General features: G+C 39.7%; 1 protein-coding gene across 1 annotated transcript; it reads right to left on the bottom strand.

Moving 5' to 3' along the window:
* Window positions 1–26,344: 26,344 nt before the first annotated feature.
* znf438 (zinc finger protein 438) lies at window positions 26,345–117,208 on the bottom strand. The gene is made up of 5 exons (XM_063003687.1): window positions 117,159–117,208; window positions 75,756–75,892; window positions 33,074–33,136; window positions 28,928–30,575; window positions 26,345–26,997 (listed from the first exon to the last, which is right to left on the bottom strand). The coding sequence occupies exons 3-5, from the start codon at window positions 33,129–33,131 to the stop codon at window positions 26,418–26,420; spliced, it is 2,286 nt and encodes a 761-aa protein (XP_062859757.1). The 5' UTR covers window positions 33,132–33,136; window positions 75,756–75,892; window positions 117,159–117,208; the 3' UTR covers window positions 26,345–26,417.
* Between the last annotated feature and the right edge of the window lie 26,971 nt (window positions 117,209–144,179).

Here is a 144,179-nt window from a genome sequence, read left to right as displayed (position 1 = left end):
TGTAATTTCTGGTCTTTTTAGAACAGTGTTGGCTTTAAGAGATTACAATATCTACCTAATATACTTTATTTTACTATGTGTTTTTGCTGTAATCATGAATTAAAGACTTTTTATACACTATACTGTGGTCTGAACAACATTATTATTATATGGAGTTGTTAACTCAGTGTGACCAAATTAAGAAATCTGAACTACTGTAACTTTGTTTATTTATTCATTGATTCATTCACTCATTTTCACTAACCACTCCATCCTGGTGAATGCCCTAGTGAAGGGGTCAGCAACCTTTTTTGTACTCTGTGCCGATTAAAAAAAAAATGAAGATGAAGTACTACGTGTGCCATGGAATACATCAGTCATATGACACAAACTGTTGCTATGTATGTGACATAAACCAATTAGTCTTGTTGAATTGAACGAACATCCACTTTTGTGCGTTTAGCAGCCATGCTATGCTAAGTTTGCACGAAATAGAAAGCTGACTCACTCCCGACACCTTGATTAATGGTGGAGGCGGTTAAGGTGCAGTAATTTATGGTTGTTAAGGTTAATCAAGGTGTCGAGAGTGAGCATATGGCATTGGGTGTAAGGACGGATCCAACCAATAAGGTGCAGCCCTGAGCATAAAATACTTTTTTTTTTTACTCTTAACAATCAGCGTGCCAGGCAAACTGCTTCATGTGCCAGCTTTGGCACGCGTGCCATACGTTGCTGACCCCTGTCCTAGTGGGTCCAAAAGCCACCCTGAAACATTGAGCTCAAAGCAGAAATGCACTCTGTATAGGGCAGCAACACATCACAGGGCACCACATAGGGACACACTCTCACACATCCAGGAGCAATTTAAAGCATCCAACTTCTGTGTGTTTTAGAAGGTGGTTGAAAATTGGAGTACCAAGAAAAAAAATCCATGTGGACACAGTGAGAACATGCAAAACTTTACACCAGAGGCGTAGATCAAACCCAGGTTCTGTTTGACACTTAACTGTACTTTGTCAGGTGCTTTCGTTATTCACTTACTGTACATTAATTACAGTACTTACCACATATACTTGCATAGTATGCAATTCTCTGTATTATATAGCCAGAGTCTATGAGCCAGTCCTGTAGGGTTATAAAGATATAACTTTTTTACATTATTATATTATTTCATTAAAACAATTTCCAAGTCTAGTTCAAATATAATTGTGACTAAACTGTGTTAGTTTGTTGTTTGTATTATTTTTTACATTTTATTTATTTAATTTTTAATAGGCTGAGTCAAATGCATTAAGCATTATTAATATGATGGGGCACAAAGTACTAGAATGTAATTAACTTGGTCTAATTCCTTATTAGTCATTATGAATTATTATGGCAGGTGAATCCTCTGTGCCAATTTAATTAAGGCTAGATTAACTGCACCTGTTAAAAAGCACACAAAACAGTGGTCTCTTGCCATGGCTGGAAGGAAAACCCAAAACGTTACCTTATTCTAGTAACAGCAAAAACTACCATGAATTTAAAAGCTTCTAGAACACTGGTGAAACTGTATACAGTGTCTTAGAGAATACCATGTATTTATTTATTTATTAGGATTTTATCATCATTTTTACACTTTGCGGTTACATTCATGACAGGAACGGTAGTTACTCATTACACAAGATTCATCAGTTCACAAGTTTAATGTTAAACACAGTCATGGACAATTTTGTATTTCCAATTTACCTCACTTGCATGTTTTTGGACTGTGGGAGAAACCCAGAGCTCCCAGAGGAGCTCCCCGCAGACACGGGGAGAACATGCAAACTCCACACAGAAAGGACCTTTACCGCCTCACCTGGGGATCGAACCCAGGACCTTCTTGCTGTGAGGTGACAGTGCTACCCACTGAGCCACTGTGCTGCCCGAGAATACCATGTAAAAAGTAGGTCTGGGGAAATTGGAGTATCTGGATGAAACCCATGCAGCCACAAGGAAAATATATATTTGAGATGTGTACTAGTTTTTAATATAGAATCATAAAGCAAAAAAGAACACCAGTAGATTTATTTTGGCTCAGTTGTGTATGGATAGACTCACTTTACACTGTCATATTTCCACACGGACCTCACAGCTACACAGAGACATCTACCAAACCTAATCTAATCCTCTGTCTGTAAAATGTCAGATTAAATTAAAAACAAATGATGAATTCAGTTTTCTCTGGCAAAGGAAAAAGTCCAAAAAGAAGAAAAGAACAAATACCTTCTTCTTTATCTAGAGACAACCTCAGGTGTAAGAGCAGCAGGAGAGAAGGCTTTACTTACAACAGAATGTCAGTTCAGCTCATGCTCAAACAAGCTCTGAATCTCTCCTTTGGCTTTCTCTTCTCCAGACACTGCTGGAAGTATATGTTGGGCCAAAACCCATCCATGGTACAGCATGTTATTCAGCCCTGATGCTTGATATGTGAAATACAACACTGAATGCTAAATGTATGGAGGATATCAGCTGGTCTCGATCCCTCTACACTGGTGTCAAAGTAGGGGTCAAAAAATTGGATGGACGAGCCCAGTCTGGCTGCTTGGTATTGCTCAGTGTATGGTGCTCTTGCCTGAAGTTCGGCCCTTGTGGTTCAACCTGCAAGAGAAGCAAAAATGAAAACTACCAGATCAGTCAAATATGCCTCAGTCCTAACTCAATTGAAAGCCATGAAAAGACCAAAAGTATACCAGGTTAGTATAAACATTACTTTAATTTATGTATTTATGCATTTTCTCCCCTTTTTCTCCCGATTTAGCATAGCCAATTAGTCTTCCGCTGCTGGGAATCCCGATTGCGTTCAAGGAGGGTATATTTGCCTGCTCCACGCCCCTTCCGATGCATGTGCAGTCATCAACCCCTTCTTTTTTGTGTGTTGAGGACTGCACACGTGTCAAAGATCTCAGTCTGCTAACCAGGGTTCTTACACAGCGTTTGAAAACCCCACCCACTAAGTCCGGCCTTTTCCCACACAGCAGACTCGGTGGCTACAGGCACTGCAGATGGTGCCCAACTGACAGATAGCAGAGCCGAGATTTGAACCATGGTGTTCAGAATCGCAGCGCTGGTGTGCTAGCGGATTATCCCGCTGCGCCACCTGGGCACCTACTATAGCTAGAATTTAACATTGTTTACAATTGTAAATAGTATTCTTGGTCACCTATTCTTAATCTTAATTGCAAGTCTTGGTCATGTCTTGGGCTTAATTTTATGGGCATTTGTCTTATTTCGGCATCGACCAAGATGTACTTGAGTATAACAGTATACTGTGACTAAGCAATCTTGAACTGTAGCAGATGGTCAGTGAGCTGTACGGTTAAAAACTAAGCTATTGATATTAAATCAGTCTACTTTAATTGTCAATTAGGATTCATTACAGACATGCACGATAGGTCCTAGCCCCTTCTCTTGTACAAAGAGACAGATGAAAGGGTGTGTAATTTATATCAGTTCTAGCTCGATCTGAACCACATGTTGGCGCTACTCTAGGATCCCTTTGCCAGATATGGCATCAATGATCTGTGGTTTACACAGCCAGCGCTCTGTACAAAAAGCCTTGCCAGCACAGTGATTGATGCATGAGGTGTTCTCTACTTGGATGGAGTACAGGTTGGGGAGTTTTCCCATGTGTTGCTTAGAGTGTATAAGCAAAGGCTTTGCCTTTTTAAAAATGAAATGTCAAGTGATTTTCAGGATTTGTTTTTGCACACTGTTGAATGATCAATTATTTAAAACACATGCACATGCTATTATGAAATGGATACATTAAGGACTAAGAAAGTAAGAAATTTTATTTTAAATCATAAAAGTATTGCTTAATTGTTAACATGTATGGAAATGTAATTCCAAATATAATTCGTTTAAAAATCAGTCTATAATATGTGAGAAATAACACAAAATAAATTTTGAAAATCTAAAGAAAACTAGAGTTTACAAAAACTCTAATACCTAACTATTATTAAATGCACATGCCCCTAAATCCCCCAAATTCTACTGCAGTAAAATCCAGCATGCTTCTGTAATAAAAGCAACCCCATGGGCGGAATACTCCAGAAAGCTTTGTCAGTAAACACAGTTCATTGCTGAATCTAAACAAGACCAAATATTTTTTTTATATTCTCATAAAGTCTACCTGTTCCGACTAACTGTTACCAAATAACTTTTTTTCATCCCAATATAAATATCATTAAGTGAGACAGATGACCAGTGGACCTGACAGATAAAAAACATTTAAATCCTAAACATTGATGGTAGCTAAGGTTGGTACCTTGCTTTAAAAGAAAAAAAAGACCTGAGAATTATTTCCTTTTAAAATAATGCGTCAAATGAAAGAAATGTGCTTTTAATTTTGAACATATGGAATTTGAGCCAGATGTTTTTGGGAGTCCCTTTGGACCAAAGTGTGCTCCTGAAACTGGAACCTGTAGTACCAGGTTTAGATTTAAAAATCTTATTTTCATTACAAGTTTGTTGCATTTCTGACTGCAGTTGTATAAAGAATTTACTTATTTAAAAAGAAAAAAGAAAAACTCAGGGTCTATAGATTTTTCTATAAGGTTTTTCCAGTTGCATTTTGATAATAATAACTAATAATGACTGAACAAATGATATCACAAAAGGGTTAAAAATATTGAATAGCTGAAGTAAAGCATGACACTCGTAGTATTTTAAGAATTTCTGTTATTTTTCTGTGACTGAATGTGACAAAATTTAAGGCCAACTACTGAGATACTGAAAATTTCAGCTGTGGTCAGCTAGCGTAATACACCACTGTGACAACCAAGCGGCTTGAGAGAATTTTGTGTTCATATGAATCAAAGACTGAGTTTAGAGGAGAAAAAGTAAGCAAGTCCAACATCACTGTACCTATTGTTATGCAGGACAGTGGTAGTATAATGCCCTGGGGCTGGTTTTGCCAGTGTACCTCATGCAAAAAGTGTGTGCTCCTATCATGATATCACTTTTGAACTAGCAGGATTGACACGAGGCTCTTTTCATAGGAACTGAAGTGGACAGCAAAGAAACAAAGGAGTGAAAAGAAAAAACAGGTGGGAGTAACAGTTGTTGCTGTCCCTCACAGTTGCCTGGCTGAAAAAAGAACACCTGTCAGGGGCCAAAGGGGTTCTTCAGAAATGAATGTGGTGTTGGGTAGCATTTAATTCAATTTAAAATGAAGTGGTCACTTCGATTTCACTCTCTGATAGAAGTATGTAGAATTGCTACAATTTAGATAAGTAAAGAAAGTAGGAATGACAAGACTACTTTCACAATATTTTTTGTTGTTCTTACTGTTCTGGTAGAACATTCTATTTATTATTATTATTTAAAAATATATTATAATTGACGTCTTTTTAAACTTTAAGTAAATGTTGTGGACCATCCTTGATAATAACTAGCTATATAAAAAATAAAGGATTAACATTTCATTTCATTTCATTGTTACAGATACATTTTAATACATTTATTGGTAGGTCATGTGATGCAGTGTCTATTAATAAGTAATTCTGTGGGTTTTTTAGCAAAGTTACACATTTTTTTAAGCAAAACATGCAAAAATGTATGACATTGCACTATGACAGAGAGATGTTTAATTATTTTGTTGTTAGGTTAAAAGATGTAAAGCGTCCTTGTGAATAAGTTGTGAAAGACAGAAATCAATAATTGATATATATTCTTAATATTGTCTTAATCACTACATTAACCAAATGAAATGATTTTTTCCATAAAATATTTTAGACCATTTTGAAGTTCTTCTTTGCTTCTGTTTCTGTAGAACTCAAAAAGTGATCAAGTTATTTCTTGTCCCACATGTAGCCTTACTTTTAAGGGTAAATATAATTCTAGACCCATTTTATGTGTGTCATGTGTATGGCTAAAATACTAAACCAAGCTTTTCTTCATGTTTTTAAAGACTTTGCTTTGTGTACATGTCAACAGTCATGCTGGAACAGGAAAGAGCCTTCCCTAAGCTGTTTATACAAAATTGAAAGCATATAATTTATTTTATATAATTAATACATTACACCTGTTAGCAATTGTTAGGGCAGAGACACATGAATTGAATAATTTTAAGAGGTGTCCCAATACTTTTGTCCCAATATAGTGTAAATCATCACTTCTTGTTTGGCACCACAATGCTAGAATAAGCCAATTATTAATGAATGAACAACTAGATTACGTTAAAACATTACTAAATAAATAATTACATAATTTAGCTTTTGGTCTATACCACTAGTCAGAGCTATGCTGTTACTGATAATTAATCAGTACCTTCTGACCAATCAGAATAAAGAATTAATTTATATTATGAACTGCTACACAAAACCTTAACCTAAAATTAAACTAGTGAGAAGGACGTGTTTTCCCATTTAAAGAATTGTCTTAAGAAAAGGTACGTACTATAAACAGTGCTACTTTGACTATATAGGTGTGTCAATCATACAGGGCGGTACAGGTTAGCTGAACTCCACTTATGGGCCACAGCTGCACATGGCTGTTCTAGCAGCTTTGTGATGTCATCTTTAATGGACAGCTTGGCCCACTGGGATATGAGAAATTAGGGAGGAGGTAAACTGATCTTACTCATGTCCACCTGCTGCATGTTTACTAGTTACTTGGATGGTAGAATTTTGTATATAGTTGTGTTTTCAACAGTAAAAGAACAGGAAAGAAGTGTATTTATTACTTTATTATAATGTTTAAATAATGATCTTACAAAACATCTTTGAGGGTAAATGTGTCTTCCAGCAGTTAATGACCAAGTTTTTGAAAAATGATGTATGTGACAGAAGATGGATGTAAGGTGAGTGTGCATTAGATCAGGGCACTATCTGTAACCTAGATTTTGCCAGACTAAAGACGAAAGAGCTCTCCATCAGAGATGTAAGGTGAGACGTTGAGGCAGATGGAGGGGCAACAGGGTCAAGGTGTGTGTGTGTGTGTCTGTCTGGCTGTGAGTGTCTGTGTGTGTGTGTGCCTGCCAAGTTCCTTGCTTTCTTAAATGTTTTTCTGTGATTCTTCAAGAATTCATTTGAACTGAACATTAATCTAAGCTGCATCAGCTTGAGCCAAACGATTGAGGTAAAATCCTGATTAATGAGGGTCACTCATGCACAGAATTGTTCTACAGTAAGGACAGATATAGCACTATTCCCTCAAATAGTGAGGTGTGGTAAGACAGCATAGCATGATACTGGTAGTAATGTGTTTATTAAAATAAAAACAATACAAACATACCACAACCATGCTGAATTTATTCATTTTTACTGTCAGGTTGTTAGGCATACCAAATATGGACACTGCAGACTATTTAATATATAATATTTAATATTTCTTTTTTTTAATGTTTTATGTGGTAAGTGTAAGAGGAAATAATTATATTATCAGATTAAGGATTTGGATTTCTTTTTTATTTTCAGAAGTAATGCTTTAAAAAGTTTCCACACTTTTATATTTTGGTTGGAAATGGTGAGGGGAGTAATAACTGGTCGTGTCTGAGTGACTGAGATAAAGCTTATAGTCCAGATTTAGCACCATCTGATTTCCACCTTTTTGGACTGCTCAAAGAAGCTTTAAGAGGAAGAAGATTTTCATATGATGATGAAAGCAGCGGTGCATCAGTGGCTACACCCTCAACAAAAAACATTTTTTGCTGATAGCATTAAAAAGGTACAACGTATGGAAAATGCATCACAAAGGAAGGTGACTAATAGAGTTTTAAAAGTGCTGAAACTTTTTGAAGAACTCTTGTATCACTATCACACCATTTTAACATGCAATCTACACAGACAGGGGGATGGCCAAAGCTCTGTCATTGATTGGTGCCCGTCTTCCTCTTTTCCTGCCTTGCACCCAATGTTTCTTGGTATAACCAAGAAACTAGGATGGAATGGAATCCTGACTAGGATAAAAAATTTTATAAAAATTAAATGATAAAAATATATAATGCTTAACATGTTTGTAAAAAAGATTTACCAAGGTTTGATGCAAAATGAAGTGCATTTAATTGAATAGAATTGGGTTAATAACTTTGCCTAGTGGAATGCACTAGTGACAGGACTGGAACATATTTTCATAGAGCTTCATCCCAGCAGGAATGATAGAATTAGGGCATAGAAGATATAAATGAAAGGTAACACACTTCTGCTCTTTTTATTTATTTACATGTACAAAGTGCTGACGGTGTGGGGTAAGATCTTTGCTGTCAAACACATATTGGACCAACTGTTTTCCAGTGCTGTTCTCCTCTACGTCTGCACAGTGCTGCTGTTTGATTCAGATCAATGTGATTTCCCTGACACAAATTGTTGTGACCTAGGCATTAATCAAAATATGGAATGTTCTATAGAAGCACCAAAGCAAGAATTGACAAATAGAACATACACTATATGGCCAGAAGTATTTGGACAACTGACCATGAGCTTGTTGGACATCCCATTTCAATAACAAATGTTATTAAAATGGAGTGACCTGTACAATCTGTGCAGCTCTGTGAAATTCAGTTCAAAAACAAACTGAAAGAGTGTCTAGGAGAAACACATTCTTTATTAATTGGGGATGTGACTCTGTTTAAAACCAATCACATTACACATCACATTAAAATTGTACTATGTCTTTGATGCATGTTTTGTTTAGTAATTATGATTGAATAAGTTGACTTCTATGTGTCTATATAAATAGGATAGTGTGATTGCACCCATATAAAAATACATGGGAGTGTGGTCTCTAGACAGGTTAGGAAATGAAATCTGCTAAAACACTGTCATATGTTTAGAGACACAGGAAAGTAGTCCCTGAATTAGAATCGGCATGTTACGAAGAGAAAGAAATAGCTGTTGGAGTGGTTTCTTCATTGTACTGTGGCCACTAAGTCAGAGGTCATACTAAAACTTGCTCGATTACGGACAATATCACTCATGCAACAGCAGTTTCAAATTCAAGGCTGAGCTGTTTTGGGTGATTTATGGATTACACTTGTCCATCCAGACAAATTTCCTTTCAGTAAAAGGTCAGTTTTTTCCTCCTAGTGTTGGGCCTTTGAGGAAGGCCCATAACCCTCTCTGCTCCAGGGGTGCCGTACAGTGGCTGACCCTGTGCTCTGACCCCAGATTCCAGGTATTGTACACCTGTATATGTATAAATGATAAATAATATTCTTCTATTAAACATTTAACATTAAACATGGACACATAAATATATCTAAACTATATACTGTAATTTCAGCCAAGCTTATATGATTTTTCAATAAATCTGTTCTTTCGTCTTTCCCTCTCTGTCTGTCTTTCTCCATCTGCTTCTTTACATTTATTCTACAGGGTCTGATTAAAAATTTAAAGTTTGTAGCACTTTCACTGCCATGAAGTGTAAACCAACCCTGTATTCTCAAATAACACTCTATAATTACACTGCAGTTGCTGTGTGCCGTGTGTGTGGGTTTGTGTGTGTACTATGTTTTAGAATTATTAATGCACTAGCATCCCACTCCCTCCCACACTGAAACACAAGCACACATGCAAACCCATTCTCTTAGCTTTTTCACAATTATTAATGTGCTTAATTGTGCTTCTATCTTTTTATCTGTCTGTAAAAAACTAGAAAAAACGTATTAAAACAGTCACATTAATATTATTAATGTTGTAACTGCCCATCACTGGGTACATACACTTTATGGCCAAAAGTATGATGGCATACCCTCCTAATAAATATGTTTAGCCACAACCATTATATTCTTAATAGTAAGTTAAACAATTTGATCTGATCAATGATGAAGTGATGTGCACAAAGTGAAGTCTATAAAGACCTTCAATGACCAGCACAGATCCCGACCTTAAACCCAGTGAAAACCTTTGAGATAAGATAAGAATTGGACAGCTGATTTAAAGTCAGGCCTCTTCATTATATAAAAAACATTACAAATTGTCTTTTGAATGTTTTTGCACAAGGCACACTTCAAATCCTGTGGTTCTTATTTTAATATGAATACTATACAAATATAAGGCATATCAGGACATATGGGGCAGGGGCTTGACATAACCACTTTTATTTTTGTTAATTTTGTTTAAAATTAATCCACTTCCAGCTCATAGATTAACCTCAAAATTACATACACAATGTCTTTTCTCTTTGTACTTGTAGATGTGGACTAAACTATGTATTAATAAGCATTAACAAAGATATGTTAAAGAAAATAAAATTGACAGTGAAAAGGTGGACAGACACCACAAATTAATTATTTTTGTTGGCATTTACAGTGTTGCCTACACTACGAAATAAATAGCTTTATGTTCCCCTTGATGGGTTAAAATTTATATATTTTCAGTGGGATTCAAGTACAGACCATGCAAACATTAACAAGTTCAAAAGCCTGCATCTAAAGTCTGAGGCACAGTAGTTCTTCTGTTAATCTATACCAGATACCATCACCTTCATATCATCTGACCTCAATGAGTCTTGGCCACCCAACAGCCTGTTTCTGGTTTGTCCCTCCTCAGACCACTGTCGGTGGGCACAGCTGCCTGTGAGCACCTGTTTCTGTTTCAGATTCTTTAAACCAGTCATCTGCCCATAATGATTTGACCTGTCCATATCTGCTTCACTCAACACAGTACTATTAGCAATTTCCATCAGCCCAACAATTAATATATCCATGATATATGATTGGGGATGACCTTAATGTTTTGGCTTGGTGTATGCTTCCATCTAGGGGGCCCCTTCTAGGTTTAGAAGAACAATGCCCTGGCATATTTTGTATCTGATACCACTGCATGGCTTTAAAGTATGTAGAGATGCTAGAATTGGCAGCATGCAGTCCAGACCTATCTCTTATTAAAGACATGTGGAGCAATATTATGTGCAACCCCAGACTGCTGAGCACCTGAAGTGTTATGACAAGCAAGAAAAAAAAAATCCACATTTACTACAACAAACAACAAACGGTGTCCGAATGTGTTGCAGCTATCAAGTTGAAAATAAGCAAACATATACAACAAGAAATAGGTTATGATTAGTTTAAACATCCTTGTACTGTTTTAGTAATAGAAAAACTGGACCATTTTGAACCACTGCTCGAAGTAGTGAGTAAGTAAGCGAGTGAGTGAGTGAGTGTTTCAGTGGGCTAAAATCCCACCCTGGCCCTAACCAGGATAAAACAATTACTGGAGATGGATGCACACATTAATAAATGTATAAACAAAAAGCTGTGCTTGCACAGTTAATAAAAACATAATAAACTTTTGCCTGAAACACCCTGTTTCACTAAAAACTTGTGTAATATTCCAGAATTTTCCCTAACCTCTTTAGAAACCCTGTGAGAACATTTCCCTGTCCTGCTTTATTTAAGTTCATCTGACCATGCACAGAAAACGTTGTTCTTCTTGCTCTTACACACATTTCAACAGATTACTGCAATCAGGTGTCCAAGGAGCCAGCAAAACAACAGAAAATGCACAGCAGAGGTAATGGGAATTGAGAAATAAAATCCTTACTGGCCTACTTATTTTCATGATTTTGTTTTGCAATAAAATCAATAGAGGTAACTCGAAACATTCAGCCTGAAATCTTTCCTCACCGTTGAGACATTTTTCAGTGATAATCTCTGGGTATTTCAATGCTCTATGAGCTAAAAGAAAGAGTTTAAAGGGCTTGCCGTGTTCAATAGCATATGGATTGTATCACACACACACCTATAATAAAATTCAATATTGCTCCCGTGATGGACGGTTGTCTTTGCCTGGATAAGGTACTTGGCATTCCATGTTGCCGGCAGCAATGGGCCTGTTTTGACCAACCATAGTCTGTCCAAGAAAGCTAGAGAACATTACATCAGTCATTACCATAAAACAATAGGTCAGGACATGTGACTTTTCTTCACAATAGAACCTGTTCTCATAAAAAATTCATAGGAATTTGAATGAGTAAGAGAAAACTAATCTGCCTAAAGGGAGCACGTACAGTGCTGTGAAATAAAGTATCTGTACCTGATTTTTTCTATTTTTGCTAATTTGTCACGTTTAAATGTTTCAGATCTTACAACTGATTTACTAACAACCTAAATCACCCATGTAAACAACCTAAATCACCCCTAAACCTGATAACTGGTTGTGATTAGGTTGTAACTCTTGGCAGTAACAATTGTAATCAAACCTTTGTGACATTCAGTTTACATTGCTGTGAGGGATTTTGACCAACTCTGTGTTGCAGAATTGTTTTAATTTGGTTACATCAAAAAGTTTTTGAGCTGCCCATTTAAGGTCTTGCCACAGCATCTAAATGGGAAAAGTCAGGACCTAAATCCCAACAGAACATTATTTCAAAAGTCTTAACGGTCATCTAAATGTTTTTGCAATGCAAGATTAGTCTTTTGTTGTTTTTGAAGTTTTTTTGGTCAGCTGTGGTTTGCACCTTTTCTCACAGTTCTTCCATTGATGCCACATTTGCCCATATAAATCTCGACTCTCCCGACTTTTTAGCGCATCCAATTGCCCGATTGCGACATGCTTCCTCTCCACTAATGCCGACCCCGGCTCCGATTGAGAAGAACAAATCTAACCCACACACCCTCCGACACGTGGGCAGCAGCCGTATGCATTTTGTCACCTACACCAAACGAGATCATCTGCGGACCAGCTCTGTGTACGGAGAGACACACCATGATCCGCACTCTTTCCCCACCTCTGTGCAGGCGGCATCAATCAGCCAGCAGAGGTCGTAGCTGCATCAGCCATGAGAGAGTCCCTATCCGGCTCAATACCCCACCCCTATATGAACAACATGCCAATTGTTGTTCATGTGGCTTCTCAGCCCAGCCGGCAGGCAGAGCTAAGACTCGATACAATGTATTCGAGATCCCAGCTCTGGTGTGCTAGCGTGTGTTTTTACCCCTGCGCCACCTGAGCGGCTGCCCAGAGTCTTTCTAATGGTAAAATGGTAGAACCTTAAGGAAGACAACTTATGTTTGCAGTTTTTTAGATGCTTGTCTGAGTTGTCAATGCATTCCTGGTGAAATTCTGGCAGGTTCCTGGGACCTGGTTCACCATTTATCCAATTATTTCCATTTGTGGATAATTGCTTTTTTACTGTGGTTCATTGGAGTCCCAGAGCCTTAGCAAAGGCTTTGTAAGGTTCTATTTAAGTGATGTTTAGATTGAACAGGTCTGGCAGTAATTATGTCTGGGTGTGGCTAATGAAATTCAACCCAGCTAGCAACTGAATTTGGTTAAATGACTGATTTAGCAGCTAAGGGAGCCTTTACTTTTTCCACATAGGGCCATGTAGACCATTTTTTCTTCAGTAAATTATATCTACATTAAAAAAAACATTTTGTGTTTACTTGGGTTATCCTTGACCTTTATCACAAGTAGTTTGATCTAAAACAAATGAGTGTGACAAATATGCAAAAATAGAAGCCATGTGGACATCACCTCTGAAACAATATATTAGCTGTAGATCCTTAAAGTCCCTACAGGGTCCACATAAATATAGCTGAAAATGTGAAGGCAGTGCAGGCAGTGCAGTAACTTTAAATTACTAAGTGCCCCATAACACCTATCTCTTCTTCAACACTCCATTTATTTTTCTCGACATCATCCTGTATTTGTGCGGTTTCAGCTCTCCCTCTAAACACAATGCAGACGAAGTGCATTTCTCTGGTCTGTGACAGAAAGACCAGGGGGATCTGCCAAGTCTAAAGAATTGTGACTCATCGAAACATAAAAGAAAAAGCACAACTGCAAAGGAGATGAGGGTAAGTGAATTTGATTGCTGAGATGGGGATTCAGGTTTCCCCCAGGGAGGATAGTCCTATTCCCAGCAGGAAGCCTGGCAAAAATGCTACACAAGATATACCGTCTGGGGGAAGGGCAGTGAAGAGGTGGGATGGAATGCACATGTAGGTGATAATGATGGAATGCTCTTCATTATCTTAAATAGGTACCATCATAAGTCTTAGAGATTGATGTAATCAGGACAACTGAAATCAATAGAAATGAGTGGAGAAGAGATAAATGCTTGTGTTAGTGTAACCCAGTTTTTTTTACCAGTGACCATGGGCTGCTTTGCAGCCTGCAACACAGGGCACAAGTGTGGCATGCACTTTTATATTATAGACCTATTATTACTATACATTAATGACATAAACTCATAGATGTACACTTTATGGGCAAAAGTATTTGGATAGCTGACCATGAGCTTGTTGGACATCCTATTTCCAAAAACAAAAGGGATTAAAATAGAATGACCTCTATGTGATCTTTACATCTACAACATCCACTTCTGAGAAGGCTTCTCACAAACTTTAAATTATGGCCATTTAGTCAAAAGTCATTTGTATGACTGGGCAATTGGTGTTCCAGTACATTTCAAAGCTGCAGGCCACTGGAGGTTTTATTTAAAGCAAGCTTTTTTAATGTTTTTATAGACGTTGATTTGTACACAGGGTTACTGTCATGCCTGAACAAGAAAGGGGCTTCCCTAAACTGTTGCAAGCATGCAATTTGCTTTTTATTTGTTTCAATTTGCTTTTTCTCAGCAACTGTGCTTCTGTGATAAATTCAGCCACATGGACTTAGGAGTACTTTAGAAAACTCTTGTCACTTAACGTAGTCTGCCGTTGCATCAAGAAATGCAACATGAAACTCTATTACACAAACAGAAAGACATACATGAATTTTATAGAGAAACACCACCAAGTTCTCTGGGCATGAGCTAATATCAGATGAATCGAAAGACAGTAGAAACATGTTCTGTGGTCAGGTGAGAGAGTTTCTTTTTTTTTTTTGGAGAAAAGGACATTGAGGACCATCGTGATTGTTATCAGTGAAAGCTGTAAAAGCCAACAACTATTACGGGTGACTTGCATACATGTGAAGGTACCATTGATGCGAAGTTGGATTTTATTTTGATTTTAGAGAGACATGCTGCTATGAAGTCGGCACCTTTTCCCGGGACATCTATAAACAAGACAATGCCAGACCTCATTCTGTTACAACAGTGCGGCTGCATAGGCACAGAGTGTTTGTGCTTGACTAAAGAACTTAAATGAGATGTTCTAGACCAATGGTTTTCACCATTTGTAGTATATTTTAGGTCATAGGTTGAGCTATTGCATGTGTGGATAGGTAAGCACTGGGCAGATGGCTTCTATCCCTCTGGGTGGTCTATAGAAGACCCAGTGGAGCACAGTAAGTCTATGCCATCTGGACATGTAAGCTCACATGAAAAAAAAAATGGAAAAAGGCAAAAACTGAAATTACACAGTCTTTATCACTTCCTCTTTTACACGGACAGGTAAACTTCTAAACATATATGTAAGCTTCCTAAACAAGCATTTGTGAAAACCAAAAAAAATATAGCAGACTGCTATTGCTATTCCAACAAGTTGTGGTCCAAAGAATGAGACAGAAAAGGGACATTATTGAGAGGCAAAAGTTTTTAGCAATGCCAACCTATTTCAAGGCCATTAAGACGTCTATAGACTTATTTCAAGTATTACAAGGCCATTGTGCAATTACTGGTCTCAAAAAGGGCAGGACTGCACAAACCAATTTCTGTAGCTTTAAAAAATATTTAATGAATAGACCTTTTGTTAACACCTGTAAACAAAACAACCTGGTTATAGTGAGCTAAGCTCCTCTTTCAGTGAACTGTACATGACTGGAAAATTGAATTATGGTCAGATGACTCATTGTTTAGTTTACTCTACCAAAATCAGCATAAGGCATCTGATTTAGATTATGTAGAATTACCTTACCAATATAAATGTGGGGCAATTTTGAATGACCAATTGTAACCATTTGTGTTTTATGTCCAACAACACACAGAAATGGGTCTGTCCAACAGGTTCTCCTATCTCTACACAGGACTTTTGGAGCACTGTTGAGTTCTTTCTTATGTCCCTGACCAAAGATGCTCAATTTGGCCTGAATGCTCAATTTGGCCCACTTAAGGATGGTTCAAGGTTGTGCCAGTTTTCTTCCATTTTACATTCTTGAGGCACTGTGGTCCTGGGAACACTCAAAGCCTTGAATAATTTGGTTGTAAACATCCATATGCAGTCTCTTTATGGCTTGTTTTTTTGCAGTAAAATTGTGGACGCTTATAGACACAGGTGTGTGCCTTTCTAAACTATAAACAAGTATGATCTAGAAATCCATTTAAATTGCAACAAATGGACTCCAGTTAGGTTCTTGACACATCTCAAGGATAATTAAAGCAAACAGAATGCACATGGACAATTGGATTCCTTTTGTACCAAGGTCTAAATACCTTTTTTAATCCATATTTTGAATGTTTTTATTTAAATAAAAATGAATGGTCGATTATTCCCAATTATTAAAAAAAAAATTAACACAAAATTAAAACCTCATTACAATAAAGTATGCAAAAAAGGTCTAAATACTACTTGATTCCACTGTAAAAGCACACTTTCAGTCAAAGCAAAGGCATTCTTCCACCAAAGGGAACAAAAAGAAGGATATAATGTTCTCTGTACTCAGCCCTTGCTAAAATGCTTATTTCCCATTAGAAAGGTAAAGAAATTACAGAATGCTATTAAAGACCTAAAACTCTAAAACTTTTAAATGAGTTAAAAAGGTAAATGGTTTGTTGTGTGACCATTAACTGGAATAATGCTGTTTACTGGATTTCCTAGGTCTACATTACATCTGTGCCTTTATCTCTACATCACTGAAGATTTCAGGTAAAGTGTGTAAAATGTAATTGTGGTAATTTTACTGTATTTTTAGATGCGTTTTGCTGGTCCCAGGGATTACTGATAGCTATAACAGTCACCATTATTTTTATTCATAACATCTGATAACTTCTTGCATTGCTTTTGTGTTTCCTGCCTCATGGTGTTGCTATTTAGTGCTTTAATCGTATTAATCATGCATCCCTGATTTATAGCTGCTGCTAGAGAGTGTAGAAGATGCCATCACTAAACATGGCAAAGAACCACCTACTTTTACAAAAACCTTTATTTAGTGCAACATGATGTTGAAGGCCAGTGTGAAAAATAGATATATGTGCAAGAACTGGTGTGTGTTGAAGGTGTATTTTTAATTCAATAATTACTAGATTGATAGAGCATCATTTACCTGTGGAAAAGACTGCAAAAAGCATCATTTACCTGTGAAAGAGACGGCACAGAGCACCATTTACCTGTAGAAGAGACGGCACAGAGCATTATTTACCTGTGGAAGAGATGGCACAGAGCATCATTTACCTGTAGAAGAGACAGCACTGAGCAGCATTTATCTGTGAAAGAGACGGCACAGAGCATCATCTATCTGTGGAAGAGACAGCACAGGGCATAATTTACCTGTGGAAAAGATGACACAGAGCATCATTTACCTGTAGAAGAGACGGTTGAAGAGACGACACAGAGCATCATTTACCTGTGGAAGAGATGACACAGAGCATCATTTACCTGTGGAAGAGATGACACAGAGCATCATTTACCTGTGGAAGATACGGTTGAAGAGACGACACAGAGCATCATTTACCTGTAGAAGATACGGTTGAAGAGATGACACAGAGCATCATTTACCTGTGAAAGAGACTGCACAGAGCATCATTTACCTGTGGAATAGACGACACAGAGCATTATTTACCTGTGAAAGAAACAACACAGAACATCATTTACCTGTGGAAGAGATGGCACAGAGCTGCATTTACCTGTGGAAGAGACGACACAGAGCATTATTTACCTGTGAAAGAAACAACACAGAGCATCATTTACCTCTGGAAGAGACAGCACAGAGCATCATTTACCTGTGGAAGAGACGACACAGAGCATTATTTACCTGTGAAAGAAACAACACAGAGTATCATTTACCTGTGGAAGAGACAGCACAGAGCATCATTTACCTGTGGAAGAGACGACACAGAGCATTATTTACCTGTGAAAGAAACAACACAGAGCATCATTTACCTGTGGAAGAGACGACACAGAGCATTATTTACCTGTGAAAGAAACAACACAGAGCATCATTTACCTGTGGAAGAGACGACACAGAGCATTATTTACCTGTGAAAGAAACAACACAGAGCATCATTTACCTGTGGAAGAGACTGCACAGAGCATCATTTACCTGTGGAAGAGACGACACAGAGCATTATTTACCTGTGAAAGAAACAACACAGAGCATCATTTACCTGTGGAAGAGACAGCACAGAGCATAATTTACCTGTGGAAGAGACGACACAGAGCTGCATTTACCTGTGAAAGAAACAATACAGAGCATCATTTACCTGTGGAAGAGACGGCACAGAGCTGCATTTACCTGTGGAAGAGATGGTACCCAGCATCATTTACCTGTGGAAGAGACGGCACAGAGCTGCATTTACCTGTGAAAGAGACGGTACCCAGCATCATTTACCTGTGGAGGAGACAACACAGAACATTATTTACCTGTGGAAGAGAAGTGGCACTGGGATGCACTGTAGAACAATCCACCTCTCAAAGAACAAAGTTAAGGGAAATGCTAGTTATGTCCTGATACCAGATACCACAGGATTCCTTTAGACATTTTGTAGAGTCCATGTCTCTGCCGGTCCGAGCTATAAACTACAGCCTGTTTTACCAGGGTTCACTCCTTGGCAAAAGCTTTGCTCTAGATTGGTTTGGGTTGTCTTTCCCAACTTGATTAAAAGAACCACTACTGCAAAGAATCTACTCTTAGCTGTGTTCGGTTTAATTGCTTATATGTACATGTCAGCTGACCTTATTTCTCCCATCACTTTGACCTGAACATGTCTTACTGCTTCCTCCCACCATTCCTTATGTGCCTTTTAAACCAAGTACTCTCCTGCTTTCCTTCCTCCATCCACTAACCCTGTTAGGGCTTTGATCTTTTGTGAGTGTTCATGTTCCTGGTGTAAAAAGAAAGAGAGTGAGTGAATGGCATGAGCATCTTGATGATTAAAGAGAAATATGCATCTCCCCTTGTGGCTCCAACACTGCTTTTATACATTTTAAGGTGAACTCAAAACGTACTGGGTGGATGAAAGTCTTAAGAAAATGCACACAGCCTTTATAACAGAAGTTTAGCTGACTGAGAGGCAAAAGAAAATCCAGTTAAAATGTGGTGGCTTACAAAAATAGTGGAATATAACAAGAAGTACTGTAGTTCTTGTCTATATTATTATCTGTCCATTATTATTTAAACCCTTTTATTTGTCATTGTTGCACTTGTCCCACTTTGAGTTTAGATCATTAAACATGAAAGTTTCCCAACCACCATATCACCTTTATTGAAAATCAGTTTGCTCTTAACCCAGTAGCCCCAACTGCAACTTGATACATCTCTGTGGATGATTTTTAGCCTACTTATCTTTAAAAACACGATGCTAGGTTTAAAGTCACAACTTGTTTAAGGCCTGGTCACAGCATCTTAGCATTAGACTTAAGTCAGGACTTTGACTACACCACTACAAAACTTTAATTATCTTTCTTTTCAGCCATTTAGATGCAGAACTGTTACTTAATCAGCCTCATCCTGTTCAGGGGTGCAAAGCAGTAATGAGTCAATCCATAGCAGGGCTTTGGCCATTCCCCATTTAGACAAAGCCAATCATGTCTGTGTAAACTAGCTGGCACACCTGAGATTCAAGCCCAGATATCACTGGTGGTAGCATAGCGTAATACAATGATTTGAACTGGAGGGTTTCTCGGAGAACCAAACATGGTTCCTTTACGGCACTGCTGTATAGAACATATTCAGAGATAAATGTGAAGTTTAACTTCACCCGTTATTTGGCCTTTTGATTCCTCTACTAAATATTGTCTGTTTCTAAATATTGTCTGTCAGTTCTTTCTCCTTGTTGATAATCTTGCACATTCATATTCTCCTTCTCGTTCCCTTTCCACTCTGACCTCATCTTCATCTATCTAGGCATCAGAGAAAACCAATCACCTGACATTGTCAAGTAAAATATATAAAGGAATTTAAAGTCACTTTCCAAGATTTGCCAAACTCCAGACTTAATAGAGCAACCTCAACTATGTTATTTACCATATTTTTATTTGTTCAAACTTGCATCATTAGTTTCTTACTCATTCAGGTAGCTGGGTGACTGGTTTTATGGTTATATGGTTTTGTCTTCTCCCACTTTAAAAAATTCCTAACATAACATTTTAAACAGTGGAAAATTACAGTTTACAATTCATTTCTTTTTTTTAATGCATTTTCTCCCCATTTTCCTCCCGATTTTGTCTTCCGCTGCTGAGAGATACCAGATTGCATCCAAGGAGAGCACGTCGCTGTACACACCTCTTCCGACACGTGCACAGCCCTCCTCTTCTTGCCTCTGCATTCTGCACAGGTGTCTCTTCCGCCAATCAGGGTCCGTACACAGCGTATGAAGACCCACCCACCCACACGTAGTCCGGTCCCCACACTGCAGATACGGTGGTCAATTAGTATCTGCTGCAGGCACTGCCAATTATGCCCGCCAGATGGCACCCAGTTGGCCGAGGAGTTCAGAAACTCGGTGCTGGTGTGCTAGCGGACTATCCCGCTGCGCCACCTGGGCGCCCTTACAATTAATTTCTGTAATTAATTTTTAGTAACTACTTTATTCTGATGAGGGTTGTGGTGGGTCTAAAACATACCCCGAAACATTTGCCACAAGACAGGAAAATACCCTGGACACAGTAGGGCATCACACATTTACCCAAATACACACCTAGATGCAATTTAGAGCAGCCAGTTTACATTGATAATGGATTAGGAGTGGGGAAAGAAAACCAAAATATCTTAAAGACCAGACAGACAAACTTACAAAAGCAGATAATTAGCTTTACTGAAACATCACTTCAAGTGGGAAAGAATAAAATGGTTTCAAATTAGGCACCGGTCCAGCTCAAATTCTTACTTCTGTCCTATCCTGCAGTCTCACAATTGCTTATTGCTCCACCTCGTCTATACTTACAATATTAAACAATACAACAAAATGGAGAAAGGCTATAAACATATCCTGGCATCCATTCTACAAAGTATGGACAGAAGTGTCTCTAAATAAAGCTTTGGAACACATGATCAGTTTTAAGTTTAAACCTCAACTCTGCCAAGGTGCCATTGTTGGCCCTTAATCAACTGTTCAGCTCAACTGTAAGATAATCTGCAACATAAACATATACAGTGTATCACAAAAGTGAGTACACCCCTCACATTTCTGCAGATATTTAAGTATATCTTTTCATGGGACAACACTGACAAAATGACACTTTGACACAATGAAAAGTAGTCTGTGTGCAGCTTATATAACAGTGTAAATTTATTCTTCCCTCAAAAAAACTCAATATACAGCCATTAATGTCTAAACCACCAGCAACAAAAGTGAGTACACCCCTTAGTGAAGGTTCCAGAAGTGTCAATATTTTGTGTGGCCACCATTATTTCCCAGAACTGCCTTAACTCTCCTGGGCATGGAGTTTACCAGAGCTTCACAGGTTGCCACTGGAATGCTTTTCCACTCCTCCATGACGACATCACGGAGCTGGCGGATATTCGAGACTTTGCGCTCCTCCACCTTCCCCTTGAGGATGCCCCAAAGATGTTCTATTGGGTTTAGGTCTGGAGACATGCTTGGCCAGTCCATCACCTTTACCCTCAGCCTCTTCAATAAAGCAGTGGTCGTCTTAGAGGTGTGTTTGGGGTCATAATAATGCTGAAACACTGCCCTGCGACCCAGTTTCCGGAGGGAGGGGATCATGCTCTGCTTCAGTATTTCACAGTACATATTGGAGTTCATGGTTCCCTCAATGAAATGTTACTCCCCAACACCTGCTGCACTCATGCAGCCCCAGACCATGGCATTCCCACCACCATGCTTGACTGTAGGCATGACACACTTATCTTTGTACTCCTCACCTGATTGCCGCCACACATGCTTGAGACCATCTGAACCAAATAAATTAATCTTGGTCTCATCAGACCATAGGACATGGTTCCAGTAATCCATGTCCTTTGTTGACATGTCTTCAGCAAACTGTTTGCGGGCTTTTTTGTGTAGAGACTTCAGAAGAGGCTTCCTTCTGGGGTGATAGCCATGCAGACCAATTTGATGTAGTGTGCGGCGTATGGTCTGAGCACTGACAGGCTGACCCCCCACCTTTTCAATCTCTGCAGCAATGCTGACAGCACTCCTGCGCCTATCTTTCAAAGACAGCAGTTGGATGTGATGCTGAGCATGTGCACTCAGCTTCTTTGGACAACCAACGCGAGGTCTGTTTTGAGTGGACCCTGCTCTTTTAAAACGCTGGATGATCTTGGCCACTGTGCTGCAGCTCAGTTTCAGGGTGTTGGCAATCTTCTTGTAGCCTTGGCCATCTTCATGTAGCACAACAATTCGTCTTTTAAGATCCTCAGAGAGTTTTTTGCCATGAGGTGCCATGTTGGAACTTTCAGTGACCAGTATGAGAGAGTTTGAGAGCTGTACTACTAAATTGAACACACCTGCTCCCTATGCACACCTGAGACCTAGTAACACTAACAAATCACATGACATTTTGGAGGGAAAATGACAAGCAGTGCTCAATTTGGACATTTAGGGGTGTAGTCTCTTAGGGGTGTACTCACTTTTGTTGCCGGCTGTTTAGACATTAATGGCTGTATATTGAGTTATTTTGAGGGAAGAATAAATTTACACTGTTATATAAGCTGCACACAGACTACTTTTCATTGTGTCAAAGTGTCATTTTGTCAGTGTTGTCCCATGAAAAGATATACTTAAATATCTGCAGAAATGTGAGGGGTGTACTCACTTTTGTGATACACTGTAATAGTAAAAAAAAAACATACAAAATGAGAACACTCATCTTTAATGTAATATATATTTTATTTAGGCACCATTCAGTTATGTGGGTTTCTTCCCAATGGTTCATGAATAAAAAGAATAAGCAAAGCTTAAAATAATCCCCACACTAAACATTAGGCTATGACCTTAAGCAAGTGGAAAAATAAATATTTATGGCATTTGTTGTAAAGCCTAATTATTTTCATTTGAAACAAAAATGTCTTTATTTACACCACAATTTATCTTCTAATAATTTGCAGTGTATTAATAAAAACAAGTTACACTTTAACTGGCATAATTCTCAGTAAAATGAAGCGTGTGAATTGTACAAGACAACTTAACAGCAACTTAAGTTCAAATACTCTATAGTCAGAAATTCTATAGCCAAACAGTAGAATCAAATGCTTGTTTTCAGGAGATGATTCTATGCATATGTATTCATTTTTAAAATAAGAATGCTGGTGTTTTTTCTTGCTTAAGATGCACCCCAGAGGACAATATTTTATACATCCAGACATACAATAAGCCTAGACAATACCACCACATCAGTCAACATTCTGCATTTAGAGCTTGAGTTCCACAAAATGCACCCAACAGGCATTAACAGAAGCAGTGAGGTATGTACAGTATATAAGAAAGCTGCAAATATACTGCTTTTAAAAATTAGAAGTATTTTCTTTAGTCACTATACAAACCCAATTTTCAGAAGCTGTTTTGTAAAAACACAATAAAAAGAAGAATCTGCGACTTTTAACTGCCAGAAGTACAAAAAAGATTTCCAATGTTTTCACTGATCAACTTTATTGTACTCTAAAAAAACAAATTCAACTAAACAAATTGAATATCTGCAAAATATGAAAAAAAAAGTTTGTAAAATATTGTAGTTAACTTTCCACAACAAATTGTTTAATTGATAACAAGTGATGCAATCATGAATGGGTATAAAAGGACAATCTGGCAAAGGCTCAGTCAGTGCAAGCATTTATGGGTCGTGGCTCACCGTGCCAATTACAGGATTGCAAATAATTTAGGTATTTTACCATCTACAGTACATAATATTGTAAAAAGATTCAGGAAATCCTAAAAAAAAATCTGACAGTGTATGGCAATGCCGGAAACCACTGTTGAATGTGTGTAATCTTCGTAGCATTGCATGAGAAAACATCATGATACTGTTATAAAAAATAGCTACATGGGCTTGGGAATAGTTTGGAAAAACATTGTTTGAAATTACACAAACAGAAAGCCAAACATCAATTCTATACAAAAACACTGCCAAGTTCTCTGGGCCCAAGCTCAACTTAACTTAAGACGTGTGCTATGGTCAGATGAGTCAATGTTGCAGCTTGTTTTTGTATAAAACCAGATGCTGAGTTCTCTGTGCTAACGATCAAAAGGACCATCCAGACTGTTATCAGTGAAAAGTGCAAACACTAATCTTTGTCATGGTATGGTGGTGCATCATATTTACAAAATACAATAATGTTGAACAGTGAAATCATTGGAACTCTTTTGATTATACTTTTGTCTGTTAAACAAAGATTCAAGAGAATGAACAAATCAAGATTCTTCTTGCTATTGCATTTTATAGAATATCCCAACTGTTCTGAAAATTGGGTTTTTAAACCAGCAGCATAATTATGTTATCTTACTTAAAAATATAAATATATATAGAGGCTATCCTTGATATATCAATTTACACAGCTATATAGAGATATAATCTATTTCAATACATGAATATAACATTTGATAAATTGCAAAACATTAAGGAACATTTATTTACCCTGTGATACTTTCAGCACAAAGAAACAGCACAGAACATGAACAGTACATACACACTTACACTTTGTTTTAACAATCTACTGTATATAAATATATATATATATATATATATATATATATACAGTATATATATATAGCTTTAAGCATTACTGATATATCTTAAGCACCTTATTATTTTATACATCCATTTTTACTTGTTAATGGCAGCATAGGTTATAAATACTCTCTGAACATAAAGTCATTACTGTGCAACCATATTAATGCTATGCTGGCAAAGCTCTTCAAGCCTAAAAAATCTAGTGCATAGATTTTTCAAAATATAATTAATAATTCAATTGCTAGCTACCCATTTTTAAAGTGAGTAAATCACAATTACAAATAAAACTGTAAAGAATAATATTGAGTTGAGATCCACCCAAAATAGCCTAAATGGATTAAACGGGACAAAAGGCATCAAGTGGTCGCAAATCAAAACTTGCTGACATGGCTAGACAGACATTTTATAGAATGGCTACCAACTCTTTAAATGTACAGTATAATGGTATAGACAGTAAATCTATGTAAGCCAACAAACAAATATAAGGCAGTTTTACAAAGTCCGGTTCAAACTAATAATTTTTATGGCTTAATCAATCACCTGTATGAGAAATATGAGTGCAGATTGCTAGCAGAGTTTTACCTTTAGAATTCCTCAACAAACAAGATGATTTAATTTTTAAAGAATGGTCCATTAAACCAACGCAATTCAATAAAAATAAAATCAGGAAGGGTAGCCCTACCCCCATTGTCTTATAATTCTATTATTGTGTCAATCACCAGTGGTTTTTGAATGGAGAATTAAAAAAAGCAATTTGCCTAACTGAACAGTTTTTCATAAATTTGTGTTCTTATATTATAGATATTATACGAGAGATCGTCAAAAAGTTTCTGCACTTATATTAAACTTATATAAGTTTCTGCACTTATATAAACACTTATATTAGACTGAAAGAGAACTTAGAGTCTGTATTTAGCGCCACCAGATTTCAACTTTTCGGACCGCTCAAAAAAGCTGTAAGGGGAAGAAGGTTTTCATGTGATGATTATCTGAAGGCAGCGCTGCATCAGTGGCTACACGCTCAACCAAAAAATATCGGTAGGTAACCATGTAGAAAAGTGATGTAATTTGTGTCTGAAATTCTTACTAAATAAAGTTTAAAAAGTGCAGAAACTTTTTGAAGAACCCTCGTATAGAGTATTTTTTTGTTTTCGTCACTATATATAAGATTTTATTATAAATCTTTGTAATGGTTGTCCTTTCAGCATTTCCTGTGTTTTAATCAAAAGGCAGAGACAAGGCTGCATTCACAGCCTCTTACTACCACACTATGTATGTCTGATCAATATACCACTAACAGTGTGGGTACTGTTTTAAGTTTGGAAGGCATGTTTTCTCCATGCTGGTTGAAATCTTAATATGCCGTTTTCATTTGAGCTTGAATAATCAGACACCTGCTGAATTCCATAATGATTGAAGTATTACTGTGTACGTTATTATGAGTCAATCTGGGTGATTAAGAATCATTATCTTAACATGTACCCATAATCTTTCAATAATGAGATCAAACATTCAAGTATAATGCTCATACCTACTATTTAAAGCAATGTTAGTAATTTCCTCCCATAACTCCATTCAAAGAATCAAAATACACAAATAAATAACAAAAACAAAAACAAATTATTTATAGTACAGTACAATTAGAGTACAACAACATTCAACATCAAACTGGAACAGTGCAAAACAGAATTCTTTTTTTGTGTCTCTGAGGGGTAACAGACAAACAATTTAATGCAGGATGCTACTTCAGTCTTTGGACAGGTGTATCAACACTTTTAAATTCCAGGATCTCCCAGAGTCTGGTAGGGTTTTCACATTTGTGGCACTCCCCCCAGTGTTCTAGAACTTCTTGTTTCCTGCTGAAAACCTTACTGCACAGGACGCAGTTAAAGCATGACTCTGTTCTAAGGGTCGTGCTTTTAGAGGAACCCTCAAAAATGTGCTCTTTATCGTCTTGCTCCCATTCTTTCTCCTGCTTTTGACTCTCTAAATTCCCCCTATGGTGGGAGTGCAGGTGGCGCTTGAGTTTGGAGAAGGAAAAGAACTCCTCATCACAGCTTCCACAGCGCACCAGGTTTCTCCTCTCGTTGAGTTGCCTCCAGTAGTGAGCAGCGTGCTTTACTAGCTCGTTCTCAGCCTCACGCCCACCATTCGTGGCTCCATCCTTTAGACGCACCTGGACTTCCTCACCGTGCACATACAACAAGTGTAGCTTCATGTCAGCAAAGGTGGGTGTGACTGCTTGGCAGCGGCCACATTTGATCTGCAGCTCGACAGGGTCCACGTGCGGCTCTAAAGCCTGGTCCTCAGAGTTTATACACCTAAACATCAAAAAAATAAACTGTGTTACACAAGTTCAACACAAGGAAGTCGCCTTGACCTCACAATGTTATTGTTTCTCTTGAGTAATTTGGCCTGTCTGACATGAAATGTTGCATCAAGTGTGGAAAAATAGCTACAGCACAAACAGATAGAGTCAACATTTTTTAAAGTACACTTTTAGAGGATGTTTTAGTTCTTTTAATAAGTTCATTGTTGGTTTACTGATATCAGATGGGTCAAAAATACTAAACAGCAACCAGATGGAATAAAACGTTCTTTCTTAAATAGCAGGTTACAGGCGGCTATTCAAGGAAGAAGTTCCTGCTCAAAAACAGAAATCCACACCTAAAGTCTTTAGTGAACTTTTTGCTAATCATTAATTAATAATTACAGAATAATAATAATAATTAACAAAATTACAGAAAACCCACAATAAGCTTTTTAGAAAAAGAAGTACGTCTTTTAATCATTCAGTCTTTGGCATTGTTGTATTTTTTCACTACTGTTTTTTTCTGCAGTGATAGCTTTAAGTGCCTTGCCAAGTTTTTTTTTTTTTGTAAATGATCTACCAATTTGTGTATTTTTTAGGTATTAACCACATTTCCAGAAAAGTGACATGTAAAATGCAACAAAACAAGAATGCTTTTTATTAATTCTTATGAACCTTTATGTATCTGACAAAGGTACAAAGAAATGACTCTTAATGTCTCTGCTGATTTTTTTTGCACTTTTTCCCTAATCTAGTTATCCAATTACCCTGATTGCATTACGCTTCTTCTCTACCAATACTACCCTCCACTGCTGACTGACAAGCGCCACAACTGACACATGCCCCCTCTGACACGTGTGCAGTACCGACTGCATCTTTGCACCTGCACGAGGCGAGTTCATATACGGATCAGCTTTGTGTACAGAGAGCCACACCCTGGTCAACGCATTATTCCTCGACTTTGCGCAGGCGCCATCAATCAGCCAGCAGAGATTATAGCTGCAACAGTTATGAGGAACCCGGTCCAGCTTTCCACCCTGTATGAGTGACCCTGCTGATCAATTTGATTGTAATTTTTAATATAAACAAGTTCTCAATTTGATGCTCAAAAACGTTAATTAATATCTTTAGTTCCTAAACTATTAAAACGTATTATTAATAGGAAATGTGACATGACACAGGGGTAAACCTGCAACTCCAACCTTTTTAAAGTGTATTGCAGGCATCAAATTCCAAAAAAAATTTATATTTACAAAAGACAACAAAAGTTGAGTTGAAAACATTGGAATTTTTTTTCTTACAACGTTTAGCAGTTTAATAAAGATTCAAGAGAACTAACAAACCCCAGATTCTTGTTTTTGTTGCATTTTACGTGTCCCGACTTTTCCGGAAATGGGGTTTATTACATTTCTACTCAAAACAGACAAGCAACCTGCTTTTAAGCTGTTTTGTGTAATTACTGTAAAAAAAAACACATGTATACTGTACATTAAACAAAAACGGCATAAGTGAAGGTTCAACCAGACTTTTAACCTAAAATTAAATTTTATAAAGCTAAATAAATATGTTTCCATTTTGGGTGGTCAGGTTGGGTAATCATTCACCATGAATAACTTATTAGATAATAGTGTCACGCTAAGTAACATGCTGTTTAAGTAAAATAGTCAAGTCTGAGTCATGTTTGGTTCAATTTTAAAGTCATTTAAAATGACAAAGGCATTAGCAAGTGAATGGCTGTAATATGTAGTGCCGATAACATTACACCAAGACTGAATTACTCACTATTACAAGTCTATTGCAAATACACTGTGAACGTAATGTATATACACTATATGGGCAAAAGTTAGTGGCCTGTACCTGTACCTAAACTCTAAATAAGCAGGGAGGTCCACATACTTTTAGCCATATTGTGTAAATTCAGTATGTGCATGTTTTATTACCCTTCCGTTGGCGTAATCTCCTCATGTTGACTGACGGATGGCTCCACAGTGAGTATTACCCTGTGTACTTCTCTCAGGTGGCTGAAGTAAACGCCGACATACCCAAATGCTTTCTCACAGAATTCACAGCGGAGACTCTTCCTAGGCTTTCCCTCTGAATGATGTAGGTTCATATGTGTACTAAGGCTGCCTGAGTGAACATAGGCTTTTCTGCACACTGGGCAGCTATATGGTCTCAGGTTGCTATGGCTGATCATGTGACTCTGCAAGTGATGCTTAAACCGGAAACACTTACTACAGGTTAAGCATCGGTGAAGCGCATGATTGGCAACATACATGAACTTGCTTCCGTTTTCAGTATTAGCTGCAGGTTGTTGCCTTGGGGGTGGTATGGACACCAGTCCTGGTTGAACAACATTTACTGGTTTTCCTGATATCTGCTGGCCAATGATGTGTTCTTGGTCAGGGTTCTCAGAAGCAGAAAGAGGAACTAGGGGTACAAGCTGGGGAACAGTGGTCTCCATTACTAACACAGGCTTTGGACGAATGCTGCGATACTTCTTGGAAATGTCCACAACCTTATTCTGTGAGGAAGAGGACTGGAGACCACATGAAGTTTTTTCTGTTCCTCTTCTGCTAAAAAATGTAAGAGATCTTCTCTTTCTTGCCTCAAAGGTCAAAATGTCATCCATGGTTTTCCTCTTTCTTCCTCGCTTCTTACCAAAGAGTTTCTTCTGGTGAGTGGTATTAGCATCTTGGTTAATTGTGTTTTTGTTGTTTGAAGTCTTGTTTTTGTTGTCAGAGATGCCTTTCATGCTGTTTTTAGCCTGATTTAAGGAGACCATCCCTAAAGACGGTGTACTAGAAAGGCCAGTAGATGATAAAAGGGAGTTCTTCACCTTGGCATAAGGCAGGATGGGAATTTTGCCCTTGGGTGGAGAGGGAATGATCTGCACAGCTTTGCTAAAGATAGTAGGGGAGAGGACAGCAATAGCACTTCCAGCAGATACAGGATTTTCTGCCTGGACTTTGACTGGTGAGCTGTTACTGACAGGACCAACAAGTGTGGTGGTGGAGGGCCTAGTGGGGTAACTGATGAGAGACTCCATGCTTCTTTTTACAGATTGTGCTGTCTGTGACCCTGCATACAAAGAGGTCTTGTCTGGCAGCAGTATTTCAGATGAAGCCGCAGCGCTCAACCCACCAACCAGTTCAGACACTGATTCTGGAGTTTCAGGTGAACTGGAAATACTTGAGTTTATTTTGACTGTAGGGGACTTTGTCCATGAAAGCTTGGTAGCCTTGGTTGAGTTTTGGGTTTTAGTGCTGACCTTTTCTAAAGATTTGTTGCCTCTCATTGGCCGGTACCTTGGAATGGGAAGCTTTAGGTTCTTCTGAATTTGATTTTGTGGTGGTGTCTGAGATAAGGCAACCAATGAGAAGGTACCATCTTGACCAGCAACCTGCATTAGAGCATAGTTCTGGCCAGACACTAGAATAGATTTGGGGCTGACTGCTGTAGAAGCCTCTGGAAGAGTAGTTGGTGACTGGCAGGATACCACTGCTGAGGATGGGGTCACGGTTGGTGCTTTAGGTGCAATACTACGAAACTGAAGAGACTTCATCTGTGTGTTGGGACGGCAATCACCTGTGAAAAAAACAGGTTCACTTAAAGTCACAAAAAATTAAATAATTAAATCATTTTAATGCAACATTTAAACTCTTTAAATGAGAAATCTGACCTGTGCTTTAGGTCTGAAGTTAAATCGTAATTCATACTGGACAGGCATGTAGAATGTAGGACCTGTAGTAACAGCCATTAAAGCTGTTGCTTTTCTAAAATGTCTATTAAAAATCCATAGAAAGTCCATGAAATGTAGGTAAATTCTTTTAAAAATTCACTTATTTTGTAAGATATAATTGACAGTGGTAGGCCAAAAATAAGTTCTTACTTGCAGGGGTTGGTAACGAACATATTTTTCATTTTCATACTGCGGTTACATGCATCACTAACATCTGATATGTTGTGCAGTACCAGTTTGAGTAAATAATTCAGTTAATGACGAGACTGACAGCCATTCAAGTTTGTTGTCTACAGGGTTTTATCACCCCATGGAAGAGAATAGCATCTTAATAGGCTTGTCATTTAAGGGAAACATGACAGCAGTATCTCATGAAGAGGGGGTCTGTATTTTTAGCCACCGTCAGATTAACAGTGAGACAGAGCAGCTACACAGATTAGCAGATGAGAGGTGAGGAGTTCAAAGGTGATGCTCTGGTGTTTATGTTAGTGGAGGAGTTATGGTCAGGCTTTGTGTGTGTGTGTGTGTGTGTGTGTGTGTGTGTGTGTGTGTGTGTGTGTGTGTGTGTCTTAGCCATGCGTAAAAGAATGTGTTGACATGGCCAATGGATGGTCTCTGGGTCAGGACAGCTTTACCAATTAAAAAAACTGCAATGGAACTGGGTTTATTGTAACAATTGTGTTACTGTCATGCAATGTTTTTTGTTGTTTCCTTTTTGTCTTTTTGACAATCTGCTGTCGATTTATACAAAGAGAACAGATGAAGACAAAATGCTTTTCCAATCCTCTGCCTCTTGTACCAGAACCTTAACCAGACAGCAGCCCAATCCCAATTCAGTTTTCCCTCAGCCAGACACGGTGATTCGAGTCTGTAGAGATTCAGTGTGGCGCATTAGACAGCTGCTACACTTAAATACCAATGGCAACCTGGGTCCTGGGGACATTGGTTCAATCGTCGTCTGGGTAGTCTGTCAGTCCTGCAAGATCCAAATTGTTGTTAAGTGCAATTATGTGTGTAATGCTCTGGACTGAATTGGCACCCTGTTCATAAATGTATTCCTGGCTTGAACCCAGTGATTTAGAGTGGCACCAGACCCACCACAACATGTAGGATCATGTGGTAAAAAAAAAATCAATAATAAAATTACTGTAGAGATTGATCTGCAATTGACAGATTTAACTATTCAAAAGTTGTATTAATAATTTCTAATAATTGCAAAACACTATTAACATTTCACATTACATTTTAGCTTTTCAGGAAAAACAGACGCAGAGTTCTCTGTGTCAAAAATAAAAAGCATTATCGAGACCTATCAGGGAAAGGTGCAAAAAATAAACAACATCTGTCATAGTATGGGATGCATCAGTGGCCACCACATGGGTGACTTGCTTATCCGTTAAGGTACTATTGACCCAGAGGTGTAATGTAGGATTTTAGAGAGACACATGCTGCCATCAGGGCAACGTCTTTTCTAAGGAAGTCCATGGTTATTTTAACATGACAATGCCGAGCCTCATTCTACATGTGCTACAGCAATGTGGCTTAGTAGAAAAAGAGTGCATGTGCTTGACTGGCCTGCCTGCAGTCCAGATGTCTCATTGTGAACAGGTATAACGCTTCATAAAAAGAAAAATCAGACAATGATGACCCTAGACTGTGTGGCTAAATTTACTAGGAAAACTAAAACCATTATTATCCTCAGTTACCAAAACTTTAAAAATGGATTAATAGGAAAGACGTTGTAACACAGTGGTAAACATGTCTTCATCCCACCTCATTTCATCAACCTCTTCATCATGATCAGGGCTGCAGCAGACCAAATTTAACCGGGGAACGTTGGGCACAAGGAACACATCCAATTATGTATTATGACATAATTATGCATTAAAGGATGAATAATGGGTTGAAAATAATTAAAAAGCACTGGAAATTAGATATTGCCCTAGTGCCTTTGTGCATTCATGCCCCCAACACAAATTACCAATAACAAAACTCTGTAAAGAAAACCAGACGCTATAAAGAAAACAGAAGCTGCCATTCAAAAAAAAAAAAAAGATTCAGTCTGTAAAAAGAAGTAAAAATATTCCAGAAATTATTATACATTCTAGTAATTATAGCAACAGCATAAAGCTAATACATCATACTTTTTGTGTAATGCATTTTCTTTCAAACATAAAGCTTACAATCAGCACTTAACTGAATAACAATTTGAATTTGTAGTTAAAAACATTCTCTACCAAAACCAAAGGAAGGAAAAGGCCGTTAATGAGGATGCATGAATTAATATTTCAGTTACTAATATAGCTGTAATTATTGTAAACATATGTAAACATTTAACACTCACTTTGCAGGGGTGATTTTAGGGGACTGGTCCGCTGCTCCTGCGTTTTCATGGCTGCCATCGACACTTAAGTAAAATCAAAGAAAACAACTCAGTATTTAATATAATTATAGAAATACATTAAGTGACATTGGTTTGTGTGTGTAAGAGAGAGAAAGATAATACATACTACCTTAAGTACTTAATCATTTGCTCATGATCAAAACCAAAAGAACTTTCATGGGATATGGGTGGGGGTGTGTAAAGCGTGCTCAAACTAGGGATGCACCGATCCAACTTTTTCAGTTCCGATACCGATCCGATACATATACTTTGCATATCGGCCGATACCCGATACCGATCCGATATTATTGTTGAATTATTAAACCGTATACTTTATTATGTGGGAAAGACTTAAGGCATCAGGATTGACTTAAACATTACTAAGTTTGCAAAACAAAATATAATTAACACAGATATAAATGTACTGAACTGCTATTTATTTGTCAATAAAATAATAAACAGGCATCTTAATATTTCAGTGTTATTTTCACTCGACGAGTAAGCATCCGACGATGCCTTGGTGACCAAAGCAATCCCAGCATTCATTGCAGAAAAATAAACATAGCTGAAAGGGGCGGAGAAACGAATGGAGTTATTATCAAACGTAAATAAAATATTACTGATTTTTAACTTGTATAAACTTATACCGAGTGTTTTTATTTGCAAGTTCAAGCTTGTCAGGAAATGTAACCGTTATCGGTACATGAAGGGAAATGTTATATTGACGTTAGCGTTAGCGCTGTGCTACCTCAGTTCATTGTTTTTAATGGCAAGATGCTAAATGCTAAACCCGATGGAATCGATATGTAACGCGTTCGAATAACCTGATTTATAAGTTGATGACTTATTAGAATCCTCTCTACTGAGGCAGCCGCTTATGTAGACAGTAAGACAGCGAGGCAGCTCCTTAGGTTTTCGAACACACCCAAAATGTGGCTGCTGACAATGAGAAAAACAGTAGTAGCTTAAATAACTTTTTCAAATTTTTACATTTACATTTTCAGTATTTAGCAGACGCTTTTATCCAAAGCGACTTACACAATGAGCAGAACACGATGAGCAATTGAGGGTTAAGGGCCTTGCTCAGGGACCCAACAGTGGCAACTTGGTGGTGGCGGGGCTTGAACCGGCAACCTTCTGTTTACTAGTCCAGTACCTTAACCACTGAGCTATCACTGGCCCACACCCTGATCACATTATTCCACTACTCTGTGCAGACGCCATCAATCAGCCAGCAGAGGTCGTAATTGCATCAGTTATGAGGTCCTTATCTGGCTCCCTCCCTGGATGAACAACAGCCAAACATTGTTCATATAGCCACCCAACCCAGCCGGATGGCAGAGCTGAGATTTGATACAATGTATTAGAAATCCCAGCTCTGGTCTTATTAATTTTTTAATTTGTATAAAGGTGTACAAGTATAATTTATTTGCACATTTAATTCAGCTTGTCAGTAACAGTTTAACCGTTTTCGGAACATGAAGTAAAATGTTAGCTGGCATGCTAGCGAATGGTGCTGCCTCAGCCCATTGGTTTTAATGGTTTGAACTGCGTTAGCTTAGTAAGCAAAAACTCTGGTGACATAATCACCATAATTGCTTTCTAGTAGTGCGTCTAAATAATCTGCCTTATGAGTTTAATGTCTTATTAGAATCCTCTCCACTAGGTAGGCAGTAGGCAGCAAGGCAGCTCACTAGGTTTTCACACAGACCCAGTGAGTGTCTAATTTGATTTCCAGGGTTTTCCTCATCACTGTACATTATCAACCTCCTAATCCTTTATTAATGCAGTCATCATGTCATCCCAGCAGTTATCTCATTATTTAACAGAACAGTCTGTAATTTTGTAAATACTTTCCTCATTCTGCCAAAAACCTCAAACCGCAGCAAAGACTTTTTAACACATCTTCCAGACACAAAATACACATTTGACAACCTTCTGGGTATTGTTGTTCTTAAGAAAGTCTTATGTTTAGAGGTTTTGAAATTAGTTAACAGGTTTTTTATTGTGTATGAGAACCTTGTTGAGATTTTCAACAGGTGGTTATCTCTGCTGTAAGAGGCTTTGGGTCTTCCAAATCCTTTCATTCTGGCAACATCACCAGTTGTTTCAAAGCACAGACCTGTTCTCTTACTAGCTGATTGTGAAATAGGGATTTGCTATGCCTCTAGGGTCTTGTAAATTTTAGAAAAGCTGCAGTTGGCCTGACGAAGACCAGCTATGTTGTTTCTGACAGCAGCCCCTGAATTATATTCATAATTTTTTGCAGATTTTTCACATATGTTTACTTTGAGACTCAAAGTCTCTCAGATAACCAAATTATGAGTAATCTTCTAAGAAAAAAACTGGAAACTTCTGAACACCCAGATACACTGATCAGTCATAACATTAAAACCACCTACTTGTTTCTACACTCACTGTCCATTTTATCAGCTCCACTTACCATATAGAAGCACTTCGAAGTTCTACAATTACTGACTGTAGTCCATCTGTTTCTCTACATACTTTTTTAGCCTGATTTTATCCTGTTCTTCAATGGTCAGGAGCCCCCACAGGACCACCACAGAGTAGGTATTATTTAGGTGGTGGATCATTCCCAGCACTGCAGTGACAATGACATGGTGGTGGTGTGTTAGTGTGTGTTGTGCTGGAATGAGTGGATCTGACACAGCAGTGCTGCTGGAGTTTTTAAATACTGTGTCCACTCACTGTCCACTCTATTAGACACTCCTACCTAGTCGGTTCACCTTGTAGATGTAAAGTCAAAAACAATTGCTCATCTATTGCTGCTGTTTGAGTTGGTCATCTTTTAGACCTTTATCGGTGGTCACAGGGCGCTGCCTACGGGGCGCTCTTGGCTGGATATTTTTGGTTGGTGGACTATTCTCAGTCCAGCAGTGACAGTAAGGTGTTTAAAAACTCCATCAGCGCTGCTGTGTTTTATCCACTCATACCAGCACAACACACACTAACACACCACCACCATCTCAGTGTCACTACAGTGCTGAGAATAATACCCAAATAATACTGGGAGAGTCCTGACCATTGAAGAACAGCATGAAAGGGGCCTAACAAAGCATGTTTTTCCATATGGTAAGCCCGATAAAATGCACAATGTGTGTAGAAACAAGGAGATGGTTTTAATGTTATGGCTGATCGGTGTAAGTTTTATCGTAAACATTTAAATAATTTTATAATTTTATTCGTGTGTACAAGAAAATACCACAACTGTCCAATCTCCAATCATGTCTGTATGTAGACACCAACCGGCCGATAGTACCACTGAGGATTCGAGACCTGAATCTGGCAGTACTGGGCTAGAGTAATTTACCGCTCACTGAATATCACTTTCATCTGATCATCCACACTCCATGATTGCTTCCCATTAGCCACTGGAATCCTCTTTTCTTCTGTTTGGGTTTAGTGCTGGTTTTTGTTTGGCTATCCATCCATTTTTTTGTTTCCTATTTTAGTGGAATTGTTTTAAATGTTCTATCCTAACAATTTAACACTTCCCTAGGTCAACCTGTATGTTTTCATTTTATAACCTTCCCATTTTGTTTAAACTTACAAATTTTAGACACAGCTGACCAGAAATAAACAACATGCTTTGCTACAATCTGTGTTGGATTTCCTTCAAAAGACTGTTATAATCCTTTCCATTGTTTTAGTCAACAACTACTCTTGTTGGAGTCATGTTTTCCTTCAAACAGCTCGTTAAGGTCCATTAACACTTCCCTTTAACTGTAGAATGATTTGCATTTTCAGACTAATTCAGGTGTTACTTGCACCAGTGCAAAAATGCTAATTACATTTACATTTGTCATTTAGCAGACACTTTTATCCAAAGCGACTTACAGTACTGTGACAGTTTACAGTCTAAACAATTGAGGGTTAGGGGCCTTGCTCAAAGGCCAAACAGTGGCAAACTGGCTGTGGTGGGGATTGAAGCAGCGACCTTCTGATTACTAGTCCAGTACCGTAACCCTATAAACCAAGAGCGCAGACAGGGTTAGGGGCCTTGCTCAAGAGCCCAACAGTGGCTGTATAGCAGAGTCTTGATTTAAACCGACAATCTTCCGATTGATAGCCCAAAGCTCTACCCACCAGGCTACGACTGTCCCCAAAGTTACAAAGTGATTACATAATTTTTTCTGTTTACTTGATCTGGAATAAAACATTCCAATAATTTAAACAATTTGATTTCATTTTTGAGGTATGGCTTATAAAACTAGAATGTTCATCTATTTAATAAGACATGTTAAGTCATATGTGTGATTTGTTTGATTTACTATAAAGGTTAACATCTGAGTGTAGTGATGCTGTCATTTTTGCTAAAGGTTCTAACAAAACTATACATTTACATTTTCGGTATTTAGCAGACGCCCTTATCCAGAGTGACTTACAGAAGTGCTTCCACACTATAGCAGTAAAGATTTTATTCAGATAAACAAACGACAGAAAATCCATATTTATTACTTAAATGCTTACTTATTACTTAAATGCTTACATTGAAACTCTTTTGTAACTATAAAGTGATGGGTCCTGTGTTTGTTTGAAAATAAAACAATAAACGTTGTGGTTAAATTTGGGGCAATTCCTATTCACAAATCATCTTCAATTTTCCAAGGGCAGCTGGGTCTTCTTACACTCTTTTTTTTGGAAACCAGTCTTCATATTTGGGTTCTTTGTAACCTCCCTTATTATATGTGTGAGATCATGTTGTGAAATCTTGCCTAGTACCCCTGTCCAAGGATGCCTTGTGGTCCTGTGAACTAAACCATATAAACCAATGAACTAAAAAGAATGCTTAAGGTGTTTGCTGGGTGCCAATTAAGTATCATTTAATATTTTTATATTTTAAGAAGCTTCTTCATCTTCACTTGGAGTGCAAAATACTAAATCAAATTCTGTGTGTGTTAATTTGGGGTGTATATGCGCCTTAGAGGTATACCAAAAAAACAAAAACAAGATACTGACTATTTCTTTTCCTACACTGTATGGATTAACCTAATTTGGTTTATTTAGTTTGAGCCCCTTGGTGGTGATTGGGCCCAAGGCAGCGGTCTTGTTCACCAATGCTTAAACCCAGCTGTGCTTAAAAGTTGATTTGGAATACAACACCTTTCTACACACCCAGAGACCCCGAGATGCCTACAAAATCCTAGCAAAAATTGCCCATATGTTAACCTACCTCAGAATAAAGTGAGGTCATGCATGTCAAACAATACTTGATCTCTGAAAGAGTAGCCGTTTACACACACACACACACACACACACACACACACACACACACACACACACACACACACACTTGAGTCATTAGCTGTCACCTGAGTGAATCAATGCAAAAGAAAAAATCTATTCCAATTTTGAAACTACAGTCTTGCCTCGGCATGCAGGATGTGAAGTAATCAATAAGTAAATCTCAGAGCATCTGAAAGGAGAGATTAATAGAGGAAGAATATCACCACTTACTGAGCACATACAATGATTCACTGAACATCAGTGCTGCTGAAGTTTATCTAAATAAAAACGGGAATCATCTGAAACCTCAATGCTTCAAAGTTTCATATTACAGAGTTTAAAAGGCACTAAGGTTTAAAAGACAGTAATGTTTAAAGTTCTATTCTACATCACTGACATATACAGCATTTAGTGGCTGTCATGGACCCCAACAGTGACAAACTAGCAGTGGTGAGGCTTGAATCAGTGACCTTCCAATTACTAGTCCAGTCCAGTTAGCCTCTAGGCTACCTTCCTGCTGTTGCTAACACCACTTTTCTAAACTGCGAATACCAAAATGACAACTAAGATGTAGTTTGTTCTGTCATGGTGTATTAACTTTGCAGTAAAGCTGCACTTTCATTTTATTTAATTTCCCATTCATAGCTTGGAGACAAAGGTAAGACATGTGCAAAGTAGGACTGGAAGAAAGCCATGGATCAGAACAATCACTACTATAACTATGTTTTACACTAGATGCATTTTACCACTTGCACCACTGAAAGAAAATATCTTAATAATCATTTAGTTATTAAAAAGTGTTTTTTTATTTGTTTAGAAAAATATATTTTATTTTATAGAAATTATATATTTTAAAAATGTACACTTCTTAATTTTTTGTTATTCTTACAGTTTAAATTAACATGATAAAATCTGAAGCAATCAATGTAAATAAAACCAGTGAATCAATCAAATGATAAAAGCTTCTCAAAAAACAAAACACAGATCCATCTAGTCTGTCATGTAAGCACAACCTCATGTGTTCCTCCATCTGGAACTTCATTCCATCTTGACTCATCAGTAAATACAAACGGTTCACTAATTTAAGGATCAAAAATATCCAGATTCCAAAGTAAAAGAAACAAAATGATGGAATAATTTTGTAAATCTAAAACCTGACATGTCTGAAAATAGAAATGAGTCATAGAGCAATCATGAAGTGTGGATGATCAGATGAAAGTGATATATAATGAAGAATCACAAATTTGCACTGGCCAAGGAGATCATGCTGAAACTTTTGTCTGGTGCTGCTCTAATGAAACATATATTCATTTAAGGAATATTTTTACTTAGTTATTACATGGGGTTGCACATCAGATACTGGACAGATGCCAATCATTAACTTAACAGTCAATGCACAGGTGAACACTGAACGTTTGTATACTTTTCTTATCCTATCACTTTTTTTTTCCCAGTAAAGGCCGAAAAACTTAATGTCATTGCTGGCCAGTCCGCATCTCAATCCAGTTACACATTTAGGTGCATTAACAGGGTGCACTAACAAACTGTAAGTAAAAAATTGTGCATCAAAGAAATTAAAGTGATTATTATTTTAAGTAGTAGGGTAAAAAAATATGAAAAAAAAAATCATATTGGTGAGAGCCTGCCTAATTTATAATTGGTCAGTCCTTTAAGTGGCCTTTTGCTGTGCTGTCTGACATTTTTGTTTACTAAGTGGGTCACTCCACAGCTTGCACTCATGTAGTCCATGTACACTCCTCTTTCCATCCTAACTTTTCCACCAGAGCCCTCACACTGCTATTTTTTTAATCTCATATGCACACTTTGAAGTTAAAGAGAATTTGAGACTTAACATCAAAGCATATGCAGATATCTCCGCCGCTGTCATTATTCAAGACCGGGGACTTTAGGGATTTATATGTAGACTTGCGCTGCATTAAAATGAAAAGCTCCACAGAAAGTGAGAATGATTAGAACAGTGGCTGGAGCGTGTTCTTGCATAAACTCTGAACTGCACAGATATGTGACTTCACATATCTGCGTTGACTTCAGTCGCTGACATCGACTCATTTGAGCACACAGTCGACACGAAAGTTCTTCTTTAATGAGGCCACGAGTGCCTGATTACATCCCTGAGATGAGAAACACTACAATGCCATGTCAGACAGGAAGTCAGGACTTCCAACTCATTTCTGAAAGATAACAATTAAACTGTGCAAATGAACGAGCAAATTGAGCTGGGAGTGTTTTTAAACTCGTGTCGCAGAGAGGGAAACCTTAGCAAAATACTCCAACATCAACAGTCTCTAACCAAACACTCATTTCCCAAATAATTATTCAACCTGTTCCAGCTGTCTGGCCTTTAGACAAAGAAACAAGACAGAGCAAGAGGGTGAACAGGAATGAGAGAGCAAGAAGCAAGAAATCGCTAGAGCACCATCTCTAATTTGGCAGCTGTTCTTCTGTTCATCTCTACAGTGTTGAAGAAACAGGGAACGTTGCCTGGCAAAGTCATAAGCAAACCAAGCTGTTATCACCGGAGTAAGCAACAGAAAAGCTGTTAAATTACACAAGCTCAACCCCCGGTCTCTGAAAAATTAGGCATGAGGAGACCCAGAAGACCAACAGTTGGCTTAAAGACGTTGATGGAGAGCATGCACGAGGCATCTTCAAAAAGTTTCTGCACTTTTATATTTTGGTTGGAAACGGTGAGGGCGGGAGGAGTAGTAATTGGTCGTGTCTGAGAGACTGAGAGAGAGCTTAAAGTCTGGATTTAGCGCCATCTGATTTCCACCTTTTTGGACCACTCAAGGAAGCTTTAAGGGGAAGAAGATTTTCTTGTGATGATGATGTGAAAGCAGCGGTGCATCAGTGGCTACAAGCTCAACCAAAAAAATTTTTTGCTGACAGCATTACAAAGTTGGTACGACACTGAGAAAAATGCATCGGAAGGTGACAATGTAGAAAAGTGATGTCATTTGTTTTTGAAATTCTTAATAAATAGAGTTTATAAAGTGAGGAAACTTTTTGAAGAACCCTTGTATTGTTCTTCATCGCTGTGACCAATGATCTTAAATTCCCAGTAAACACCCAGGAATTTTTCAGCACTGATTGAGATTAATCTGATTGTTGATTTGAGCTGGTTTGAGCTGGCACAATGATAATCTTTAGTTACAAACTTAAGGCATTTTAATGCATGGTGCTGCATTTATATCATACAGTCCGAGTTTGGTACCGATAACCGTATCTAGGAAAAAAAAAATTCTCAAACTGCAATGCAAGGCAAGCTCTTTCCAAATTCCACCACAAAGAATTCATATTAACGCTTACTAGCTGCTTAAAAAGCTCCCAATACATGTTTATTGTCAAAGCAGTCAAATAAATATATAGTCTTATGCAAAAGTTTGAACAAGCCCTGTTCAAGTTTCATGTTTTGTTAATTTTTTTTAAATATATTTTTGTTTTATGCAATTTCTTCCCCTTTTCTCCCTTTTTAGCGCGTCCAATTGCCCAACTGCGTCATGCTTCCTCTCCACCAATGCCGATTCCTGCTCTGATTGAGGAGAACGAAGCTAACCCACGCCCCCTCCGACACGTGGGCAGCATGCCGTATGCATTTTGTCACCCACACTTTGACGAGTGCAGTGCAGCTCAGCACTGTGTACAGAAACACACCCTGAGAGCACTCTTTTCTCATCTCTGTGCAGGCACCATCAATGAGCCAGCAGTCGTAATTGCATTAGTTATGAGAGAGACCCTATCCGGCTTAACCCACCCATATCTGAACAACAGGCCAATCGTTCATGTGGCTGCTCTGCCTTTCCGGCAGGCAGAGCTAAGATTCGATACGATGTATTCGTGTTTTTACCGCCACCTTTTTACCGCCACCTGAGCGGCCATGTTTTGTTCATTTTTTAAGTAAGAATGAGCCAACATATCTTTTACAGGTGGCGCTGGGGTGATGCATTGGAATAATTTGCTAGCCCACCACTGCTTAGATCTGCTGTTGACCGACCAGATGTCTATGCAGACAAGACTGTCAAGTGGGCAAAGTCCTGCAATGGATTGGCACCCTGCCAGGGGTATTTCTGCCCTGCACCCTGCACAATTATTGATCGGTTGCTACATTTAACCCACTGGAAATGAATTGCACAGGCAAGTCATATTTTATGTTAAATTCACCAAATAAACAGAAACTCTGCACTAAAATCTGCAAGAAAATGAACATATTTATGTTTGTTCCCTGTAGAGGGTGTGTCAACACACAAGCACACGCAAAATATAGTCAAAAGTATGTGCACACGCTTTCCAATTCTACGTTTCAAGTGTTCCCACCTTATTCTTTGCTTCCAACTTGTAGGCAACTGTTCCAGAAAGACTGTGCCACTGTGCATCAAGCAAGGTCCATAAAGGCATGGTCTGACAAGCTGGGCTATTAAGGAACTTCAGTGGCCTGCTTAGAGCCGTGACCTCAAACACACTGAACAACTTTGGGATGAATTGGTAAGTCATTCTGCATCAGTCTGACCTCACAGATACTCTGTTGTTGGAATGTGCAGACATTCCCACAGACACACCCCAAAGAGTGAGGGACTATTACAGCTGCAAAAGTGGGAGGGGAATAGGGGGAGCAGTTAAATCTGAACGTCTATGGTTTGGATATATCTAGGGGAAGAAAATGATTATCCTATTAACAATTTATCAACAAATAAGTCAGGGTTAGATCAACACTGTCAGTTGTAAAGGTCATTTTAATTTAAAAGTCAAGTTGTCGATCTCAAAGAATTTCAGCAGCAATAGGGGGAAAATCCAACAGGTGTTATTGAACAGAGGTTTCATTTCATCTGCTGTCAAGTGCATCCCTTCTCAGAAATGCTTCACATGTAAACGTGAACCAAAAAATGCATATTCCTACTGCAGTTAAATCAGTTAATCAGTTAAAACAGTGGTCCCCAACCACTGGGCCACGAACCGGTCATTTATTACTAGGCCGAACAGACAAAATAAATAATAAATATATATATTTTTTTCTGTTTTATTGACAATCTACGGAGCCCCTTAGGGGTCACTAAGGAAAAAAAATATGTGAAGACAAAATCCGTACCCTCAGTTTAGTAAACCGTACGCACGGTTTAGTAATCCGTACCCTCAGTTTAGTAAACCGTACCCTCAGTTTAGTAAACCGTACGCACGGTTTAGTAATCCGTACCCTCAGTTTAGTAATCCGTACCCTCAGTTTAGTAAACCGTACCCTCGGTTTAGTAATCCGTACCCTCGGATTTGTAAACTGTACTCGCGCTAACTGCGCTACAAGTTTTACTGCGCGCCTAAAACCCGTTTTACGGTAATACAGTTGCGAAACATTGAAGAGGATAAAGCATCTTTTTGCAGCTTAATATACTATATATTAGATATAATAACACACACACACACACCCATATATATATACAGTGTATCACAAAAGTGAGTACACCCCTCACATTTCTGCAAATATTTCATTATATCTTTTCATGGGACAACACTATAGACATGAAACTTGGATATAACTTAGAGTAGTCAGTGTACAACTTGTATAGCAGTGTAGATTTACTGTCTTCTGAAAATAACTCAACACACAGCCATTAATGTCTAAATAGCTGGCAACATAAGTGAGTACACCCCACAGTGAACATGTCCAAATTGTGCCCAAATGTGTCGTTGTCCCTCCCTGGTGTCATGTGTCAAGGTCCCAGGTGTAAATGGGGAGCAGGGCTGTTAAATTTGGTGTTTTGGGTACAATTCTCTCATACTGGCCACTGGATATTCAACATGGCACCTCATGGCAAAGAACTCTCTGAGGATGTGAGAAATAGAATTGTTGCTCTCCACAAAGATGGCCTGGGCTATAAGAAGATTGCTAACACCCTGAAACTGAGCTACAGCATGGTGGCCAAGGTCATACAGCGGTTTTCCAGGACAGGTTCCACTCGGAACAGGCTTCGCCACGGTCGACCAAAGAAGTTGAGTCCACGTGTTCGGCGTCATATCCAGAGGTTGGCTTTAAAAAATAGACACATGAGTGCTGCCAGCATTGCTGCAGAGGTTGAAGACGTGGGAGGTCAGCCTGTCAGTGCTCAGACCATACGCCGCACACTGCATCAACTCGGTCTGCATGGTCGTCATCCCAGAAGGAAGCTGACGCACAAGAAAGCCAGCAAACAGTTTGCTGAAGACAAGCAGTCCAAGAACATGGATTACTGGAATGCCCTGTGGTCTGACGAGACCAAGATAAACTTGTTTGGCTCAGATGGTGTCCAGCATGTGTGGCGGCGCCCTGGTGAGAAGTACCAAGACAACTGTATCTTGCCTACAGTCAAGCATGGTGGTGGTAGCATCATGGTCTTGGGCTGCATGAGTGTTGCTGGCACTGGGGAGCTGCAGTTCATTGAGGGAAACATGAATTCCAACATGTACTGTGACATTCTGAAACAGAGCATGATCCCCTCCCTTGGAAAACTGGGCCTCATGGCAGTTTTCCAACAGGATAACGACCCCAAACACAACCTCCAAGATGACAACTGCCTTGCTGAGGAAGCTGAAGGTAAAGGTGATGGACTAAACCCAATTGAGCACCTGTGGCGCATCCTCAAGTGGAAGGTGGAGGAGTTCAAGGTGTCTAACATCCACCAGCTCCGTGATGTCATCATGGAGGAGTGGAAGAGGATTCCAGTAGCAACCTGTGCAGCTCTGGTGAATTCCATGCCCAGGAGGGTTAAGGCAGTGCTGGATAATAATGGTGGTCACACAAAATATTGACACTTTGGGCACAATTTGGACATGTTCACTGTGGGGTGTACTCACTTATGTTGCAGCTATTTAGACATTAATGGCTGTGTGTTGAATTATTTTCAGAAGACAGTAAATCTACACTGCTATACAAGCTGTACACTGACTACTCTAAGTTATATCCAAGTTTCATGTCTATAGTGTTGTCCCATGAAAAGATATAATGAAATATTTGCAGAAATGTGAGGGGTGTACTTACTTTTGTGATACACTGTATATATACATATATATTTATATATATATATATATATATGTGTGTGTGTGTGTGTGTGTGTGTGTGTTATATCTAATATATAGTAAAAAAAGATGCTTTATCCTCTTCAATGCTTCGCAAAACAAGTGGAATTGTTACAGACCAATTTGAAAGGTCTAAAATAAGCAAATCAAATTATTATCAGAGCACTCCACTTTTTTCTTTAAGAGCATTAACTTTTTTATTAATGGAATACATTTCAGACATCTTTACTGTAGTAATCTGGGGTGATGGGATAGCAAACTTATTAAAAAGTCAAATCAATAACAATAAATAAACAATAAATAAATAAATCAATAAATGACACTAGTACTCATCTTGTGATTTTGAGACTATTTTACCCTAGGAATTTAGAATAATAGACCAACGTAAAGTAAAATGCAAATCAAATTATTATCAAATCACCCCATCAGACTCTTAAAGAATACTCCTACTTCTACTTACTGACTTTATGAGTCTCAGACATTTATACTGTACATTTCACTTTACGTTGGTTTGCAATCCTATTATTCAAAATTCCTAAGGTAAAATACTCTCAAATCACAAGCTAAGTACTCGTGTTATTTATGATTGTGGGGTGGCATTTGATAAGATTTTGATTTGACTTTTTAATAAGTTTGCTATCCCATCACCCCAGCTGTAAAAAGATGCTTTATTCTCTTCAATGCTTCGCAACTGTATTACCGTAAAACGGGGTGTGGGCGCACAGTAAAACTTGTAGCGCAGACAATCCGTGCGTACGGTTTACTAAACCGAGGGTACGGTTTACTAAACCGAGGGTACGGATTACGCTCTTCATATATATTTTTTTCCTTAGTGACCCCTAAGGGGCTCCGTAACAATCACACTGTAAAAGATTTTTATTTATTTTTTATTTTATTTTTTTATAACATCTGTCTGTTTGACACCTACCTATTTCAGTCATGTGATATCAAAAAAATTAAGCCCACAAGCTAGATAAATGTACAAAAAAAGCTCAGGGTTCCCACTGATTTTCCATCATTTGTGAGTAGTATTGTTATGCACTTTGTGTTTTTTATTATACTAGTCATATAATTTTATTTTAAACCCTCTGGCAGTCTGTGAAATTATATCTTATATTCCAGCCTGTGGTGCAAAAAAGGTTGAAGACCGCTGAGTTAAAGCGTAGTAAATAATAAAGGCCACAATCAGCATGTAAATACCAAATTAATAATCCTCAAATCGTACATTTTTGACTAGGTGACTAATTACTGATTACTTAAACAGAAATCCCCTGCACCCTACCCTGTCTGTATTGATACTTCATGTATGGGGGTTTAAACGTTGACAGACTCCAGGTACTGCACAGTACTGCTCAGTAGAAATGCTGAGTTTATCAGAAATCTGTGTTGCTTTGCTTTGCGTATGCAGCAATGTAATTCTCTAAAAGCAAAACATCAATGCTGATGTGTGAGCTCAGTCCAGGTAGTATTTTCTTTAACACTAGCTACGCTGAACATTAAACAACATTATCTGATGATGCTTTTATGCCTTAGGACCCTCTGAAATCAAGAAATTTTATTACTTTGCTTAAATTCAAATACAAGTCAAATATGATTATCAATTTATTTATTAATTTATCAGGACTTTAACGTCATGTTTTACACACTTTGGTTACATTCATGACAGAAACGGTAGTTACTTGTTACACAAGATTCATCAGTTCACAAGTTCAATGTCAAACATAGTCACAGTATCTCCAATTCACCTGACCACATGCCTTTGGACTGTGAAGCACTTTGAAGTTCTAAAATTACTGACTGTAGTTCATCTGTTTCTCTGCATGCTTTTTTTAGCCTGCTTAGGTGGTGGATGATTCTCAGCACTGCAGTGACACTGACATGGTGGTGTGTTAGTATGTGTTGTGCTGGTATAAGTGGATCAGACACAGCAGCGCTGTTGGAGTTTTTAAATACTGTGTCCACTCACTGCCCATGGGGCGCTGTTGGCTGGATATTTTTGGTTGGTGGACTATTATCAGTCCAGCAGAGACAGTGAGGTGTTTAAATACTCCATCAGAATTGCCACCATGTCAGTGTCACTGCAGTGCTGAGAATCATCCACCACCTAAATAATACCTGCTCTGTGGTGGTCCTGTGGGGGTCCTGACCATTGAAGAACAGGGTGAAAGCAGGCTAAAGAAGTATGTAGAGAAACAGATGGACTACAGTCAGTAATTGTAGAACTACAATAGAAGTGCTTCTATATGGTAAGTGGAGCTGATAAAATGGACAGTGAGAGTAGAAACAAAGAGGTGGTTTTAATGTTATGGCTGATCAGTGTATATACAGTGTATCACAAAAGTGAGTACACCCCTCACATTTCTGCAGATATTTAAGTATATCTTTTCATGGGACAACACTGACAAAATGACACTTTGACACAATGAAAAGTAGTCTGTGTGCAGCTTATATAACAGTGTAAATTTCTTCTTCCCTCAAAATAACTCAATATACAGCCATTAATGTCTAAACCATTGGCAACAAAAGTGAGTACACCCCTAAGAGACTACACCCCTAAATGTCCAAATTGAGCACTGCTTGTCATTTTCGCTCCAAAATGTCATGTGACTCGTTAGTGTTACTAGGTCTCAGGTGTGCATAGGGAGCAGGTGTGTTCAATTTAGTAGTACAGCTCTCACACTCTCTCATACTGGTCACTGAAAGCTCCAACATGGCACCTCATGGCAAAGAACTCTCTGAGGATCTTAAAAGACGAATTGTTGCGCTACATGAAGATGGCCAAGGCTACAAGAAGATTGCCAACACCCTGAAACTGAGCTGCAGCACAGTGGCCAAGATCATCCAGCGTTTTAAAAGAGCAGGGTCCACTCAGAACAGACCTCACGTTGGTCGTCCAAAGAAGCTGAGTGCACGTGCTCAGCGTCACATCCAACTGCTGTCTTTGAAAGATAGGCGCAGGAGTGCTGTCAGCATTGCTGCAGAGATTGAAAAGGTGGGGGGTCAGCCTGTCAGTGCTCAGACCATACGCCGCACACTACATCAAATTGGTCTGCATGGCTGTCACCCCAGAAGGAAGCCTCTTCTGAAGTCTCTACACAAGAAAGCCCGCAAACAGTTTGCTGAAGACATGTCAACAAAGGACATGGATTACTGGAACCATGTCCTATGGTCTGACGAGACCAAGATTAATTTGTTTGGTTTAGATGGTCTCAAGCATGTGTGGCGGCAATCAGGTGAGGAGTACAAAGATAAGTGTGTCATGCCTACAGTCAAGCATGGTGGTGGGAATGCCATGGTCTGGGGCTGCATGAGTGCAGCAGGTGTTGGGGAGTTACATTTCATTGAGGGACACATGAACTCCAATATGTACTGTGAAATACTGAAGCAGAGCATGATCCCCTCCCTCCGGAAACTGGATCGCAGGGCAGTGTTCCAGCATGATAATGACCCCAAACACACCTCTAAGACGACCACTGCTTTATTGAAGAGGCTGAGGGTAAAGGATGGACTGGCCAAGCATGTCTCCAGACCTAAACCCAATAGAACATCTTTGGGGCATCCTCAAGCGGAAGGTGGAGGAGCGCAAAGTCTCGAATATCCGCCAGCTCCGTGATGTCGTCATGGAGGAGTGGAAAAGCATTCCAGTGGCAACCTGTGAAGCTCTGGTAAACTCCATGCCCAGGAGAGTTAAGGCAGTTCTGGGAAATAATGGTGGCCACACAAAATATTGACACTTCAGGAACTTTCACTAAGGGGTGTACTCACTTTTGTTGCCGGTGGTTTGGACATTAATGGCTGTATATTGAGGTATTTTGAGGGAAGAAGAAATTTACACTGTTATATAAGCTGCACACAGACTACTTTTCATTGTGTCAAAGTGTCATTTTGTCAGTGTTGTCCCATGAAAAAATATACTTAAATATCTGCAGAAATGTGAGGGGTGTACTCACTTTTGTGATACACTGTATATATATATATATATATATATATATATATATATATATATATATATATATGTATAAGGTCTTTTTTAATGGTCCAACCTCTCACTACAAACCATTTGTTATGATGACCTAAGTGTAGCAGGGAACGGCTCTACTTTATTTGTCTATGAATTATTCATTTAGCATGCATGATTTACACCACCTATATGCAGCTCCCTCAAGAGCTTCAAAAGGGAGAAATAATCACTGGTTCACCTGCTCTCTCAGCAAAAACAAAAGCTACAAATGAGTTACCTAAAAGCATCACAGTCAACACAGATAATGCAAAGAGAGGACATCATTCACAACAACACACCCAACCCTACAGTTCCTCATTCAGTAACAGTCTAACATTTCTTTACTACATTTCCTTTATCTAAAACCCAGTGCATTCTCACTGTGGAAATATAATCAATAAATCATGATGAATGATGCTAAACATGGCGATGCTTTCTGTCTTTACCTGCTAAATGACATCTGCAAGCTTCATCACTCTAGAACTTCTTACTTAATGTGTGTAAAGGGCCTACCTGCCAAGAAGATTGTAACAGGACTATGTTAGAGAATCATGACCCTCTGCCTTGCCAAATTTGGCCAGAAGAGAAAGCATGGATGTGCAGATGACTAACATGTAAGTCCCCCTCTAACTGACCATGGCCTGCACCTCGTTGAGCGTTAATCATCAAGGTTGATTAAAGATTTGCCAGCTGCACTGTTAGGAAACCTGCCTTTCTCTAGAAACCATAATGCTGGGCCCAGGCTGATCCAGTTATCCACTGACTCATGAGGCCAGCACGTCTTTTTCTGGAAACTCAGCCGTGGCACTTTTCGGGAGTCACAAGGGAACAACAAACTGCCCAGAAAAAGGATGGCCCTTTTCTAAAGCGTGCCATTCTAATCCATTGGATCCATTCAACTCCCTCCCTTCCAGCTAGTTCTGGGCTTTCTTTCTTTCCTCTTTTTCTAGGAACTTGCTTGTTGTTGTTGCTTAGAGTAGCTTGCCATATTGTAACAACCAGTTTTCATTTCTGTGCTATCCCTATTCTATCTGCTTTCTACAGATGTTTTTGTGGTTTTTACTTGTTACAATGTTTCTATTATTTTGGCCACATCCTTCAATAATATATATTATTTACATATATAAATAATATAAGTAATTATTAGGGCTGTCGCCGATCTGATACTCTGTATCCGTATCGGTCTGATATTGGCCCAAATCACTGGATCAGATATCGGAAGGAAAAAAACGTGTAATCCGATCTGATACTGTTGCTTAATGTAAATAACACTTAATGTAAATAACACTTAATGTAAATAACACTTAATGTAAATAACACTTAATGTAAATAAAGCCATTGATTGTGTGTAAAGCAAATAACACACAAAGATACGTTCCAACAGAGTGCTGCTTATTGCCAGCTCACTCTGCAACTGCCGTAACAAGGTGCATCTTAATGACATCATTAACATGTGCCACTGATCTACAACTCATCTGCAACAGCCATTCAAAAATTAAAACACACTGATCTACTTAAACTTTTAGCATTTAAAAAAATCATCTACTACTGCCACATCTAAAAACACTGTTTAAACACAATAAAAATCACTTTATAAATGATAAATCGCTCACCTGAGATAAAGAAAACCTATCTTGTCCTGGCTTGGAGATCTCTCACATCCTCAACGATTAATCCATTAGTGTTATGAAATAAAACAAACTACACCGTTTCCCGATTAGCCACAAATGTCCTCTTCAAAATCCAGCAGGGTTTAATAATCTAAAAATGTGACAGAACTTTAATGGAAAATCTCAACTCAACTCAAGAGTCAATGCTAATTGGTCCATCGCATTCGATTGACACCCACGTCTTCCCATTGTAGACACTTTGGACACTTTGTACGTGAACAACAGCTTGAACGTAAGTGAAACTAAAAATGCTGCTAAATGTTCCGTGTGTTTGTTTGTTTTATAAGGATTTTAATGTCATGTTTTACACTTTGGTTACATTCATGACAGGAACGGTAGTTACTCATCACACAAGGTTCATCAGTTCACAAGGTCACATCGAACACAGTCATGGACAACCTAGCGTCTCCAATTCACCTCACTTGCATGTCTTTGGACTGTGGGAGGAAACCGGAGCACCCGGAGGAAACCCACACGGACACGGGGAGAACATGCAAACTCCACACAGAAAGGACCTGGACCGCCCCACCTGGGGATCACACCCAGGACCTTCTTGCTGTGAGGCGATAGTGCTACCCACTTAGCCACCATGCCGCCCTGTTCTGTGTGTAAAAGTTAAAATAAAAACAGCAGTTATGTATAAGTGTGATGTTGTAGGTTGTGTATTTATTCCTTTAGAATATTTGTTTCAGGCCGCTCAGGTGGCGCAGCGGTAAAAAGAAACGCGCTGCAAACAGGGCTGGATTCTGAGAAGCGTGGTATCGAATCCAGCCTTGCTTTACCGGTTCGAAGCTGAGTGGCTATATGAGCAACGATTGGCCGGTTGCTCATGTGGGGGGTGGGACAAAGAACCGGATGTGGGTCTCTCTCTGTCAGAATGCGATTGCGTTCTCTGCCGGCTGATTGGAGGCGCTTACACAGAGATGGGAGAGGGTGCCCTTAGGGTGTGTCTCTCCGCATGCAACGCTAGGTGGCGCCAAACTCGTCAATGTGTGGGTGGCAAAGATGCATCTGGCTGCTGCTCGTGTTTCGGAGGGGATACGGGTTAGCTTCAATCACCTCCGTCAGGGCAGGGTTCGGCATAGACAGAGAGGAAGCACGATGCTAATTGAACAATTGGATGCGCTAAAAGGGGAGAAAAAGTGTTTCACAGTCTGAGCACTGTTATTTAGATAGCTAGTTTAACCATGGTGCATTGAGACACGTATTATTACTGCTTTGTTGTTTGAGAGGAGAAATGATGATATCGGATTGGTATCGGTATCGACAGATACTCAATTTGCGGTATCGGTATCAGACATAAAAAAGTGGTATCGAGCCAGCCCTAGTAATTATTTATAGAATCTTTCATATTCACAATGTTATTTGCAGCATTTTGGAGGCCTACTAGCTAAGTGAGCACACTGGCTAGTTACAATAGATATTAAAATAGATCTTAACACCCCTTTAAAATGATTTTGGGATGTGGGGGTGGAGGATTGGGATTATGAGACTATGAGACCAAGACAAATAATTTTAAAACTTTTTCCACCTGTAATGTGACATACAATCTGTACAATTTAATTTAAAAAACAAGCTGAAATGTTTTAGGGATAATAAAACAAAAACAAACATACCTTTTGGAATTAAGGCTAAAAAGTTAAACCTTGGTCTCATCAGACCACACACATTTTCTGCATGCTTTTGGTAGACTTGATGTACGGTTTGCAAAATGTAGCCGAGCCTGGATGATTTTTTTGCTACCCTACTCTACAGCCAAGATATATAAAGAATACAGGAGAATGTTGTTGCATGTTGTACACAGCCAGTACTTGCAAGAAATTAATACAGTCAGAATAAACTTTCCAGAGAAATGAAACATTTCAAAATCAGGTTTCTTTTAATGGTACAAAAACAAACACTAGGACAAATCTCTTCAAAGCACAAAATCTGCTCCACTAGAACACGTCACCAACAAATACGCATTACATTTTCCAGTCATTCTAGCTCATTCCTGAGACAGATGGAATTAATAAAAAGTTCTTGTCATTCTCACACCTCGGCTCTGTTTAGTTTGAACAAACAAATGCAAGTGTTTAAGGTTAACTCTCTCATCACAGCACACTGACTTTCCTAAAGTTCCTACATTATGCAATTATGGTTCTGATTATAATGAGCACTGATAAGTCAGGACTGACACCAGTAAAGAAACACTAAGAGGATGCAGCACTATTGTATATCTATATACACTGATCAGCCATAACATTAAAACCACCTCCTTGTTTCTACACTCACTGTCCATGTTATGAGCTCCACTTGCCATATAGAAGCACTTTGTAGTTCTACAATTACTGACTGTAGTCCATCTGTTTCTCTACATACTTCTTTGGCCTGCTTTCACCCTGTTTTTTAATGGTCAGGACCCCCACAGAGTAGGTATTATTTAGGTGGTGGACCATTCTCAGCACTGCAGTGACACTGACATGGTGGTGGTGTGTTAGTGTGTGTTAAACTTGTATGAGTGGATCAGACACAGCAGCACTGCTGGAGTTTTTAAATACCATGTCCACTCACTGTCCACTCTGTTAGACACGCCTACCTAGTCGGTCCACCTTGTAGATGTAAAGTCAGAGTCAAAGTCGATTGCTCATCTATTGCTGCTGTTTGAGTTGGTCATCCATGTGGCGCTGTTGGCTGGATATTTTTGGTTGGTGGACTATTCTCAGTCCAGCAGTGACAGTAAGGGGTTTAAAAACGCCATCAGCATTGCTGTGTCTGATCCACTCATACCAGCACAACACACACTAACACACCACCACCATGTCAGTGTCACTGCAGTGCTGAGAATGATCCACCACCCAAATAATACCTGCTCTGTAGTGGTCCTGGGAGAGTCCTGACCATTGAAGAACAGCATGAAGGGGGGCTAACAAAGCATGCAGAGAAACAGATGGACTACAGTCAGTAATTGTAGAACTACAAAGTGCTCCTATGTGGTAAGTGGAGCTGATAAAATGGACAGTGAGTGTAGAAACAAGGAGGTGGTTTTAATGTCATGGCTGATCGGTGTATATCTATTTTATAGATATATAATAGATATATAACCATCAGGTGTATGTCACTAACCAGGCTTTTGAAAAAGACAAGAGGCAAACAAAGCCGATAGGGTTTGGTTAAAATTACATGCAGCTGTGCCCCATCTTAAATTAGCCCTGAGCAGCACCACGTCAGAGGAGGAGAGCGAAATTACACCCTTCAACCTAGACACTGGTATTAAACCTAAATTAGAGAGCCACACTGATGTCATTATTATAAAACATGTGACCCACAGGCCGAGTGTTCTAATGTAAGATACTCATACACAGCATGCTCCTACAAACAACCACCAAATAAACCAGTAACACTTTGTATAAGAGGTGTCTTTATAAAACATAATTTTATTCACATGTTATTAAGATTCACAAATGTCTTGAACAGTTCTCATAATCTGCACAGACATATCATGGCCAAAAGTAGAGATGGATGTTGAGCCATCACACAAGCAAAATACACCAAACCCTTTTTCGCTCATAAACTCACACGTAGCAGCACCTGATTTCTATTTTGTGGTTAAATTCTACATGTCTTCATACTTCTGATTGATTGTTTCATCCACAGGCAGGACTGATAGTAAACAGCTGGTACTGTGAAATAAAAATAAGCTTTAAGCACTATCCTCATGCAATCTGTATTATATTAACTGATCCTGGACAGAAAATGGACAGAAGATCCTATTTTTATTGTAAACTAGTATCGGACTGGTTCTTAGTGGTCCTGGGTAAGCTGTGCAGGATACACCAATCAGCCATAACATTAAAACCACCTCCTTGTTTCTACACACATTGTCAATTTTATCAGCTCCACTACCATATAGAAGCACTTTGTACAATTACTGACTGTAGTCCATCTGTTTCTCTGCATGCTTTCTTAGCCCCCTTTCATGCTGTGCTTCAATGGTCAGGACCCCCAAAGGACCACTACAGAGCAGGTATTATTTGGGTGGTGGGTCATTTTCAGCACTACAGTGACACTGACATGGTGGTGGTGTGTTAGTGTGTGTTGTGCTGGTATGAGTGGATAAGACAGCATTGCTGATTGAGTTTTTAAACACCTGAGTCACTGCTGGACTGAGAATAGTCCATCAACCAAAAATATCCAGCCAACAGCGCCCCGTAGGCAGCATCCTGTGACCACTGATGAAGGTCTAGAAGATGACCAACTCAAACAGCAGCAATAGATGAGCGATCGTCTCTGACTTTACTTCTACAAGGTGAACCAACTAGGTAGGAGTGTCTAATAAGAGTGGTTTGTTTGTTTGTTTATTAGGATTTTAACGTCATGTTTTACACTTTGGTTACATTCATGGCAGGAACGGTAGTTACTCATTACACAAGGTTCATCAGTTCACAAGGTTATATCAAACACAGTCTTGGACAATTTAGTATCTCCAATTCACCTCACTTGCATGTCTTTGGACTGTGGGAGGAAACCGGAGCACCCGGAGGAAACCCACGCAGACACGGGGAGAACATGCAAACTCCACACAGAAAGGACCCGGACCGCCTCACCTGGGGTTTGAACCCAGGACCTTCTTGCTGTGAGGCGACAGTGCTACCCACTAGCCACCATGCTGCCCTAATAGAGTGGACAGTGAGTGGATACGGTATTTAAAAACTCCAGCAGCACTGCTGTGTCTGATCCACTCATACCAGCACAACACACACTAACACACCACCACCATGTCATTGTCACTGCAGTGCCGAGAATGATCCACCACCCCAATAATACCTGCTCTGTAGTGGTCCTGACCATTGAAGAACAGGGTGAAAGCAGGCTAAAAAAGTATGTAGAGAAACAGATGGACTACAGTCAGTAATTGTAGAACTATAAAGTGCTTCTGGTAAGTGGAGCTGATCAAATGGACAGTGTGTGTAGAAACAAGGAGGTGGTTTTAATGTTATGGCTGATCAGTGTATATGGTATTTATCATACTTATACCATAATGCATGTTAGTGGCCTTTCTGGCAATGTATGCCTACATCATCTTTATCTTCTTTCAGCTGCTCCTATTAGGGGTCGCGACAGGGGATCATTCGTCTCCATCTTGCCCAGTCATGAACATCCTCCTCTGTCACACCAATCACCTGCATGTCATCTATTATCACATCCATAAACCTCCTCTTTGGCCTCCTTCTCCTTCCTCATCCTCAGCACCCTTCCCCTGAACTCTCATCCCTTCTCTGCACATGCTCAAACCATCTCATGCTCACACCCTACCAGCACCTGACCTCTAACAATCTTGTCCATCCTCATCCATTCCACTGAAAATTGCAGCATCATCATCTCTGCCCCTTCAGCTCCCTCTCAGTTTTTTGTACAACCACCTTAAATCCATGCAACATAGCAGGCCTTAAAAGAACAATGAAATTATGTAGCTCTATTTTTCTTAAGGGAGGCATGGTGGGTCAGTAGGTAGCACTGTCACCTTACAGCAAGAAGGTCCTGGGTTCGATTACCATGTGGAGCTGTCCGGGTCCTTTCTGTGTGGATACTCTTTACACAAGATTCATCCGTTCAAGTCTTCAATATTAAACACAGTCACGGACAATTTTGTATCTCCAGTTCACCTCACTTGCATGTCTTTGGACTGTGGGTGGAAACCAGAGCTCGTGGAGGAAACCAACACAGACACGGGGAGAACATGCACACAGGAGAAACTCCACACAGAAAGGATCCACCTGGGAATCGAACCCAGGACCTTCTTGCTGTAAGAAGATAGTGGTACCCCCTGAGCCATCGTGCCGCCCCTTAGAAGAGATGTAAAAACACCCTAATTCCCAGTTACTGTGAGGCCACCAGTATAAAAATGAAATAATTCAGATAAAAAGTGGTTCCTACTGGAAAGATGCTCTCGATACAGCTATTTAAATACACAGTTCTGGCCTGTAGGCTGAATAGCACATCAGTTTCACCCTGCACTAATGATCTCTACCTTTGTACAGATACACTGAGCTGGCTTCTCTCTCTCTCGCTTTCTGATATGTCTGGGAGCTCTTTAGACACTGACTGTTGCTGATTCATGTCTGGACAAAAGGGTTTTGCTGTGTCCATTTGCTCTCGGAGTGCTAACAGCATACAGCTTTTGTGTCTACACTCATGTAAGTGTGTTCGTGTGTAGAAGAGAAAAGCAGCTACAGCCAACTACATTCATGCCTAAAGGTTCCTTTTAGCATGGCACGGCCTCTCAAAAAGCTTTAGGATTCATCCACTCACTCGCTCTGCTTCACTTATACAAAGAATTACCACTCCCAGGGTAAAAATCATGTCACTATTGGCAGATTAAATCTGTGTGTTTGGTATACCAGATAGAGACGACAAAAAGAAGTGGGTCTAAAGAGCTGATAGAAAAAGCAAAAAGCTAAAATAATGTTGAAAGTTAAGTATGTTAAACCTTAATGACAGGAAAGTGCTACAGAAGCCCGGTATCACTACTGCTCCTTCACACCGTTTCACATGATTTCAATGTACTTGCCCTAAAAAAATGAAAAACAGCTGAAACAGTAAAAGATTCAGATTTATGTAAGAGGGGAAAATGTACGTATAATTTTTTATATTAACCACCTGTTTATAACTGGCCATATTCAAGTACTGTTATCTCCAGATTTAAGCTTTAAAGGGCCATGTACATTATTTTATTCATGCCCTGAATAAAATGTTCAAACAGTAAAAGAATGGAATCTTTCTCATTAATATTAATTCTTATTTATTTATTAGGATTTTTTTTAATTATTATTTATTTATATTTTTTCCCTTCTTTTTCCCCCCAATTTTTATCCCCCAGTCTAGTCGTGTCCAATTACCCTGAATGCTTCCTCTATACTGATTCGACCCTTCACCGCTGACTGAGGACGCCTCTCAACTGAATTGCGCCCCCTCCGGCACGTACAGTCAGTACAGACTGCATTTTTCATCTGCACGAGTCAAGTTCATACACTTGACGGGCACTGTGTACAGAGGGCCACACCCCATCAGCATTATTCCTCAGCCCTGTGCAGGCGCCATCAGTCAGCCAGCAGGGGCCGCAGTCGCACCAGTTATGAGGACCTATGATCCGACTTTCTTACCCTCTAACCCTGAACAACAGCCAATCGTTGTTCATGCTGCCTCCCAGCCCAGTCGGAAAGACAGAGCTGAGATTCGATACAATGTATTCGAAAACCCAACTCTGGTGAGCTAGCGTACTTTACCGCTGCACCACCTGAGCGACTATTTATTAGGATTTTAACGTCATGTTTAGTTACTCATTACACAAGATTTATCAGTTCACTGTGGGAGGAAATCGGAGCTCCCAGAGGAAACCCACACAGACACGAGGAGAACGTACAAACTCCACACAGAAAGGACCCGGACCACTCCACCTGGGGATCAAACCCAGGACCTTCTTGCTGTGAGGTGACAGTGCTACCCACTAGGGCTGGGCGATATATCGAGATTTTATAAAATATCTATATATTTTCATACGCGATATAAGATAAGACTATATCGCATATATCGATATAGATGTTGCGTTCCAATTAGATCCGACAGTTCGTCTTTCTCTTCTCCCAGTTAGTCTCTGCTCATGTTCACGCCTCTCTCCCTCACTGAACACAACTCACCCCCCCCACCGCCAATTCTTTCTGCCCTCAGAACACATTTCTGTAAGTAAAACTCCCATGATAGCATGGAGACGGTGGAGGAGCTGCTTAGTAAAAAGAATAATAATGGCTCAATTATTTGGAGATGGTTCGGATTCAAAGTGTCAGATGAGCAGCAGAATAATGTATTCTGTAGAGAATGCCGAAAACAAGTCCAGACAAAAGGTTCCAGCTTCGTGCACCTTTGGTCATTCGTTTTTCAATTCAAATCCCAAAGTTGAAAAACAAGAAACGAGTCATTATTCGTTTCAAAAACCAGTATTGGAAAACGGAAATACATACAAGCGCATGCACGCGCTGACATGCATGTATTTACTTCATATTTAAACAGTGTAAATCAAGCACAAGTGTTATAAACAGTATTATAAAACGGATAGTTCCGGTCCTAAAATCTGATTGGCTGAGCCGCGTTCTAAGCAGTTGTAAAATCCCCGATAAATGCACACCTATGACCACCTCACATCATTCCATATTAATACGCCACTGAAAAGAAAAAGTTAATGTTATGTTCGCCTTCATGTTGTGTCATTCCCCGTGCTAAAATCACAGTAACGCACAGTCTCTCGTGGCTTATTGCTTTAATAATAACGTAACGGTGCATCTCCTGTTGTTCTGACTTGTGTTTGTATATGTGATGTGCATGTATAGATATTTGCTATATCTGTAAAAAACATTATGGGGAGTGATTTCTGTACTGGATGTTGTACGTGGTCGTGTTAGTTTATACTGGATGATCGCCTGACGTCCGAGACTCATTTATTTATTTATTTATCTTCTATTATAGTATTTCTTGTTCTTGGCCAATACACAACCAAAAACTAATAAAATTGCATGAACTAACTCTGCAGTAAACAAGGAGAAAACAGCAATTAAACAACAAACAAAGCTGTTAAGGGAACGTTGGGGGGGGGGGAGCGTTGAGGGGGAACGTTGAGGAAACGTTCGTTAGGGAACGTTCAGGGGAAACATTGAGGGAACGTTTGTGTGGAAACGTTCGTGAAGGAACATTGAGGGAACGTTCGTGGGGGAACGTTGGGGGAACGTTCGTGTGGAAACATGGGAACATTCGTGAAAGAACGTTAAGGGAACGTTCGTGAAGGAACGTTGGGGGAACGTTGGTGGAAGAACGTTGGGGGAACGTTCGTGAAGGAACGTTGAGGGAACGTTCGTGGGGGAACGTTGAGGGAACGTTCATGGGGGGAACGTTGAGGGAACGTTCGTGGGGGAACGTTGAGGGAACGTTCGTGGGGGAACGTTGAGGAAACGTTCGTGGGGGAACGTTGGGGGAACGTTCGTGAAGGAACGTTGGGGAAACGTTTGTGGGGGAACGTTGAGGGAACGTTCGGGAGGAACGTTGAGGGAACGTGAGGGGGGAACGTTGAGGGAACGTTTGGGTTTTCAACAATTCACCCAACCATTCCCTTAACAATCCACCCAAATGTTCCCTCAACAATTTACCCAAATGTTCCCTCAACAATTCACCCAACCATTCCCTTAACAATCCACCCAAATGTTCCCTCAACAATTCACCCAAATTTTCCCTCAACAACTCACCCAAACGTTCCCTTAACAATCCACCCAAACGTTCCCTCAACAATTCACCCAACCATTCCCAACAATCTAGCCAATCTAGGGGAACGTTCGGGGGAAACATTGGAGGAACGTTCGTGGGGAAACGTTGGGGGAACGTTCGTGAAGGAACGTTGAGGGAACGTTCGTGGGGGAACGTTCGTGAAGGAACGTTGGGGGAATGTTCGTGGGGAAACGTTGGGGGAACGTTCATGGGGAAACGTTGGGGGAACGTTCGTGAAGGAACGTTGAGGGAACGTTCGTGGGGGAACGTTGGGGGAACGTTCGTGAAGGAACGTTGGGGGAACGTTCGTGAAGGAACGTTGGGGGAACGTTCATGGGGAAACGTTGGGGGAACGTTCGTGGGGGAACGTTCGTGGGGAAACATTGAGGGAACGTTCGTGGGGAAACATTGAGGGAACGTTCGTGAAGGAACGTTGGGGAAACGTTCATGGGGAAACGTTGGGGAAACGTTCGTGAAGGAACGTTGGGGGAACGTTCATGGGGAAACGTTGGGGGAACGTTCGTGAAGGAACGTTGAGGGAACGTTCGTGGGGGAACGTTCATGGGGAAACGTTGGGGGAACGTTCGTGGGGGAACGTTGGGGGAACGTTCGTGAAGGAACGTTAAGGGAACGTTCAAGGGGAAACGTTGGGGAAACGTTCGTGGGGGAACGTTCGTGAAGGAACGTTGGGGGAATGTTCGTGGGGAAACGTTGGGGGAACGTTCATGGGGAAACGTTGGGGGAACGTTCGTGAAGGAACGTTGGGGAAACGTTCGTGGGAAAACATTGAGGGAACGTTCGTGAAGGAACGTTGGGGGAACGTTCGTGGGGAAACGTTGGGGGAACGTTCGTGGGGAAACGTTGGGGGAACGTTCGTGGGGGAACGTTCGTGGGGAAACATTGAGGGAACGTTCATGGGGAAACATTGAGGGAACGTTCGTGAAGGAACGTTGGGGAAACGTTCATGGGGAAACGTTGGGGAAACGTTCGTGAAGGAACGTTGGGGGAACGTTCATGGGGAAACGTTGGGGGAACGTTCGTGAAGGAACGTTGAGGGAACGTTCGTGGGGGAACGTTCATGGGGAAACGTTGGGGGAACGTTCGTGGGGGAACGTTGGGGGAACGTTCGTGAAGGAACGTTAAGGGAACGTTCAAGGGGAAACGTTGGGGAAACGTTCGTGAAGGAACGTTGGGGGAACGTTCATGGGGAAACGTTGGGGGAACGTTCGTGAAGGAACGTTGGGGAAACGTTCATGGGGAAACGTTGGGGAAACGTTCGTGAAGGAACGTTGGGGGAACGTTCATGGGGAAACGTTGGGGGAACGTTCGTGAAGGAACGTTGGGGGAACGTTCATGGGGAAAAGTTGGGGGAACGTTCGTGAAGGAACATTGGGGGAACGTTCGTGGGGAAACGTTGTGGGAACGTTCGTGGGGAAACGTTGGGGGAATGTTCGTGGGAAAACGTTGGGGAAACGTTCGTGGGGAAACGGGGTAACGTTCGTGGGGGAACGTTGGGGGAACGTTCGTGAAGGAACGTTGAGGGAACGTTCGTGAAGGAACGTTGAGGGAACGTTCGTGAAGAAACGTTGGGGGAACGTTCGTGGGGGAACGTTGGGGGAACGTTCGTGAAGGAACGTTGGGGGAACGTTCATGGGGAAACGTTGGGGGAACGTTCATGGGGAAACGTTGGGGGAACGTTCGTGAAGGAACGTTGGGGGAACGTTCATGGGGAAACGTTGGGGGAACGTTCGTGAAGGAACGTTGAGGGAACGTTCGTGGGGGAACGTTCATGGGGAAACGTTGGGGGAACGTTCGTGGGGGAACGTTGGGGGAACGTTCGTGAAGGAACGTTAAGGGAACGTTCAAGGGGAAACGTTGGGGAAACGTTCGTGAAGGAACGTTGGGGGAACGTTCATGGGGAAACGTTGGGGGAACGTTCGTGAAGGAACGTTGGGGAAACGTTCATGGGGAAACGTTGGGGAAACGTTCGTGAAGGAACGTTGGGGGAACGTTCGTGAAGGAACGTTGAGGGAACGTTCGTGGGGGAACGTTGGGGGAACGTTCATGGGAAAACGTTGGGGGAACGTTTGTGAAGGAACGTTGGGGAAACGTTCGTGGGGGAACGTTCGTGGGGAAACATTGAGGGAACGTTCGTGAAGAAACGTTGGGGGAACGTTCGTGGGGGAACATTCGTGAAAGAACATTGAGGGAACGTTCATGAAGGAACGTTGGGGGAATGTTCGTGAAGGAACGTTGGGGAAACGTTCGTGGGGGAACGTTGAGGGAACGTTCGGGAGGAACGTTGAAGGAACGTGAGGGGGGGAACGTTGAGGGAACGTTTGGGTTTTCAACAATTCACCCAACCATTCCCTTAACAATCCACCCAAACGTTCCCTTAACAATTCACCCAAATGTTCCCTCAACAATTCACCCAAATTTTCCCTCAACAATTCACCCAAACGTTCCCTTAACAATCCACCCAAACGTTCCCTCAACAATTCACCCAACCATTCCCAACAATCTAGCCAATCTAGGGGAACGTTCGGAGGGAACATTGGAGGAACGTTCGTGGGGAAACGTTGGGGAAACGTTCGTGAAGGAACGTTGAGGGAACGTTCGTGGGGGAACGTTGGGGGAACGTTCGTGAAGGAACGTTAAGGGAACGTTCGTGGGGAAACGTTGGGGAAACGTTCGTGGGGAAACGGGGTAACGTTCGTGGGGGAACGTTGGGGGAACGTTCGTGAAGGAACGTTGAGGGAACGTTCGTGAAGGAACGTTGAGGGAACGTTCGTGAAGAAACGTTGGGGGAACGTTCGTGGGGGAACGTTGGGGGAACGTTCGTGAAGGAACGTTGAGGGAACGTTCGTGGGGGAACGTTGAGGGAACGTTGAGGGAACGTTCGTGGGGAACGTTGAGGGAACGTTGAGGGAATGTTCGTGGGGAACGTTGAGGGAACGTTCGTGAAGAAACGTTGGGGGAACGTTCGTGCGGAAACGTTGGGGGAACTTTCGTGCGGAAACGTTGGGGGAACGTTCGTGCGGAAACGTTGGGGGAACGTTTGGGGAACGTTTGTGAAGAAACATTGGGGGAACGTTCATGAAGGACCGTTGAGGGAACGTTCGGGGGGGAATGTTGGGGGAACGTTCGTGAAGGAACGTTGGGGGAACATTCGTGGGGGAACATTGGGGGAACGTTCGTGGGGGAACGTTCGTGGGGGAACGTTCGTGAAGAACCGTTGGGGGAACGTTCGTGAAGGAACGTTGAGGGAACGTTCGGGGGGGAACGTTTGTGGGGAAACGTTGGGGGAACGTTCGTGAAGAAACGTTCGGGGAACGTTCGTGAAGAAACGTTCGAGGATTGTTCGTGAAGAAACGTTCGGGGAACGTTCGGGGGGAACGTTGAAGGAACGTGAGGGGGGAACATGAGGGAAGAACGTTGAGGGAACGTTTGGGTTTTCAACAATTCACCCAACCATTCCCTTAACAATTCACCCAAATGTTCCCTCAACAATTCACCCAAATGTTCCCTCAACAATTCACCCAAACGTTCCCTCAACAATTCACCCAAACGTTCCCTCAACAAATCACCCAACCATTCCCAACAATCTAGCCAAAAATTCCCTCAACTGTTGAAAAAACTTTTACATTACACGACAGGAGATACCTTAGAAACAACTTTCTTTTTCTTAGAATAGCTCTTTTTTTTTTTTTTTTTAAGTAAAAATAATTCTTGTGTGAAGCTTCACCAGCATGAATTTTAATAAAAGTGCCTGTAAAAAAATTGGAACATGTAGCTTTGTCGCAGAAGTGTCTTTTTGTTATTACCTTATGGGATAAAAAAATATCGAGATATATATCGTATATCGCCGTTCAGCGAAAAAATATCGAGATATTATTTTTGATCCATATCGCCCAGCCCTACTACCCACTGAGCCACCGTGCCACCTTTAATATTAATTCTAGAAGCGTAAAAACAAGCAAACATGCAAACAAAATTCTGGGAATATAAAAAAAGTTCACAGCCCCATACAAGTCATATATAATGTAAAGCTCAGAAAAATTACATCGGCTGTGATATGTTATTAGATCTGGTGCTTCCAGCCAACATTCTGTAAATGTATTTTTTTTTACTGTATTTTTATTTATTTATACAGTAGACCCTTGACTAGACCCTTGATTTTGTTGATTCCAAAGGGCTGTTCTTAAGTCAGTGTTAAATGTATTGTAAGTTAAACCTATTTTTCCCATAAGAAATAATGTAAATAGAATTAATCCGTGCCAGACCTCCCAAACCACACCCAAATGTCTTTCAAACCTTTCTAATGTCTTAAATGGTCTTTTTTTGTTGTAAATACAACTATATTTACCCTTTAATCTTAAATAATAGAATATACATTCCTGTAATAAACAACAATACACAGTAGTACTCTACATAAAACACACACATCCCATTTCAGTACAGTACGTGTGCTTTACTATACACCATAGTACATTTCCTTCTTTTATATATAAAATGTATCTACCAGAAACAACAATAACTCTCATATTTCTCTATTATTTCATTCATTTTAATAGTGTTGTATTTTGTAGGTGTAATTGCATGAAAGAAAGAATACTTTACTGAGCCGAATTCCTTCTTCTCTCTCAAACTCAAACTTAAACTCACTCACTGTCCCCTCTGTCTGATACAGTGACAGCTACTGGCAGGAGTAATTATACAACACAACAAATAATAATAGATTTTTTCATTTTCTCAGCACTACGCTTTCTCTGCACATTCTTTTGGGACATTTTAATATTGAATTTTACAAAATATAAAGTAAACACCGAGAAAAAAAACACTGTCTACTGTCCGAATGTTCGCGCACTGTGTATATATATATATGTATATATATACATATATATATATATATATATATATATATATATATATATATATATATATAGGGAGAGGGAGAGAGAGAGAGAGAGAGAGAGAGAGATGGTTGGAGTGAACTTGTTCGTGAAGTCACATGTTTCACGAATTTCGGTTCGTAATCCGAAATTTGTTCATACGTCAAGTTGAAAAAGATCGCTCGTAATCCAAAATGTTCAATGGTAAACGGTTCGTAACTTAAGGGTCTACTGTATATAGATAAAAATACAGTAAAATCATGTGACAATGCTAAAAAAAAAATGCCATGACAGTAAGAATAAAAGTGACTGCTTATGAAAAATTGTGGAATTTGATAATTATTAATATAAAATCAATTTAAATTATTAATATTTACATTTACATTTTCGGGATTTAGCAGATGCTTTTATCCAAAGCGACTTACAGTTGTGACAGTATATTGTCTAAGCCAGTGGTTCTCAAACTTTTTAGACCAAGTACCACCCATTATCAAACCAAAACTTCCAAGTACCACCTATGTTTCTCATCTCAGAACCACATATGGCACACATTAATTAGGTGTGTGTGTATATATATTAGTGATGGGAATTATGGCTTCTTGAAGGGAGTCGGATCTTTTGGCTCGGTTCCTTTTAAAGAGCCGTTCAAAAAAATGGCTCTTCGTTCTTCGGGAGGCGCTACTGGGTAAACTATAAGACACCCCCGATATTAATATCAAATTTTGCTACCTTGCCTTAAATGTATTCCTAATTCAAACAACACTTACATGAGAAAAAAAGATTTATTTTAAGAGGAATAAAACTACAGAGAAGAGACAGACTGTGGTTACATTGCATTAAGTTTCAGAACAATCCTCTCTTGTATTTAACACAATTAAACAAGTTTATAGTTTATTTCTCAATTATTTGTCATTATACTACTAGCTCTGTGTGTGTGTGTGTCTCGCTTGCTCTCCGCGATACTGAAAGTGATTTCGGATTTGAATTTCGACAATAAACAGCTCTTATTACGAGTTATGATTAATTCCCTCTACTGATGCGAAGCAGAATGGGTGGATTACAGCCGATAAGAACTGCTCAGAAATAAAAGACTCGGTTCCTTTCGTTCATTTCAAAGATCCGTTCAATAGAATCGGATCGTTCGCGAACGACTCATCACTAGTATATATGCAGTTACCACTGACCATTTCAGTGAGTGCGCCTGTTTAGCGGAGTAGCCTTGTGATGTCAGGAACGAGATCAGTGAGCTTCAAATGCAGATCTGCTCTGATAAAAGTGAGAGAGCTACTGATAACTTTACTGATAACGTTTCGGAAATTCCGAGATGGAAACCGCGAACGTGAAGTATAGACGTAATGAAGTACGGTGGCTGCGTAGCCCAGAATATTTTTAAAAACACATTAGTTTTAATACAATTTGTTTTCATTAAACTGATTTTATTAAAACAGAATTATAAGAACTTTGAAACAGATTTTATTAGTAATTTACACAATTTGTTTCATATGATTTTTTTTTATTCATAATTATTAAATTATTAATTTTTTCGGTGCATGTAATTACTTTTCCGAGATTATCTGGCGTACCACCTCGTGCTGCTTCACGTACCACCAGTGGTACGCGTATCACAGTTTGAGAACCACTGGTCTAAGCAATTGAGGGTTAAGGGCCCTGCTCAAAGGCCCAACAGTGACAACCTGGCAGTGGTGGGACTTAAACCAGAAATCTTTTGATTACTAGTCCAGAAGCTTAACCACTTGGCTACAACTGCCCTAATATAGAAAATATGTAACACTACTGTCTAATAGATAGCAACCACACATTTTAAATAATTCCCTAATATGACCAAATGTAAAAGCAGTAAAAAGTCAGCATTGTCTGAACTATTTACTGTGTTTTTATTGTTGCTGGGAAATAAAAATTATGAAATATTATGAAGCCCACCAGCAGATTAATTTGAATGAATAAGATTTACACAAATCATCCATACACATAAATTAAACTGCTGATTTAACCAACCAGCTCACCCAAGTCAACCGAGTCTTATTTGTCTATATAAGACCTGAAGAGACATTATACAGTAAACTGTCCAGGGGCTTTATTAATCAGTGATGGTAAAAACCAGCTGAAAGTATGAGTGGTCGAGTGGTATAACTTTTATTTACCTCTCCTAAGGTAACATGAAATAGCAGAACAGGCCTCCAAGTAAAGAAAAAAACCCTGCAGAAGAGCCAAGAAGAACCAGAGCAGTTAGTAACTGGTTTAAACCAGGCCAAGACTAACTGGCAAGAAAATCACGACTGATTCAGCCAAGAGGGTGAATAAAGACAGAAGATGACAGCAAGAGAGGGATGGGTGGGAAAAGAACAGAGTAATGAGAAGAGCGTTCTTTGAATTGATCCCACTGAGACCCTGAAGGTTTTAATGCAAGAATTTTGATTAAGACCCTAAGCAAATTACAATGTGATGAAAGAGCAGAGTGAAAGAGAGCAATGCAAGAGAGAAATAAATATGCATTCTGGTTACAGAAAATAATGATTTTTTTTATTCTAAAAAATATCAAATGCCTCCAAGGCTTGAAAAAGTTTCTTGGGAGACCTTTGTGGTGTTATTAAAAAGCATTAAAGATTACAAGAGTGTCTGATGAGTACTCATAACAGAAGTCACCCAGTATTCTAAAAAGAGCCACCAGTGTGTGTGAAGTCAAGAATGCATTTCCACGTTACCTACGTGATTACGGTTTGTTTCATTATACTGGATAACATGAACATACATTTAGATACATATACAGCAGAAAAATGCAAATTAATTGATTAAAATTTATGCTGGATGGTGCATTGGTGCTACTGGCCAGTAGGATGTATACACATGTCTGAGGAGGCACTGTGATGGACTGTGATTCATCCTGTTCAGAGTCACGACATGTCCGGTTTCACTGGGAACCACTGGTCATAAGGCAGGAAAACCAAGGACAGGGCTTTGACCATTCCCCCCTCAGACACAGTCAATCATGTCTGTGTACCATCCAGCTGGCCAGTAGCATAGCTGAGGTTTCAATCTGGATTCGTCATTATACTGGATGCTGTGAACATACGTACATTTAGATAAATATACAGCAATAAAATGCTAATTGATTTTTAATTAATAATAAAGCTGGATGGTGCAGTGGTTTATCACATTAGCTCACTGCCGCTGATCTGGGTTTGAATCTCAGTGGTGCTCTTGGCCAGCGGGATGTATACACAGACATGATTAGCTATGTCTAAAGAGGGAGGTGGGGGTGGACGAGGCACTGTGATGGACTGTGATTCATCCAGGTCAGTCATGACCACTGGGAACCACTGGTCATGAGGCAGGAATACCCAAGACAGGGCACCAATCAATCACATGGTTTTGAGCATTTCCCCCCTCAGACACAGCCAGCCATGACTGTGTAGCGCCCAGCTGGCCGATAGCACAACTGAGGTTTGAACCTGGATTCCTCGTTATACTGGATGCTTTTATTACACTAGCTCACTGTAGTTGATATCTGGGTTTGAATCTCAGTGGTGCTACTGGCCAGCGGGATGTATACACGGACATGATTGGCTATGTCTAAAGAGGGGGGTGGGGGTGGCCGAGGCACTGTGATGGACTGTGATTCATCCTGGTCAGTCATGACCACTGGAAAGCACTAGTCATAAGGCAGGAAGACCAGGGACAGGGTGCTAATTTATCAAAGGGTCTTGACCTTTCCCCCCAGTCATGTCTGTGTAGCACCTGGCTGGCTGATAGCACAGCTGAGGTTTGAACCTGGATCCATAATTATAGTGGATGCCATGAACATGAATTTAGATAGACTAACAGCAACTAAATGCCAATTTAAATAATTCAAAACAAAGCTGGGTGGTGCAGGGGTTTATTGCACTAGCTTCTGGGTTTGAATCTTAGTGGTGCTCCTGGCCAGCAGGATGTATACACAGACATGATTAGCTATGTCTGAGGAGGGGGGTGGGGGTGGCTGAGGCCCTGTGATGAACTACGATGCATCCTGGTCACGACATGTCCTGGTCATGAGGCAGGTAAAGCCAGGACAGGGTGCCAATCCATCGCAGGGCTTCGATAGTCCCCCCCCTACCCCCCATCCTGGCTGGTCGATAGCACAGCTGTGGTTTGAACCTGGATCTGGAGCGTTTGGCTGAAACATCTGAACTACATAATTAAAAGAAGCATCCACATACCTTTGTCCATCTTGCAAAAGCACAAACATGCCTTTACTAAACTGATAAAAAACCCTTACTTACAATCTTTTTACCCCTCAAATTCTGCTGCACCATTAAATAACTGAATCACATCCTAAAATGCCAAGCTAACTGGTTCTCTTTACTCAGCAGAGAGCGAGGGCACTTTCTCACTACGCTCAGGCTTTCTGCTGCACACCTGTGATTGATCATCTAAAGCGGACACGAGTAATTAAACAAGCTCATAAATTATCCAATAACTGTGATTAAAATACACACCCCTCAACACACCCCTTTTCCTGTCTTTTTCTGCTGACCAATCACTTATGTAGACAAGGAGTTAAGTAAACTCACATGACCATTTAAGTACTCGATCCTTCTCGTATTTATTTCTCCAATTTCACTTATCTGCAGCGTAACATAGTGCTGCAAAGAACTGTATCTACTGTTTGTGATTAGCAACATATGACTTTCTATGTCTACTGCCTATTCTCTAGCTCAGGAAAAAGTAAATGACCTAGGACTGAAGTTGGGGGAGGAAATATTGATATGATCATACTGTACATTGGCTTCATAATCTCATCATCATGAGTAATGTCAGGTGACTCAATTTTTTTTAATATTTCAAATTTTAATAATTTAAAAATAATAATAAATTTTTTTTCTAATGATGTGGCTCCACTGATTTGTTGTCACTTGCAGCAAATCTCAAAATATTGTATTAAATAACATGCACTTGCCGCTCAGGTGGCGCAGCGGTAAAAACACACTCTAGCACACCAGAGCTGGGATCTCAAATACATCGTATCGAATCTCAGCTCTGCCATCCGGCTGGGCTGAGCGGCCACATGAACAATGATTTCCTGTTGTTCATATAGGGGTGAGGTATTAAGCCGGATAGGGACTCCTCGTAACTGATGCACTAAGTACTCTGCTGGCTGATTGATGGCGGCCTGCACAGAGGCGGGGGAAAGAGTGCGGACCAGGGTGTGTCTCTCTGTACACAAGGCTGATTCGAATATATGCACTCGCCTAGTGTGGGTGACAAAATGCATACGGCTGCTGCCCACGTGTCGAAGGGGGCATGGGTTAGCTTCGTTCTCTTCATTCTCGAGAAAAAGGGGAGAAAATGCATAAACAAAATATATTAACATGCACTTGTTAAAGGTGGGCAAAATGAGCATCAATATCTTTTACATATACTTTATAATTAATTGAATTAACAATTTAAAAAACAATTTAAAATTCAAGTTTTGTTGGTTTTATTAGGATTTTCATGTCATGTTTTACATTTTTAACAAACACAGTCACAAGCAATTTCATATCTCCAATTACTCACTTGCATGTCTTTGGACTGTGGGAGGAAACCAAAGCTCCCAGAGAAAACCCACACAGACATGGGGAGAACATGCAAACTCCACACAGAAAGGACCCGCACCACTCAACCTGGGAATCAAACCCAGGACCTTCTTGCTGTGAGGAAACTGTGCTACCCACCAAGCCACCTTATAATTTACATAGCTTTGTGCACTTTCTAAGATGTATTTTGAGGAAAACCAGAAGAAATCACAATTATTTACACCAAAAATGAACTCCCAGATATTCATGACTTCCGGTTCCAATAAAAGTACAATAAATTAAGACAAACTAAATTTTCTGATTTGATCTTCACCTCTGAATCACTGGGTGTAGTGCAATTAACACGTCCTGGACAGGACACCAGTCCATCACAGGGCTTTAGCCAATCCCTCACAAACTGTTAAACATGTCTATGTAAAAACCAGACTGTCCGATAGCACCACTGAGGATGGAAACCCTGGATTCCAGTGTTATTGGGCTAGTGAAATTTACCTCTGTGCTGTAATTTTGTTATTGTATGTATTTTCAGACTGCAGACCACTTTTATTGCACAGTTCATATTTATTGGTGCAATTAAACATAAAGCCAATATTAAAACATAAACTATACATGCCATACTTTGTGCACATCTCCATTCAGTTTTTCTAAACAAATAAACAGTTCCCGGGGCATTAAAACGTGCAGGACTTTTGTTTTCTCTAGTGTTTGGTAACCCACATATTTTACATTTACATTACATTTACATTTTCAGCATTTAGCAGACACTTTTATCCAAAGCAACTTACAGTACTGTGACTGTATACTGTCTAAGCAATTGAGGCTCAAGGGCCCAGCAGTGGCAACCTGGCAGTGGTAGGGCTATCACTGTTGAGCCCTTGAGCAAGGCCCTTAACCCAGTCTGCTCCAAGGGCACTGTACAATGGCTGACCCTGCTCTCTGACCCCAGCTTCCAAACAAGCTGGGATATGCGGAAAAAGAATTTTATTGTACTGTACAACTGTATATGTGACAATGGCATTTGCTTCTTTGTATCAGATCAGTATGCAGGATAAAGAAATAGGCAGCAAGGAGACGACCATATCAGTCATTCTATTTCTCCTCTGTTATAGCCCATGATCACCGGTTTCCTGTGTGTGGCTTGTTCTGTGGTGAGTTTAACACATGCAAAAAAACAAAAAATAACATAAGTTAACAAAAGTGTTTCAATTCAATATTTTTTTTTATTTTAAATTCAATAATTTAATTCAGAACAGTGTTTACAGAGCACACTGCTTTAAAGTACCAAGGACTAGCACTGAAAATAGCAACAGAGCAGAATGCTCTACTTCTCTCTTTCATGGCTTTTTTTAGATGTGGGAGGTGGAAGGATATCCGTCGGGTGGCGGCCGCTTCCGGCATAAGGCGGATTTTGGTCATGGGTTTGTGTCACTGAGCTTGGATGCAGGTAGCTTAAGGTTTGATTTATTCAGGTTTGTCTGCAGAGAACATTATTCTGATGGGAAAAAGCCAACTACTGGATTTAAATTGTTTAATTGATTAGAGGTGCAAATTTTAATACAACATAAAAAGCAGAGAAATGGTTAACATTTGAGCAGTAAACAAAAATAAATAAATAAATAAAACATTTTAAAAATATTAGTTAATATGGCATGATCAGCACTGTCTAACTGTTAAACTGGCCCATGGGGAAAATATTCCAAATAAAACCCACATCATGTATCCACACATTCCAGGTAAACTACAGTCCCTACATGCACTGTGTACCAGCAGCTGAATCATGAAACAGCAATGTCTGTGTATTCAAGCTGTTCCAGATGATATATTTTAAGATAATCAGCAGCATTTCACCTGTATACTGTGACATGATGCAAAATATCAACAGCATTTTAGCAAACAAATGACGTTACAAACAGATCTACATGTGCAGACATTATTTTAAATATTATAAATGCATTTTCTCTTCCAGTTAGAATGGCATAGCGCTATGCAAATATGCACATTAAGGGTAGGACCTAAATTAACCGTCAGCTGTTAGAAACACCGAAATAGGGCGCTTGGGTGGCGCAGTGGTCTAATGCTCTAGCACGCTGCTGCTGAGAGCTCGAGCTTTCAAGTCTGAATCTTAGCTGTGCTTTCAAACGCATGGTTAAAGATTTTACTCATAGTCTTAGGAATTGCTTTAGACTGTCATTGCTGTAAGTATTTAGGACATTTAGTTAGTATATGATTGAATGCTTTCATTTGTCATATATACATATACATACGTACCATACAATTAAATAAGTTACCTGTGTATCCTAGCTTGTTTGAAAGCTGGGGTCAGAGCGCAGGGGCAGCCATTGTACGGCACCCTTAAAACAAAGAGGTTTAAAGACCTTGCTGAAGGGTCCAACAGTGGCTGGCAGAGAATTCAAACCCAAAACCTTCAAGTTAGTAACACACAGCTCTAGCCACTATTCTACAACTCTCCCTAGGTGCAATTTAGCTCATTCTAATCCAATCAAATGCCTTAATTTGCCTGGATAGCATATTTATTATCAATGTATCCTTTATATGCATGTTTGTATATTATTATATTCAACATCACACATATGAACCACTAAGAGTCAAAAAAGGTGGTTGGCTGCAATGTGACATTTCAGGACATCCCTACTACATACTGTTGGTTTCTTACTTAGCGGAAAACCATAAAAAATTTCTACATATGCCATTTGTTTGTAAAAAAGAATGATGCTGATGCCCAGTTACAATCAGTCTGTGGGTTTATAAATATGAAACGTCACTGGAAACCATAACCTGCAGTTGGCTTGAAGTAAAAAAAAAGTTGCTAAACTTTTTGAATCAGAGTCCAGGGTGGTAGATTTGAAATTAAGCAGATAAAAATGTACCTGTATTATGGGTGGGGTCTGATAATAAAAAAAAAAAATCTAAATACCAGTACAACAGTGACAGTGAAGCACAGCATTTTTGCATAAATGTGGGATAATAAATGAACCTAACATTATGTATGATTTAATAAACTAAACCAGAACCAGAACTTGACAACATTACCATACTGTCATCAGATAGATTGTTCCACTGAGCTGATCTGTTTATCATGCAGGGCTTGTTTGCTGGGCACTGATATTTGGCCCCAGCACAGCATGGGGGCAGCACCGTCTTGGCTCAGTCAGCTATCTGAGAGGAGGCTTAAGGGCCTGGAAATGATTAGTGCTCACAGAGCAATTAGTCAGTGCATCACTATCCTAAATTTAGAGGGCTGTTTCTGGGTCGGGTCCAAACAATATCAGGTCTGTTTGTTCCGTTCGGTCCTGGGTTTCCCCTTCCGAACACTCGGAGCATGTAGGTTAAAGTGAGCAGAGGGATATGGGGCTGGGAAAAGAGAGTGAAGCGTGAATGTCAATCTTATGAAAAAGCAGCATCTTACAATGAAGCATCTACTTGAAATGTTGCTGATGAATCGATTCCATGACGTCACCAGCTATTTTAACCGGTGAAAATGATTACTTCCTTTTCTAACTCATGTAATTAAAGGTGATGCCATATGAGCCGATAAACATCTCAGCTGTACAACCCCTTTAGTCGTTCCCAAAGACTAAACAACTTCCTGAATCAAGTTCCAATGATTTAGTGCCTAAACATGAAGTTTCTGGTTAACAAGAACCCCTAGGTATAACTAGCGCTATCTGGCTTGTCATGATCAGGTTTGATTCAACCTCAAAAAAGATCCAAGGATAACATCTGTTATCTGGCAGTTGTAGCCTAGTGGGTAAGGTACTGGACTGGTAATCGAAAGGTCGCTGGTTCAAGCCCCACCACTGCCAGGTTGCCACTGTTGGGCGCTTTAGCAAGGCCCTTAACCAGTAATTACTTAAACACTATACTATCACAGTACTGTAAGTCACTTTGAATAAAGTCGCTAAATCCCAAAAATGTATCAATGTATTAATTTATATGTATACATACACTGATCAGCCATAACATTAAAACCACCTCCTTGTTTCTACACTCACTGTCCATTTGTTCAGCTCCACTTACCATATACAAGCACTTTGTAGTTCTACAATTACTGACTGTAGTCCATCTGTTTTTCTACATACTTCTTTGGCCTGCTTTCACTCTGTTCTTCAATGGTCAGGCCACAGAGTAGGTGTTATTTGGGTGGTGGATCATTCTCAGCACTGCAGTGACACTGGCATGGTGGTGGTGTGTTAGTGTTTGTTGTGCTGGTATGAGTGGATCAGACACAGCAGCGCTGCTGGAGTTTTTAAATACCGTGTCCACTCACTGTCCACTCTGTTAGACACACCAACACCTAGTTGGTCCACCTTGTAGAGAAATGATCGTTCATCTATTGCTGCTGTTTGAGTTGGTCATCTTCTAGACCTTCATCAGTGGTCACAGGACGCTGCCCACGAGGTGCTGTTGGCTGGATATTTTTGGTTGGTGGACTACTTTCAGTCCAGCAGTGACAGTAAGGTGTTTAAAAACTCCAGCAGCGCTGCTGTGTCTGATCCACTCATACCAGCACAACACACACTAACACACCACCACCATGTCAGTGTCACTACATGCTGAGAATGACCCACCACCTAAATAATAATACTTGTCCTGACCATTGAAGAACAGCATACAAGAGGGGTAACAAAGCATGCAGAGAAACAGATGGACTACAGTCAGTAATTGTAGAACTACAAAGTGCTTCTGTATGGTAAGTGGAGCTGATAAAATGGACAGTGAGTGTAGAAACAAGGAGGTGGTTTTAATGTTATAGCTGATCGGTGTATATGGTATGTACATATCTGGTATGTATAAAAGAAACCATGACCACCATTGCCAGGGTTAAGAGAAGGGGTGAGTAAAACACATTTTTATTCTTAAAAACAGGAGGTTCGCCCACACACTCACCTGGGACTGCTCTTGGCCGGTGTGAGGAAGCCAGGAGGTTAAGGGAGCCTGGGAATGTTTAGTATGAAGAAAACGATCCAAAAGGATCTGAAGCTGTGGGAACTGAACAGGAAACATGGAAAGTAACCCTTTCCTGCCTGGGAGAGTGAGAGAAGAGGAAAAAGAGAGCAGGAAAAATAATGCAGTAAGAATCTGAGCTCTTTTCACACTGATGAGCTGTCAAAGTACAGCCAACACGCAGATAAAAGACTTCTCTGCCTCACATCGTCGTACCAAAACTAGCTCTGATCTGAATATCAAACGCCTGTACAAAGCCGTGCTCATCCGCTGTAGTTGTACAGGTTGGACTAAGTTTTTAGCCATTTATTCATTCTACAAATCTGTGAAAGCTAGCTGTGGATTTAGCTGTCTAAAGATGACTTCATCACACTTTGACAACACAGTTATGGCCCAAAATCTTGACACTTCAGCCATTTTCAGAAAATGCATGATTCTACCCAGAAAACGGTTGCAATTACAAATGCTTTGATATTCGCAGGTTTATTTCTTTTGTTTGCATTGGACAAAATTACTGGCACTCCAAATTGGAAGCAATAACTGGATTTCAATCGTGCAATGTTTCTTTAAATTTTACTACAACTCACCGGTGGTAAGCAACTGGTCCTGGCAATACAGAAATCCCACTAGCAACCAGTTTGAATTACGACTGGCATTTGTTGACGATTACCCAATAACCGACAAGCTTATAAATTACTTAAACATCACTGTACATAAAACTGTACAACCTAGCAAATTTGACATTAAGATGAGCAATTACATGTAATTTAAATGTATGTAGAATTTAAACTATATTGGTAGAAAACTGGTTGTACTGTTTACATGCGCTAACGAAACATGCTTACCATAAAATAGCAGTGAAATAATGGTTATTATAAGATGATAAACACAGTTCACACAGTTCAGTATTTATTTATTAGGATTTTATTGTCATGTTTTACACTTTGGTTACATTCATGACAGAAACGGTAGTTACTCATTACACAAGATTCATCAGTTCACACGTTAAGTGTCAAACACAGTCATGGACAATTTTGTATCTCCAATTCAACTCACTTGCGACATGCAACTGTGGGAGGAAACTGGAGCTCCTGGAGGAGACCCATGCAGACACGGGGAAAACATGAAAACTCCACACAGAAAGGAGCCGGAAGAAGGTCATGTGGTCTGATGAGTCCAGGTAAGAAGAGAGGTGGCTGAAGTGATGCACCCATCATGCCTAGTGCCTACCGTACAAGCCTGTGGGGGCAGTGCTATGATCTGGGGTTGCTGAAGTTGGTCAGGTCTAGGTTCAGCAACGTTATGTGCCCAAAGAACGAGGTCAGCTGACTACCTGAATATACTGAACGACCAGGTTATTCCATCAATGGATTTTTTTCTTCCCTGATGGCACAGGCAATATATTTTTTGAAAGTATAAAAGTTCACAGGTTGCAGTATTTTTGGCCATGACTGTGGGCTATTAAAATCTTTGCCAAATTCCATAGAAAACTGCAATATCTTGTGTTCACGTAATAAGAGTATATGTTTCTGTCCATTACGTGCAGATTAATGTGAGCATTAAAGTCAATATAAAAATATCCCAATAAGGCAAACATGTATCATGCTATCATTTAATCTTACTGGCACCTTTGCAGCAAACACACTGCTTAAATTTGATCCACAATTTCTATCAGAGTCATAACATATTTTATCGTCTCAGGCCTCAGGCAATTACGACACAGTGTGCATGACCACAAATATTGACTTATGACCAAACGTTCCTATATGATAAGACCTTGTCTGCAACAGCAATATAAGTAACAGTCAATAGGCAAGCAGTGTAAAGCAAACTTAATATAGTCATTTAAAAAGTATCTGCTACCTGACTGTCACCAGTACACTGGTATTGCATATTTCACACTCTCACCCTAGCATCTTTATTAAGGTCTTGCTTAGTCCACTCCAAATCTTTTATTCTTTTCTTTTTTTTAAGCCATTCAGATGTGAACTTTTGTATACTGGACAGTTCTCTACAATTTATGCCTCAGCTTCAGCTTAAAGACAGATGACTTTACAGTCTGTATAGTTTTTTTCTGACAGATTGTGAAATATATTGTTCCCTTAATATCTACAAGTCGTCCAGGTCATGAAGCAGCACTGCATCTCCACACAATCTCACGGTCATCATCATGTTTGAATATAACAGACATATTTAGAACATTGTGGTTACAAAAGTTGAAGGGTTGATTGGTGTGCTCTCACTGTGGTTCAGTTTATGAAAAACTCAGATCAGCCTGTCTGACAAGGACAGGTCACGTCAGCTGTTATTCTGTTCTGAAGACTGATTAAAGCTCTTGAACGGTGTTTGTACTGTTATGCATTACAGTGCTATCTATCACATTGCTTCTGTTAAACAAGTATTTTTATTGTTGAGCAACAGTGACCGTCAAAGACACAATTTCAACCCATAAGTATTTACAATAAACTGTGATCCCGGACACACTTTACGTTTTAGATCTTCTTGCTCTGATATACATTTTACCACAATCTGATTGTGGAGATCCACAGACAGTTCACTGTGGCTCAGGGTTTGTTTTTGTACTGACAATTGCCATGTAAATTGTGGACCATTATAGACCCAGGTGTGTCCCCTTATAACCAATGGCTAAACAATTCACATTGTAGCGGGTGGACTACAGCTGAGTTCTGGACACATCTCAATGATATTCTACCCAAGGATAAGCAAACAGGATGCACCTGACCACAATATGGAGGACCACAGGGGCTAAACACTTTCTAAATCCACTGTAAATTGTTGGATTTAAACATGGCTATTGGAATAGTAAGGGTTAGTTTTTTTTTTATTTAATTAGGTGTATGATAAGGTATACTTATGACAATGCATCAACAACAAATCCTATTCAGATTGTTACAGAATCTACTAAACTTTTGGGAATTTATTTTATTTATTTATTTTATTAGGATTTTAACGTCATGTTTTACACACTTTCGTTACATTCATTACAAAAACGATAGTTACTCTTTACACAAGATTCATCAGTTCACAAGTTCATTGTCAAAATTGTCACCTCACTTGCATGTCTTTGAACTGTGGAAGGAAAGTGGAGATCCCGGATGAAACCCACATAGATACGAGGAGAACATGCAAACTCCACACAGAAAAGACTCAGACCACCTCACCTGGGGATCGAACCCAGGACCTTTTTGCTGTGAGGCGACAGTGCTACCCACTGAGCCACCGTGCCAAAACTTTTGGGAATAAGGAAAATGAAAGAAATCTCTGCCCTAGGTAATCCTACACAAACTCTATTGTAAGGCTTTTTAACAGCAGGAGAGAGATGGTGGAGAGTAGAAAAAAGAACTAAAGCAAAAAGGCAATATTAAAAAGTAGTGTGCATAATCATGCAAAGTCAAGATAAAATTAAAAAACAAACACAACCAAAAAAATCTACATTTGCATACAATTGCAAAGCCATCAAGTTAACAAGCCTTTTAAATGTGTTATACAATCAGAACCAAAATGTAATTCCCTAACCAAGTCTTTTTTTCCTGGTAAAACACAGGGGTGCTAAAATTGTGGACTGTGTAATCAGATTATTTTTATTTAAAAGAAAGCATAGAGAGATAAAAAGAAGTTAAGTACTAGTAAAGTTAGGCTATGAGTAAGGCTATTAGGGAAAATGTTAAAGAGGTTAAACTGGTAGTCCAGCCAGGAGATAAAACTTCAGATAGATGGTTGGATGAGGGAACAGTCTATCCAGATTTTGTAATGGTTCATGTATGCAGAATGGATTCTACCCTTAGAGACATAATACACAGAAATAAAATTCCCACCACCTCAAATATGTATAGCAAATGCATTAAGAGCAAAAGCTAAAAAGGGAGTACACACTGGGGATTATATATAGCGTGACATGGGCTTACTTCTTTCAACTGATGTTCTGTTTGATGGCAGAAAAAGTTGGGCTGTGAGAAACGGGTTGATTTTTATCACAGATAGCGTTTTACAGACTGACACAAACTGGCGTCACATTTGTGATTTTTAATGCATAATAGTTCAACTGTTCATTATTAAAACAAAGTGCACAACAAGTTTTCCAAGTTCCAAAATCTCCGAATTCAACTGTTTTACATATATATGTATAGTTATAGTTACAGTTGTATAGTTATCTATTTACACATATTTTATTGTTATTACTGTTATCATTATAATACAGTTTACCCTTGAGTTACCAACGGTTTACCATGCGAACATTTCGGGTTACGAACGATCTTTTTCAACTTAACGTACGAACAAATTTCGGATTACGAACCGAAATTCGCGAAACACGTGACGTCACGAACAATTTAACTCCGAGCGTCTCTCTCTCTGTATATATACAGTGAGTGAACATTCGCACAGCGGACAGTGTTTTTCCGGTGTTTTCAATATTAAAATGTCCCCAAATAAGGTGCAGAGAGAGCGCAGAGCTGAGAAAATGAAAGAAATCCATTACATTTGTTGTTGTATAATTACTCCTGCCAGTAGCTGTCACTGACTATCAGACAGCGGGGACAGTGAGTGAGAGAGAAGAAAGAATTCGGCTCAGTCTTTCTTTCATGCAATTACACCTACAAAATACAACACTTGAAATAAAGAAGGAAATAATAGAGAAATATGAGAGTTATTGTTGTTTCTGGTAGATATATTTTATAAAAAAAAGAAGGAAATTATGGTGTATGAAATGTGATGTGTGTGTTTATGTACAGTACAGTACTACTGTGTATTGTTGTTTATTATTGTTTATTACAGTAATGTATATTCTATAATTTAAGATTTAAGGGAAAATATACTTGTATTTATAACAAAAAAAAACATTTAAGACATTAGAAAGGTTAGGTAAGGGGGTGGTTTGGGAGGTCTGGCATGGATTAATTCTATTAACATTATTTCTTATGCGAAAAATAGGTTTAACTTACAAACATTTTGACTTAAGAACAGTCCTTCGGAACCAATTAAGTTCATAAGTCAAGGGTCGACTGTACATACCTAACTAATCATTTATTATTATTATTATTATTATTATAAATACCTAACTAATCACATTTTATTCATATGCCTATTATTATTATTATGTAGTACTATGTACATTGATATAATTCCATATATGTAAATAGCTATAGTTGTAACTATATATTAATATTACTCATAGATATGTAACTTTACTGATATTCTCTGTCTATCTATCTAAACGGAGCTGGTGCATGTGCACTGAAGGCAGGTAGTAGTGTGTTTCAAAAATGCTCTCTCAATTAGAATCAAGCATCTGTTGTTAAAAATGAATTTAAAAGACATTTTAGGCATCTGCAATAATGGAACAATGGCGTCCTTGTTTGTTATTGGTTAAATGGTGAATCTTTAACATCTCTACAGCTAACAAATACAAATATGACAGAAGTTTTTATTAAATAGTATCTCAAGATGAGAAGTATGTGCACCAGGCACACAGGTGGCGTATCGGTTTGTTGCACAAGCCCACCGCCGCTGAGATCAGAGCTCGGAGTCTCAGCTGTGCTATCGACTGGCAGGGTGTCTACATGGACGCATGACTGGCTGTGTGAGCAGCGATTTCCGGCCGAGGCACCTGCACAAGCGGTGGTTGATTGAGGATAGGGCTGGGCGATATGGATCAAAAATTATATCTCGATATTTTTTTCTGAATGGCGATATACGATATATATCTCGATATTTTTTTATTCCATAAGGTAATAACAAAAAGACACTTCTGAGACAAAGCTACATGTTCCAATTTTTTTACAGGCACTTTTATTAATATTCATGCTGGGGAAGCTTCACACAAGAATTATTTTTGCTTAAAAAAAAAAAAAAAAAAAAGAGCTATTCTAAGAAAAAAAAAAAGTTGTTTTCTAAGGCATCTCCTGTTGTCTAACGTGAATTACAAATATATTGTCTGGCCCTTTAAGAATGTTAAGTGTACTATAGGGCGCAGGGAGCGAGTGTGTAGGGAAGATGTTGGAATGACATGGTTTCCGGCTGAGCTTGTGTGACATTAAAAGTAAAACCGCGTTAAAGTAAACCCCTCGTTAACCCCCCCACCCCCCCATGTTTGGACTTTATACATTATTTTATGTATATGTCGCCACAACATTAACATTTACATTAATATTTTCTTTTACTGTATAGAACTCAGTTCTGTAATACAGGCAGAACTAATCGTTCATGTTACTGTGTAACTATTACAACATTTAATGCATTTTAATCAGCGTTCTTCTTCATGCACTTTATTATTATTTAACAGCTTTATTTGCTGTTTAATTGCTGTTTGCTCCTTGTTTACTGCAGAGTTAGTTCATGCAATTTAATAATGTTTGGTTGTTTATTGGCCGACAACAAGAAATACTATAATAGAAGATAAATAAATAAATGACGTGTCGGACGTCGGGCGATCGTCCAGTATAAACTAACACAACCACGTACAACATCCAGTACAGAAATCCCCATAATGTTTGTTTTTACAGATAGAGCAAATATATGCACATCACATATACAAACACAAGAGTCAGAACAACAGGAGACGCACCGTTACGTTATTATTACTTTCTCAACACTTAATGTGAAGTAAATACGTGCATATCAGCGCGTGCATGCGCTTGTGTTGGTTTTTGAAACGAATAACGACTCGTTTTCTTGTTTTTTAACTTTGGGATTTGAAGTGAAAAACGAATGAAGGTACACGGAGCTGGAACCTTTTATCTGGACTTGTTTTCGGCGTTCTCTACAGAATACATTATTCTGCTGCTCATCTGACACTTTGAATTCGAACCATCTCCAAATAATTACAAAATTAGTCATTATTTTTCTTTTTAGTAAGCAGCTCCTCTTCGATAGCTTCTGTCATGTCTTTATCCGTCTCCATGCTATCGCTGCCTGCAGGACTTACTGGTGAAGCGGTGGGGAGGGGCGAGTTGTGTTCAGTGAGGGAGAGGGGCGGGGCAGGTGAACATGTGCAGAGACAAACTGGGAGAAGAGAAAGACGAACTGTCGGATCTAACTGGAACGCAACATTTATATCGATATATGCGATATTGTCTTATCTTATATCGCGTATGAAAATATATCGATATTTTTAAAATATCGATATATCGCCCAGCCCTAATTGAGGACGTACACTATATGCACAAAAGTATTTAGACACCTGCCCATAAACTTGTTGGATCTTTTCAGCTATAACAACAGCCACTCTTTTGAGGAAGCTTCTCACAAGATTTTGAAGTAGGTCTGGGGGAATTTGAGCCCATTCTGTCAAAAAAGCATTTGTATGACTGGGCACTGACATTTTTCAGAAAAGCCTCAACTGATGTTCCAGTGAGAGTTTACTGGTACACTGGAGTTTATTTAAACCAAAATTTTCTTCATGTCTTCATAGACTTTGCTTCATGTACAGGGGCATTGCCACGCTAGAGCAGGACAAGACTTTCCCTAAACTGTTGCTGCAAAGTTGAAAGCATATAATTTCCTTCATAATATTGAATTCAAAAATTAAAAAGGGGTGTCACAATAATTTTGTCCTTATAAGCAATACTGCAGTCAGTAAGACAACACAATTAGAAATCAACTACAAACCACTAACATGTCACATCTTATAAAGAGCTACAGGGTGGCACAGTGGCTCGGTGGGTAGCACTGTCGCCTCACAGCAATACGGTCCTGGGTTCGATTCAGAGGTGGAGCAGTCCAGGTTCTTTCTGTGTGGAGTTTGCATGTTCTTTCCTTGTCTGCGTGGGTTCCCTCCGGGAGCTCTGGCGTCCTCCCACAGTCCATAGACATGCAAGTGAGGTCAATTGAAGACACTAAATTGTCCACAACTGTGTTTTACATTAAAAACTTAAACTGATGAATCTTGTGTAACCGGTAATTACCTGTCCTGTCATGACTGTAACCAAAGTGTGTAAAACATGAATAAATACACTGATCAGCCATAACATTAAAACCACCGCCTTGTTTCTACACACATTGTCCATGTTATCGGCTCCACTTACCATATAGAAGAACTTTGTAGTTCTACAATTACTGACTGTAGTCCATCTGTTTCTCTGCATGCTTTGTTAGCCCCATTTTATGCTGTTCTTCAATGGCCAGGACTGTTCCAGGACCACTACAGAGTAGGTATTATTTAGGTGGTGGATCATTCTCAGCACTGCAGTGACACTGACATGGTGGTGGTGTGTTAGTGTGTGTTGTGCTGGTATGAGTGGATCAGACACAGCAATTGTGATGGAGTTTTTAAATACCTTACTGTCACAGCCAGACTAAGAATAGTCCACCAACTAAAAATATCCAGCCAACAGCGCCCAGTGGGCAGCGTCCTGTGACCACTGATGAAGGTCTAGAAGATGACCAACTCGAACAGCAGCAATAGATGAGCGATCGTCTCCAAGGTGAAGCAACTAGGTAGGAGTGTCTAATAGAGTGGACATGGTATTTAAAAACTCCAGCAGCGCTGCTGTCTGATCCACTCATACCAGCAAAATACACACTAACACACCATGTCATTGTCACCGCAGTGCTGAGAATGATCCACCACCTAAATAATACCTGCTCTGTGGTGGTCCTGTGGGGGTCCTGACCACTGAAGAACAGGGTAAAAGCAGGCTAAAAAGGTATGTAGAGAAACAGATGGACTACAGTCAGTAATTGTAGAACTACAAAGTGCTTCTATATGGTAAGTGGAGCTGATCAAATGGACAGTGAGTGTAGAAACAAGGAGGTGGTTTTAATGTTATGGCTGATCAGTGTAAATACATATAAGAGCTATAAAAAATATGAAGCTTTCAAAATGTGCCCTGTGCAACCAGTCTGCAAACTGATTAAACCCAGTTATTCTATAAAGAGCAGAAAAACAAAACAAGTATGTAAAATGAACTTGCTTCAGCTCCCAGTGCACAATGAGAGAAGGCGGAAAATGCGTTATTAGTTTAGATCAAACAACTCTTTGCAGTACAAGTAAACATTTTTAATCGACTGCACTACACCCAGTGGAATGTTGACCACAGCTGGTCAATGTTTAAAGTTCCCCTTTGGGTCATGTGACCTGGTCTGAATTCAGAATGGAATTTGGAACCAAACCCTCCCTAAACTAATCCCTCTTCTGTACACACAAACACACACACAGATTAACATTAGAACACTAAAATATTCTTTTATAAGAAAACAGGACTTGCATCAAGGTTGTGCTGACAACTGAGTGCAGTTTGACAAAGACGTGCAGATTGTGTACGAGTCCGCTGCTGAGAAAGAAATAAAACTGAGAAGTGAGGGTGAAACCAAACAGCTGCATACAGAGAGCTGGCTGATGAATCTGAGAAGCGTGGAGAGGTCTTTATTCATGTCATTATTTAGAAGAAAACACCCTTAGATGGTTAGAAAAGGCTAAGTGACCAGGTGATCCCTATCTAAAGGGATGAGAAGAAATTGTACCAGAGAGGCAGGGGTAGAACCGGAGAACAAGCAAGAGAATAAGAAGAAAGGTGAGGTTCAGACGAGGCAGCTGGACTGCATTACTCCACGCTGGCCCTCCTCCTTCGTGCAGGAAATGAGCAATCATTTGGTAGTGACAGGTACATGCTGAACCTCACTATCTCTCCACTAAAACCCAGCAGATACTCCAGCCAGCCAGCTAGCATTAACTTCCTAGTGCACCACACAGCCTGCCAGTACATGTGAGAGTGGAGAATAAAGTGTACGCTCTTTATCTTAACCAGTATAAAATATGAAGTATGGAAGAGGCATCTGGGAAAAAGTTCAAACATGTGCATTTCCAGTTTGGGAGGGGTCTTGTTCTAGTCTCCTGTGTGCTATGAATGATTAAGCATGGCTGATTTTAACTAAGTCTGACTGTGCAGCCTGAATAAATGTTCTGTCCTATCCAAAGACAGAACACCTAATTGAACTGACAACAAAACCTTGTGAAACAATGAAACAACTTTCTTCTACTCTCAGTTATTTAGGTGGAGTGAGCTTCCACACACAAACAGGAAAAAGGTTTGTTAACCTGTAACCAGTGGGTCACTTGCTGCCCAAAACTTGACTTTTTGGGCCACTGTATCATCACAGATGGAAAAAAAAAGGTTGAGAATCACTATTCTACAGTAGAACGTTATCTCAGACAGGGTGATAGAACTGTCTGGTCAGGTACAGCTATTAGGTGCACTTTGGGGTATATATTGACTGAGTAAAGCCCATCTGTTGCCCATTTGTCAGCCAGCTATACACCATCCATCAATAGATGGAAATCCCTCGAGGAATGATGCGTATGGTTTGGATGGTAGAACATTCTTAACACAGCAGTGACACTAGGGCTGGGCGATTTTCGCGATTAATTCGGTTAATTCGAGTGACCTTTTCACCCGATGTTAGAAATGTGACGATCGCGATTGTTTACATACTTTATATTTTTATTAAAATACCAACATGTCACGAGGCAGAAACTGACCAGACGCTCGCGGAATGTATATCAAGTAAAGTTTAATATCAAAAAGGCAAAAACAGTGTACAAAATCAGCGAAAACTAAAACAGTAAACGGAAGACAACAAGGATCGTACACGGTAACGGTTAGATTCAGAAATAAGGAGCGCAAACACGATCGGCAAAACAAGACACACGAACAGAAGAGTTTAATTAAGATTCACTGAATCAAACACAGCTGAAATGAATCACAACTCCGGAGCCGATGAGCACGATCAGGATTGGGTGACCGGGGACATGTGATAATCACGTGACAGTCCGTGGGAGCATGGGAATTGTAGTCTATATTGTTAGAAGCAGATCTTAAGACCTACATCCCCCCCCCCCCCCCCTAAATTGTGAGTAAGAAACAATTTAGGATTCAACATTTTTCCTCACTAAAGACTTTATCCTGGTCAGGCTCACAGTGAGTCTGGTGTCAAGTGGCTACACTGGGTGCAAAGCAGAAACACAGAGTGCCAATATATCACAGTAAAGCAAACACCCACAAACTACATATATCAACTAAACAAAATAATGAAAATAATAATTAATGGATTTTTTTCAGATCAAGTAAAGGAAATAATAATGGAACCACTTTGTAATTTGCATTTGTAAAACTAACACCAACACAAGCCTGAAAATGCAAAAAGTCTACAGTTAAAAGGAAGTGCAGATGGACCTTCACAAGCTGTTGGGCCATGTTTGCTTTCAATTAGCCCCAACGAGAGTAGCTGTTGACTAAAACAATAGCAAGGATTAAAGAAACTCCTTTAAAAAGGAAATCCCACACTGATTGTGGCAAAAGATTTTGCATGTTCCCGGTCATCTGTGCCTAAAATTTGGTGCAAGTTTAAAGTAAATGGAAAGCTTATGAACAGAAAACATATGGGATTGATATCTATAATGCAAACCTGGTCTCGATATTTCACAGCTCACTAGTCGCCATGCTGGATTTTTCTCAGAATTGAAATTGAAATTGAAATACAACAGTTCAGGATTTTGTGAAACTGTAAGAATCACTTCTCTCCACCATGTATGTGCTTCACTTCTGACTCTGCGCTGCCACAAGCAGTAAAAACCTAGCAGCACGGCGGTATATTGATCGTGGACAAATGACATAGCAACAGATATACTAACAACAGTAAATACATAGCATAAAATGTATTACAGTCTAGCAAAAATCTGAAAATAATTGATGTATGCGTCTGATTCATAGTGACCTGATTACAAGAGTCAGGCTCAAACTATGCATGCAAACCTCTGTACAAACTAGAAAAGCTTAGGGCACATTTACATGAGAAGCGGCAAAACTGCGAGCTTGGCGCAAATCACTCCATTGCTTAGCACTTGGCTTACGTGGTGCTGTAAAACGTCAAAAGTGCCCTGTCCAGGATGCTTCTGCTTTGTAGCCAGGGTTTCGGTGGAACTAGACCTGGACCACAATCGTAACCAGGATAAAGTGGGTAATGAAAGTCAAATAAAAAATGAAACAAGAAAATCTAATTAAACTATAAACAAGATATTTCACATTCACATTGTATAGTTCTTTGTTATAAAAAAAAACACACAAATACACAAACTTTAAACAGGTGTGTGTGTGTTTAAATGAATTGATGATTACAAGAATGAGCACGGTGTACAGGTGTTCTTAACAAAGTGGCTAATGACTGATTACAAGAATAGTAGTGCAAGTGACAGTGGAATCCCAATTGGAAAGTGGAAATGACTGGTTTAAGAGAAAAAAGAGGGGGAAATATTATGTAGTGTGTGTTGTGTTGCCAGCTTTTAAGGTATAACAAGTGGAAAGGTGTGAATTCTGAAGTAAGAGGTAATATGCACCCAGCCTTGTGGTTAATGAAGCACAGAACACCTGTGAACAATTGTGAAAGCTGGCTTATTGTCACGATTTAAAGATTTCACATGTTCAATTCCACTGGGCATAATTAAAGCTGGACTTATGGTGAACGGTTGCATAACCAGTGCAGGTGAAATCAACAAATGCTAACACTGCTCATTTTTGCTATTTTCAATCAGCTAAACATTTTTGGAACACAGTAAAACAGCAAACAGAAGGAACGTCATCTTATAACATGGACATTTTTTTCTAAATAAAGCAGTTATGATTATGATGGTTCTTCATCAAGCAAAGTGAATCTCCTCAGACATGCAACACTGAATACAGAACACTCTCCCAGTCGTTCATTACAGCTGAAAATAAATACATAAATATATGTATAAAACAGAGCTGTTACTTATTGCTGAAGCTCAATCTCCAACCCAGGACCTAGTCATCTCTCTTGATGACTCCCAGATCAGACCATCTGATAATGTACAAAACCTTGGTGTTGTCCTGGATAACCAGCTGACCTTCTCTCCTCCTCCCGATCTTGCCAACATGACACGATCGTGCCATTTCTCTCCATGGAAGTCACTCAGATTCTTGTCCACTCACTTGTAATCTCATGGACTACTGCACCTCCCTCCTGGCAGGTGCTCCCATGTCCACTATTAAACCTTTGCAACTCATTCAAAATGCAGCTGCTCGCCTGGTTTTTAACCAACCCAAACACTGCCACATCGCCCCACTGCTGCGTTCCCGCTGCACGCATTCAGTTTAAAACACTGACGCTCGCCTACAAAGCCAAGAATGGACCAGCCCCATGCTACCTTCGAGGTCTAATCAAACCCCGCTCTGTACCACGCAACCTCTGAGCCACTAGTCATTATTGGTATGGATGAAGAAAATTTATTTGGAGCTAGAGGCCTATTATAAGTCACAAACTGAACACACTAAAAAAGTCTTCAACTAACTTGAAAGTTGAAAACATCTCCTTTTGGGCTCAGACAAACAGCTGCTTTAGTCATTTGTTTTAGTCTCCTGTGATGTTAAGCCTCTGTCAGTTTGTCAGGTACTTGTTTGCATCTGCAGTTTTTGCCTTTAAGCAGTTGAGAATGTAGGTTTCTAAATGAATCCTGCATGAATCACATCATAAATAATTGAAACAAGCAAAGGGCACTGGCAGAATTACACGACTCCGGTTTAATATTTCTAATATTAGTTGGTAGGATTCCATTGGCAGCATTAAGCAGACGGTTTTACCCAAAATGACTTACAATAATCACTGAATACAATTTGAGCAACTGAGGGTTGAGGGCCTTGTTCAGGGGCCCAACAGTAGCAACTTTTGATTACTAGTCCAGTACCTTATACCAAGTTCACACTACATGACTTTCCAAGTCGTCAGGTCACTGTACAGTTCACACTACACAACCGGATCTCTTGTAATCGGGAGTCTTTCAAGTCGGTGTGGCTTTCACACTACATGACTGATCGGCGATAGGGGGTTTCACACTACACCATCTATCACCAACTGGAATCGCAAGCAAGCTTTTCTGCTCTCCCAAACTACGTTTTGTCACGAAAACAAATGCAAGAAGTGACGAAAGGTTTAATGATACCACGTCCAAAAATGCACGTCAACATGTAGCAAGCGATCAAAGATTTGGCTACGTGAACAGCATGGATTGTTCTGTAGTGAGTTGGAGGTTAATAAATATTTTTGCAATGCAGTGTTGGTGTTATGTTTTGTAGAGAAGGATCAGGTCAGAAATACTGTAAAACTTGTGTGTGTGTCGATGTATTCTGATATAAACTATATTATGCCCCTGCATTCCTCTCACCCCGTATCTTGCGCTCTCTCATTGGCTGTTCAACATAGCACTTATTGCCAGTTGTGCGACTCAGATCCAGATATTTGACAAGCTAGAAATCTCTCTTCGGTCGCCGAGCACTCAGATCGAGTTGTTGAGCAGTTCATATATAGCGATTGAGAGGCGAGTTTCGATCGCTGAGCAAATGCCGAGTTGCTCCCGAGCCGGCAAATCTAGGGCCGACCAGTCGGCGAGCGAAAATCGGGGCAAAAATCGTGTAGTGTGAACTAGGCATGAACCACTGAGCCAGCACTGCTTTAGATTAAGAGCTGTTCCTTTTCTCCTACTTTTACTCCATCAAAAACTAAATTCTTCTCTTCGGATCTTGGCCAATGCTGATCAGGCATTTCTACTTTTATGTTGGAGGAGAAATATCAGCCAACCACAGTGCAAAACATTACTCACGTTACCTTGATGCCACTACACATCATTTCCTAAGTCAGGCACTGGAAGTTCACTCTCTCTGTGCTCCTAACTAATCTGGCATGATGAGACCCAGTCATTTCAGTTAGAAATGCAACTTGTATGTTTTTTCCAGTAATTAGGGGGATTTTGCCCACAGAACTTGGGGACAATCCAGTTGTTACACACAAGCTAAAAATATCCGCAAAAACCCTGAAAGTCTCTGTATTTACTTAAGCAATAAATAAGCTTAATCATCAGGTCGTCATTTTTCACTGTGGCCAACCTGAAAATGACTTCATGTTCTGGAAACTACATGAGAATCTGCCTGTAAATATGGAATTTAATAAAGAATCAATGCTTATGTAATCTAGCTTTTGATTGCTTCAAATACCCATATACATCATTACATGACGTCATCAAGAATATGGCACTATAACCAAACACACACACCGCTCAGGCGAGAGATCATAACGTCATCAGTTGGTACTGGATCATATTTGGGAAACAGAATCCTGATGTCATACTGCTTAAAGACACGCCTCTTTCCCTCTCAGAATCACCCCGCCCCACACACACAGTCAGAGCATGTTGCTAAGTACCATCACTCATTTTAACAGGCAGAAAGCCTGTGGTTTAAAAGAACATTAAGGGAGGAAAACTACATTCCCAAACTGCTAAAGGAAAGAGGCTACAAATCTCTGAGCCAGCTGACTCTATGAAAACAGCGCTCGCCACAGAGCTGCCACGCTGGGTGATTACACACGGCATAGATAACTAGGTTGCTGTAGCCATAATGGAGCCACCTTTTCCAAAATTTGAACATTTAACTGCTACCGTGAGCCTTTTTATCAAGTAAAATGATGGAGGTTTAAACTTAGGTTTGAGGAATTGCAAATAATGTCTATTTTTATACCCATGGACACATGAAGAACTACAAAAGTACTAAGACGTCAGTGATGGTTAACTGATAAATAACAGAAAAGTCAATTAAAAATGTAACTTAAATACATTTACAACACCTACAGTGGGGCCAAAAAGTATTTAGTCAGCCGCTGATTGTGCAAGTTCTCCTACTTAGAAAGATGAGAGAGGTCTGTAATTTTCATCATAGGTACACTTCAACTATGAGAGACAAAATAAAAAATCCAGGAAATCACATTGTAGGATTTTTAAAGAATTTATTTGTAAATTATGGTGGAAAATAAGTATTTCGTTAATGACAAAAGTTCAACTCAATACTTTGTAACATAACCTTTGTTGGCAATGACAGAGGTCAAACGTTTCCTGTAAGTCTTCACCAGGTTTGCACACATTGTAGCTGGTATTTTGGCCCATTCCTCCATGCAGATCTCCTCTAGAGCAGTGATGTTTTGGGGCTGTCGCTGGGCAAAATGGACTTTCAACTCCCTCCACAAATTTTCTATGAGGTTGAGGTCTGGAGACTGGCTAGGCCACTCCAGGACCTTGAAATGCTTTTTACGGAGCCACTCCTTCGTTGCCCGAGCGGTGTGTTTGGGATCATTGTCATGCTGGAAGACCCAGCCACGTTCCATCTTCAATGCTCTCACTGATGGAAGGAGGTTTTGGCTTAAAATCTCACGATACATGGCCCCGTTCATTCTTCCCTTAACACGGATCAGTCGTCCTGTCCCCTTTGCAGAAAAACAGCCCCAAAGCATGATGTTTCCACCCCCATGCTTCACAGTAGGTATGGTGTTCTTGGGTTCTTCTTCTTCCTCCAAACACGACGAGTTGAGTTTTTACCAAAAAGTTCCATTTTGATTTCATCTGACCACATGATATTCTCCCAATCCTCTTCTGGATCATCCATATGCTCTCTGGCAAACTTCAGATGGGTCTGGACATGTACTGGCTTAAGCAGGGGGACACGCCTGGCACTGCAGGATTTGAGTCCCTCCCGGCGTAGTGTGTTACTGATGGTAGCCTTTGTTACTTTGGTCCCAGCTCTCTGCAGGTCATTCATCAGGTCCCTCCGTGTAGTTCTGGGATTTTTGCTCACCGTTCTCATGATCATTTTGACCCCACGGGATGAGATCTTGCGTGGGGCACCAGATCGAGGGAGATTATCAATGGTCTTGTATGTCTTCCATTTTCTTACAATTGCTCCCACAGTTGATTTATTCACACCAACCTGCTTGCCTATTGTAGATTCACTCTTCCCAGCCTGGTGCAGGTCTACAATTTTCTTCCTGGTGTCCTTCGACAGCTCTTTGGTCTTGGCCATGGTTGAGTTTGGAGTCTGAGTGTTTGAGGCTGTGGACAGGTGTCTTTTATACAGATAACGAGGTCAAACAGGTGCCATTAATACAGGTAACGAGTGGAGGACAGAAGAGCTTCTTAAAGAAGAAGTTACAGGTCTGTGAAAGCCAGAAATCTTGCTTGTTTGTTATTGACCAAATACTTATTTTCCACCATAATTTACAAATAAATTCTTTAAAAATCCTACAATGTGATTTCCTGGATTTTTTTTTCTCATTTTGTCTCTCATAGTTGAAGTGTACCTATGATGAAAATTACAGACCTCTCTCATCTTTCTAAGTAGGAGAACTTGCACAATCAGTGGCTGACTAAATACTTTTTGGCCCCACTGTAATTGTAATCAAGAGCTCAGCTACAGTCTGTACAGAGTAAGAACGTTGATTTGAAACATACTCTGACCCGCCCTCAGTGTGCATGTGCCAGCTCTGTGTACAGCTGCATTCTAAACACACCAAGTTCTCATGCATTTTTATCGTGTAAATAACGAACAGTGGAATTATTCCGCATTACTAAAGCCCTACCTAATTCACGGCCATGAAAATCGCGTCACGAACCATGAAATGAGCCGGTTCCCGTGTAATATGCAATTTGCTGTGAAATTCAAAATTTAAGGTTTGTTTAGCAACAACATTTTTCATTCATGTAGCGTTCAAGTGCCTCACGTTTACTGGTTACTTTGCACTATGAGGCATTCCTAGCAATCCTACGGCAATTCAGTTAGCAATCGGTTAGTCAAAATGTCCAAGATGTCGAAGTGTAAAGCAGCTAAAAACACTACTTGGGTAACTCAGTTCGGAAAACTCCCAACCAATTCTCTGGCGCAGGAGGTTGGGTGTCAAAACACGGACGAGTCTTTGAGACCATCGCTGGAGGTTTACATTCAACCATTAAGGTAGGCTGTGCGGTGTATTGTAGCTTTTAATTTATAAGTGTAATTTAATGACACCCAGGTGGAGCAGAGGGATATTCCGCTAGCACACCAGCATTGAATTTCTGAACTCCTAGGTTCGAAAATCGACGTTGCGACCGGTCGGCTTGGCACCATCTGGAGGGCATAATTGACAGTGCCTGCAGCAGATACTAATTGGCCACCAAATCTACAGGGTGGGGGCCGGACTATGTGTGTGTGTGTGGGTGGGTCTTCATATGCTGCGTAAAGGACCCTGATTGGCGAAAGAGACACCTGTGCAGAAAGCAGGGGCGAGAAGAGGAGGGCTGTGCACGTGTCGGAGGCAGAGGTGTGTGCAGCGACGTGCTCTCTTTGGATGCAATCTGGTATCTCTCAGCAGCGGAAGACAAAATTGAGTGTGCTAAATCGGGAGTAAATTGAAGAGAAAAAATGTGGCACGCAATGAGGTAAGCTAAATTTCCAGTGAATTTAGTAGGGCTCTACGCATTACATTCACAGCTGCCTGTTAATCTCTGCACATGAGGATCTGTGTGTAATTTTTTTTTTAAGAAAACATGATCTTGTAGTATGAAGTTCTGCTTATGATTTTATTACAACTACACTAATGTTGACAGAAAGAGCTTTACTATACTAACTCACCACATATGATTCGCATTCTCTCTAAAACTCACAACAGTTAACAGTCTTAAACTGTAATCCTGGTAATGGCACTTATACCACAGTATGTGAGTTTGGCATAGCAGAGCTTGTGGTGTAAGGCACGGGCCACCTATGGGCAGGACAAAAAACCTGTTGATGTGGTCAGAAATATAAACGGAGACTCAGGCTGCTTTACACTGCCTACATCACAAAACCACAGAGAAGTGCTGACTCATGAAGAAGTCACCACATCAAGTGAAGGTATAGAGATGAAAGCAGGATAAGAGAAAAATGTCAAGGGGGAAAAAATTAAAGGGATGAGAGAGCAACGTTCAGTTACATAATAGGAAAATGTATACGGGGTGAACATTGTCAAAACAACTCAAAAGCATAGAAATGTAAGACAACAGTTAAACCACTGTATAGGAAATATTCCATCCAGAGTTGGGGCAACGACCACAGCACATTCCTTACTGTAGTATGAGCAGTTATCTAGTGAACAAAAAACATATTTATATAATTTTTTTGTTATTTTACTTGCCATTTGAACTGTAGCATAACATTTTTGACAGGCCAGTGTGTGGGCACCTAGAAGAGACGCTATAATTTTGTGCTGTTCCAAATTTACCTTTACTTACTACTGTTTGGTTGAAAGCACAACACTAAGCGGCAGTTATACCAGCAGCAGGGCAAAACACGGGTGTCCGAAAAGGAATAATACAAGAATAAAGAACGTGCTGTGTCCCGATCCCAATCCCGATCATTAATTTTTATCCCGATCCGATACCGAGTCTCAAACCGATACTTGTATTTTCTAGATATTGTCTAGATAAGAACTGGATAATACTGTTCACACAGTGCACACTTCAAGTACATTACAGTTATTCAAATTAATCCAATGTATATGTTTAACAACTGAATAGCTCTGCAGTGCTGTAGGCCAAGCTATTGCTTAATGTTCTTTTATTTTTACAAAATAAAAGTAAACAAACTTAGTGCAGCATTGTAGTAGTAAAACTAGAACACTTAAAATGAAGTGAAGGTTCTTTTTGAGGAAAATCAGCATCTCTGCCGTGTTCGCGGACAGCTGGTTCTTCTTCTCATCTAATAATAAACTCACTGTATTCGACTGAGTGTTTATTTTTTAGGTGCCGTATCAAATTAGTAGTAATTGTAGATCATTTGGTTAAATGATATCTGGTTTGTTTCTTATGAGCCACCGTACTTGTATGCGTGTTGTAACTGTAACAAACTTGTCTGTGCTTGTATTGTGACAATGGTTTGATGGACGTTTCTATGCAAAGTGAGTGTGTTTTGACCCTTTGGGGCTTCCATAGTGCATGGAATACGGTACCGTAACAGAAGAAGTTAATAAAAAGTGTTATGCTCCCGACGATTTGTGAATATACCGTGTATTTATTTCTTTATTAAGCAAGTGCATCACTACGACGCTCGGTTACATAACTAAGCCAATCAGAGAGCTTGATACTGAGATGTCGTTCAGTCTTGTAACACGTAAACTCGTAAAAGCTGTATGTTATGGTCCTGAAGTTTTCATACTCGGATTAAAAGTTATTGTTTTGTAAACCGGACTGATCCTCGACTCACACACCATATAAACAGTAAAATTCTACAGTAATGAACGCAGCTCTGCTACTACCGCCTCGTGAAACGCTCGCATTGCAGACATTACACTTCACTGTTGGACTTGTTTCACTTTCCAATTTAAAGTATTTCCACACAGCGGACATGCTGACGTAAAACAAAGGATTGGGCTTAGGATCGGCCCTAGTAAAGCCGATACCGATCAGTTGAAAAATGCCTTCTTTGAGATCGGATCGGGACATCCCTAGATATAAATAATTAGAAGTATGTGGTTTGAAGCAGAATCCTAGACATGCAAAAAAATAGGTTGGAATATTTACATTTTGAAGAACACAGTGTGCATGTGTGTGTTGGCCGTACAGAAAGTTCATTTCTACGCACAGCTGAATATGTTATGAATATGTTTACATGTTAATAAGTTAATAAGGGTTTTTTTTCCTTTCAGTTGTTCCCATATTAGGGGTCACCACAGCAGATCATTCTGGTCCACCTATCTGATCAGCTGGATGCGCTTTCTGGCACGACACTTCTATTTTGTCTTGGGACCAGCACTAAAAGTGCACTGACAAGTGCATCTACCAATGGCTAGATTGACTCTGTACATCTATCTACTGTTTTGATAAGTATTTGGTAAACATTGTTGCTTTGGCACCCAGGTGGTGTAGCGAGATATTCCGCTTGCACACCAGCACAGCGTTTCTGAATTCCTCGGTTCGAAACTCGGTGTTGCCACCGGTCAGCTGGGCGCCATCTAGCGAGCATAACTGGCAGTGCCTGCAGCAGATACTAATTGGCCACCATATCTGCAGGGTGGGGGCCGGACTATGTGTGTGTGGGTGGGTCTTCATACGCTGAGTAAAGGACCCTGATTGGCAAAAAAGATGCCTGTGCAGAAAGCAGGGGCGAGAAGAGGAGGGCTGTACACGTGTCGGATGAGGCGTGTACAGCGACGTGCTCTCCTCAGATGCAATCTGGTATCTCTCAGCAGCGGAAGACAAAACTGAGTGCACTAAATCGGAAGGAAAATAGGGAGAAAATGCGTATATATATATATATATATATATATATATATATATATATATATATATATATATACAGTGGGGGAAATAAGTATTTTATCCCCTGCTGATTTTGTAAGTTTACCCCCTTACAAAGACTTGAACAGTCTATAATTTTTATGGAAGGTTTATTTTAACAGAGAGAGACAGAATATCAACAAAAAATCCAGAAAAAAAACATTAAATAAAAGTTATAAATTAATTTGTATTTAATTAAGGGAAATAAGTATTTGATCCCCTACCAACCAGCATTCTTCCATTTTCGAATTATCGCAGCAACAGTGGTCTCTTTCTCACCAAGCTTCTTGCTGATGGTCTTGTAGCCCATTCCAGCCTTGTGCAGGTCTACAATCTTGTCCCTGACGTCCTTTGATAGCTCTTTGGTCTTGCCCATGGTGGTCGAGAGATTTGAACGGAAGAAACTGATTCTGTGACAGGAGTCTTTTATACAGGGACAGGACTAATTTGTGTGCCTCATGGGCACATAACCGGTCTGTGGGGGTCAGAATTCTTGCTGGTTGGTACGGGATCAAATACTTATTTCCCTTAATTAAATACAAATTAATTTATAACTTTTATTTAATGTTTTTTTTTCTGGATTTTTTGTTGATATTCTGTCTCTCTCTGTTAAAATAAACCTTCCATAAAAATCAGACTGTTCAAGTCTTTGTAAGGGGGTAAACTTACAAAATCAGCAGGGGATCAAATACTTATTTTCCCCACTGTATATATATATACTGTATATATAGTTGCTTTAAAAATAAATCCTTTTGCAGTTCTCCAAGTTCTGATCCTGACCTGATGTGAGAATAGAGATCTCAGAGCTCAGCCTACCGCTCCGTTACAAGGTTATACGCTATTTATAATTTTAAAAGCAAGAAATTCACCATATAAATGTTTACACCAGCTAAAACAGCATGGCATAAAACACACTCCTAAATTACTTCTACTCTAAGCAATCAAATAATGAGACAGCCTTATCTGAACTTAGTCACATCTGTACCCAATTACTAACCTTTAGGGAAACAAGGTCATGTGACTAAAAGGAAACATGACTTCAGTTAGTGGGAACCATGTTACAGCTGCTATTTTTATGACTTCACATAAACATCAGCTGGGTTGGTACTGAAATGATGACCGTATTCACAGTTTCAGTGTTTTCATTTTTCAATCTGTGTATCAGGTTACTCTGCCTTACAATTTCTTAGGATATGACCTGTCTCTTCATATTTAAGACTGTTAAGGATATTAAGTGAGGCTATTAATGGACTATGACTAGGCCTTCACTACATCCACCCTGTTTCTGCCTCACATTTCCAACCTCATTCATAATTTACACTTTTATGCATTTTCCTTGTGCTTAGCCTGTTTACTCAGTGACTGGGTTCTGTCACAAAAGGCAAGTTAATCAGTATTTTAAGGTATCTTTACCTATGGAGTTCTTAACTGATAAAAGCATCACATGGTCATTAGTCGACTAGAGATGCACACTATCAAAAAAGTAAAGATGCAGTACTAGAGACCAGTGCTGGATTTATAGAAAAATAAAACCACCAAATAACAATGATTAGGGTCCACTTGTGGAAAAAAAATACAACTGATAACCATGTAGTCAACATAATGTAACATTACAGTCCTTGTAAGAGTGAGCTCTTTCCTGATCACTATAATCCATCTTAATCACACAGAAACTCAATACACTGTTTGATGGGCGTGAGTCAGTCAGTAGACTAAATACAAAAGTAGCTATCATTTCTGGCAAGGAGTGTAAAGTGCCTGCATACTTACACTTTCAGGTAAAATTCAAATATTAACGCACACCTGTAAGGTATTTCTGTCAATAAATGACTGCTATGTGTATTTGTAAAAAAAAAAAATCTTGAACAACTTTATTGTGGATTTCCTGAAAATCAGCAGGTCTAGGGATATCAATGATTAACCAGTTAACCGACAAATATGTCACTGTTTGAATAATGTTGTTGGTAAAAACATTTTTCAATTAAGAAGACAGCAACTGTCTGTACAAAGTAATAACGTCAATTTGAAACAGGCCCGGATCCACCTCTAGAGTGCATGGGCCAGCTTAACTTCCAACTGCATTTAAAGATTCAACCCAACCCAACCCAAAAAAAAACAACTGATGTGGATATTTTGCATCATGCTCCAGTATAAAAAGTAAAGCTCTTAAAAGCTTATCATCTTATAATAACTCACTTATGTTGTCAGAAAATAACTGATACAGTAATCCCTCGCTATATCGCGCTTCGACTTTTGCGGCTTCACTCTATTGCAGATTTTATATGCAAGCATGTATAAATATAAATCGCGGATTCTTCGCTGGTTCGCGGATTTCTGCAGACAAGGGGTGTGTTCGAAAAGCTAGGGAGCTCTCTACATAGACGCATTTCACGTCATCCTGTGCGCTTCCGATAAGGAAGCTGTTCCAAATCCTTCAACATTTCAACGTTATTTTCACTCAAAAACGAGTGAGCATCTGACGCTGCCTTAGTGATCAAGGCAATCCCAGAATTCATTGCGGGTCGGGTGCTCTTCTCTCACAGAAAAATAAACATGGCTAACGGTGCGGACAAACGAATGGAGTTCTTTTCAAACGTAAATAAAATATTACTGATTTTTAACTTGTATAAACTTGTACCGAGTGTTTTTATTTGCAAGTTTGGGCTTGTCAGGAAATGTAACCGTAATCGGTACATGAAGGGAGATGCTATAATTGACATGTTAGCGTGCTGTGCTACCTCAATCCAATGGTTTTAATGACAATATGCTAAATGCTAAACCCGATGGAATCGGGTTATGAAAATAACCATATAAACACATGGTTTTTACTTCGCGGATTTTCACCTTTCGTGGGGGGTTCTGGAACGCAACCCCCGCGATCGAGGAGGGATTACTGTATTGCCCTTCAGCTCCATAGCTACTGATTTATGAGTAGGTGTTCATTTGTAGGTGTTGTTTGTATGATAATCTAATATACACCGGTCAGCCATAACATTAAAACCACCTCCTTGTTTCTACACTCACTGTCCATGTTATCGGCTCCACTTACCAGAAAGAAGCACTTTGTAGTTCCACATTTACTGACTGTAGTCCATCTGTTTCTCTGCATGCTTTATTAAACCCCTTTCATGCTGTTCTTTTATGTTCAGGACTCTCCCAGGACCACTACAGAGCAGGTATTATTTGGGTGGTGGATCATGCTCAGCACTGCAGTGACACTGACATGGTGGTGGTGTGTTAGTGTGTGTTGTGCTGGTATGAGTGGATAAGACACAGCAGCGCTGATGAAGTTTTTAAACACCTCACTGTCACTGCTGGACTAAGAATAGTCCACCAACCAAAAATATCCAGCCAACAGCACCCTTTGGGCAGCGTCCTGTGACCACTGATGAAAGTCTAGAAGATGACCAACTCGAACAGCAGCAATAGATGAGCGATCGTCTTTGACTTTACATCTACAAGGTGTACCAACTAGGTAAGTGTGTCTAATTGAGTGGACAGTGAGTGGACATGGTATTTAAAAACTCCAGCAGCGCAGCTGTGTCTGATCCACTCATACCAGCACAACACACACTAACACACCACCACCATGTCAGTGTCACTGCAGTGCTGAGAATGATCCACCACCTAAATAATACCTACTCTGTGGTGGTCTTATGTGGGGTCCTGACCATTGAAGAACAGCATGAAAGGGGGCTAACAAAGCATGCAGAGAAACAGATGGACAACAGTCAGTAATTGTAGAACTACAAAGTGCTTCTATATGGTAAGTGGAGCTGATAAAATGGACAATGTGTGTGAAAACAAGGAGCTGGTTTTAATGTTATGGCTGATCAGTGTATGTACAAACAATGCAATGTAAAGAAACCTACTTTGCACAGTTCCCACAGTTTTTTAGCAGTTGCTAATTAACTTGCTCTAAAATCACCACATTATTTTATTAACCTGCTTTGTATATTGTCCATTACTTGCCGTTTGTTGGAAAGCACAACTTACAGTGGGGCCAAAAAGTATTTAGTCAGCCACTGATTGTGCAAGTTCTCCTACTTAGAAAGATGAGAGAGGTCTGTAATTTTCATCATAGGTACACTTCAACTATGAGAGACAAAATGAGAAAAAAATAATCCAGGAAATCACATTGTAGGATTTTTAAAGAATTTATTTGTAAATTATGGTGGAAAATAAGTATTTGGTCACCCACAAACAAGCAAGATTTCTGGCTTTCACAGACCTGTAACTTCTTCTTTAAGAAGCTCTTCTGTCCTCCACTCGTTACCTGTATTAATGGCACCTGTTTGACATCGTTATCTGTATAAAAGACACCTGTCCACAGCCTCAAACAGTCAGACTCCAAACTCAACCATGGCCAACACCAAAGAGCTGTCGAAGGACACCAGGAAGAAAATTGTAGACCTGCACCAGGCTGGGAAGAGTGAATCTACAATAGGCAAGCAGGTTGGTGTGAATAAATCAACTGTGGGAGCAATTGTAAGAAAATGGAAGACATACAAGACCATTGATAATCTCCCTCGATCCCGTGGGGTCAAAATGATCATGAGAACGTTGAGCAATATATCCCAGAACTACACGGAGAGACCTGATGAATGACCTGCAGAGAGCTGGGACCAAAGTAACAAAGGCTACCATCAGTAACACACTACGCCGAGAGGGACTCAAATCCTGCAGTGCCAGGCGTGTCCCCCTGCTTAAGCCAGTACATGTCCAGGCCCGTCTGAAGTTTGCCAGAGAGCATATGGATGAACCAGAAGAGGATTGGGAGAATATCATGTGGTCAGATGAAACCAAAATGGAACTTTTTGGTAAAAACTCAACTCGTCGTGTTTGGAGGAAGAAGAATGCTGAGTAAACACCATACCTACTGTGAAGCATGGGGGTGGAAACATCATGCTTTGGGGCTGTTTTTCTGCAAAGGGGACAGGACGACTGATCCGTGTTAAGGGAAGAATGAACAGGGCCATGTATCGTGAGATTTTAAGCCAAAACCTCCTTCCATCAGTGAGAGCATTGAAGATGGAACGTGGCTGGGTCTTCCAGCATGACAATGATCCCAAACACACCGCTCGGGCAACGAAGGAGTGGCTCCGTAAAAAGCATTTCAAGGTCCTGGAGTGGCCTAGCCAGTCTCCAGACCTCAACCCCATAGAAAATTTGTGGAGTCCGTGTTGCCCAGCGACAGCCCCAAAACATCACTGCTCTAGAGGAGATCTGCATGGAGGAATGGGCCAAAATACCAGCTACAGTGTGTGCAAACCTGGTGAAGACTTACAGGAAACGTTTGACCTCAGTCATTGCCAACAAAGGTTATGTTACAAAGTATTGAGTTGAACTTTTGTTATTGACCAAATACTTATTTTCCACCATAATTTACAAATAAATTCTTAAAAAATCCTACAATGTGATTTCCTGGATTTTGTTTTTCTCATTTTGTCTCTCATAGTTGAAGTGTACCTATGATGAAAATTACAGACCTCTCTCATCTTTCTAAGTAGGAGAACCTGCACAATCAGTGGCTGACTAAATACTTTTTGGCCCCACTGTAGTTCTTACTAATAATTCTCTTTGCTGTTGGTAAAACATCACATCATAGCTGAAAAAACTAACTGAAACAGAATACTAACGTACAGATTGATGTTCGGTAAAATAACAAGTTCACAATAGTAACACCTCTATGTACTTGTTATACACTTTTTTTGTACCCTACTGAGAACTTTATAGAACTTTGTTAGAATGCAGTCTTGGTGTGAGACAGTGATCTTTCCTCACACATGCTCTGTTGCAGAAACCCAAAAAGTGTGATTACCTGGGCAGGAATCCAGGTAATTTATTCAGATAACATTACTGAAATACGGCTTTATCAGATTAAGACAATCAGAGTATGCTGCTTACATGAGTGTTTGAATTTTAAATCGGACTGCTCCCAGGACCTGTTCTAATCAGATTATTGGTGTGCATGCACTGACGTCCATGCTCCAGCAGCTTCTCATGGCTTCGAAATTTCTTGTCAGCATAAAATGATTTGGTTTTGTTCCCAGCCTTGGCAAGAGACCACCGTTTCATGAACTTTTTAAAAACAATCCATCAGGGCTTGTGGTAGCTAAATGGTTGGGGTTCAATCGATCAGAAGGTGGAGGGTTCGAATACCAATCCTGCCAAGCAACCATTGCTTGGCCCTCTTGAACAAGATCCCCTCATGCAAAGAAAATAATTTTATCATGCAATACACCTGCATATGTATATATGACAAACGTCATGTCACAAATGTAACATTATAGAATTCTACATTATAGAATCCTACATTATAGAATCCTACATTATAGAATCCTACATCAGCTCCACTGTGGCTGGCAGGATAATGTGGTGAGGACTGCTCAATGTATCACTGGTACACAGCTCCCTACCATCGGAGACCTTCACCACCAGCGCTGTGTGCGCAGAACATACAGCATTATCAGGGACCCCTACCACCCCAGCCACACACTGTACAACCTTCTGCCATCTGGTAAGAGATACAGGAGCATACGTGCCAGGACCAGTCGGCTCAAAAACAGTTATTTTTTTCCCACCTCAATGACTTTACTGAAAACCACACTACAACGCTAACACCACCAGCACCCTGGACTACACACTGGACCTATTATTTATTATTTATCATTTGCACCTGCACTTTACACAACTGTCATACATACAGTATATATGTATAGTTATAGTTATTTAGCAGTGTCTGTAAATAGTTATAGTTAGTTGTATAGTTATTATTTACACATTTTCTATTATCATTATAATACATACCTAACTAATCTTTTATTATTATTACTATTATTATTATAATACACTGCCTGGCCAAAAAAAAGGTCACACACTTTAATATTTCGTTGGACCTCCTTTAGCTTTGATTACGGCACACATTCGCTGTGGCATCGTTTCCACAAGCTTCTGCAATGTCACAACATTTATTTCTGTCCAGAGTTGCATTAATTTTTCCCCAAGATCTTGTATTGATGATGGGAGATTTGGACCACTGAGCAAAGTCTTCTCCAGCACATTCCAAAGATTCTCAATGGGGTTCAGATCTGGACTCTGTGGTGGCCAATCCATGTGTGAAAATGATGTCTCATGCTCCCTGAAGCACTCTTTCACAATTTGAGCCCGATGAATCCTGGCATTGTCATCTTGGAATATGCCCGTGCCATCAGGGAAGAAAAAATCCATTGATGGAATAACCTGGTCGTTCAGTATATTCAGTTAGTCAGCTGACCTCATTCTTTGGGCACATAACGTTGCTGAATGTAGACCTGACTAACTGCAGCAACCCCAGATCATAGTACTGCCCCCACAGGCTTGTACGGTAGGCACTAGGATGGGTGCATCACTTCAGCCACCTCTCTTCTTACCCTGATGCACCCATCACTCTGGAACAGGGTAAATCTGGACTCATCAGACCACATGACCTTCTTCCATTGCTCCAGAGTCCAATCTTTATGCTCCCTAGCAAATTGAAGCCATTTTTGCTGGTTAGCCTCACTGACAAGTGGTTTTCTTAAGGCTACACAGCTGTTTAGTCCCAATCCCTTGAGTTCCCATCACATTGTGAGTGTGGAAATGCTCTTACTTTCACTATTAAACATATCCCTGAGTTCTACTGTAGTTTTTCTACCATTTGATTTCACCAAACGTTTAAGTGATCGCCGATCACGATCATTCAAGATTTTTTTCGACCACATTCCTTCCTCGAAGATGATGTTTCCCCACTGTCCTTCCACTTTTAAATAATGCGTTGGACAGTTCTTAACCTGATTTTAGTAGTTTCAGCAATCTCCTTAGATGTTTTCTCTGCTTGATGCATGCCAATAATTTGACCCTTCTGAAACAGATTAACATCTTTTCCACGACCACAGGATGTGTCTTTCGACATGGTTGTTTACCAAATGAGAAGCTACTCACTGCATCAGTTAGGGTTAAATAACTTGTTGCCAGCTGAAACAATCACCCATGCAGTTATTATCCAATGGGAGGCTCTTACCTATTTGCTTAGTTAAATCCAGGTGGTGACCTTTTTTTTTTGGCCAATCCCATTTTTATTCATATGCTTATTATTATTATTGCTATTATGTAATTTGTACATATATATAATTCCATATATGTAAATAGCTATAGTTATAACTATATATTAATAATAGTCATAGATATACAAGTTTATTGATATTCTTTTTTTTTTTTTTCTGCACAATGCTACTATTTGCACTTCTGGTAGATGCTACCTGCTTTCCGTTGCCTTATACCTGTACTGAGCAATGACAATAGAGTTGAATCTATCTATCTATGATCTACTGCAACAAATAAATAATCCAAATAAATAATGTAAGATTTTTTTTATGCAGAACTCGATTAGTAAATATCTTGTTCAGACAAAGAACTATGTGTTTCAGTCAGTCACAAAAAAGAACAGTTGCAGAAAGCATCAAAATCCCCAGAGTGCCATGACATAGGTCACCTACAATTGTATTTAGCACACGTCATTGGTTACAAGGGTTCTATAGTCTTCTAAAAAAGGCTTCCATTACCTTTACTTTTTCATTAATGGCTTGTTCTGACAACATAATTAAGGGGTCACTCTGTTTATGCTTTGGGTATATTAACCTCAACAGTCTTTATAAGCACATTTTAAATAAATGTTGAAAACGTTTGGATAAGCTGTTTGGCCAGTCAAGTCCCTATTGAAAAGAAGTTATTAAAAGCTGACAGCTTACTCAGACCTTGTTGACAGTAATAAAGATACTGACATAATTCAGAACTGAACATGAATAAACTCTGGTACTGGTTCATTTGCTGTATTATAGATCATTATAGGTCAGCTTAAAAATAAATAGCAAATAAAGTATTTTGTTTTCTCTTTAACTTATTATATATTTAATATTAATTTTATGTAATTATTTTAAAGTAGATCACACTAGACATTTTACCAAAAACAGTGCAGGCTGTTGACTGGTCCAATGCATTCATCACAGGATATAAGCAGCGTATTTAAAAGACTCAAGCCCATCTGCATTGTCATTTATGGTTGGCAGAGGGGGCACGGAGGTGCAACTGGTTGACATGACAGTTCGTCTTAACTGACTGTCACTTGTGCCTCATTGAGTGTTAATTCGCTCAAGGAGGAAGTGTTTTTGTTTATCTTGGCCGCCTTGCTAATCCATTGCAGTCCCCAGTTTGTTCTGAGTTTCCTTTTATCTCTTTTTCCAATAACTTTGTTGTTACAGCCGCTTGTATTTGTGCAGCAAACCATTTGTATTTGTGCACTTTCTATTTTCTAGCCACTTTATCCGTTGCAGCTTGTTAGAACTGAATGTTCTTTTTTTCCTTTAATTTATTACTTTGTTAGTTTCAGTTATTTTGGCCACCTGTTACTTTCCTTTTACCCTTTTGTTTGTGGCTTTGTGTTACAGACTTGTTTTACCTTGGTTGAGCATCCAGCAGACTGAGTTTATTTTCAATTCTTGCAGGTGCGAGGCTACACCTGGCAACCCGCCCTGTTACAAGACAACAACAACCGCACTAGGACAAAATAAAAATCATCCTGTTTTTGCTACTGCTGTTGTTTAAACTTCTCATGGTAAATTTGCTCTGAGCATCTCAGGGTGAATGCTGTCATAGCTGTACCTAGGGGTGGGTTTATAAAATCGATTTTTCGATTCGAATCGATCTTTATTTGAACGATCCGATATCGATTCATATAAACGCGAGATCGATCTTTTAAATACGCCCCTTTTTACGGTGCACACGGAAATCTGTTACCCCCTTTAATTTCGCGTGACCAGCCAGTGTTTTTTCATGCAACGAGATCTGACCTGCACATCAGTTTAGCATGGCAGAAGCTCAAGTTATGACCACTACACAACTTTTTGCACAGATTTTCGCTCGGCGACGGGTCGGTGCTGGATTCGGGAGGAACTCGGTGTTCGCTCTGCGATCAAAACTCGGCTCTCAATCAATGTGAGAAACAGTGAGGGGAAACACAGGGGAGAGGTTGTAAACAGGTGGTGGAGCGCAATATAGTTTCTATCAGAATACATCAGCACACGCGAGTTTTACAGTATTTCTGACCTGATCGTTCTCTACAAAACAAAATATTTATTAACCTCCAACTCACTACAGAACGATCCATGCTGCTCGTGTTGCCAAATCCACTCAGATTCATTTATTTCATCAGCGCACAAACTTTCATCTCTCGCTACTTGTTGATGTGCATGTTTGGACGTGGTATCATTAAACCTTTCATCACTTCTCACGTGTGTTTTCGTGACAAAACGTAGTTTTGGAGAGCAGAGAAGCTCGCCTGTGATTCCCCCTGGTGATAGATGGTGTAGTGTAAAACCCCCCATCGCCGATCAGTCGTGTAGTGTGAACATTACAGCGACCAGGTGTTAATCAGAGTGTCGTGTAGTGTAAACTTGGCATAAGCTGTTCAACAGCCAGGTGTATGTTTACATTACATTTACAATGTTGTAGCGTGTCAGACATATCAAATAATAATAAAAAATGAATGTTACTGTTTTCTGTTTTGGATTAATTATTTATGTAAACAAAATACACAAATATTTTTAATAATGAGTGTTCTTTGTACAATTATCACATTCGTTCTCTGAACATCTGTACATATTTAAACAAAACCTGTTAATGTAACTCAAATATGCCTAAATGTGTTGAATCGAATCGAAAATCGAAGATCGAATCAAATCGGGACCTTGTGAATTGGAATCGAATCGATCCAGGAAATTAGTGGCGATACCCAGCCCTAGCTGTACCCTCAGCAAACTCCACCAATTTTATGAGTAAGTACCCTTGCACGTTAGGTATTGTAGAGGTAGCTTTGGATTTTTGTGTGTACCATATTGTACACATGTTTAGTACAAAGCAGTACATTTGTAGTTACTTTTTATCATAATCAATACAAAGCAATCCAAATGAACTGCTACCGATAGATATACAGATTGACAACACCCATTTATAGCAAATGCAATGTTGCATTTGCTATAAACTAGCAAATGCAACATTGATGTCACATCTAAGGACAGAACTAAAAACACATTATTGCCCCTGACAATTTTGTCAAAATGAATACAGTGAGAAAATTTAAGGTAATTTTTAATGCAGTTACCAATGAATTGACCTAAATCACAAAACAAACCGGAGCACCCAAAGGGGTTTTCTCCCACAGTCCAAAGACATGCAAGTGAGGTGATTTGGAGACACTAAATTGTCCAAGACTGTGTTTGATATAACCTTGTGAACTGATGAATCTTGTGTAATGAGTAACTACCGTGTCTGTCATGAATGTAACCAAAAGTGTAAAACATGATGTTAAAATCCTAATAAACAAACAAACAAACAAAACAAACCAGCTAATCACAGGCTGGTAGAGCTCAGTTTACTATTGTAAACATGTTTTCAAAAAACTGCAATTTTAGCAGTCAAAAAGTTCACAAAATGCTTATTTAAAAACACTAATCTCTAATAGAGTAGTGCAATAAAAAGGCATTCATGCCATCACAGCCTGTGACAGTGTAATTGTTGTGTAGTCAAATAGAGCATAACTGGTCCTCCTTTCTGATTGGGATAAATGGCAAACTGGCAAATAGATCAGAATTACAGTAGACCCTTGAGTTATGAACCGTTTACCATATGAACATTTTGGGTTACGAACGATCTTTTTTAACTTAACGTACAAACAAATTTCGGATTACGAACAGAAATTCGCGAAACACATGATGTCACGAAAAAGTTTTTCTCTACAGGTCCTTCTCAAAAAATTAGCATATTGTGATAAAGTTCATTATTTTCCATAATGTAATGATAAAAATTAAACTTTCATATATTTTAGATTCATTGCACACCAACTGAAATATTTCAGGTCTTTTATTGTTTTAATACTGATGATTTTGGCATACAGCTCATGAAAACCCAAAATTCCTATCTCAAAAAATTAGCATATCATGAAAAGGTTCTCTAAACGAGCTATTAACCTAATCATCTGAATCAACGAATTAACTCTAAACACCTGCAAAAGATTCCTGAGGCTTTTAAAAACTCCCAGCCTGGTTCATTACTCAAAACTGCAATCATGGGTAAGACTGCCGACCTGACTGCTGTCCAGAAGGCCATCATTGACACCCTCAAGCAAGAGGGTAAGACACAGAAAGAAATTTCTGAACGAATAGGCTGTTCCCAGAGTGCTGTATCAAGGCACCTCAGTGGGAAGTCTGTGTGAAGGAAAAAGTGTGGCAGAAAACGCTGCACAACGAGAAGAGGTGACCGGACCCTGAGGAAGATTGTGGAGAAGGGCCGATTCCAGACCTTGGGGGACCTGCGGAAGCAGTGGACTGAGTCTGGAGTAGAAACATCCAGAGCCACCGTGCACAGGCGTGTGCAGAAAATGGGCTACAGGTGCCGCATTCCCCAGGTCAAGCCACTTTTGAACCAGAAACAGCGGCAGAAGCGCCTGACCTGGGCTACAGAGAAGCAGCACTGGACTGTTGGACTGGTCCAAAGTACTGTTTTCGGAAATCAAGGTGCCAGAGTCTGGAGGAAGACTGGGGAGAAGGAAATGCCAAAATGCCTGAAGTCCAGTGTCAAGTACCCACAGTCAGTGATGGTCTGGGGTGCCATGTCAGCTGCTGGTGTTGGTCCACTGTGTTTTATCAAGGGCAGGGTCAATGCAGCTAGCTATCAGGAGATTTTGGAGCACTTCATGCTTCCATCTGCTGAAAAGCTTTATGGAGATGAAGATTTCATTTTTCAGCACGACCTGGCACCTGCTCACAGTGCCAAAACCACTGGTGAATGGTTTACTGACCATGGTATTACTGTGCTCAATTGGCCTGCCAACTCTCCTGACATGAACCCCATAGAGAATCTGTGGGATATTGTGAAGAGAAAGTTGAGAGACACAAGACCCAACACTCTGGATGAGCTTAAGGCTGCTATCGAAGCATCCTGGGCCTCCATAACACCTCAGCAGTGCCACAGGCTGATTGCCTCCATGCCACGCCGCATTGAAGCAGTCATTTCTGCAAAAGGATTCCCGACCGAGTATTGAGTGCATAACTGAACATAATTATTTGAAGGTTGACTTTTTTTGTATTAAAAACACTTTTCTGTTATTGGTCGGATGAAATATGCTAATTTTTTGAGAATTTTGGGTTTTCATGAGCTGTATGCCAAAATCATCAGTATTAAAACAATAAAAGACCTGAAATATTTCAGTTGGTGTGCAATGAATCTAAAATATATGAAAGTTTAATTTTTATCATTACATTATGGAAAATAATGAACTTTATCACAATATGCTAATTTTTTGAGAAGGACCTGTATATGTATATACAGTGAGTGGAGAGCGGATGGTGTTTTTTCTGTGTTTTCTTTATATTTTGTAAAATTCTATATTAAAATGGCCTCAAAGAATGTGCAGAGAAAGCATAGTGTTGAGTAAATAAAACAATCAATTACTATTTGTTGTTGTATAATTACTCCTGCCAGTAGCTGTCACTGTGTATCAGACAGAGGGGACAGTGAGTGAGAGAGAAGGAGGAATTCTTTCTTTCGTGCAATTACACCTACAAAATACAATACTATTGAAATAAAGAAGGAAATAATAGAGAATATGAGAGTTATTGTTTCTGGTAGATACATTTTTATAAAAAAAGAAGGAAATGTATTATGGTGTATGGTACAGCACAAGCACTGTACTGAAATGTGATGTGTGTTTATGTACAGTACAGTACTACTGTGTATTGTTGTTTATTATTGTTTATTACAGGAATATTTAAGATTAAGGGAAAATATACTTGTATTTATAACAAAAAAGACCATTTAAGACATTAGAAAGGTTAGGTAAGGGGGTGGTTTGGGAGGTCTGGCACGGATTAATTCTATTTACATTATTTCTTATGGGGAAAAATAGGTTTAACTAACAAACATTTTGACTTAAGAACAGCCCTTCGGAACCAATTAAATTCGTAAGTCAAGGGTTTACTGTACACTTCTCCAGGAGCATTACTCTGCCCAATAACGTCACATGTGTCTTGGTTGGAAATATGTGGAAGCTGGCTTGCAGTGTTTTAAAACTGGGGCAGCATGAATGCAAAAAGCATGAGTGGTACAAGACTTCCATTACAACAAAGAACTATTTTGATTGATTTATAACATTATTGTAACTCGTATCGTATTGATTGCATTATCACAAATATTCAAAGTGCTATATTGCTTACAAAAAAGCTTTCGAAGCTTTTCAGTGTTTGTGTGAACTCTGTTAGCGCTACAGGACATGAGTTATGATCTGGGCGAAAGATTCTGAAATTAAGCAACAACATTACGAACTTGAAAGCCAATGAACAGAAAAGTTACTTGTAAAAAATGTGAGCCTGTTTTCTTTGGCCGTTGTGGAGTACTTCAGAAGATCTGCGATTTCAAAACAAAGACATTTGTTCTGCATATGTTCAGCAACTCTACCAGTGATTAAAGCCCAGTTTCCTGTGTAATACTGAGCTCTAATTGCAGGCGTGCAAGGTATTACTGACCTTCACAAAGCAACCTGGCTATTATTAGGCCACTTGAGCCCGACAGTGTATAAAAGAGTAAAGAAACCCGACAAATAATCACTGCAAGCTCACTCAGCTCAACCTGATGGAAAATCTGATCTCTTACTCTCTGGGTTGGTTTGTGTACAAGCAGGTGTGTGTGTGTGTGTGTGTGTGTGTGTGTGTGTGTGTGTGTGTGTGTGTGTGTGTGTGGTGTTGACATGGTTCTGATTGGAAAAAAAAAGTTAAATAAGCATCTGGTACACAAAAAAGAGAAATCCTTCTCCTCTTACCACATGTGAAACCACAAATGTCTTTTCACCTGCAAAAACAAACCTCAACATCCTGTAGGACTGAACATGTTGCTTTACACAGCTGATACACACACACACAACAACCAACCACATTTACACTCTGTTTAGATTCATCCTGGATGACCCAATCACACATGATTAGCAGTAATTACTCATCCTAAAGATCAGTCAACCTGTTCACCTGCTCAAGAACAAGCACAACAAGGTAGGCTCGGGCCGCCTAGTCACCAGTGTTGCCAGGTCTGTGATTATCCCACATGCTGCTTTTAAACTGCCATGCAATGCTGCTGTAATAATTAGGAGTGTCAGAGTCTTATGCTATTCTCTGCCAATCTGGCATCTTACTATTAATGACATCATATAACATTTTAACTACATCATCTGTTTTTTATTTTTCTTCACCAAGAGTTGTAGCCTAGTGGTTAAGGTACTGGACTAGTGATCAGAGGATTGCTGGTTCAAACCCCACCACTGCCAGGTTGCCACTGTTGGGCCCTTAAGCAAGGCCCTTACCACTCAATTGCTTAGACTGTATACTGTAAGTCGCTTTGGATAAAAGCATCTACTAAATGCCAAAAATGTAAATGACAGAAATTTTAACCACCTGAGGTTGAAGCCTACAAGTTTGAGACAGCCATGCCAACAATACCACTGCTGCCAGATGTCATGAGGAGCTGCCTACTGACAACGTCTATTGTAAAAAGCATTACACAAATACATTTGACTTGAATATGTAATTCTTTTTTTCCCCCCCTTTCTCTCCCACTTTAGCGCATCCAATTTCTGCCCGTCAAACATCCTCTAACTAATTCTGGTCCACACTCCTGATTGGGGAGGACGAGGCTGCTCCACGCCCCCTCCGACACGTGCATAGCAATCTAACATCTTATCACCTACACTTGACGAGTGCAGTGCAGTACAGCGCTGTGTACGGAGAGCCACACCCTCTATCGCACTCCTTTCCCATCTCCGTGCAGGCGCCACCAACCAGCCAGCAGAGGTCGTAATCACACTAGTCTGAGAGAGAGTCCCAATCCGACTTAATCCCGCCCTATCTGAACAACAGGCCAATCGTTTTATTTTACTGTCAGTAATATAAAGAATATAAAAATATAAAAATTTGCATTTTTAGTTTAGTTTTTTTCATTTCATTTTTAACACCGCTGTATCCTGGACAGGGTCACGGTGGGTCCGATTCCACAAAGAAACAGTTACAGCAAGGCAGGAATACCGTGGACAGGGCAACAATCCATTGCTGGCCTTTTTATTACATCCTATTCATTTACTCTAAAACATGCACTTGTGGCCACTCCAGGTTGCCTCTTCTCATGTGCTTGATTCTAGCTTTCCATTTAAAGCAGATTGTGTTGAAGTCAGAAGCGCTGCTGTGAACCAAACTTACAGTACTGTAAGATTATTTGAAACTAAATCTTTATTAAATAATGACTTCCCACTCCTGAACTGTATTTTGTAGACTCGCATGCACACATTCATAATGCAAACCTGACTAGTGAATTAGTTCATGAGTTTGCTATGATTACAAAATGAAAATTACAAGCAATTGTGATGACACAGTCAAGGCATTGCAATGGACTGGCATAACCTGTGGGGTATGTTGCTGCATTGCACCCAGTAATTCCAGGGAAAGGGGGACCCACCATGACCCTGACCAGGATAAAGCAGTGGTAAAACAAGAAAATGACTAGTTCTGCTTATATTGTTCATGTTCAGCTTATTGTTCTACATTACCACAATGCTCACTACTAAGCTTGCTTTTAAGCTCAGTGATATTTTGATAGGACAGGGGTGGCACGGTGGCTTAGTGGGTAGCACTGTCGCCTCACAGCAAGAAGGTCCTGGGTTCGATCCCCAGGTGGGGCGGTCCGGATCCTTTCTGTGCGGAGTTTGCATGTTCTCCCCTTGTCCGCGTGGGTTTCCTCCCACAGTCCAAAAACATGCCACCAGGCTAATTGGAAACACTGAATTGTCCTATAAATACCTAGCCGCTAGATGCACAAACCAGTGCATTGTAGTGCCAGTCCCAAGCCCGGATGAATAGGGAGGGTTGTGTCAGGAGAGGCATCTGGCGTAAAAACTGTGCCAAATCCCGCCGGCGACCCCTAACGGGAAGAAGCCGGAAAATGCCGGCCCCCGTAATCGAAAAACGGGACAAAGGCTGAAGAACAAGAAGAAGATATTTTGATAGGACACTCGCTATATGCTTGTTGGTTATCTGTTAACTGGTGACTAATGACGGGCAGTTATTGGTTTGAAGAAAATGGCAAAATTTGCATGACCAGTATAAACATTAATATAATGTAAACTGGATTGAAAAATATTTCAAGTTGATTTCCGATTTCATTACGATTTTCTTTCTTTTTGTACTGCATTGGACACTTTTTCTCAAACAAGTGTGTGAAGGAATATGCACACAACTTTAACTATAACAAATGTCAAACTTTACATAAAATAATTACTTGGAATGTATTTTTGCAAATACATCCTTTATAAACACAGTCCCTGCTTTTGGTGCTCTTTATTGCAGTTGATCCTCAAAATAACTCCAGGCTGTTGGAATATAGGATCGCTTTACTTGCCATTTATTTTACGTAATGTAGTAGCTTCAGTGGCAGGCCTATATGTAAATCACATTTAATCTGACATTTATAACATTACTGTTCATTCAGGTGCCACTACAAACAGAAGAATGGTTGTGCCCTGGGCAGATCACCAGCATAATGGATGAGAAACTCTAGAACATCACAAAGAATAATGGAATTTAATGCTATTGAGCTTGATTCAGGTGAGCATTCCTGATCAAACGCAGCATTTTATAAGGTTTTGTTGGTAGCAATCTCAACAGCATGGTATAGGCAACATATAAAATAAGCTAAGGTTACACGCATTAAAGTTGTAATTATTAAAATTAATTTATATAAACTTAATACGTGCCTTAAAAATCTTTATTTAACACTATGTTAAACATGACTGCCCACTTGGTTTGTCAATCTGTTAGTTCGCAAAATTAAACTGGCAAGCTAGTATGGCTAATAAGACACATCAACTCACTGAGCTACAATAAAGTCAGCATCACTAAGGGTGTTTTCACTCCTATAGTTTGTTTGTTCTAGACCGAATCAAATTACATAGGGTTCATACAGAGAAAAATTCAACTGCACCAAAATGCATTAAGACAAACCATGTGAGAACGTTTAATCTACTTACTGGTCAGATCTGACTGAGGCAGCAACAAGAAAGGAAATACAGGATAAACGTATGTTTTTGACTAAAGCATATTTGAGAGGTAGAGGGGTGCTGATTTATGTGCTTAACAACAGATCGGCTAGTCAGTAATTATATACATTTAGTGCACATTCAAATCCTATTTTTAGGAAAGCTGGGACTTTTTCCTAAGCAATACTGTCGAAGGGCTCAAAGCTCACACACATTTAACAAAGGTTTCCAATCTTGACCTACACAGAATGAGGTTTCTCCATATTTCTTAAATCTTTTCACAATATTTTGTATAGCAGATGGTGACAGACATGAATTACATTTTCAATCATGCACTGAAAAAATGTTCCTTTTGAAATGATAGATAATTCTCGAATGTAATCTGGCCTCTCGTTAAAAAAAAAAAAAATAATAATAATAATAATACAATTGCAATTGCAAATATTCAAGCTCCCAAAGAAAATAAGGTTTATAACTCTATTATTGGTAATACTGCAACGTCACAATTATTCAACACTTACGTAATATTGCTGCTAGTCTGTATGAACTAAAGTTGGGTTACAATATGGGTAAACCATTGGCAATATAATAACCACCCTTAATTTGCTTCAGCTGTGATATGTTATATAAATACCACCCAGAGACGTGTTCAGGGCGTTGCAACCATAGTAAAAACTAATAAGAAGAAAGGGCAAAGATTATACAAGAGAGATGTCAGAAGCTTGTTGGAAAAATCTATCAAGGGAAAGTGTTCAACCAAGTACTGAGGCTGGGGTTTGAAAAATAGTAGACATTTGTCAAGAGAACTGGATGTTTTCCATTTTAACTTAATTAAATTTATCAATTAATGTTATTAACATTGCTTGCACATATAAATAAATATTATCTCTGTTTAGTAAGACTTGGAGTAGACTTTTACTAAAGTCAATACACATCAACATAGTACTTTTTATTATGAGGGGGGTTTCAATATTTGAGGGACAGTGGTAGCCTAGTGGGTAGAGCTTTGGGCTATCAACTGAAAGGTTGAGAGTTCGAATCCCAGCTCTGCCATGCAGCCACTGTTGGGCCCTTGAGCAAGGCGGCTGACCCTGTGCTCTGACCCCAGCTTCCAAACAAGCTGGGATAGGCAAAGAAAGAATTTCGTTGTACTGTACATGTATATGTATATATGACAAATAAAGGTATTCTATACTGTTCTATGTATTTCCAAATACATCTGTAGATGTACTGCAGTTGTAAGCCTACAAAGTATTAATGTCAAGCTGGGTCTCATTTAAGCTGCAAAAACGTTATAATAAATTGAAAACAGATAGCATAGTGTTCAAACTTTTTAACTTAAGAGCAGTTTTAATAAAATGTACATTTTACATTTACATTTTCAGCATTTAGGAGATGCTTTTATCCAAAGTGACTTACAGTACAGTTACAGTATACAGTCTAAGCAATTGAGGGTTAAGGGCCTTGCTCAAGGACCCAATAGCAACAACCTGGCAGTGGTGGGGCTAGAACCAGCAACCTTCTGATTACTAGTCCAGTACCTTAACTACTAGGCTACAACGTCCCATTTTGATACGAAGTTGCTGAAATTTAGCGTCTTGTCTTATGTTGACATTTTAGTTTTATAGCAAATATACCGGTCAATAAAACCACAAACACTACTGCAAATTGTGTCTTTTCTCAACAGGAGGTGACATGTTTTCTTTGTAATTAATACAAAACTCGAGGATGAAATGTATAAAACACAGACGTACACAAGCATGAGAACTTGCTAGAATAAATGTAAACAGACTGAGAAGACTGGGGGAAGCTTTGTAAAATTGCGGTTAATGTGGCATTAATCCAGGTGGTGAAGCTATCTGACTGTACAGTATTTATACAGATTATTACACCGTTTGTTGTTGTTGTTGTTGTTACAGAGAGGGAAGGAAAACAGTTGGAGCAGCTCTGTGTATTCTCATTGGCTGAAACACAGCAATAACACTGCACCAGAACCCAACTTGAGTTGTAGTTTCTGCAGAAAGCGCGCAAGTTCACCACAAAACAAGTATTACAACATTTCTCTCACCTTTTAATCATCTGCTCCTGTGCGCTAACAGCACCGTTCATACATTCACCTCAGCAGCATATTCATTTCTTAAGAAAAACGATAGCTGTTTAAAACTGCTTTTCTACAGCCATGTTGGACTAAACCATAACTCGCCAACAAGCGGGGGAGATTTTGCCACTGCGTGACTGTCAAATAAACAATTTTAGCATAAATACATATATTATTTATGAACATAAAACAGTAATGTTAAATGAAATAACACCATAAAAGTCAATTTTGGTCATTGCTACTTAATTATACGTTAAAGAACACAACCGTGAATAAACCCCTCTGAATGATAATAGTACTGCTCTAGCAACACAGTTCAACATGAAAAATGTAGCCAATCAGGACAGGCAAAAATGCATTTATCCAATCACGTATTTTATGAAATCTCAAACGCACCCGCCTACTTTCAGAGCCTGTATAAATACACAGACCCGCGAAAAATCTGACTGGACAGGACGTGTGTCAACTAAGTAGTAGTGAGTGTACATACATGTCATACAAGTCAGGTTTCATTAGTCGACAACTCAAATTAAAGACGAAAAACGTTTTAAAAGTTTTTAAATGAGTTTGTAGCTCCACTAATCTCTCCCCACCTCACAAATAAATGCAAAAGGTGGACCAGCCACTCTAAATTATGAGTATAATAAATAAAACTGGTTTCAAGGCTCCACGTCGTTAAGGTCATGACCTTGTCATGTTGATCATTGTATCTGCTTCCACTACCTATGGTTTGTCTGATCTGAGGGCATTTGACATGAAGTTTGGTTTGTTTGGTGGTGCAGCTTTGTATTACACCATACCAAGATAGTTACTGTAAAAAGCTAACTGTCAGATATTTTAAATACATGCAGATCTACTGTGTTAAAATACATTATTCTATCAGGAATTCTACTTGCTGAATAGTGGCTGAATACTATCCCAAATAGAAAATTAATAGCTTTATTGTGACACTACAGTATACGGCCACAAGTATGTGAGTCCCTCACATATTTATTCTTCAGCAGCAACCATTGCTAAATGATATATAAAATCAATATATATTAATATATGTCCATCTTTTTGCAACAGATTGGGAAAGGTTCCTGTGCACAAAGTATTGTTTATTGACCTTTTCATTCATCATCAGGGCCTGACCTCACAAATGCTGTTTTGACGGATTGAGCACACATTCACACAGACACGCTTTAACATCTTGTAAAAAAAAAAAAAGAGCCTTCACATGAGTAGAGGATGTTATAATTGCAAGGAGAGTTAGTTTGTTTGTTTATTAGGATTTTAACGTCATGTTTTACACTTTGGTTACATTCATGACAGAAACGGTAGTTATTCGTTACACAAGGTTAATCAGTTCACAAGGTTATATCGAACACAGCCATGGACAATTTTATGTCTCCAATTCACCTCACTTGCATGTCTTTTGACTGTGGGAGGAAACCGGAGCATCCGGAGGACACCCACACAGACATGGGGAGAACATGCAAACTCCACACGGAAAGGACCTTGCAAGGAGAGTAAGGCATAGAGCAACACCATAGTAATGGTAATGCCCTCAATTTTAAAATGGAATGTCCAACAAGCTTATTGTCAGATGTCAACATACTTTTGGTTGTAGTGTTTACACATGCGCACATGTACAGTGCAGTGAAATTTTCTTTAGAGCCATAAACTAGTTTTTATTACAAGGAATACTATTTCTTGATTGATGTTTAAACTGATGTTGATAAATAATGTTAAAAAAAAAATTATGTGTGCCAAACATCTGGAAGATAATTTCCACATCTTTAAAACATTGTCTATCCATCTGTCAGTCTTAATGACCATGCTGCTTGTTGTGGTTACTGTATGAGTGTGTGTGTTTGTTTAAATGCGTGTGTGTGTGTGTGTGTGTGTGTGTGTGTGTGTGTGTGTGTGTGTGTGTGTGTGTGTGTGTGTGTGGCGCACTGGATTATTTTCTTGCTTGTGTTAAATATGTATCTTACATCACATTTTTATAGTAAGGGTGGCTTGGTGGCGAAGCATCTTGTCTGAGTGCTGTATGGCACCTATGGCCCAGTGTTTGAACTTCACCTCAAGCCACTGTCTGTGAGGAGTTTGGTCTGTTCTCCTCATGTCCAAATGGGTTTTCTTTGTAAATGGGTATTGTTCAGAAATCAGGTTATTTCTGCTTTTAATCAGGCTCACCATAGTATAATTACTGAAGATGAATGAATGAATGTATTTTTAACAGTAGTTTGAGTCCTGTAAACAACTCTTTCTCTGTTTTTCTACATCTGGCAGTAGGTAATAGGATTTTATAGCTGTGTGTTTTTAAGAGAAGACATTTGGATGTACTTGTCTGTGAAATCTGTCATTGCCAGCACCACTAAGACAGAAAGAGTGAGTCAGTGTGGTGAAAAGTGTTCCACAGGTTCAGTAGCTTAAATAACTTCAGCTGCTATCAACTGCTATTAATCATTGCTGAAATGCATGTTAAATTCATAGTTCAGAAAACTGACTATTCTAAAACATTCCCTCAATGTATTTTTTACCAAATAGTTTTATTTGCATATAAACAAGGTAGGTGCTAAGGTGGCACAGTGGTTAAATACACTAACCCACTACTGCTGAAATCTGGAATTTGGTGTGGTGTCTACCCAAACGTGATGGTTAAATACACTAACCCACTACTGCTGAAATCCCAAGCCAGGATAAAATAGGGAGGGTTGCATCATGAAGGGCAGCCAGTGTAAAAACTGTGCCAAATCAGGAATGCAGACCAGAATGATCCTCTGTGGCGACCCATACATACAGCAGCCAAAAGCAAACATTAAAAAAAAACAATAACACTGACTGTTGGTCCTACAACACTGAACACAAAGTAATTGTATTTACAAAAGCAGACACTCTGCTGCCACAGCAGTTTATTACCCTAAACACCAGGTTTGAACCACAGTGGTGCTATAGGCTGGTCGGGCATCTACACAGACATGATTGGCTATGTCTGAGGGGGGGATGGCCCAAGTCTTGCAAATCTGTGTATATACTAAAAAAAAACATGAAACTGGAACAGTACTATCATCCAACTTAACCGTCAATTGCTCAGACTGTATACTGTAACTGTAATGTAAGTCACTTTGGATAAAGCAATAAAGGGCAAGCCGTAGCCTAGTGGTTGGGTACTGGACTAGTAACCAGAAGGTCGTTGGTTCAAGCCCCACCACTGCCAGGTTGCTGCCGCTGGGCCCTTGAGCAAGGCCCTTAACCCTCAATTGTTCAGACTGTATACTGTAACTATAATGTAAGTCGCTTTGGATAAAGGCGTCTGCTAAATGCCGAAAATGTAAAATGTAAATAAAGGCATCTGCTAAATGCCAAAAATGTAAATGTATCCATCCAATTAAATGCCAAAAATGTAAATGTAAATGATACCAAATCATGTTCAGAGATGTTAATAATAACTGCTACCATGCTAGTATGGAGAACCTACACCCTCTTTGCTTTCAATTTTCACTCTTTTGGACAATTTCCACAAGATTATGGAATGTGTCTGTGGGAATTTGTGCCTGTTCAGTTAAAAAAGCAATTAAAATACCAGGTACTGATGAGAAGACTGGGCTTGCGATTACGTTTCGGCTGATCTTAAAAGTGTTGAGGATTAAGGGCAAAGCTCTGTGCAGGCCATTGGAGTTTCTCTGTACCAAACATAATAAAACCATGTGTTCATGTCCAGGTTTGTCACGCTCAAACACATACTTTTGGCCGTATAGTGTAATTTTAGTGTCAGCAATAATATAGTGTCAACTTAAGACAATTTGAGGTGTGTATTGAGTTTGGTAGGTTGTTTGCATGTGCATATGTTCGGGTAACTACAAGCTTCTAGTACTTTTTAGCAACAATAATCTTCAAAACTAATAAAAAAACTAAGACGCCAATTTCAGACAGAAACAAAGTCTTGGCTGTTTGATTACAGTGTAAACTTAAAACTATATAAACAGGCTGTCCAGTGGCAAAGGACACTTTAGGCAATCTAACATTTCTGAATACAAAAATGTATTTGACCCTAAAACTAGGTATTTACTTAATTTTTCCTCTTTATTTAGCTGTATATGATTCAGTGTATGGTATGCCACAGATCAGCACTTAAAATAAGTTAACAACATTTACGTACTAAATCTTACCTCTTCAGTGTGTAAGTTAAATGTCCACTTTCTTCTTGCTGTATTCCTGGTATCCCATTCCCACGTTTTCTTTAGTGGAGGTGCAGCCCCACTGTGAATGTGGTAAAAAGTGCAGTAACAGTATTTTTTCTGTTTACCCTGTTACCTTTCATCCTAGCAATCGTCCACTGCACAGCACAAGTTATGAGGTGAGAGGTTGGACATGTAGACAGTTATTGCTTTTCATGCACCACTGACCCTTTTATTATCTCCTGTGTATGTGTGTGTAGGTGTTTAAATGCTGCCTGCAAATTTAACTGTGACCTCATATCCATCACAGATGGATTATAAATGTTTTTCTTTTTACCCTCATCACAGAACTGTAAATGTATACAGGTCTGGCTCACCAGAACGTCTTTCCATGTTCTACTTTTGTGTTTTCCTTCTTTAAACGGCATGACATCCTGTTCAGGGTGTGGTCCTGTCTTGCCACAGTATAAGCTCCGTATCCATCCAATTAACTATAAAATAATATATAATATTATATTAACTTTAATAATTTAATGTTATTATTATATTTAATCTTATACCAGTGTTTTAAAAGGGTGTTTTAAATATACATTGGATTCAGAAAGTATTTATTAGGATTTTAACATCATGTTTTACACAAGATTCATCAGTTTACAAGTTTAATGTCAAACACAGTCATGTAAATTTTTTTATCTCCAATTCACCTCACTTGCATGTTTTTGGACTGTGGGAGGAAACCCACACAGACACAGGGAGAACATGAAAAATTTGTATCTCCAGTTCACCTCACTTGCATGTCTTTGGAAACCCACATAGACACAGGGAGAACATGCAAACTCTACACAGAAAGGACTCTGACCGCCCCACCTGGAGATCGAACCCATTGTTTTCAAAGTTTAATGTTTAAAGTTAATGTAATCAACCAAAAGCTTTGAAATGATTGGACATAGTTTAAAAAAGGCACTCATCTGGGTCTAAAGGGGCCCACAATTTACACTGCAGGACAAAAACCAAGCTATGAAGTGCAACAAATTGTCTGTTGATCTCCTGGATAAAAGTGTGACATATATATATACAGGGGTTGGACAAAATAACTGAAACACCTGTCATTTTAGTGTGGGAGGTTTCATGGCTAAATTGGACCAGTCTGGTGGCCAATCTTCATTAATTGCACATTGCACCAGTAAGAGCAGAGTGTGAAGGTTCAATTAGCAGGGTAAGAGCACAGTTTTGCTCAAAATATTGCAATGCACACAACATTATGGGTGACATACCAGAGTTCAAAAGAGGACAAATTGTTGGTGCACGTCTTGCTGGCGCATCTGTGACCAAGACAGCAATTCTTTGTGATGTATCAAGAGCCACGGTATCCAGGGTAATGTCAGCATACCACCAAGAAGGACAAACCACATCCAACAGGATTAACTGTGGACGCAAGAGGAAGCTGTCTGAAAGGGATGTTCGGGTGCTAACCCGGATTGTATCCAAAAAACATAAAACCACGGCTGCCCAAATCACGGCAGAATTAAATGTGCACCTCAACTCTCCTGTTTCCACCAGAACTGTCAGTCGGGAGCTCCACAGGGTCAATATACACGGCCGGGCTGCTATAGCCAAACCTTTGGTCACTCGTGCCAATGCCAAACATCGGTTTCAATGGTGCAAGGAGCGCAAATCTTGGGCTGTGGACAATGTGAAACATGTATTGTTCTCTGATGAGTCCACCTTTACTGTTTTCCCCACATCCGGGAGAGTTACGGTGTGGAGAAGCCCCAAAGAAGCGTACCACCCAGACTGTTGCATGCCCAGAGTGAAGCATGGGGGTGGATCAGTGATGGTTTGGGCTGCCATATCATGGCATTCCCTTGGCCCAATACTTGTGCTAGATGGGCGCGTCACTGCCAAGGACTACCGAACCATTCTGGAGGACCATGTGCATCCAATGGCGGTGCCGTGTATCAGGATGACAATGCACCAATACACACAGCAAGACTGGTGAAAGATTGGTTTGATGAACATGAAAGTGAAGTTGAACATCTCCCATGGCCTGCACAGTCACCAGATCTAAATATTATTGAGCCACTTTGGGGTGTTTTGGAGAAGCGAGTCAGGAAACGTTTTCCTCCACCAGCATCACGTAGTGACCTGGCCACTATCCTGCAAGAAGAATGGCTTAAAATCCCTCTGACCACTGTGCAGGACTTGTATATGTCATTTCCAAGACGAATTGACGCTGTATTGGCCGCAAAAGGAGGCCCTACACCATACTAATACATTATTGTGGTCTAAAACCAGGTGTTTCAGTTATTTTGTCCAACCCCTGTATATATACAGTGTATCACAAAAGTGAGTACACCCCTCACATTTCTGCAGATATTTAAGTATATCTTTTCATGGGACAACACTGACAAAATGACACTTTGACACAATGAAAAGTAGTCTGTGTGCAGCTTATATAACAGTGTAAATTTATTCTTCCCTCAAAATAACTCAATATACAGCCATTAATGTCTAAACCACCGGCAACAAAAGTGAGTACACCCCTAAGAGACTACACCCCTAAATGTCCAAATTGAGCACTGCTTGTCATTTTCCCTCCAAAATGTCATGTGATTTGTTAGTGTTACTAGGTCTCAGGTGTGCATAGGGAGCAGGTGTGTTCAATTTAGTAGTACAGCTCTCACACTCTCTCATACTGGTCACTGAAAGTTCCAACATGGCACCTCATGGCAAAGAACTCTCTGAGGATCTTAAAAGACGAATTGTTGCGCTACATGAAGATGGCCAAGGCTACAAGAAGATGGCCAACACCCTGAAACTGAGCTGCAGCACAGTGGCCAAGATCATCCAGCGTTTTAAAAGAGCAGGGTCCACTCAGAACAGACCTCGCGTTGGTCGTCCAAAGAAGCTGAGTGCACGTGCTCAGCGTCACATCCAACTGCTGTCTTTGAAAGATAGGCGCAGGAGTGCTGTCAGCATTGCTGCAGAGATTGAAAAGGTGGGGGGTCAGCCTGTCAGTGCTCAGACCATACGCCGCACACTACATCAAATTGGTCTGCATGGCTGTCACCCCAGAAGGAAGCCTCTTCTGAAGTCTCTACACAAGAAAGCCCGCAAACAGTTTGCTGAAGACATGTCAACAAAGGACATGGATTACTGGAACCATGTCCTATGGTCTGATGAGACCAAGATTAATTTGTTTGGTTCAGATGGTCTCAAGCATGTGTGGCGGCAATCAGGTGAGGAGTACAAAGATAAGTGTGTCATGCCTACAGTCAAGCATGGTGGTGGGAATGCCATGGTCTGGGGCTGCATGAGTGCAGCAGGTGTTGGGGAGTTACATTTCATTGAGGGACACATGAACTCCAATATGTACTGTGAAATACTGAAGCAGAGCATGATCCCCTCCCTCCGGAAACTGGGTCGCAGGGCAATGTTCCAGCATGATAATGACCCCAAACACACCTCTAAGACGACCACTGCTTTATTGAAGAGGCTGAGGGTAAAGGTGATGGACTGGCCAAGCATGTCTCCAGACCTAAACCCAATAGAACATCTTTGGGGCATCCTCAAGCGGAAGGTGGAGGAGCGCAAAGTCTCGAATATCCGCCAGCTCCGTGATGTCGTCATGGAGGAGTGGAAAAGCATTCCAGTGGCAACCTGTGAAGCTCTGGTAAACTCCATGCCCAGGAGAGTTAAGGCAGTTCTGGGAAATAATGGTGGCCACACAAAATATTGACACTTCAGGAACTTTCACTAAGGGGTGTACTCACTTTTGTTGCCGGTGGTTTAGACATTAATGGCTGTATATTGAGTTATTTTGAGGGAAGAATAAATTTACACTGTTATATAAGCTGCACACAGACTACTTTTCATTGTGTCAAAGTGTCATTTTGTCAGTGTTGTCCCATGAAAAGATATACTTAAATATCTGCAGAAATGTGAGGGGTGTACTCACTTTTGTGATACACTGTATATATATATATATATATATATATATATATATATATATATATACAGTGTATCACAAAAGTGAGTACACCCCTCACATTTCTGCAAATATTTTATTATATCTTTTCATGGGACAACACTATAGAAATAAAACTTGGATATAACTTAGAGTAGTCAGTGTACAACTTGTATAGCAGTGTAGATTTACTGTCTTCTGAAAATAACTCAACACACAGCCATTAATGTCTAAATGGCTGGCAACATAAGTGAGTACACCCCACAGTGAACATGTCCAAATTGTGCCCAAAGTGTCAATATTTTGTGTGACCACCATTATTATCCAGCACTGCCTTAACCCTCCTGGGCATGGAATTCACCAGAGCTGCACAGGTTGCTACTGGAATCCTCTTCCACTCCTCCATGATGACATCACGGAGCTGGTGGATGTTAGACACCTTGAACTCCTCCACCTTCCACTTGAGGATGCGCCACAGGTGCTCAATTGGGTTTAGTCCATCACCTTTATCTTCAGCTTCCTCAGCAAGGCAGTTGTCATCTTGGAGGTTGTGTTTGGGGTCGTTATCCTGTTGGAAAACTGCCATGAGGCCCAGTTTTCGAAGGGAGGGGATCATGCTCTGTTTCAGAATGTCACAGTACATGTTGGAATTCATGTTTCCCTCAATGAACTGCAGCTCCCCAGTGCCAGCAACACTCATGCAGCCCAAGACCATGATGCTACCACCACCATGCTTGACTGTAGGCAAGATACAGTTGTCTTGGTACTTCTCACCAGGGCGCCGCCACACATGCTGGACACCATCTGAGCCAAACAAGTTTATCTTGGTCTCGTCAGACCACAGGGCATTCCAGTAATCCATGTTCTTGGACTGCTTGTCTTCAGCAAACTGTTTGTGGGCTTTCTTGTGCGTCAGCTTCCTTCTGGGATGACGACCATGCAGACCGAGTTGATGCAGTGTGCGGCGTATGGTCTGAGCACTGACAGGCTGACCTCCCACGTCTTCAACCTCTGCAGCAATGCTGGCAGCACTCATGTGTCTATTTTTTAAAGCCAACCTCTGGATATGACGCCGAACACGTGGACTCAACTTCTTTGGTCGACCCTGGCGAAGCCTGTTCCGAGTGGAACCTGTCCTGGAAAACTGCTGTATGACCTTGGCCACCATGCTGTAGCTCAGTTTCAGGGTGTTAGCAATCTTCTTATAGCCCAGGCCATCTTTGTAGAGAGCAACAATTCTATTTCTCACATCCTCAGAGAGTTCTTTGCCATGAGGTGCCATGTTGAATATCCAGTGGCCAGTATGAGAGAATTGTACCCAAAACACCAAATTTAACAGCCCTGCTCCCCATTTACACCTGGGACCTTGACACATGACACCAGGGAGGGACAACGACACATTTGGGCACAATTTGGACATGTTCACTGTGGGGTGTACTCACTTATGTTGCCAGCTATTTAGACATTAATGGCTGTGTGTTGAGTTATTTTCAGAAGACAGTAAATCTACACTGCTATACAAGCTGTACACTGACTACTCTAAGTTATATCCAAGTTTCATGTCTATAGTGTTGTCCCATGAAAAGATATAATAAAATATTTGCAGAAATGTGAGGGGTGTACTCACTTTTGTGATACACTGTATATATATATATATATTATTTTTTTTTTTTTTTTTTTTTTTTTCCCCCAGAGTTTTTTCTGACTTTTTATTATTATTATTGTTTTACACTGTACTTTTTATTGTCTATTTTTTGTACTGAGTGCTTTACTGTCCCTTCGCTGCTGCAACACTGTGAATTTCCCCACTGTGGGACTAATAAAGGATTATCTTATATATATATATACATAGATAGATAGACAGACAGATAGATAGATAGATAAGTGTAAGAACATAAACCACAGTGGCCTCAATTGTTGGCCTCAATAATTGTGAAACTGTTATTTATTACCTTTAATCTTTCTAAAATTGGGCAGTCTAGTCAAATTGGGTATCAGGGTAAGATGGGTCTTAGTCAGGGAGGTAAGGAAAAAAATAAACAACAATCACTATAAAAGAGCTCCAAATGTTTACTGAATGGACAATCCTCTCTGTAACATATTGGATGGATAACCTTCTCTGTCCATTTGTGGCAAGTTTAAGCCACTGTTGAGCTGAGTTTACTAATCAACAGTAAAGGCCATTTTCTCGTCTGGTGGGACAAAAATTTATTGAACTCTTTGGGCAGACGAGCAACTCTAGAATCTGGCACAACAAACACTGCATCACACATCACTGGGCTAATACCTTACATAATCTTTGATGTAAAACATGGTGATAGTAGCATCATGCTATGAGAATGAATGAATGCAGCAAAATACAGGAACATCCTTGAAGAAAACCTCCTCCACTTCAGATGCTTCACATAGAGTTGATAGAGAAGACTGAAGCATTTCATTATTTATTATTAATTAATTAATTATTTATTATTTATTAATTAAACTACAGAAACATAACCACTAAATTGAAGGGACCAGCCTTGAGGCTTGTTAAGAAGCAGTGAGAGAATGACTAGCCTCCAGTATATTGTCTGGAAAAAATAAAAATGTACCAAAACCTCTAAATATCTCTTGTACTCACTTCATGTCAGGTATGTTCTATGCAACGCATCCAATGCGGGAGTTCGCCTCCAAAAACACAGTAGATAAACCAAACTTGTTATTGTGTTAGTAAATCTTTTGATTTTTCCAGGTGATCACACAACTGAGCAGTGGAAAAGCTGACAGTTCCAACATACACACAATGTTAGCTCTGGTTCTGAGGTTAAATAGATTTGTGCTGAGAAGTATAACTTGGCTCAACCAGCCCACTACATATCTTGTTCTATTAAGAACACATTGAACATACTGACAATGCCTTTGAAGAACACTGCAATTAGCCTTCTGGTGATCATAGGGTAATGTAGACTATGCACTCATCAACAAGAGTCCTACACTACACATTTCATTTATCATCAAAACAGTGTCTTATTACAAAATAATACTTCACTGTGATAACTGAATATGTGTGCTGAGATATAGGAGAAACACATGAAGGAATATTAAAACAAAAGCTTAATAAATGAGATGTGGGTTAAGAAAATACATAGAGAGCATGAATAGGGTCTTTAAAACATGATAAGGCTCAACAACTACAGAAGAGTATGCATAATGTATAAGGGTGCATAATATTTCTCTTTTGGCTGTTCCCATATTTAGAGGTTTGGCACAGCAATCATTCTGGTTTACATACCTGATTTGGCACAGTTTTCATGCTGGATGCCCTTCCTGGCACAACCCTCCTTTTTTATCCGTGCCTGGGACCAACACTAAGAACACACTGACAAGGCTACCCCGTCTCCCTCAAACATAGCCAATCATGTCTGTTTAGACGCCTGACTGGCTGAAAGCACCACTGAGATTGAAACAGATTTCAGTGGTAGTGGGCTAGCAAATTTGACCACTACACTAAGCACCCACTTCATGATTAATATATAATATGAGGGTTCTTCAAAAAGGTTCTGCACTTTTTTAAAAACAAATTACATCGCTTTTCTACATAGTCACCTTCCGATGCATTTTTCCTAGCGTCATACCAACTTTTTAATGCCATCAGCAAAAAATTTTTTGGTTGAGCACGTAGCCACTGATGCACCACTGCTTTCACATCATCATCACATTAAAATCTTCTTCCTCTTAAAGCTCCATAAAGCTTCTTTGAGCTCTCTTTTAATCTCTCAGACACGACCAATTACTTCTCCTCCTGCCCTCACCGTTTCCAATAAAAATATAAAAGTGCAGAAACTTTTTAAAAATCCCTCGTATATAATATACCAAACTCACTGTCATGCTCTAAATGTATACAATTTACTGCTTCGTACTAGTTAGGGTCACTGTGGAATCTGGAAATACTGGAAATACATGTACATTCTGTATAGGCTACCAATCCATGGCAAGGCAACACACTGAAAAGTTGACCACCACTGGCCAAAATGCAATTTCTACATGTTTTGTAAGTTTAAATCTGAGTACCCAGAGGAAACCCTTAACAACATAGAAAAACATGCAAAAGTTCTCATAGACAGACCCAAGGCATAGATTAAACTTAGTGGTTCATATTATTAGAAATTCCTTGTGTAGCATAAGCTTAAAATAACTTTCTGCAAGCCCAACGATGAGAAACAAACATGATGAAAAATTAACAACTTGTCAAATTGTGTTGTGTGCACTACACTTTGCCTGGTCTAAATTGAAAGTCTTTTCAGTCAAAGCTCACTTAAAATAGAAGAGCACACAATAAACATTTATGTAAAACACATTTTTAATAAATGCATTAGTTTGCAGTTCTTCACTGAAACTCCAAAGATTTATAATTTGTCCTTTTGAACATACATACCACAAAGCCTTAGAGAAATCATATAACTGGAATAACCTTTCAATATACTGCTCTACTGTATAAAAATGGGATTATAAAATACAAAGAAAGCTTTTGTATGACTGTCTCATGACTTCTTCTTCCTAAAGCCATGGTCACTGTAGAAATTTGCAGTTAATGTGATTTGTAAGTCTTGGCTGTGCAAACCCTTACAATTGGCCATGTCTGAGGGACATACAGTGTATCACAAAAGTGAGTACACCCCTCACATTTCTGCAGATATTTAAGTATATCTTTTCATGGGACAACACTGACAAAATGACACTTTGACACAATGAAAAGTAGTCTGTGTGCAGCTTATATAACAGTGTAAATTTATTCTTCCCTCAAAATAACTCAATATACAGCCATTAATGTCTAAACCACTGGCAACAAAAGTGAGTACACCCCTAAGAGACTACACCCCTAAATGTCCAAATTGAGCACTGCTTGTCATTTTTCCTCCAAAATGTCATGTGACTCGTTAGTGTTACTAGGTCTCAGGTGTGCATAGGGAGCAGGTGTGTTCAATTTAGTAGTACAGCTCTCACACTCTTTCATACTGGTCACTGAAAGTTCCAACATGGCACCTCATGGCAAAGAACTCTCTGAGGATCTTAAAAGACGAATTGTTGCGCTACATGAAGATGGCCAAGGCTACAAGAAGATTGCCAACACCCTGAAACTGAGCTGCAGCACAGTGGCCAAGATCATCCAGCGTTTTAAAAGAGCAGGGTCCACTCAGAACAGACCTCGCGTTGGTCGTCCAAAGAAGCTGAGTGCACGTGCTCAGCGTCACATCCAACTGCTGTCTTTGAAAGATAGGTGCAGGAGTGCTGTCAGCATTGCTGCAGAGATTGAAAAGGTGGGGGGTCAGCCTGTCAGTGCTCAGACCATACGCCGCACACTACATCAAATTGGTCTGCATGGCTGTCACCCCAGAAGGAAGCCTCTTCTGAAGTCTCTACACAAGAAAGCCCCCAAACAGTTTGCTGAAGACATGTCAACAAAGGACATGGATTACTGGAACCATGTCCTATGGTCTGATGAGACCAAGATTAATTTGTTTGGTTCAGATGGTCTTAAGCATGTGTGGCGGCAATCAGGTGAGGAGTACAAAGATAAGTGTGTCATGCCTACAGTCAAGCATGGTGGTGGGAATGCCATGGTCTGGGGCTGCATGAGTGCAGCAGGTGTTGGGGAGTTACATTTCATTGAGGGACACATGAACTCCAATATGTACTGTGAAATACTGAAGCAGAGCATGATCCCCTCCCTCCGGAAACTGGGTCGCAGGGCAGTGTTCCAGCATGATAATGACCCCAAACACACCTCTAAGACGACCACTGCTTTATTGAAGAGGCTGAGGGTAAAGGTGATGGACTGGCCAAGCATGTCTCCAGACCTAAACCCAATAGAACATCTTTGGGGCATCCTCAAGCGGAAGGTGGAGGAGCGCAAAGTCTCGAATATCCGCCAGCTCCGTGATGTCATCATGGAGGAGTGGAAAAGCATTCCAGTGGCAACCTGTGAAGCTCTGGTAAACTCCATGCCCAGGAGAGTTAAGGCAGTTCTGGGAAATAATGGTGGCCACACAAAATATTGACACTTCAGGAACTTTCACTAAGGGGTGTACTCACTTTTGTTGCCGGTGGTTTAGACATTAATGGCTGTATATTGAGTTATTTTGAGGGAAGAATAAATTTACACTGTTATATAAGCTGCACACAGACTACTTTTCATTGTGTCAAAGTGTCATTTTGTCAGTGTTGTCCCATGAAAAGATATACTTAAATATCTGCAGAAATGTGAGGGGTGTACTCACTTTTGTGATACACTGTATATCATAATTAAAAATGTTGCATTTGTATATTTTGTAATAGCAGAAAATGCTGTGTAATGCCAGCACATTGAAAAATAAAGCATTATTTACCATCAGTGCCATTTCTGAAGTGCCTAGGAAGTAGAATATAATGTTGTCCTTACTAGTTTGTATTAGGAAGACATTCAAGATTATGCCACCACACTCATTCCTGGAAGCTCTTCCACTATATGATGGGCATTTTTTTTTTTCAATACATTTTCTCCCCATTTTCTTCCCAATCTTCTTCCCAATCTAGCGCACTCAATTTTGTCTTCCACTGCTGAGAGATACCAGATTGCATCCAAGGAGAGCACGTCACTATGCACAGCCCTCCTTTTCTCGACCCTGCACTTTGCACAGGCCTCTCTTCCACCAATCAGGGTCCTTACACAGCGTATATAGACCCACCCACCCACACATAGTCCGGCCCCCACCCTGCAGATATGGTGGCCAATTAGTATCTGCTGCAGGCACTGCCAATTATGCTCACTAGATGGCGCCCAGCCGACCGGTGGCAACACCGAGTTTCGAACCGAGGAGTTCAGAAACTCTGTGCTGGTGTGCAAGTGGAATATCCCGTTGCTCCAGCTGGGTGCCCTTGATGGGCATTATGACTTTTCATTAGTGGCTCACTGTTGCCTCACAGGAAGAAGGTCCTGGGTTCGAATCCCAGGTGGAGTCGTCCGGGTCCTTTCTGTGTGGAGTTTGCATGTTCTCCCCGTGTCTGTGTGGGTTTCCTTTGGGAGCTCCGGTTTCCTCCCACATTTCAAAGACATGCTTCAGGTTAATTGGAGATACAAAATTGTCCATGACTGTGTTTGACTTGAACTGATGAATCTTGTGTAATGAGTAACTACCTGTCTTGTCATGAATGGAACCAAAGTAAAAGATGACGATAAAATCCTAATAAATAAATAAATATAAATAAATATCATTAGTCCTGAATTATTTTCTTCAGTTCTTTTCTTCTGAATAACGTATTTTAATAATGTGCTGAGGTCATACATTTTTTTCTAATACCAAATGTGACAAACAGTAAGCAACCATAAAACCATCTTTTCATGTCCCCAAATGACCAGTGCTCCACTTGGCTAATGGCATTGTTTAAAGTGTTCCTCTTAAAATATTAAATTATTTTCCAGTTTTTTGTGACTGATGTTTCTTAAGCTCTTAATATTTGGCCTTTAATGGGTGTCAGAATTGCAGCTCTGTTCAAGGACAAACTGCAGAACAGGAAGTGAGTCATAATGAGCTTGTTCTTGCAAATAGCAGAATTTGACATGGTGATCTCGTCTTTAAAACATTCCATTGTTGGACCAGTGCAATACTCGAGAATAGTTTCAGCATTATTTAATTCATAACTGCACTCTGTGCTGCTGGAAGATCACACCTAAATACACGACTGCGTGCAACTCATGCTTACTATCACCAACAATTTCTTTGGCTTTTACTTTAAATGATATAGTATATTTTTTTAATAGACTGTGACCCCTGCAACACTCTTAAAAAAGTTGGGTCATGGGCAAAATATCTTTTATGTTACTGGTTACTCTTACTGGTAAAGTTTTTCGAAAAGTTTTACAATTAACTGGTAACAGGTGAAGTCATCAAGACTGAGTATAAAACAAGCATCTACGAAAGGCTCAGTCAGCAATCAAGGCAGGGTCGTGGTTCATCACTTCGTACTAAACGTCATGAGAGAACTGTCAGTCAGTTCAAAGACAACATTTCTCAGTATAAGACTGCAAAGATTTTAGGTCTAGGGAAAATCTTGGTGCCTAAGGACAAAAACTGCTGTGACCACTGAGCCCCAGGCAGCATTGTTTGAGAAACAGCCATGCTACTGTGATGGACATATAGCCACATGGGCTCGTGAGTACTTTAGAAAATCGTTATCACTCCACCTCCGCATCAAGAAATGCCACCTGAAACTGTTTTATGCAAAGGGGAAGCCATATATTCATTTTGCACAGAAACACCGGCAGGTTCTCTGGGCCTGAAGTCATCTGAGATCGATCGAACGTCAGTGGAAACATATACTGTGGCCAGATTAGTCCACATTTCAGCATGTTTTGGGGAAAAAAACATACATTTGATTCTACATGCCAAAGATGAAAAAGACCATCCAAACTGTTTACCAGTGAAATAAGCATTTGTGATGGCATGGGGTGCATCAGTGCCCACAGCATGGGTGATCTGCATATAGATGAAGGTACCATTGATGCCGAGGCTTACATAAGTATTTTGGAGAGACATACGCTGCCGTCAAGACAACAGCTGCGTCTGGAATCGCATACTTACAGAGTACGTACTAGATTGGAGGAAGTATGCACTACTCGGCCGGTAAAAAAGTACATACTTTCAGTACTGAAGTATGCAGTATGCACACAACACCGCTACGTACTACGTCCGCCATTTTACCAACGTCAAGTGATGACGTGAGGACGTGAGGACGTGATGACGTAATATCACTATAGTTACAGACTCATTATAAACCCCACTAGCCAAAATTTTGGATATTTATCGTCTTTTTGTTATTTATTTGTCTTTAAAAAAATTTATTTTATTTATCTTACTTACACTTGTGAACAGAGGACTCCGTTTTCCGCTATCTTTCTTGTTTCTTATTCCGCTTCAATCGCCTACGCAGCTCCAGTTGCATTATGGGATACATTAGCGGACCGCAAGTGTGCATCGTTTGCATACTCAAACATGGCTGCCCAATAAGTAGGTCATCCGGGTACTTCTCGCGTACCTCTTTATTTATACTATGTATTCGGACATACTAACCGCTCTCGCGTCCTCATTTCGCGTACTATTGAGTATGGAAGTATGCGATTCCGGACGCAGCTGCTGTCTTGTCCCAGCAACTCCATGTCTATTTCAGCTGGACAATGCCAGGCCTCACTGTGCATGAGTTTCAACAGTGTGGCTTTGTAGACAGACTGCGTGTGCTTGACTGGCCAGCCTGCAGTCCAGATCTGTCTCCTATTGAAAATGTATGGCGCATCATGAAGAGGAGGATCAGACATTATCAACCATGGACTGTTAAGCAGCTCAAGTTTTCTATAAAGTAAGAATAGGTTAATATTCACTTGCAAAAGTGCATTAATATGTATCTTTAATGCCCAGACGATGAAAAAGTATAATTAAAAGAAAAGGTAATGGGACCCAGTGGTAAACAAGCCTCTGTTTCAACTTTTTTTAGTGTGTTGCATGTATCTGTTTTTAAATTTGTTTATTTTTTTATTTGTCTGTTAAATAAAGGTTAAAGTGATTTCAGTTTTACTGCATTTTTAGAAAGTGCCCTAACTTTTCTGGAAATGAGGTTTGTAGCTTAGCTAACTACATTTAGGTTGTTTGGCGCTGCTTAAGACTATGGCTGCGTCCGAAATCGCATACTTAAACAGTACAGACTAAATTCAAGGCAGTGTGTACTGCTCGGATGGTAAAGCAGTAAACTCTTTCAGTACACAAGTGTGCAGTATGCACGCAACCTCAGACATACCACATCTGCCATCATACCAACATCACGTGATGCACGACATCACATCTCCACAGTTATAACAATTTTAAAATCAGACAAAATTAATTCTGTCATTCTCCACAAAGCTACTCATAATGTTATTTATGGTTTTACTTAATTGTAACACGTTTAATGTTTGTCTTACTCCGCTTTCTGCCATCTTTCTTCTTTGCTACGAACGTCTTTGCAGCTCCAGTTGAATTATGGGATAGATTATCGGACCACAAGTGTGCATTATTTGCATACTCAAAAGTGGCTGCCCAAGCAGTAGGTCATCCGGGTACTTTTCACGTACTGTTTAATAAATACTATGTATTTGGACACACTATCTCCGCTCGCGTACTGCTTTTGCGTACTGTTCAGTTTGGAAGTATGTGATTTCGGACACAGTCTATGTTTGTTTAGGTCATGCTCTTTGCAGTGTGTCTTATTTGTTTGGCATGTGCTCATCATGTCTGTACATTTTTCACTCAGATACTTCAGTTTTTTCCCACCTCCTACAAACATACAGATGGTTGATTGGCTTTAAACCGCTCTTAGGTGTAAGGAAGTGAACTCAGTGGTAGCTTAGTGGTTAAGGTACTGGACTAGTAATTGGAAGGTCGCTGCTTTTAACCCTTAATTGCTTAAATTGTATACTTTGGTTACATTCATGACAGAAATGGTAGTTACTCATTACACAAGGTTTATCAGTTCACAAGGTTATATTAAACACAGTCATGGACAATTTAGTATCTCCAATTCACCTCACTTGCATGTCTTTGGACTGTGGGAGGAAACCGGAGCATCTGGAGGAAACCACGCAGACACGGGGAGAACATGCAAACTCCACACAGAAAGAGCCCGGACCGCCCCACCTGGGGATCAAACCCAGGACCTTCTTGCTGCGAGGCGACAGTGCTACCCACTGCTGCCTGTCTGCTAAGTACAGTAATGTAAATAAATGTGTGGGTGTGTTGCCCCATTATGGATAGACACCCTGTGTGAACTATTATTTTTTGGGGGGGTATTTATGGTATTAGGGTTAGGGTTAACCCTAACCCTAGTGTTGCATCTGTGATTGTTATTTCTTTATTAGTTTTTTATTTTCTATTACTTTCTGCTTTATTTCATTCAGTAAACATTGCATGTAGCTTTCTGGGCCTGTTTGTTATGCACTCTTTTGTTTCTGAATCTTACCTTAGAAAGAGTTCTGCTGCAGTTGTGTAGTGTTTTTTTAGGCCCCATGTTGGGGAGATTCCCCAGGGTCACTTTAGCCGCTCGCTTACTCCCTATTTTCCATCCATCATGGCTGATTCCATTCGTTTTGTGCTGTTCAGTCAAGTCTCCTTCCTTCTCTCATCAGCTCAGATATTTTGCTTAGTCTCTCTTCCACCTGTTTCTTTCTGTCATTTTCCTTCTCTTTTTTTTATTATTGTTCACTTCCTCTTTTATTCGTTGTGTTCACCCCTCATACTGTCTTATTTCCTTTGCCTTTCTTATTTCTTAATTGCTGAAATCATTTTTTGATCATTAATATTTACTGTGATTATGTGCTGTTCATGCTCTCTCTCTAAGCTTAAGTGTTTTCTTTCCTGTAGTCAGTACTGCCACCTGTGATTCTCCTTCACCATGCCCTCTCTTGCTCTTCCTCCCCCTTTTCACACGGTCACTTCCTTTTCTGGCGTAATGTGGATCTTTCTCCATCTCCTTCTAGTGCTTCTTTTCATTTGCAGCTCTCTTTTCATTAATCCTTTTTTTTCTTTCTGCTCTTCCTTCCTTTCTACCTCTCAGTCTGCTTCTATCCGTTTTCTCTTGCTGTCTCTTTCTACCCTTCCCCCATGCAGCTGGTGCCCCTGGCTCTTGGTCCAGATGGTAAGGAGGGGAGGCAGGGGTTTGTTCTTCTCATCGCCCCACAGCAGGCCCACTGTCTTGGGTAGCTCTGCCTTGGCTTCTCTGCCTTGGTTGGAGAACCCCACAGCCCCCAGCCCTCCCACCCATCACCTCTACTGCCAGCATTAATCTCCTAAACGATCCCGCCAGGAGCAGGATCAATACTCATTTACAGAGACACAGCCTGACCCCTTAATGTAGAGCACAGAGGATGGCTTTCTACCTCCACGTCACCCCCTGCACAGCCCTGTCTGCCTCATGCCATAAATTTGAGACTCGCACAGAAAGTAAAACCGGACATGTATAATGACAAAAATAAAAATGCAAAAGGGAAATGAAAGGAGAAAATGACAGACAAAAACCGAAGCACATAATTCTGCATTTCTACTTACTTGTGTAAAAATACAAACTTGGTTGATGAAGTCAGCGAGTGGTATTAACATGTTTTTTTTTGTGTGTGTGCCCACTGCCCACTGGAGGCAGTTCTTGAACTCCTGGATGGTACATTTGTGGTCTATTTGAGTCGTTTTGAGTGGTCCACAGAAAATACAGTTTTCTGACATCTTCACCACCACTTACTTAGCCCTGGATTCCTGGATTTCTATATGTGGGTTCATATTTGTGGTAGCATTATTTCAGTCTTTGTTTTTCACTGGGCCAAGAAACTATGACTTCATACTAAAATGGCTTTATCCAAGAAGAATGGAAAAAGATCGGACTTTCCATTGAATAATGGTGCTTGCGTTTTCCAGTTGGTCTGCTCTGCTTTAGCATAAGGGCAATAATGTGAGTTACAGTGTGTGTGTGGCTTTTAAAACACCTCCTCATTGATCTAAGATGATGCCAGATCTTCAGCAGAGAAACCTCTCCTGTATTGTGCTGGTTAATCAGGGCCTGTTTCTACTGCACTAAGTAATAACACTTAGTACCTGAAAACTGGACCTGGCTTCACTGGTCAGAGAATCCTATACCCTAGATACCTCTTTTATTTTCTTTAGTTTGCTTTAGTCTTTTCATGCATTATGTAGTGTACATCGATCAGCCATAGCAATAAAACCACCTCCTTGTTTCTACAGAAGCACTTTGTAGTTCTACAATTACTGACTGTAGTCCATCTGTTTCTCTGCATGCTTTGTTAGCCCCCTTTCATGCTGTTCATGGTCAGGACTCTCCCAGGACCACTACAGACCAGGAATGATTTAGGTGGTGGATCATTCTCAGCACTGCAGTGACACTGACATGGTGGTGGTGTGTTAGTGTGTGTTGTGCTGGTATGAGTGGATAAGACACAGCAATGCTGATGGAGTTTTTAAACACCTCACTGTCACTGCTGGACTGAGAATAGTCCACCAACCAAAAATATTCAGCTGTGGGCAGCGTCCTGTGACCACTGATGAAGGTCTAGAAGATGACCAACTCAAACAGCAGCAATAGATGAGCGATCGTCTCTGACTTTACATCTACAAGTTGGACCAACTAGGTAGGAGTGTCTAATAGAGTGGACACGGTATTTACAAAAACTCCAGAGGTGCTGCTGTGTCTGATCCACTCATACCAGCACAACACACACTAACACACCACCACCATGTCAGTGTCACTGCAGTGCTGAGAATGATCCACCACCAAAATAATACCTACTCTGTAGTGGTCCTGGGAGAGCCTTGACCATTGAAGAACAGAATGAAGGGGGGCTAACAAAGCATGCAGAGAAACAGACGTAGTACAGTCAGTAATTGTAGAACTACAAAGTGCTTCTATATGGTGAGTGGAGCTGATAAAATGTACAGTGAGTGTAGAAACAAGGAGGTGGTTTTAATGTTATGGCTGATAGGTGTATGGTAGATGATAAAAATGACCTCAGTGTGGCACAAAGTGGTAAGCCATGATCCATCTGAGCCTTTGGTGGAACCTTCTTTTATACCCATTCATAATACCCTCACCTGTTACCAATTCATCATTTATAGTGAAATGTTTTAAACAGAGTTCTGTAAACTTAAATTTTCTACATTTTGCTTCTGTCCCAATGTTCCAAATATATAAAATGTTTACTTATAAAATACAAATAATTTGGCTAGTCAAAACAATGTCATTTCTTTGTATTTGTCAGTTAAATAAAGTCTCGAGAAAATTAATAAATCATAGATTTCTACATAGTTTTATAAAATAGACCACTTGTATATAGTAAGTTTTGTAGTGACTACATTTACTTTGTATTTTGATGTAAAAAAGTCACTCAATAATGCGACTATAGGGAGCAGCATATTAATGCTAAGGTTTAAAATTAGACGTTAATTAATGATGTACAAAATCCTGTTATTGTTGCTTTCAAATGACCTAAAAGCTATCCATGTATTTGGAATGTAATAGAATCGAATGACTTCAAATGAATCTGAAGCAGTTATCACTACTGAAATAAAGTTGTTGGCTCACAGCAGAGCAGTAGCTTACTTTGCCAGATGCTGTGGATGTTAATGCTCTATAAAGTGTTGTTCTTTCATTCCTAAGCCCGAGCAAGGAGCACTTTGTCCTGCTGAATTATTCACTGTGTGCAGCTGCTGGCAGACGGAAGCAGTCTATGATGAGGACGTTTACACCTTTTTCAATCCAGTTTGGCCTCCATTAAATAAGAAACCAAGTGGGAAAGGAGATAAAGGGATCTGAGGATGCAACAAACGTGTCAATTCAAAATAAACTACTTCAGCAATTAATGTGATTAATTTATCAACTGAGTTAAGGTGAACATTATAATTTATGTTGGCTGACGTGTTACAGGTAGAAACAAGTGAGATTTAAATGTCAGAGTTTTAAGGTATATAATTATATTGTTTTAACATCATAATATACAACCTCAAATCAGAAATAGTTGGGACAGCTTGGAAAGTGCAAATAATAAAAAAAACACAGACTTTTATTTCATTGCAGACAGTATGAACTTTTTTTTATGTTTTGTCTGGTCAACTTAATTTCATTTATTAATAAACATCTATTACTGTATTTCAGGCCTGCAACACATTCCAAAAAAGTTGGGACAGTAAAGCATTTACAACTTTGTAATGTTGCCATTCCTTTTCACCACACTTAAAAGACGTTTTGGTGCAATCAAAAAAATAAAAGTCAAAGTAAATGTAAGGAACACTGTGGGTGTGTTGGAAAACCTAGTGAGCTCTCTACATAGACAGCATTTTACGTCATCCTATGCGCGCTCCCGAGAAGGAGGCTGTTCGAAATCCTAGCTGCCTTAAAATGTTGTCTACTAAGGTATCTTAAAATTTCAATGCTATTTGGACTCAAGAACGAGTGAGCATCCAATGCTGCCTTAGCGGTGGAGGCAATCCCAGCATTCAATGCGGCACAACTTTCCTCACAGATAAATAAAAAAACATGGTGGACAGTGCAGAGAAACGAACTGAGTCATTTTTCAAATGTAAATAAATTATTATTTATGTTTAATTTGTATAAACTTGTACAAGTGTATTTATTTGCAAGTTCGGGCTCGTCAGGGACGGTTTAACCGTTTTCGGTACACGGCGGGAGATGTTATTTGACATGCTAGCGCGTTGTGCCACCTTATCCCATTGGTTTGAACGGCATGATGCTAACTGTGTTAGCTTAATAAGCGAAACCCGATGTTATCGCTGTCTGAGTAGTTCGAATAACCTGCCTTATAAGTCAGTGACTTATTAGAATCCTCTCTACTTAGGCAGCTGCCTATGCAGCCAGTAAGACAGCAAGGCAGCTCCCTAGGTTTTCGAACACACCCTGTATTTTTATTTTATTTGCATTTTCCACACTGTCCCAACTTGTTCTGATTTGGGGTTGTATATTTTCAGCATGTTGCTCAATTGTATGTAGGTAATGTTATCATATAGCTAACAGATGACTGTGGGACAGTGGTAGCCTAGTGGGTAGAGCTTTGGACTATCAATCAAAAGGTTGAGAGTTTGAATCCTGGCTCTGCCATGCTGCCACTGTTGGGCCCTTGAGCAAGGCTCTTAACCCTCTCTGCTCCAGGAGCTGTACAATGGCTAACCCTGCGCTCTGACCCCAGCTTCCAAATGAGCTGGGATAGGCGAAAAAAGAATTTCGTTGTACTGTACAACTGTATATGTGTATATGACAAATAAAGGCTTTCTATTCTATGAGCTAGTTAACTGCTTAAAAACTATTAACAATTGGGGCCTCAGTGCCTGAGTTTTAATGTACATTATTATATTCTCAGCAGTGTATTTAAAAGTAAACAGACATGTGACAATACACTATAAAAATGTTATGTAGTTAATGTAATATCATGGCATAAAGGCCAACAGCTAACAGGCTGGATGAATAACTGCTAATAAAGAAGCTATAAAAAAAAGTTGCAAAACGTTACAAAGTTGCAAAACATTGCAATGATGCCTTACAAAAGCGTTGTTTTTGTGAAATAGCAGTCTAAAAACACAAAACAGACATTTTGTCATTCAGTCACTGGCATTTTGAAAACCAGCAGCAAGACGGAAGAGATGACTGAGTTAAGACTAAATCACACCCAGCTGAGATCCATCAGAAACTTGATATTTATCAGCAGGTATAAGAATAGCCCAGCACCACCCTCTTTAACACCAGCACTGCTGCAACACATGCTTTTGTAACCTGTAACAGAATGTGGCTGCTAACTACACTGTACTGAGTTTGCTTTACGAAGCTTGTGTTCCCACTCATATGATTTCCCTTTCAGATTTTGCCTTGATGTTTACATATTTTTGCAGAAACTCTGCATGTGATCAGAGGCCTGTAAACCTTTATTGTAGGCGCTGTCTTACATGATAGGAAACATTCAGGGTGTGCTTTTGGAAGCTGCTAAAATTTCTGGCATCTTTTATTTCTTATTCACTCCCTCTCCTTCTCTCTATTTTTTAATCTTTCTTTCAATATGTGCATCTCTCTCTCTCTCTTGTTCTGGCTTCGTGCAGCAGTATAAACAGTCCCTGAGGAACAGCAAGCCTTTCTTTGGGTGGAGGATTGAATCATTACAAAAGTGTCCCATGATACTCACTGCTATGCCCTGGGATACAGAACGCATTCCTTCTTCCCACTCACACAAACATACACAATCTGACCCATTTATTGCCCCTAATCCACACACAACAATTTATGCACATACATTTATGCAAAAGATTTATAGCCAAAATACTCAAATTTACTGGCAGTAATTACACAGAAAGGCTGTGTAACACAAAAGTAAAATGGTTGTAAAGTAACTACTACTAGCTGTATTGTAAAATAATTTACAGGATTGCTACATACACTGCATAATACTTTACAGTTTGGTCATATATACTGTTTAATGACTTGTGGTGGTATAATACTTAAATACTCAGTTTACTTAGATGTACTGTATAGCACAGATTACATAAATGTACTGTATAATAACAGTTTACTCACATGTACCATACACTAATACAGTTTATTCAGCAGTATTGTATAACTTAAAATAATTGTACTGTATAAAAAAAGAGTATACATGTTGTAAAATAACTTATAGTACACTCACAAAATAATAATGCATACTGCTTCATTTTTCTAATAGTAGTACTGCTTTGTTTACCTCCCATAAGTCCACAAAGACATGCAGTCAAGCCATTTGGAGATACAAAAATGCCCAAAATGTGAGTATGTGTGTGAATGTGTATGTGTTTTCCCTGTGATGGACTGGTGACCTACCCGGGTTTTTTTCTGCCTATTGCCCAATGAATCAGACCCACTGCAACCCTGAACAGGATGAAGCGGTGGTAAAATTTAATAACACACTGTACATAATAGCAGTTTGTTAAAATGTACTGTGCATATACAGTAGTTTGTATATTTGACACAGTATACTTACAAGTACCATATAATAACACAGTAAACTGTATATGTACTGTATAATAACCTATGTATACTCAGATTTACTGTATGATTGCATACTGTACTTACATACTGTATAAAAACATGGTATACTTACAAGTACTGTAAAATAACTGCTTACATGTACTGTATAATAACCCATGTTTACTCACATATACCATACGAATACACACTACTCAAAGATGCTGTATGATTACACAGTATATGCACATGTACCATATAAATACACAGTATACACAATATACACACATCTATACCATATAATTACTCACTATTTAAAAGTACTGTATGATTACACACTATACTTACATACTGTATAATAACACAGAATACTTACATGTACTGTATAATAAAACAATTACTTATATGTACTGTATAATAAACTAGGTATACTCACATGTACTATATAATATAGTATACTTACATGTACTGTGTGATTACACACTATACTCACATGTACTGTATAATAATAAAGTATACTCATGTGTACTGTATAATAATACAGTATTCTCATGTGTACTGTATAATGAGTTACAGTATACTAATATTTACTGTAAAATAATATTACATTAAATATAAAAAAATCAAGGCTCATACATTAAATTAAACTGCTGAAGTAAATTTGGTTTTAATAACACTTAATACAGAGTTCCAAACTGCCTCTGAAACATCATAAAATAAGTCTCCATGGCCTAGAAGTTGAACACAAGCCTACCAAGCATTGGCTAGAGTGGTGTAAAGCACACTGTCATTAGACCCTAAAGCAGTGCAAAACCATCTTCTAAAATATGTGCTCACAGTGAGCTAGTAATTGCCCAAGTCACTAATTATCTTGTGGATGAATGAGGAAAAAAATCCCAAAGTCAAAGTTAAAATGTTAGTGGAAAGCCTTTCTATTCGAGAAAAGTATGTTAGAAGTTAGATCTGAGTGTTTAGTTTCCACAAACATGTGGCCTTAATTATACAGGTTTTTGTTTTTGGAGAGGTCATTAGAATGTGTAGCGTTTGTTTAATTTCACCAAAATCCATAATAGTACAGTACTTCATAATGCTGATATGAATGGATGTGAAATGTTAAATCCACAACACTGGAAAGTCCATTAAATGTCTTTAAGTAAATCTGTCATGCTATAAAACAATGACACAGTACTGTCAAAGTAATTAATTAATAAATATTTTGTTGGTTCTGTGGAACAATTGATACACAATTTAGGCAGACACACTTTGTGCTCTACATAGCCAATTGTGGACAAACCTACTTAAAATAGCGTTAAAGGTATA

The sequence above is a fragment of the Trichomycterus rosablanca genome, chromosome 10 (genome assembly GCF_030014385.1).
Source record: "Trichomycterus rosablanca isolate fTriRos1 chromosome 10, fTriRos1.hap1, whole genome shotgun sequence".
NCBI classification, from domain to species: domain Eukaryota; kingdom Metazoa; phylum Chordata; class Actinopteri; order Siluriformes; family Trichomycteridae; genus Trichomycterus; species Trichomycterus rosablanca.
The sequence above is the reverse complement of the archived record's forward strand: the minus strand, read 5'-3'. Positions and strand labels throughout refer to the sequence as shown.

Coding starts and splice junctions, on each gene's coding strand:
- znf438 (XM_063003687.1), bottom strand. CDS start 33,131: ATGGCAGCCATGAAAACGCAGGAGCAGCGGACCAGTCCCCTAAAATCA. Junction 30,576..33,073: donor CCTAAAATCACCCCTGCAAA/GTGAGTGTTAAA, acceptor TTTTTTTCACAG/GTGATTGCCGTCCCAACACA. Junction 26,998..28,927: donor GAGATTACGCCAACGGAAGG/GTAATAAAACAT, acceptor TTTGATGTTTAG/GTGTATAAACTCTGAGGACC.